The sequence below is a fragment of the Microcebus murinus genome, chromosome 18 (assembly GCF_040939455.1).
Source record: "Microcebus murinus isolate Inina chromosome 18, M.murinus_Inina_mat1.0, whole genome shotgun sequence".
Taxonomy (NCBI): Eukaryota; Metazoa; Chordata; class Mammalia; order Primates; family Cheirogaleidae; genus Microcebus; species Microcebus murinus.
Window position 1 is genome coordinate 34,162,827 of NC_134121.1, and position 144,179 is coordinate 34,307,005.

Below are 144,179 nucleotides of genomic sequence, written 5' to 3' on the forward strand. Positions count from 1 at the left end.
CAATTAGGAATATTGCAATAATCCAGGCAGGGGAAGACTGTGGCCTGAACTAGCATATGTCCAGAATTGTGATAGACGATACTTATGGAAGATATAGCAAGAAGCGTTATCTTTCTTAGATTTTTCTTCCGTGTCCTCTCTCTCTCTCTCTCTCTCTTTTTTTTTTGTTCTCTCTTCCTGTATCCTTCCCTCTTCTCTTCCATATTTTTTTCACTGTGATCATTCTTTTCCTTTCTTCAAACATTCTATTGGACACAACATCCCTTGTCAAAATCAGCCTGGCAGAAACTTCAGAAATGCACTCACGTGAACTTCTCTGGTTGTGCCATTGCTTTTATGGTTTACTTGTCTCTTCTCAAATCTTCCCAACTGACTCATGGCCGGCTGTAAGGGCCCTCACAATCGTCCCTCTCCATCTCCTCATTTTAGTAGACTGACTTCTGGAATCTCTCAACATTCCACAGCTCACACCAAGCACCATGTCACTTCTGCCCCTGCCTATACCATCAGCTTAGAATCCAAGCTTTTGATGTTGGAAGGACCATCTTTATTATCCTGACTTTTACCTATGATGAAACAGTTTGAGAAAGGTTACATGACTTGGCAATTAGAAGAAAAGCCAAGTTTCCTAATTCCTTATCATGTGCCTTTTCTATTTCTTTACATCCAATAGTTCTAATCTCCTGTCCCAAACTAGGGAGACAAAATAGCAACACCATTTCTTCCTTGTGGCCCCATCCAAACTGATCACGTGAAGGAGGTTTGTATTAATAAACAGCCATGTAGCTGTCCCAGCTGCTTGACCATAAATAGGTAGTTTTCTTAAGAAAGTCCACACAATTGCCTTCCGACACACTAACTGGTAGTGTCAGATCAATTGCTTTCTGACACACTAACTGGTAGTGTCAGAAACCATCCAGAACTCAATTACGAAATAAAAGCAAGGTTATCATCCAGGCTAGAAATAGGAAAATTACAGGTGATATTCTAACTTTCAAATTTAAAAGTGTTATGGGATTTTATGACTTTCATTTGGTTTTCATTTCATTTCACTGTGCCTTTTAAACATCCAAGCTCCCCAGATAAATCGTTCACCGTAAGAAATGATGGTCGCATAACCTTTTGTAGCCCAGAAAAATGTCACACACTTATTACCATCATTTCACAGCAACTTTGATATTTTACCTCTGCAGCAAGAGTTGTACATGAAACACTGAAGCCAGAAGCTGTCATTTTTACAGCACTGAGTTTGAAGAAAGGGAAGGGTGTTGCTGAAAGACTTTATCCCTTCTAGTCAGCTCCACAAGCAAGAGCTGGCGAGGAAAACCACGAGCCCTGGGAAATGTCAGGGCTGTCAAGGGTAGAGGAAGTATATAAGGCCTGGCCTGGCTGGAGCATCTTCTCGTTGTGGTCTTCTAAAGAGACACTGTTCAATATGGCAGCCACTTGCCGTATGTGGCTATTCAATTTAAATTATTTAAAATTAAATAAAATTTTAAATTCTGGCTGAGTGTGGTGGCTTACACTTATAATCCCAGCACTTTAGAAGGTCAAAGCGGGAGGATTGCTTGAGGCCAGGCATTTGAGACCAGCCTGGACAACATAGTGAGACCACATCTCTACAAAAAATTTTAAAAGTAGCCAGGTGTAGTGGTATGAACATGTAGTTCAGGCTACTTGGGAGACTAAAGCAGGAGGATTGCTTGAGCCCAGGAGTTCAAGGCTACAGTGAGCTGTGATGATGCCACTGCACTCCAGCCTGGGTGACAGAGTGAGACCTTATCTCCTAAAAAAAATTTAAAAATTAAAATTTCAATCTTTAGTTGCATTAGCCATATTTTAAGACCTAAATGATCACATGGGGCTAGTAGCAACTATCTTGCAGGGGGTAAATACAGAGCATTTCTGTCATGGCAGAAAGTATTTGATAGCACTGTTACAGAGAAATGCAGAATAGAGGAACGAAATGAACAACTCTGCAGGGAGGGAAGCCTATAGCAGGATTGGTCACAGCACAATGAATAAACCAAAGCAGCATGGCGCAGTAGCTAGGAATGGACATGAATGCTAGTCTGGTTTCAACCTATTAAAAGCTGGTTGGTTTGAACAAGTTACTTAAACTCTCTTCCTGATTTTTCTTTTCTCTAAAATGTGGGTACTCATTGATATTATTTTCTTATGGGCTTGTTGCCAGGACTAAATAAGACCTTGCATGCAAAGGGATTAGAAGGATGTCTGGCACATCATATGGGCTCAAAAAATAATAGTGATTATTCTGAAGCTGAAACCATTTTATCAAATAACTGTTGCACACTGAGATCTACTAATAAATCTAGTAGTTTGGACCGACTCCAATAATGACAGAGGAAGCCCTATCTCAAGCCCTCATTCATCTTGGAATTTTTTTAAAACATGGGATGATTCTAGAGAGAGGAGGTGAAGAGAAGGCAACAATTGGTGAGTATGGTTTCAAGAAAGGATTTCAATCAGCTACAAGCAACAGAAACCCAAACTAACCTGTGACTTAAACCAGTGTCCATTTTATTTGTTGAGGAAATTATTCTTCTAGCTTTCTGCTCCCTATCTCCAGTATATGCTTTTCATTCTCACAGTTGCAGTGTGTCTGCTATTCTTCCAGGCATCATGTCTACATTCCTGGAAGGAAAAAAATGGGCTTCACCTTTTTATTTAGAAAGGGCGACTCCACTCCTGGCCCCTCCAATACTTCACTGACGGGAAAAAGCCCCGTGCTACCCCCTAGAGGTAAGAGAGGTGAGGAAGAGAGGTTGGTATGTTTTAGAATGGCCCATATGTAATTGCCAACATCTGGGCATTTTTAATCAAAGAGGCAATTTCATATGGGCACATTGGGGTCCTGAACAAAAAATTGGGGTTCTGTTGCAAAGGAAGTAGAGAGCATAGACATTGGGCAGGCAACAGTGTCAGACACTAGCTCCCCACCTCCCCACCAGGCAGATCTGAGTCTCAAAGCCCCCTGAAAGCAATGGGTACGTCGTTTCTGAAAGAAGGGGCTGAAAATTATTCAGAGCAAAGCTGAAGAGCTGGGAGAGAAATCTAAACCTTTTGTCTCCAGGTTCACGTGCACCCTACCATTTTTCTCAAGCAAAAGCAAAAATGACGAAGCTCCTATTTGAAACAACACAAAATTCAGAGAAAACAAAAGGTTTGATCATGACGGGATGATGGAGTGTGTGTTGCATAACACCGTTTAAATCAGTCACAGATGCGTGACTCTTTTATCAGAGGCATCAGTCACAACTGGGATGAAACAGGATTGCGCATAAATGCAGGGGAAATACATTGGCTTGTGTTAGAATTTAATTCAATTTCCATGCCTGCCTCCTTCCCTTAAGGGAAATGATTATCTGACTTGATGCTGAAAGGACTAGGCAAGATAAGCTTGTTTAAAGACAATGTTAAAAGAGAAGGTGGTACTGGGTTTTTGTTTTTGTTTGCTTTGCTTTCTTTTTCCTGATTGGATTTTTCCCCCTAAGGGAAGAAACTTGAATGTTAAGGATGATGAAGCCACAGAATTAAAAATGCCTTGTCTAAATAGTACAAAACTACTCAATATATATGAGTTATTGAATTCCATGATACCGTTCTCAAAAGTTTCCAACTTTCACAGCCTGATTGTTATTTGTTGACAATTTCCCAGCTTTTTCTCTAGATCTTTTTTGAGATTCAACCCTGTATCTTGCACTACCTACTAAATATCCTGCTTGAATGTCTGTAGGCAACTCTATCTCACCATACTGACTTCATGATATTTTTTCTAAACAAGACAAAGTAAAACAAAACAAAACGCCCTGCTCCTATTCCCGTATATGTCATCTTAGTAAATAACACACAAATCACCCAGTGGCTCGTACCCAAAGCCTGGAATTCATCTTTGACTCTTCCATTTTTTTTTTTTTCATCTCTTTTGTATCCATACAACCCCAAAGCCTGTCAATACCACCTCCTAAACATTTCCCAAACTCATGTAATAAATGTATAGTGTACCAAAAAGATTTTCTCCGTTATAAGCAAATATTTATAAAGCTCAATTAGTTAAGGAAAGCCACACTCATAAGCTGAACTAAAGATGGCCTGGCTGCAAATGGTGCCATCTGGTTCCATCACTTTATGCTCTGTGTCAAGTAGTGTCTCCTGGGAGACTTCTGGAGGTTCCTCTTATCCACCAACACCTGGCTGACTCCGGACCACATTGAAGAACTCAGTTGCCCTCAGGGAACTAGAAGTGGACAGTGTAGGTGGTGAGAAATTAAATTTCTTCAAAAGGAACCCACCAGAGGACATTGTGCCTGTCTTGTCACTACTATAGCTCCAGAATCTAGCAAGTACCTGGCACACAGTAGGCATTCAATAAAGATTATAGAAGTTAAGAAAATGAATAAGATGGGGGGGAAATGCTCATTTTAATTCTTTTTTTTTTTTTTTTTTTTTTTTTTTGAGACAGAATCTCACTTTGTTGCCCAGGCTAGAGTGAGTGCCGTGGCATCAGCCTGGCTCACAGCAACCTCAATCTCCGGGGCTCAGCGATCCTACTGCCTCAGCCTCCCGAGTAGCTGGGACTACAGGCATGCGCCACCATGCCTGGCTAATTTTTTTTATATATATATTTTAGTTGGTCAATTAATTTATTTCTATTTTTGGTAGAGACGGGGTCTCACTCAGGCTGGTTTCGAACTCCTGACCTTGAGCAATCCGCCCGCCTAGGCCTTCCAAAGTGCTAGGATTACAGGCATGAGCCACCACGCCCGGCCTCATTTTAATTCTTAATAACTGAAACATATTTTATGACCATTCCAGTTTTTCACAAAATATTCTTCATCTTGCAAATATCTGGGACACCTTGGATTCAACCCAAGACAAGAGTAACTTGGATAGGTCTAGGCTTACTGGCACCTGGGATCCAATTGTTAGCTTACCTTTCTGTTATTATGATTTGGAGAATATGTCTTAGTTCTCAAAGCTGCAGTATGCAATGGAGAGAAAATTGTCTTAGAAATCTCTGTTTTGTCATTTACTAGTTTTGTGATGTTTTACAATTTCCTTAACTCCTTGTGCCTCAGTTACTTGGTCTGTAAATTGGGGGGAATAATGATACCTTGTGATTATTGGAGTGTTTCAATGAGATAACCCAACAGAAGCACTGAGCAGCATTCCCAGCGTAGAGTAGACATTCAGTTAGCAAGCGTTATGCCTCTGTACTGCCAAGTAGATGGATAGTACTGACATCTTACAAAACTACCAGTCCTATCCAGGGAGCTTGCAAGTGTCTGGGAGTCACCCACACATCTACTAATCAACCACAAAACTCTTAACAATCAACTCACTCTTCTTTTTGGGTTGTATGGCCAGACAGGCAGTTTGGAAATACCTGTATGGCTTTGAATGGGTGGGTTTTTTGACACTATGGTAACTATCAAAAGGACCCTGCTGTGAAAGTAATTAAAATAATCACAAGCCTTTGCATTTATCCACCACTACATATCTACTGATGAGCACATTACCCCATTTAATCATTCAGGTACCTACTGAGCACATTACTATGTGCTAGCAGTGCTGAAGCTCCAGGAATGGTAGTGAAGAAGACAGATGGGGTGTCTGCTCTCAAGAGGAGGGGAAAAGACAAATAAAATGAACGAGAAGATTTAACATCACGCTATGTGCAATGGAAAAATTAAAACCAAGATATAAAAATAGCGAGCAGGTAAAGGAGGAAGAAAGACGGTACTTTACCAAAAGCAGTTAGGTCTAACTGAACAGGTAGCAAGGAGTAGATTTGGAGTAGTTTGGGTTTATTTTGAATGCACTGTCAAGTCACTGAGTAGTTTAAAGCAGGGCAGCGACAGGATATGGTCCACGTCCAATAGCATCACTCTGGCTGCCATGCGGAGGATGAGTTTAGTGGGGGATGGGAGGGGGGCAAGAGGGGCCCCACGGAGACCACCGTGGAAGCTATGCAAGGAGGCGTATGGATGGTGACCTAAACTAGAGTGGTGTGTCTGGAGACAGAAACGTGAATGGGTTGACAATACATGTTTGAAATACAGTTGGCGGGACATGTTGGCAGATGGGATGTGAAGGGTCGAGGAAAACAAAATATCAAGGGCAGTGCCTGTCTCTTCAGCTTGGGCACCTGGATAGCGCCCTTTACTGGGACGGGCACTGGAGAAAGTACAGATTGGAGCAGGGAGTGGTAAGGAGCTCTGTTTTAACTACTTAAAACTTGAGACAGCTGTTAGACTTCCAAGTCGAGATACAAACTCAGCAAGCAAAGATGCAATTTCACTCCTCAAAGTAGTGGTAAGGGCTGGAAATACCAATGTGGGAGTCATTGGTGATATGGTGGGTACAAGTCATGCATCTAGATGAGCTCTTCTAAAACTCAAACATAGAGAGGGGGAAACGGAAGGTGTTGACGGTGCCCAGAGGCATGCCAACATTCAGAGAGCACAGAGAGAAGCAGATGGCAGAAGAGATAGGAGAAGGACTACCAGTGAATTAAGAGCGTGCAGCATCCCAGAAGCTAAAGAGAGAGGCTTCCAAGAAGGAGAGAGAGAGAAAAAAACTGAATTGAATGCCGATGAGAGGTTGAACACGATAAAGACAGAGAGGTGCCCACTGGCTCTGAGTCAGTGGAGTCATGGGGACAACAGTGGATTATGGAAATAATGGGGGTGAAGTAGAGAAGACCATTAACAGAGATAAATAACTCTTGGAGTAGTCTTGCTGTGAAGTGGAAGAGTGAAATTGAATAAAAATTGAAAGGGACTGCGAAGGGAAGATACATTCCCCCCCTGTTGCATCTGGGAATTCTGTATTATCTTTCCTTTTTTTTTTCAGTAAATCTAAAATCATTCTAAAATAAAAGGTTTATTAAAAAAAAAGAAATATGAAGCAGAAGAAAGCGAACTATTAGGAGCGAAATCCTTGAAAGGGGCTAGTCTCCAGAGCCCAAGTGCAGGAGGGTAGGCTTGACTATCAGTGAATATTGTTCATTTATTGTGAATAAATGAATGAATTTTATTACATTTGAGAGCTCATATGACTTACATGCATTCACTCACTTTTATCATGGTAACCTTGGCATGAAGTTATAACAATGCTCATTTTACAAAATGAGGAAAAGGAGGTTCAGGAAAGTAAGGTCCCGATTGAGAACAGTACTCTCCATCAGCCAGAGGAATGTGGAGGAGAAAGACCAGATTTTCTAAAACCCTTAAAGTGGTTGGTATGGCTTTGAGCATGTTGGCTCTGTCAGATTTTATCCTAGTAAGACATTTGCAAATGTAAACATTTAAAATGTTGGGCCTCAGTTTCCCCTGTTGTGGGTTGAAAAGATACAACAATATATATTTATGGGTTCTTTGGATCCAGAATTGTCTGATTTAAAAAACTTTTGTTGCATAGATGCTTGTGATTAAAAGTGAGAATGGTTGGGAGTGTTTGCCAGGAAAAGAAACGTTAGACAACGGAGAGAGAACTCATCATGCGTTGTCCACTGCACGTTGTTTGGAGGGTCTGTTTACAGCAACCTGCACTGTGTTGGAATCTTCCACGTTGCTCCATGAGAAGGCGTTGACAGCATCATCTTTGTTCCTCTGGTGTGGCCAGTGATTGGTGTGATGCATTAATGCTGAGTCAGCTTCCTTTGCTTCTTCCCAGAAAACTTCACAAGGAATAAATCAAAACTGTCTGCAAATGACAGATCATTCTTGAGAACTACTCACAAGTTCTCTTGGTTATCCAATTACATTTTTTTTTCAGTTCTTTATTCACTTTCTTGTTCTACTGTGAGCCTGGAAGTTGAGAGATTTGAGAGCATCACCTGCCAGATGGCAATCATATTTCTAAAACATTTTAGGTTGTTAGCTATTCTATCCAGCAGGATAATTCGTTTATTAATCCAAGTCAATTCAATAAGCATGTATTTACAGCCTGCCAACATACTAGGCTTCAGGCTCAAATTAATTGAGACTCAAAAGACTCAGCCTACCAGGCTAGTTTGAAGATTCACAGCTGTACATAGAATAGCAGCAAAATCAAGCCCAGTGTCGTTATGACACTTTCCATCTTCCTCTTCATTGTATTTGCCAGCTTCCCTGAAGATCTACCCTGCCCCCAGACTTCCAGCCAAGTTGGGCCAATGGAGAGCACAGCAAGAGATCAAAGGTAGAATAGAATGTGGGGTCAGGATATTTGTTCCTGATGTTCTCCACCCACAGGGTCACTGTTGGCTGGCAGTGTCCTTCAACTGTCTGGTGGTCCTCTCCACACAGCTCTCTGCTTTGGGTCTTGGTGGCACCCATTCAGGCCTCAGGGTGAGGTGACACCCACCTGTTAGTAGCACCCGGGCTGCTCAGTCATTCAATCTTTATGAATGGTGTGATGCTGTTGCCTACAACTTTGTAAATGATTCCCTCATTCAACTGTCAATTACCTAACTGTATGTCCCCTCCATTTCCCCTGGGGACCATGTCTGGTTTGCACCTACTTAATTTTTGTTTGCTATAAACCGAGTTCTTTTTTATTATATGCTGAGGTTTTTTAAGGATGAGCTCCTTGAGATGTGCGTGACAGAGCTGGGGCAATGAAATTCGGAGGTTCCAGATTGGGCTTTGCTACCTACTGTGACATGAAGTCTGCCAAGTTAGTTAACTTACTTAAACCTTAGTTTCCTCATCTATAAAATGGAGATTTAAAAAACAATCTCATGGATTTCTTAAAGAGACTGAATGAATAATGTATCTATAGCATCTAGTAGCTCCTAGAATAGTATTTTCTAAGCATATACTAATCTTCTTTGCCTTGGAGGTTTTAAAAGAGGGGTTTGGGCATCCTTAAGGGTAATCTGCAACTACAAGGCTTCCCCTGCAGAGCCTTTCTTGACGTTGCTAAGTCAGACTGACCTCTCCTTATCTCCAAACGCCTGGGCTCTTTGCTTGAATTCCTCCCATGGCATGGTTTATATTTTGCCTTATATATTTCTAATATTCCCATCCCATTTTATTCCTTTTGTAACTTTGTTTTCCTTGAGAATAGAAAAACATGCCTTTTTAAAGCACATTCCTTTTTACAATATTGTTTATTATACATAGATATACAGACAGATATAGATTTAAATAGATAATATGTATCTGTTTTATATATACCATATATACAGAGAGAGAGGCATGACTCTTTCCTATTCAAGATTAAAACACTTTTATTGACTTTGATTATAAAATTAAAGCATGTTACCATAAAAATTAAAGCAATATAAAGAAACAAATATAAATACTACCAGAATATATAAATATTACACAAAGATGATCAATGTTAATACTTTGAAGAACAACCTCCCTGGCCCCCACCATATCTCTCTACGCATCTGCCTACACTCAAAAAACTCACTGACTCACTCATGTGATTTTATACAAAGGTATCTTGACTATTATGGCATTCCTGCTAGTCCTGTACCTTCAACTGCTTTAAATTAATCTATAAATATATGCTAATTTCTTCATCAAAGTCAAACGTTTCCCCTTCTGTGACAATTCGTTTGCAAGAAAGAAGAGAATCTTTCACCTTGGCTTGTTGACGGGGTCACCATAAATTACTCACAACGTTCTAGGCCATTTTTCACCAAAGCAAATCCAGTTTCCTCATATCTTACCTATGGGCTGTGTTATAGTGTCATTGGACATCGGTGTCCCCGATACACAGTTTTTCACTCAGTATCTGCCCTCATCCCAATGTAACCTTTCATCCTCAGGTCCCCAGAAACTGAGGCTGCAGACCCGGCAGCAAGGCCTGCAAAGCTCTCCCCACACCTTCATTTTTTATTTCCTCAGTCTCTCTCTCTGCCACCTCTCCAGGGTCCCTGAAGCTTCTGCAGGCCCATGCCACTTCAATCTGAAATGCCATCCTCTCCCTTTTCCACAAGAAATCCAGCCACAAGAATGGTGCGACAGTCAACAACTTTATGCAAACTATGGGAACGTCATGGGAGAGTGGGTCACATGGCAGACCCTCATTCTCTGCCAACTCTCTGGCTCTCTTTCTCACTCTGCTGGTTCCCATCATGTAGCCCGTTGGAAGGTGTGTTCTAAGCTCTTCCTCCTGCCCTCTCTCCATTGCTTCTCCACGAGAAGCAGACTCACCAGGTCAGCTCACTTTCCCCAGACCAAAATGCAGGTTAATCACATGTTTCCCACCTTGTTACAAGGTCACCATCATTTAAAGCAGTTCTTTTGAGTTATCTCCTTACAGAAGCCCCCCCCCCTTCTCTTTTCCTGTCTACTAGATGCTCCTCTTAAAGCCGAAATGCTAATAGGATCATTTCCCTTATTTTCATCCTGTGCTCCTTTTTCCTTTCTGGATAGTTGTACCTGCTCTGTTTTCCACTGTCCTGCCTAAACTTTTCAACCTTGTCTTCATAGATGGCACTAGCTGCCCTTGGCCATTCCAGCCAGGGTGTGCAGGTGGGTCAGGTCTAGGACCGTGTCACTCGCCCTGGGACACTGTAGCTGCTGCTGCTGCTGCTGCTGCTTCTCTATGATGACTGCAGCTGCCCTCTCCCTTTCTCTCCTGATCTGCCTCTGCACAGACTGCTGCATCAGATGCTCTGGTCCCTTTTCTCCTCCATTCCTCATGCTTTCTATGCTCTATCACAGCGTGAAGCTCATTTATTCTTCACCTAACCTCAGCCCCAGGAGCAGAGAACGGATGATCATTCCTGTCTTAAAGATGAAGGGGGTGAAATGTATGACTTATATTAGCAAATCCATAACAGATGAAGGGCTCAGAAAAACCAAATCCTCTTCCTATCTTGTCTCCTTTGCCTTTTGTCCTCTTCCCTACTTCCTTTCTGGAAACAAATATTCACTGGACTTAACTCTGAGCTAGGCACCGGAGATCAAATGGCAAGCAAAACAGGCATGGTCCCTACCCTCAAACAATACATTATTACAAAGAGAACTAAGTCCTTTGAAGGAAGGCAATAGTGTGCTTTGAAAAAAGGATGGCAGGACACCCTGATTTTGTCAAAGAAATCTCCTCCCTGAGCCGAGACTGAAATTGGAATTTCTTCATGTTAGCCCTGTTGACATTGGGGACCAGATAATTCTTTGTTGTTGGGGGCTGTCCGGTGGATTGTAGAATGTTTAGCAGCATCCCTGGCTTCTACCCACTAGATGACACTAGCACCAACACCCCAGTGTGAAAACCAAAAATGTCCCCAGATATTTTCAAGTGTCCTCTGGGGCACAATCCCTTTCTCACAGGGAATTGAGAATGACTGACCTGAAGTATGAACAAGTTAACAGAAGTTCGGGGGACAGGGGTTCAGGCAGAGGAGTCAGTGGTATGTGCAAAGGCCCTGAGGCCAGAGGGAACATGAGAAGGACCAAAGACAGAACGAGTCTGGATTGCTAAGGGCACAGAGAAGGGGGGAGGGGTCAGGATGAGACTAAGAGTAAGGGAGGGCCAAGCCACTTCCTGGGTTCTTTCTCACATACCAGTCTCATTAGTCACAGAGCAAATGTATTTGCTGTATTAAAATATATAGCATTATATAGGAGCTGAGTAGAAAAGTATATTTGAAAACTTTTATTTTATGTGCCTAACAGGTATCTATTTTAAGTTCACATATCGGATGTTTTCTGAAGGTAACTATTTTAAGTTCATATTTCACATATTTTCTATTATTTCCAAGAATTTTTATAGAAAATATTGCAAGTACTCTGCATACCATATTGAGATTTCATTGTGTGGGTCTATTACTTTTTTAGTTATAAAAGGAATAAGGGGTCATTGTAGAGAATTTGGAAAGTAGAGAATGGCAATCCCTCTACATTTTGTGCATTTTGCATTCTCTTGTGTTACTGTTTCTGTATACATAGAGTATTGTAATGATTTGTTTAAATGACCTTCTACCCCCAATAGATCATGAGTTTTCTAAGGCTGAAAGTTGATGCTACACATGTCTATGACCCCAGTGCCTAGTACAGTGGATGGAATCTAATAGAAGCTCAACAAACAATTTTTGAGATGACTACAAGGCTGGATGAATGAAATGAATGGGCTAAGTAGAATAATAGGATTAAAATCTCTAGCATTCTCTTAGTTCCATGGGGATATTGAGTATTGTGCAGCAAAACTGAGAACAAATAAGAATTGCCTAAAAAGAAGTCCAGTTCTGTGAAATAGGGTCAGTTTCAGGGTAAGCAGAGGAAGATAGAGAGTGTTGTGACTTATTGAGTCTCTTACATGCACCGGGCCTCACTGCGGGGTGCTGGACCCCACTGACAGGGAAGAGTATGGAGAGATCTAGAGGTCCAACTGTCCCAGCTGGGCCGCCTTGTCAGGGTAGCAATGCAAACAACCCTGAGCTCTAAAATGCTAACTCTAATGATAATTTGGGTTGGAAAGGGAGATTTGGGAGGCAAGAAGACCATTCAGAAGACTGAAAATTACAGTAGAGAGAAGAAGCAAGATCAAAATAAAGAAAGGCTAGAGGATATGGAAAAGAGAAAGAAAAAAAAAACAGATTTGAAAGACACTTAGGGGGCAACTATTTGAATGTAAAGGGTGAGAAAGAAAAAAATGGATGACAAGGGTTGTGGAACTTCATACCTAGACATGTATTGCTTTCTCACTATTGACCAATATAGGTAATATGGCAAAAGATGTGGGTTTAGGATATTGGGCAAGTGTGGGATGGAGGACTAGATTATTCTCATTCAGCATGTTGAGTTTGTGGTGACTGAGAAATATTCAATTAAAAATGCTAGAAATATGCATGTAAGTTCAAAAGGGAGATAGAAGCTGGAGGGAGGTGTTTTCTATGTTTAAATAGTTCTTTAAGACTGGTCTGAAGCTAGTGAGTTATTGACTGTGCACAATCAGTTATAGATTAAACTTCTTGTTCTACTACTTTCCCCCCTTCTCACTCCTGCACTGAACTAATCTTTACAAAATAAATAAATAAGTAAAATAGTTCTTTAAGCATAATTCCATTTATCTTTCTATATTTAGAAGGATATTATTAGAATATCCTTCTATATTTAATATCCTTCTATACTTATATTTATAATAATATCCTATATTTAATATCCTTCTATATTTCTATATATAATATCCTTCTATATTTAATATCCTCCTATATTTATCATTCCATTTATCCTTCTATATTTATTCTTCTGTGTCTATCTGCTTCCATACTAAACTTTAAGGTCCTTAAAGTCAGATACCTCGTCTTATTCTTCATTGTATCTCCAGTGCCTAGCACATAAAAGTTGCTCAATGAGCAACTGTTGAACTTATGAATGTTGAACTTTTGGAATAGTAGGATGGGAATTATTATTTGCTGAAGCCATGGGGGAGTCAGATGGTTCACAGAGATCGAGAAGGAGACTAGGAAGGAATCTACTGGAATGCTGACCTCTAAAGAAGAGGAAGGGAAGCCCACACATAGAAGATTAGAAGCCAGAGGTGGGAGGACAGCCAGAAGGGAACTTTTCCAAGATGCAAAAAAGGAGAGGATTTCAAAAGAAGAGGTTGAGCTAGAATTAGGTGCATTAGAGATCAAAGAGGATGAGGATGTAAGGACACCCACTGATTTTGGCATTTGAAAGTTAGGAAGTCATTGGTGACTTGACCAAGAACAATTATTATGAACATAGCCATTAGTGAATTCAAAGAGAGACAGACAAGGAAATGCATATAATGAAAGCAGACTAATTTCTCAGGCATTTCAGGATAGTAAGAAAGAGTAAATATAATAGCTATACAGATAAATTATGTTAAAGAAAAGCTTAAAAACATAATTAAACATTTTCATAGATTGAGAGGAAAGAGCCACGCTGAAAAAAGTTGAAGATACAGGCAGAGAAGTCTGTAGAACAGTTGTAAATTTCCATACTATTAGGATTTATAGTAAGTATATCACATTCTTATTCATATCCACTATCCATTCAATATTTTTTCTATAAATGCTATTTTGGCCATTTGTTGGTTCATACCCACCAAAACAGTTTTTGAGTTTCTATATCACAATAGCCAGCATCACTGAGATTCTTTCAGCATCATCTTTTTAGAGAAAGCCAATCACTGCAATCCCCATCAAAATACCACCAGCCTTCTTTACAGATCTAGAAAAAATAATTCTTCACTTTGTATGGAACCAGAAAATACCTCGGATAGCCAAAGCAATCTTAAGTAAAGAGAACAAACTGGGAAGCATCAGTCTTCCTGACTTCAAGCTCTATTATAAAACAATAATAGTTAAATCAGCCTGGAACTGGCACAAGAACAGAAGCATTGATGTTTGGAATAGATCTGAGATACCAGAGATGAAACAATCAGTATACGGTAACCTAATCTTTGATAAAGCAGACAAAAATATACAATGGGGAAAAGAATCTCTCTTCAATAAATGGTGCTGGCAAAACTGGCTAGCTACATGCAGAAGAGTGAATGAGGTTCCCTACCTCTCACCTCTCACAAAAATTCACTCAAGATGGACAACAGACTTAAACCTAAGGCATGAAACCTTAAGAATCCTAGAAGAAGATGTTGGGAAACCCTATCAGATATTGGTCTAGGCAAACAATTTTTGAGGAAGATTCCCAAGGCAATCACCGCAGCATCAAAAATAAATAAATGGGATCTGATCAAATTTAAAAGTTTCTGCACAGCCAAGGAAACAATCATTAGAGCACATAGACAATCCACAGAGTGGGAGAAAATATTTGCTCTCTATACTTCTGATAAAGGTTTAATAACAAGAATCTATTTAGGACTTAAAAGAATTAACAAGAAAAAATCAAACAACCCCATCAAGAAATGGACAGAAATTTCTCCAAAGAAGACAGAATAATGGCCTGCAGGCATATAAAAAAAATGCTCAACATCTCTAATCGTCAGAGAAATGCAAATCAAAACCACAATGAGATACTACCTAACCCCAGTGAGAATGGCCTGTATCAAGAAAACCCAAAACAACAAATGCTGGTGAGGATATAGAGAGATAGGCACACTCTTACACTGCTGGTGGGACTGCAAATTAGTGCAACCTTTGTGGAAAAGAATTTGGAGATACCTCAAACAGCTATACATAGCAATACCATTCGACCCAGCAATAGCATTATTGGACATCTACTCAGAAGAACATAAGACATTCTATTACAAAGACATCTGCACCCGAATGTTTATGGCAGCACAATTCACTATTGCATGGTCATGGAAACAACCCAAGTGCCCATCAACTCATGAGTGGATAATTAAAATTTGGTATATGCTCACAATGGAATATTACTCAATTCTAAGAAACGACAGTGAGCTAGTACCGTTTATGCTATCCTGGATTAAGCTTAAACCCCTTATCCAAAGTAAGGGGTCACAAGAACTGGAAAATGGGCTCCACATCTACTCGCCATCAAATTGGTACTCACTGACTAAAACTATGGTGCTCAAACGGTGGTAGTGTACACCAGGGATTCGGGGGAGTTGAGAACCCCATCTTAGGGAGGTGGCAAGCATTGTGGTGGGGGGGGGATACCTCTAACCCTTCTTAGGGAGAGGCAAAGATATACAATGTAACCAAACTGTCAAAAAAAAGTTTTATCGGGTGGTGGGCAGGTGGGAAGGGGGAGAAGGGAAAGGGTGTATACTTACATAATGGGTGTGGTGTGCACCACCTGGGGGTTGGACGCAATATATGTAACCTCAATATATGTCACCCTAACAATATCTGTACCCCCATAAGATGATGAAATAAAAGGAGAAAAATGAAAAAAAAAAAAGAGAAATCCAATCACTTTCTAGATTTTAATGAGACTCACTACTCATGCAAACATTTCTCAGTCTTGCCTTTCCCCATTTCTTGTTTCTTGCACCAATAAGAGACTCCCAAGGATAAGCTACCAAAATAACCATCAGTTTGTGGAGCCCTCTTTCACTGTAATCACAAATAGTGGCTCACAGTATTACTGACATCATCAGCAGAAGAGCATGTCCATTGGGCTTTAAAATTATTATTAATTTTGATGATTTGTTAATATTTTTATGGATAATATTTACGACACGAGGATCACGACTGACTTCAAATCAGTCTCTGTTCCATCTTAAATCTTATGTTTCACCATCTATTAGCTTATTTCACAATATTTTGAAAGAAATTCTAATTATAGCCCCTTTTTGTACATTGCTAAACTTTTCCGGAATGGATCTTAAATCTTGTAGATGATCAGCCAGCTTGAAACAAAATGATATCTGAGCGTTTCTTTTATAACGAACCCAATAACGTCAAAAGCTTCCCTAATTAATGCTACCATGGCAACTGTTTTTATTAACAGCTTTTAGCTCTTCTTTTGTAGTCCCACACAAGTTAGTAAGGTAAAGTCAAAACATTCTTTGGGGGTTGACCTAATTGGAAATCCTCCCTGTTGCTCTCTCTTCTGGGTAATAGAGTTGTTTTCCAACAATGTTTTATTTTCTTGGCTCAAAAGTAAACAACATTAAGCTCCTTACCATTTTAATCTGTTTAAGATCTGAGGCCCCACTTAAAACTAAGAGACTATTTTCTTCAACGGAATAAGGTTTAGTTCATTCAGTTTTGAGTTTGGAAGAAAAAATAATGTGTGTACTCTCTTATTTCCAATATTTAGTGAATGTACTCATTGCTTAAGTTTTAAATTCTGAACTAGAGCACAAATTCTTTGGGGAAAAGCGTACAATTGGTTTCAGGAGAACTTTTAGCCTATTTAGGAAGACAGAACTGGGATTTCCATGACCAGCCTATGCTATATTCTCTCTCTTTAATTTTAAATATTTAACACAATCTAGAACCTTCCCCTCAGCTACAAATACCACCTGGGCTAGCGCAGCACAAAGGTATTAGAAGTGAAAATTTTTGCACCCATGGTTAATAGCTAGCTGTCAGTGAACCAGAAATTGAAACATCCACTAAACCGTAATCTAATCAACCCGCACGCTTGGTCAAACTTCAGAATAATCAGACCTGTCATTGTTGCACAAAAGGCTGTTGTTAAATGTCAATCTTTCTATCACCAACAGGAAAGTCTACTTCCATGGTGTTTACAAGTCCAGCTTTGCAAAATCTGGTCCTAATCCCAGACTAACTTCCTCTGCGATAATTGCTAACATAACAGTACAACACAGCGACCTTGTTAATGGAACCGTTATTTTAGAAATCCACCAAATACTCAGCTGCCTCCCTAAAAGGGCTTTCAATTTATGCAGATGCCAAAGGCTGTGCTTCTTGCGATCCAAATCAGCCCAAATGTCTTTCCTCCTCAGATGAGGTGACTGATCTGAACCACAAGCTCAATTATACTCTGTGCCCGATATCCTCACACCTGAGTCTGCATTGCACCTGGAAACCATTGAAATAATTTTGTTCTGATATAGCCACTGCAGAGAAACTGGATTCTGAAGTTAGAGAACTAATGATGGTGTGAGCTGGGGCGAGATTAAGCAAATTGGCCAGAGGGATTCTTGCCTCTCAATCTTGGAACCAGGGGTTCACAGTAAATATGAAGAGCAAATCAATTGGGATGCAGGAATCATGCTTGTGATTGTGCATCCTTGAGCACATCATGCAAATCTCTTTCAGAGTATTAACTGGAGAGAAGGCTGGAGAAAATTTTTCAATCCCTTGTCTACTTTCCCCATTAGACCATAAATTTCTTGACAAAAGAACTGTTACATTTCCTCAATGACAAATACAATTCCTGGCTAATAGCAGGTGCTCTATATTTATTTATATAAAGAAGTAATACCTTTTAGGGAGCAGAAATTTTGGACACTAAAACTCTGGACCCTTTCTAGAATCTGGGGAAGCCTTTAAATTTAATATCATCTGTACATAAAATTGCTTGTTCCAGGATAACCTTGTGACAATGTAAATACAGTTCATTAGTTAGTTAATTGCTAATATCAGGAATTACACATTTCTGGTTTCATTATCAAAGGATAATAAAAAATGCATCTTCTCATTTCAGGAAATGCTCTTCTAGGTTCAAACACATTCCTGTGGGTTGTGACCCAAGTCTGAAGAAGCTAAACGATCCAGACCAAACTGACCATAGTGGTTAATTTTATGTATCAACTTGGCTGGGCCACGGTGCCCAGATAGTTGGTCAAACATTATTCTAGATGTTTCCATGAGGGTGTTTTTTGGATGAGATTAACACTTAAATCTGTGCACTTTGGGTAAATCATACTGCCCTCCAAAATGTGGATGGGCCTCTCCCAATCAGTTGAAGGCCTTAATAGGTCGGTCACAAATACCGATCTCCCCTGAGCGTGCAGGCAGCCTGCTAGCAGACAGACCGCCTTTGGATTTGAACTACAATATCAGCTCTTCCCTGCGTCTCCAGCCTGCTGGCCACCTGCAGATTTGGGACTTTCTAGCCTTCATAAGCACATGATCCAATAATTCTCCCTAATTATACACACCCTACTGGTTCTGGCTCTCTGGAGATCCCTGACTAATACACTGACCAATAAGCATGTTACACAACCTATCATCTCACAACCCTATGGCCCCTTTCCCTCAGAATAGTATGCAGGAAGGGTTACACACTGCTTGCACCATTATCTCTTCTATTTTTTTTTTTTCATAGCCAGATATTCTAACTTGGTGGGGGTGGGGGGAGTTGTATAAATTTAGAGAGTACAAGTGCAATTTTGATACATGGATATATTGCATAGTAATGAAGTCTGGGCTTACAGTGTAACCATCACCTGAATAATGTGCATTGTACCTGTTAAATAATATTTCATTTCTCACCCCCAACCACCCTCCTACCCCTCTGAGTCTCCAATGTCTATTATTACACATTCTACATCCATGTGTACACATAATTTAGCTCCCACTTATAAGTGAGAACATGCAGTATTTGTTTTTCTGAGTTATTTCACTTAAGATAATGACCTCCAGTTCTACCTATGTTGCTGCAAAAGATATAATTTCATTCTTTTTTATGGCTGAATAATATTCTATGGGTGTGTGTGTGTGTGTGTACATGTATACACACTTCATATTTTCTTTTTCCAATCATTCATTGATGGACACTTAGGTTGATTTCATATCTTTGCTATTATGAATAGTGATGTGATGAACATATAGGTATAGGTATCTTTTTAATATAATGATTTCTTTTCTTTTGGGTATATACCCAGTAGTGAGATTGCTAGATTGAATGGTAGTTCTGTTTGAGTTCTATGTTTAGTTTGATGTTTGTGGCATACTATATTTCATAGAGGTTGCACTAATTTATATTCCCACCAACAGTATATAAGCATTCCTTTTTCTCTGAATCTTTGCCAACATCTGTTGTTTGTTGACTTTTTAATAAGAGCCATGCTAGCTAGTGTAAGATGATATCTCATTGTGTTTAATTTGCAGTTCTATGATAATTAGTGATGCTGAGTATTTTTTCATACATTTGTTGACCATTTGTATGTCTTCTTTTGAAAAATGTTTGCTCACGTCCTTTGCCCATTTTTTAATGGGGTTTTTTCTTGTTGTTGAGTTGCTCAAGTTCATTGCAGACTCTGGATATTAGTCCCTTGTCAGATGCAGAGTTTACAAATATTTTCTCCCATTCTGCAGGTTGTCTGTTCACTATGTTTATCATTTCTTTTGTTGTGCAGAAGCTTTTTAGTTTAATTAAGTCCCATTTGTCTATTTTTGTTTCTTGTGATTTTGAGGTCTTGGTCACGAATTCTTTGCCTTTAGCCAATGTCCAGAAGAATTTTTCCTAGGTTTTCTTCTAGTATCTCTATAGTTTCAGGTCTTACATTTAAGTCTTTAATCCATCTTGAGTTAATTTTTGTATATGGTGAGAGATAGGGATCCAGTTTCATTCTTCTGCATATGGCAATCCAATTTTCCCAGCACCATTTATTGAATAGGGAGTCCTTTTCCCAGTGTATGTTTTTGTTGGCTTTGTCAAAGATCCTTGGCTATAGGTATATGCCTTTTTTTTCTGGGTAGTCTATTCTGTTCTACTCATCTATGTGTCTAATTTTAAACCAGTAACGTTCTGTTTTAGTTACTATAGCTTTGTAGCATAATTTGAAGTCAGGCATTGTGGTGCCTCCAGCTTTGTTCTTTTTTTGATCTCTTCTTTATTATGTGTACAGTAAGATTAAACAAAGGGTATCCTCATAGCTATGTCATCTAAACCAAAAATTGGAATGGATGTCAGGAGACCTTAGTTCCATCACAGCTCTGCCTCATGCTGGCTGTGATATTTACCTACCTGCACTTCAATTTCCTTTCTGTACAATGAGGCGTGAGAGGAAGAAGGAGATTGGACCAGATCAGGTGTTTTTAACCTAGAGCCCATGGCTAAACTTCAGGAAATCTGTGAGCCTACTACAAATATATGCAAATACATATATGCTTATTCCTCTGACAAGATGGTTCATAGCTGTCAATAGTTTCAACTGCATCAGTGAATTGCAAAGAGTCCTCTGGACTTGTAATGGCAAAGGCTCTTTGCAGTCCTGAGCTATCATAATACTCTTTTATCAACGGCATGTAATTTGTGGCTTTCCCTGAGAAATATCCCATTGTTATTTGGTGCTTCATGAAGTCGTGAAGACTCTACACGTTTACAAAAGAGAAGGGTTTTCTTCATTTATAAGTATAAAGGAAGGATAGAGGTGAGCTAGACATTTATCTGAGAAAGAGTCATTGTTCCAAAGTTCAGGAATGAGTAATAAGAAAGTGCTAAAAGTTGTGGCTTCTGAGAAAGGGGAATTAGAGGTCTGAGGAAAGAGAAGAAACTCTCTGTTATATGACCATTTCTATTGTTTACATTTTTTGACTATGAACATTTATTGCCTTTACTCTTTCGTATTCTTTTTTACATAGTTTATTTACTCTTAAAACTAGTACATTTAAAGCAATAGAAAAATTAATAAAGAATAGTCATGATACATCATTGAGTGAAAAGATGGAGTTAAAGACTAATAATATGTAGAGTATAACACACTTTGAATAAAAACATTACATATATCCATCTATTTGTGTGCCCCATGCCATTATATACCTCCCATTGGGGGACTAGAGGTGGAGAACTTAAGACTATTAATTTGACTTTAGACTCTTTTATATATTTTGAGTTGTTACAACATGTACATCTTACTTTCATAATTCAAATAACTAAAATTTTATAAAATCAAATGCCCCCAGATATCTATAGATATAGACATATATACACAAATCTGTGTGTGTCTATTTTAATAGACACAGAAGGAAAACTATATGTACATGTCTATTTTAATTTAAATGGAATTAGGTTTTATATGTGTGTACTTACATTGAAGATGATATGGAAATATGAACTCCTGTCATTCAAATACTTTTGTGACTTGTACAGCTGATTAAAAATATATGAATATTTGGAGAAATGGAAGGCAAAACTTTACAGCATCCTCTAAACAGAGAATTGTAAAGGGCAGGATGATAGCTGAAAGAATGGCTTGGAGGTGTATACTGCGTTAATATTTTTTCCCTTGGAGTCTATACCTGGAAAGGAAAAGCTCTAGGTCTGGGAATTTCTGGGGTCATAACTCAGAAAAAAATGCCAGGTCAAGTATTATATCATTTTGGAGAGATCCAGCTTGCACGAACACGACACTCTGTAGTTTAGATTTATCTAGAAAGACTCTTGTTTGTCTTTGATAGCTGGAACTGGAGGGAGGGGATGAGAGAGATTTCTAGCTTGAGGGGAGAGGAAGGTTACTGGAAGAGGTGGCAGACAGTGAGAAATAGGAAGTTGAAATGGAGAGGATGGTGAAACTCTCCCCGTGGCAACCAGAACCAGGCCAAGTAATGAGCCCAGCCGCGTCATTACTCACCAGGATAGAGTTTAGCCTGTTATTTCCACACACTGTAGTAAAGTGGACTCTGACCATCTGGCCCAGGGCACGGTGGGGAGGAGTCACACAGGGGCAGGGCAATGTTCCCAGAAGCCTCGTCTCTGAAGAATAAACCCTTAATAAGCTGGGTGACAGCAATGGCAGGAAGTTACTCAAATAACAGCAAAAGCAATCAAATAAACGTGGCTTTAGGGGCTTCCTTGCATCTTAAGTGTTCCTGGCATTGGTTTTCCTAACCGTTAACACTCTTGCACATACCAGTGCTCAAGGATATTATCTACACTCACCTCTGTTCCCATTTTTCACTAGAAATCATGGACCTTTGGGCATGAATAGGACTTTACAAACAAAAGATCTGAATGAGAACATTCATGCCTAACATTATTCCACATTCCTGAGGTTCAAATTAGGGCAGGTATCAGATATTTCATGCCATCTCATTTCTAACACCGGCCCAAAGTATCTAGCCTTAAGTCCCTTGGATCTATCTATTGGCTACTAATTTATTACTTTTTTAAAATTAAGAATGGGTGTTGAATTTTTTCAAATGCATTTTCCTATATATGGAGGTGACCACATGAGTTATGAGATAACTTTGTTTAAGATGTCCTTATATTTCAAAAATTTTACTTCATATATATTTAATCTTGTCATAGTCTAAAATTAGAAGAATTTAGGATTCAAATACTTTTTTAAAAAAAAAAGCCACTTGGCCTTGCTTTTCTACCTGTGAAAGAAAAATGGGGTTTACTGACACAACTCCAAGAGGTTGTGTCCAAGGTTCTGGGAACAGTCACTGCAAGGCACTTGGAAGAGAAATGGGAGCTCAATTCTGTTCCATCCCCAAAATTCCTAGGCATACTGGCAAGGTGAAAGGCTATCTCCATTAATCTCCTTGGGTAATCATTTACGAAGAGCATAATTTGTAAAGCACTACAGAGGCATAAACATCAGAAGTGACTGTTGCCAATGCCCTCTGGGTTCCACCCACCAAAGAATTTGGTATTAGAACACTCTAGAAAGAAGAAATTAGACTGGTTCACTTTACAAGCGAGTGAAGCAGCAGCGGTATCTGTTTTCAATCCTTATTCACTTCTTTAGAGAGCTCCTTCCTCACTGGAAACAACAGTGCACTTTCTAGCACAAGTCATTTGCCTTAACTTTTTGACTTTATTTTCCACAAGTGGACGTCAACTCTGAGCCCCACCCCTTCCCCCCAGCTCTTGGCAGCACCTCCCTCCCCACAGAAGTGGGGCAAAGACCAAGGCTGTAACTGACTCCCCTCACGTACGTCTGGCTCGCGCCAGGGACAAAAACCAAGTCTGAAGACAAAGAAACAAGTCAACCAACCAGCAATTCTTTCCCCCAATGAATCCCTAACTTTGATTTTCCATCCCAAGAGACTTAACTGGTGGTGAAACAGAGAGGCCCGTGTTGCAGAGCTGGGGTCTAGGGGGGCCAGGGTCTGTCCTGAAAGGGGCCTCCCAGTAGAAGGAGGGTTGTCTTTGGTTGGTCCTGACCGTTGCCCCTCCTTTGGTAGATGGCTTCATTTTTAGTACACACTGGCCATATTCCCACCACAAAGCCAGTGTGGGGGACTGTCAGAAGTCTTGCGGTAACACTGGAATTTAGTTTCCATAAAAAGTGGATCAAGGAGTCTCCTGAGAGAGTCTGAAGATCTCCCTTCAGATCTGGAAACTCAGCCTCAAAACAACCTAAATCCAGAGTTTAACTTATCTGCACTTGGCTCTCAAATATAATACATTCAGAAGCCTATATTCAGAAATACTTTCTTTTATTTATTTTCATGTGGTGTTGCCTTCAGTAAACATTCATTTTCTAATTTCCAAACCTGCTTCTGGGTTTCTAAAAGGAATATTTTTTTTCCCCACACACTGGAGAAAGAAGGAAGTCAGAGTGTACTGGGGCCAGTGGCTAGTGTCTGTAAGACACGAGCCACTGATGTGGGAGCCAGTGACCACGTATGGCTGGGACAAAGACAGGGTAGGGCCAGCGACCCAGAGTTCCAGGGAAAAATTGGATTCCCTCTCTCCGCTTGGAAATTCTATCAATGGCCACTTGTATTACAAGGCTGTCCATTCATCAAAAAGTGTAACATTGGTTATGGGGGGGATAAAGCCTGTGGTTTATGGCAATGCCAAAACAAAAGGGACCACAAATAAAGGAACTGGTAAAGCTCTTTGAGTCCAGCATGATGATTGTTGCAGATCAGACTCTGAGGAACTGAGAGGAAAGGTGTTCTGCCCAAGAGCTTGCAAAAGGGAAAGTAAGAACGAGATCACAGGTTGTCAGAGCCTTTCCCAGTTCCACACCCTTGCTCCCTGCCTTAGTGAGGCTCCCAGGTGGTGTCTGCCCCACATCTCACTCCTGAAGCCTGCCCAGCTTCCCAGGGGAGAGATGAGTTGTTAGCAGGATCGCTGGAGGAAACATCTCAGGGCTCAGACTCAGAACCAGGGGGAGAGTGCACGCTTCCCTTCCATCACCAGACCCTGATGAAGAAGGAGGCAGGATTCTAGATTAAAGGGTCTTGTGTCAACCCCCGCCAACCGCAGGAGAGATGGGAGCAAGAGGGGGGAAGAAAGGAAAGGAGGGGAAAAAGGAAGGGGAAGGTAGGGGAGTAACGGTAGAAGAGAGAGGGAAGAAAGTAGCAGGAGGCAAGAAGATGGAACATAAAGGAGAAAAAAACAAAGCAGAGGAAGGAGAGGGAAGGGGGATTATGAAACAAGAAACAGATTGGAGCATATCTTTTTGTTAGTAGTTCAGAAATTTCAAATCTGAGCATCACATGGAATCTGCTGTGTGCGCCAAGGAGCAAAAACACAGTGGGTTCCTTGCACCCAGGGATCCCGTTCTCATCCTGAGCAGTTGGAAGGGTCAAGTCCTTTCCATCTGCATACTGAGAAGAAGGTGGACAAGGGACTCTCATTTCCTGACCTTTGACAGATGTGTCTCTGGACATTCCATAAGTCCTATGCTAAGGGTGCTTCCCCACCCTGGCTCAGAGAAAATGTTGTAGGCATGCATGTTCTTTGGTGACTTTTCAGACAGAAACTACTGAGAAGCCCCTAAGCCCCTTAAACAGATGTATGTGTTAATGTCCTTTGTCCAGCCAGGAGCCACCTCCAGCTTTGCTTTGCTGAAGTCTGTGGGTGCCTTTGAACTTCAAATCGATTCCAGATTCTGTGTGAGTGCCGTGAGTGGCAGCATTCAGCCAGAAATGCTTGGGGCTGCATGAACAACAGCAGCTACAGAGGCTAAGTGGCTGTCCCTCTCCCTGATTCTTGCCACAGTTTGCCCTCTGGCTCTTGAATTCACAGTGCTAAAAGGGGCAGAGATGCCAGATTGAGACGCTGACCACTTGTGGAGTCTGTTAACATCTGTGAACACTGAGCAGACCCCTGGGCAGGGCCCACCATGGACCTAAGTGTCTGCGGGCCTCAGAGGACCCCTGGGAAAAGACTGAGCAAGGTAGACAGATGAGCTGACCAGAAACAAAGTCCTAGTGTTCCGACGGGTCTGGAGTTTGTGAGTGCAGCTTCGTGTCTGTAATTTGGATGTTTTCCCTGTGAAGAGGGATTCTCAGAGTAGTAAAAGAAAACAAAAATGAAAGAACTGTTTATGCTCAAGTTCTGCTTTGGTGAGCCTTTGACAAACTGTAAAGCATGAGGGGAGGGGAGCGTGCTCCCCCCGCGAGAGCGCAGGTGGGCTTGGGAAGGAAGGCGATGGGGAAGGCTTAAAACTGAGGTCCAAAATTACATGCTGCTTTGACATTATGTGAAACCAGGAGGGCCTCACATGGCCTAACTGCAGGTCCCTCTCCTCACTCTGCTCCCACCAATAAGGTCCCCTTGCCAAGCAATATTATGGGATGGACCCGGTGCCATCCTGCTTATCCTTGATTCGTGGGTTTCAGTTCCCTGCCAGCCTGTGGAATTATTCAAATAAGCCAATCATATCCTCCCATGGGAAGCAAGGGCCCTTCGCCCTTTTGCAAGGACAAAGCCTATTTCCCATACTCAGGTAGTTCGTTTTGTTCCCAAGTGCAGACCTGTGTGGTCTTGCTCAGCGTGCAGTGTCCTCCTTTGCCAGACTGTGAGTATATGTGGCTCATAAATTGTCAGTCTTGTCTGTCCAGTGTCAGACACTCCCATAACTCTAGGGTAGGAATTCCTCTCTCACCAACAGGGTGACTAGGAGGTGACCAAACCAGGACTTGGGACTCCCACATGCTAGCAGTAATGCTGGGGGTGCCCAGTGCTGATGGTGCCACCTGGATGCAACAGAAGGAAGTGCCAGTGGCAGGAGATGGCAAAAGCAGCTTTGGGAACAGCCATGCATAACGTGCTTTTCAGGGACATTGACATTCTAATAGTGAAAACCTGCAGAAGAGTGAGCAGCTAATCTTCTCCATTTCCTGTGGAGTAGGAGACTGCACTGGAAAACATGCCTGGATTCTAGTCTTTATTAACTAGCTACGTAACCTGGGGAAAGTCACTTCCATCTCTCTGAGCATCAATTTCCTCTTCTATGAAATGCACGCTGCAAACCGGACTGCAGGTGCATGGGTGGAAAGGCTGATGTCAAAATTTTGGTTGAGGAGATGGAAACTGAAACAAAAAAACCCCACATCTATCAATGCATGCATTCCTGTCCCAGCCCCACTCCCAGTGCACTCATCTCTGCTGCTCTAACATCTCCTTTCTTGCTTACCCAGAACCCAGGTGAAGTTAGAGTTTAGGGAAAATATTTTGCACAAACTGAGCTCTGTCCTAAATTATAAAGGCATGGGGATGACAGAAGAGAAATGAAAATGTACTCTAGACAAGGTGCCTGGGGAAATTGGTCTGGCTTGAATAAAAAGTTCCATGTTGGAGAGAAAGAAGAGATGCGTTTGGAGTGAGAAGAGATGGGCAGGGAAGGTGAGGCTGGAAATGAAAACCTGGCAAGGATAAGTGTGTGTCGCCTGTTTGCTGGGTGGTCTCAGGCAAGTCACTTAATTAGGCTAGATCTGTAAACAGAGACCAGGATGTGTGCACGGTGTTGACCACCTGTCTACATTGTACCTAGGTTGTATGGCAGTGTGGCTCAGAAGCAGTGTCACTTCCCCTGGAGAAATACTATTGCTCCCTGAGGAGTTTTATGACCCCAGGGATATGTCACAAAGTTGTACTTTCCCCCTGGATGGTAACCAGACTGTGTATAAGGGATTTTGATGGGTTATCTGTGGGGTGCTTGGTGGTGTCTGTTACGGTCTCAGGCAGGCAAGACGCAAGCCCCTATGGTCTCCACGTCGCTACTCCATTTCCCACCTTTCTCTAGATGCCAGCAACTGACCCAAAGATGACCAGTTTCGAGTGCGTACAGTTTGTTTCTACAAATTCTTCTATTTCCATTGTTTGGTGTCTCTGGGCAGCTGTGATATCTGTGTTTCAATGATGGGGCATGCATGTGCATTCTTTGGCACAACCTGGAAGTAGCTGGGTCAGTAGATCTGATCTCATGCTCATTGCGAGAGTTTGGTAGAATCCTGATGCTTAGGTTAGCCACAGAGCAGAACTCTGGGCCACTCTTGAAGGCTAAGCATGCGACTCCAAAGTGCCACCAGGTTCCCTTACCAGCCTTTATGTACACACATGGAACATTGGGATTAGAAGCCACCAGAAGGCAGGAAAAATGGCATCACTGATAATGTAGCACCCACCTACAGGTAGGCACTTAACAAAGATCCTGGACAAAAGTAGCATTTCTTACGTTATACCACATTATGTATTATTATGGTATTAGTATGATGATGATGGATACCTGGATTTATGTCATGTTCAACTATCAATGAGTCAGTTGCAAGACAATCAGCATGCATTGGACTTGGAAATACTCTAGTATTCCTGAGATGAACTAAGAGTGAAGAAAAAACAACCTTTGAAGATCAGAAAGAAGCACCAAAGGCAGGTGAGTCTGGAATTTCCTTAGGAAGGGGCCTCCTTAATTCTTCTCCCTTGATAATAATATCACATTGACAGCAGGGCCTGAGAGGAAACTGAGGCCACAGCTGGAAGAGGTAACAGAGGAAAGAACTGCTATTTATTGAATGTCATCTTCATCAACAGCACTTATACATACATTCATTCGAATTTGATTTTCATAAGCACCTGAGGTAGATATTAGCTCTCTTTTTACAGATGAAGAAGTAAACAAAGAAAGGTAAAGACTTTGATCCGAGATTGCACAGTTGGTCAGTGCCATTGCCAGAACCCCAACACCTCAATCTCATCCTCCTTTCCATGTCCAAATTCTCCCCGCCTTGGGGGAAACTGGGCAATTCACCCAGGCTGTGAGAGGTTTTTAGAGAGGAAGCCACCTTGTGGGGTTCTTTACTTTAAGCTATAAACATAAGACTGGCATCAAGGGGGCAGAAGGAGCAGAGAGTGAGGGAAACATGGACAGGTAGGGATGCTAGGGCAGGTCTTCAGACCTGAGTAGGGTCAGAAGCAGAGACAGAAGCAAGCGTGAACACGGGGATCAGAGAATCAAACTGAGGAGTATGGGGGTCATGGGCCAAGGGAGTGTAGGAGCGTGTTCTTGGATAGATATCTGGGAAGATCCTCTGGTCACAGTGGCCAAGCATGATGTGAGGAAGGTCAGCCATATTTAAAATTCTGGAAGTTAGTTCTTTTTTATTATTTTTTATAATTTATTCATTTCATTGAATTCCTCCCCTTTCCAGGGTCATGCAAAGATGTAAGTTCTCAGGGATGGGGTTCCAAGGGACTTTATCACTCAGCTAGCAGCTTGGCTAATAGTATGCAAGATCAGATATCGAGCAGTAACTATTCAGCGATACTGGCTTCCTGTGTTTGGAAAAGGTAAGGAAATTGTTCATTCATTCTACAAATATTTGTGGAGGATGCAAAAATGGAAAAGGGCCATCGTGGTAGTTCAGATAAAATGCTGGGGGAGTTTAGAAGAGGAAGCTGGCATCTGAGCAAGGACTAAAATCCACCCTAGTTCTTGCGTGTGCACAATTGCAATGTTTTCAATTCCTTCTTATAGGATTGACATTTGCACTGATCACACTGAATTATAGTTATTTAGTTACTTGTCTGCCTCCCCCCAGTTAAACTGAAAACTTCTAAATGGCAAAGATGGAAGCTTATTCATCATGGTCATCCATGGCTAGTAGTGGTATACATTTCAAAAATATTTGTTGAATTTTAATTTATTTTAAATTGATCAGACTCAGAATTTGAGAGTCCTGACTTCAATTAGAAAACCCAGTCCTAGAATTTGCAATGCATAATTTAATACTCTCTCTATTAAAAAAAGATAGGGCTCGTGATGTTGTTACCCTTCTGGGTGGAGTCTACACCATGGTTTTCCTGAATTTTCTACAGAATTGAAAGCAGTGCCACAGACATGGAGAAAAAACAAATATTTGCTGAGAACAATCAAATGACTCAATTTACAGCAAAACACAAATTAGTGTGACTTCAGAAAAAATTTTCATCATATCCTAGTCATTTTTTTCATTATATTCTCTAATCTCTAACAACGAAACAGAGGACATTAGCTTTGTTTGCCAAAGATGCAAATAATGCACAAACCATCTGTACAAGAGAACCAGATGTCTCATTTGCATTTGGAGTTTTCCAGGAGAAATGGATGTTGACAGCCTGAGAAATGCATTGTATTTACTTTAATTGACATGCACTTAGAATTTTGAGACAAATCGTTTTCCAGGCATCAAATGCAAAGGTCAGTGTGTGCACTTGAAGAGTATAAATAACAATGAGGAAAGGTTAGGCAGCTAAGACAAGCACTAGAAGTTGGCTTTATCTGGAGGATAGGGAAGCTATTAGAGGCACAGATATGCGTTCAACTTCCATTAATATTGCTTGAGACCCTGTCATGTACCAGTTGTTGAAAAAGCAACTTCTGCATTCATCATCTCATTCAATTATCACAACACTCGTATGGGAAAACCAATGAAACCTCATTCTGCAGATAAGGAAACGGAGGCTCAGAGAGGCTAAGCTGACTTGCCCATGTGCCCACAGCTAGAAAATCTCTACATCAGGTTGCAAACCTATATTTTTGTGGCTCCTTGACACCAGTCTCTAAACCAGACAAGACAGGGAGGAACAGGTAAGCTCCCTGGTGTCAAAAGTGGGACTTGAGAGTCAGAGAGTCTGCAAGAGCAGCCTGCCTGGCAAGAGGCACCACGGTGGAGCTTCTTAAAAGGTCTGCTGGAGGCAGTAGTGCAGGGCTCACAAGTGCTGGGTCCTTGAGGCCTTTGCATAAGCCCTGAACCCTATACCCTGGCGGGGCAGAGATGCTACTGGCTCCATAAAGTGTTGATGCAGATTTATCTTCTTAAATCCTGATCCTTTTGGTTCAGTACAAATGGTGAGACCAGACACAGAGATTTTGAGAAAGCAAAGAAGGACCAAGCTGTGAGGACAATGCAAATGGTCTGTTTTATCCTGTTACATTTCTAGTTTTAGAATGAACACACTTTTGCCATCTCAGAGAGAGTCTGAGCCCCCTTGAGCAGAAAGAGTTAATCCTTTGGGAATCACATGGGAAGTTGGGTTGGTTAGGCTATGAAGGAAAAAAAACAGCATTTAGCTCATTGAAACTGAGAAGGGGGCCTGTGGGTTGCTGTTGTTCAGCACCAAGACGAGGAAATGGTTTATTGTACAACATTCAATAAGCATTTTTTTTGAAGGAAGTAGGCTGTAAATGTGTCAAATGACAATTATTGATTGATCTCTGGGGAGGGAGATATGTTCTACTTGAATCATATTACTTGATAAACTGACTTAGGAATTAAATGCAAACTTCTACTCTGAATCACAGGGGCCTACAACAGTTCTTTACTCTATTCCCATAAAGATATATTGAGAATGGCGGTCCTTTATATTTGTGTAGTCGTTTATATATTTTCAGGGTACATTCATACTCATCATCATTCTTGGTCATTCTTGTTACCTGGGTTAAATTAAACTAAATATGGGCTAAAAAGGCCTCTGTACTTTGATTCCTTACATAACAACTGCAACGTAAGGTAGTACATCAAGGAACTGAAAGCCTGACTTAGGAATTTACTTCTATAACAAATAGCTGAGTCTCAGCAGCCTGATGTCAGTCAATCACAGGTGGCCAGCTCACCAGACCTTAATCAAATAAGGCAAACACCAAGCCATAACCAAGCAAGCTATTTCTGTACCTCACTTTGGTTTTCTATCAGTGTTGCCTGCTCATATTGCAAACGGGACCCCTCTGAACCTCTTCTGGTTCTGTGGGCTGCCCAGTGTGTCAATCATTCCTCACTCAATTAAATTAGGCTGAATTTAATTCGTCTAAAGTTTTTATCTTAACACTTGGGAAAGGCAAAGTATTATTATTCTCTCTCCTTTTTATTTTAGATAAAAGAGCAGCAGTACAGAGAGAAGAATGAGATACCAACAGAACCAGCATGAGGCTGCTGCTAATAATAATAATATTAATAATAATAATAAACAACTCTCATTGAGCACTTCACACTCAGGGCCAAGCATTGTGCTAAGCACTTGATAAATATTATCTTATTTAACTGTTATCTCAGTTGATGATGTAGGTACTATGATGATTTCCATTTGAATAAATGAGGTGAAGTATCCTACTCAAGGCCCCATAAACAGGAAATGAGACAGGGCTGGGATTTGAAACCCACAGTCTAGTTTCAGATTCATACTCCCAATCCTGTGCTCTAATTCACCTCTCCCCTGTCTCTATTTAGTCCTCTCTCCACTGCGAACCACCTGGTAGTTTAGCAAGTGTCCCCTGATCCTAAGGAAGTTGTATAACACAGAGCTATTGAGAGAGTAAGGGTGTTAAAATAATGGGTGTAAAGCCCAAGACACAAAGTAGGTGCTCAAAATGACTAACCATTATGAAACATTATGTAAACATTTGGAAAATAATGAGACTTTTATTAGCATCAGGATTCCTTTTAGAGAGGAGATTCTTGGTCTTTGGAAGCAACCTTTGAAATGTTGGCTTGGGGCTGGAAGAACACACCCAACTGGCAATTAAAAGACTCTGCTAAAGTGGTTCCCTTTACTTTTTGGGGCTTTTTTTGCTGAGAGATGTATGCAAGTTTTTAGGGAACTGAATTACTTCAGATCATAGGAAGGATGTTGAAGGAAAGGAGAACCTTAGTAGCTGCTGGGAAGAAAGGATCTGGGGAAGAATGAGCAGAAATAGATCTAAAGGGGAATTTATTAAATATTCTGCTGTGTGGCATGGAATATAGACTCTCTTCTTTGTCTCCCACAACATCTACACCGTAGTCACCGTAGTCCGCAACGCTCATTGATGATTTGCGGAGGGTATATTCTTTCAGAAGAAATGAAGTCCTGCAGAGTTGAGTCCTGGTTTGAGGAAGGTGGGAGGCAAGGGGGTGAAGTGGGTTACAATTGCAATGGAGCCAGGTTGGAGACAGTCTGCACATCTTACTTGCTACTGCATTTTGGAGGCTTCTGGTGTATTAAAGGAGATATGGGCCCTACGTCATCAGACTGCTACAGTAATTCAATGAGATAATAGTAATGCATGAAAAGTGCAGAGGGCAGGATCTAACATGGAGTAGGTATTGCAAAAAAATCAAAATTACTATATCTATGATCATTATTAGCGATGGTACCTTTATTTCTAACAGAATAGGAGACATAGCAAAGAGCAAGGATACTGGATCTACTGTTCGTTAATCCATTAATTAATCGATCATAAGACTTTGTGGCCAAAGCTGCTGCCTCTAAGGATGAGAAAGACGAAGAAGAACATGTTGACAGCATTTGAAGTTGGAAGCATTTTATAATTCCTGATAAAACCTGAAGAACAAATACGATCCCATCTCACCATTTACCATCTCACCATTTACTGAGCTTCCCTAGTTAAGCTTCAATACTTTATAGCAGAGTTTCTCTAGGATTATATTTTAATTTTAAATACATATATGTATATATTATTGCATATACATATGTAAGATATGTATATGACAGCACTGAGCAGTGACATAAACATATACATGTGTGTATATCCCCACCTATACATATGTGTGTATGTAATCTCACGGCAGGTTGAACAGCATAGAGGAATGAGCATCATTGTCAGCCAATGAGGATTTTTGCTGTTGTTTCTTTTTAACCTAATCCTTATATATTATATGGCAAGCATATCATATATATTAACATATTTAATCCTCCCTATTTTACTCACGAGAAAACTGAAGCACAGAAAGAGTAGTGTCAAGGTTACACAGTGAGTAAATGGTGAAGCCAGTTGATAGACAGTCCCTGTTCTGGAAAAATGTCCTGGAAGTGCTGCTAAAATGCCAAGACGTATGAAGCAAGATGGTAAAATTCATATGCTTTTCTCAGCCTGGAGGCACCTCCTAGGCAATGACTGAGGAAGCAGAGGATGCAGCAGAGGAAGCAGAGGCAATTGAGGGTAAGTGGAAGTCCCTTTATAAATGCCATTCGAAACCTTCCTGCGGCCTGCAAGGATGGACCAACAACCCAACCTACAGTAGCCGAAAGGTGCAATTGTCCGAGGCACGTCGTGACTTCAGGGAATTTGAAGAAAAAAGATGAGAACATGTGGAGGCAGGATGTCTGGGACACCAATTCCAAGGCACTATGCTTGAACCAAAGGAACAAGTGCTAATTCAGTTATTACTGTCATCTCCAGGAATCCATCCCCCGTCTCCCAATTGCTGCGTGTGATGTGCCCTTTTAAACTTGAGTGGCACAAGAAAGCAGCCGACAGGCTTTCTGGGGACACGTCCTGTTCCTTCCAGCTTCAAAGTCCACAGCAGCAGAGATCCGGAGCCCTGTGTGGAGGGCCCCAGGCCAGGCCCCAAGGGTAGGCCGTGGCAGAGTATGAAAACATATTACTTGTTGACAGTGTGCTGAGCTCACACACGCTTATGGTCATGCTTAATCCTCGCTGTCCTCCTCCAAGGCTATATTTCTCCTAAGGGAACATGACATCTTGACTCTGACAAAATGTCATGAATGGGAGATGAAGACAGACTACAGCCCTCTAGCTGCTATTTATTTGAAACTGTTTATTTGAACAAGAAGTCCAGTTCTATTTCCCCTTGAACCAATGATGCAAGGTTTTTCCATAATTGGAGTATTATGTTATTATTTAATAGACAGAAATACTAATTTCTTTCCTGATTCATATCTAAAGGCCCTCTTGCGATCCTTTAATGATATGTAGAAAAGATATACTTTTATGTATGACCTGAATTTTGAACCTAGAAGTGTACCAAACAATGAAATGTAGACAAATGGCAGTAACACCACCATGGTCTTGCTAACACAAGTCTATGTTAAGTGACTAAACTGAATTTGGAATAGACACAGAGGTCAATGAAAAAGCAGATCTGGGCATCCCATCTGCTCTACTTATTAGCTGTGCGACCTCACTCTTTTCTGAGTAAGTTTCCTCATCTATAAAATTGAAGAAAGTAATATTAAATTAGCAGCACTATTCTAATTATTACTACGGCAGTGTGATCCACACACATGGCATCTTATCCAAACTTCTCTCATGCCACAATCACCTTACTCTTGTAATTACCAGTGGTTTTGTACGTCTCATCTCCTATTTAGGCCAAAATAATTTCATAGCTTAATATTTACAGAGGGGTTCATGCACATTAAATCAATTGATCCTAACCATAACCCTGGTAGATAGGACAAGTAAGCATTATTTCACTTTAGAAACAAGGAAATAAGGTGCAAGGAGATTTCAATAATTTCCCCAAGCTCATACAGCTAAGAATGTCATAGAAGGGAACACAAGCCTTGCACTTCTAATATACAGAGACCATGTTTCCAGGTCAAGCAATGGCTAACTAGAAGGGCATAGACGTTCACTAACGTGGGACTGCTACCTCATCCTTGAGCCCACTTTCCTTTCCACCCCCACTCCCAGGGCCTAACACCATCCTTTATGCACAATAGATATTTGCTGAATTCATTCACTCATTCACTCATTCGTTCAGTATTTATTATACATCCGTATGCTAGGCACTCTGCTAGGTGCTAAGATACTATGACAAAAAAGACGGACCTGATTGTGCCTTCAAGGAGCTTATAATGTAGTAGGAAAAAGAAAAAAGGAAGGGAGGGAGGAAGAAAGGAAGGGGGGACAAGAGAGGAAGGGAGGGGAAGTGAAAAGGAGGAGGAAGGGGAGCAAACTGGCCATAGATAAATATTCTTTATTTTTTAATCTGAATAAAATACAAAAGGTTAGGTCCAGCCTGGGTCATTCTCCTTAGTGGTGCCCAGAAAGTACTTGGCTGTAGGCTCAGAGTAACGTTTTTATCAATACTGTAAAGATTTCCTAAAGGTGGCTTGTTGCCGCGTTTCTGGATTGCTGGGGGGGAATGTGAAGGTGTGCCCGGCACGGCTGCAGAAGGTCACATAATGCACGATTGCAGTGAAGTCATGGGAAGCTTGCTAGCTTCGTTTCTGTTACTCCTCTTCATCTAGATGAGAGAAGTGTTTATTTAGGAATGTTCTCCCTGCCCTTGATTTAGAAACGAGTCATACATTTTATAATTCCCATAGCAGACTTTAATTTTTTTGTGTCTTTTCTCTTTGGTACAAACTCATGGACACTTTCTCTGAAAAATCAGCACCGAATTACACACCACTGTTTCCGATGCAGCTCAGTTACACAAAGTTTAACAACACCGAATAATACCTTTTTGGCATGGTGATTTCATTCAATAGTAAGGGAAGGGAAATAGCCTTTTTGAGCTCCTACCTTATAGCAGGTTCTCCACCCTCCTCTGTCTTGTTCACTGTTTTATCTTTGGTGCAGGACCCAGCAGCCCTCAGTAAATACATGTTTCATGAGTGTGTAAATAAATGATGTTAGGGCAATATTGTGACTCTACTTATTTTACTTAAATTACTCAAAGTACCAATAAGAAAACTGATTTCCTACATTTTATGAAAATATTTGTAAAAGAATAAAATTGAGTTCTCCATTCAGAATGTGTTTTAAAAATTATTGAGTTTTAGTCCTTTTTTTTTTTTTTAATTTTCTACTTTCCAAATAATAGGCACTGACAATAATTCCTTTCTTCCCAGGCATGTTTGTCATGGCATATTTGCAAACATTGTGTGCATAAACCATTAGATACAATAATAGCAAAGTATACATCTTCTAAAAATTCAGTGTGTGAGTAGCATGAATAATTTATTAACTAAGACCCTATTATAAATAAGTAACTCATGCTATTAATACTACTCCACTAATGATGTATAAACTGACAGCAATGACCATAAGCAAGAAAAATTGCCTGCCAGTCTTGCAATCCTTTATAATGTCATATTTCTATTTCTACTGCATCCTCTTCCCAAAAAATTATATTCATTTCTACTGGAAATTAATTACTCTTGCCTGCCAGTCTTGCAATCCTTTATAATGTCATATTTCTATTTCTACTAGAAATTAATTACTCTTGCCTGCCAGTCTTGCAATCCTTTATAATGTCATATTTGTATTTCTACTGCATCCTCTCCAAAAAAAATTATATTCATTACTACTGGAAATTAATTACTCTTGTTCATATAAATTACATGATGAAATCCTTAAATAATTTTGATGAATAAAGAACATAATGGCAAACCAACACCAAAAGATGTATGGGCTATCATTAATTTTGTTTCTTGACCAGGTTTTAAAAAAAAAAAAAGCAACAAAAATTCTAAAGATAGGATTTTTTTAAAGATTACTGAGTTCTGGGATCCTTATGTCTTGACTCATTCTCTGACTCAGAGTTTCTTAAATATTTACAGAGAAATCAGAAACTTCTTTTAGAATTACAAACCCTCTTCTCAGAAGAATGCACATCTGGACAGAAATTTGCATGTAATCTCACAGGGTTAAATTTCATGTGAATCTTAGACATCCAGGTCCAAGCCTTCCTCTCTGTGGGACAGCAACGACAAAGCCAAAGGAAAGAGAGGAAGTGAACTCTGGTGAAAACCCACCCAGTTTCAGCTTCGTGTTTCTACAACCTGCTACTATCAGACACGACCTTTCAGTTTGGAGACTCCAAAAATACATCGAATTTCCAACTGAAAAACATGGAAAAATTATTTCCAAGAATTCCTACAAAACGTGGCTTAGGAACTGTCCCCAAGGTACTCTGCCCCATTTGGCAAGCAGACCTCACAGTGCCTGCCTGTGCCGTGGGTGAATAGCAATAATGCCAGCCCTTGCTAAAGCGCTTTACCGTATGAGGCAGGTTCTATTTGCATTATTTTCCAGAGGAAGAAACTAAGACTTAAAATGTCAAAAGACTTGCCCCAGGTCATGCAACCTAGACATTCAGACCCAAGTAACATGACTCTGGTGGCCACCATGAGTGCAGGTTTCCTGGAGAGATGGGGATGGGGGTGCTACCTGTAGAGATTTTGGATTAAAGATGAAAACACACTTTTGCTGAATACCATTTGGGGCTAAGGCATGTGATCTTTTTTTTTTTCCAACGGCTTTATTGGGATATAATTCACATACCAAATCATTTATACCACACCTCTGGGCAGCTGGTTCTCTTCTGCTTCTTTTCTTTGATTTCTCTCCAATTAAAAATGTCTTTTTGTACCCACACTCTTAAAATTTTGTTTTTATTGTCCTTTTGTTCCATAACTTTTATGTTTCCATTTTTAAAATCACTTCAGTCTGTTCAATAAATGTTTATTCTCTAGACCTTGAGCACCCAGGGGAGAACAAAATGATGCTGACCTTGTCCTCATGGAGTTTATGTTCTAAGTTCTCTGGTATTAATAGAATCCATGCACTTTAAATGCTGTTATTGCCAGAAAGGTTTATCTATACACGTGGCAGCTGAGACAAACCTACGTATCTCCCATCCCTGTTCTTATTTAAAGAACACTTCTTTGTGGTCTAACATATCTAAAGACCACCCAAAGATGAAGACCACATAGCTAGTTTTCCTCTCCTGACCTTTGTGGCTTCAATTTCTTTTCCTGTCCATTGAGGATAGAGGTGCCAGTAGTACAATATCAATTTACATTCATATTTTCTCTCCAAATTACATTTTGGCTTGTTTATTCAAACCTTTTTTAGTTTTGAAAAGGATATGATACTTAAAGACATCATAAAATACGTTCAAATCAAATAAAATACAGCAGTCAGATGCTAACCAAGAAAGAAAACCTAAGGCTTAGGAAATTTGCAGATATTAATCACAGAACTTTTCTCCAAGTTTCCATAGGTCTAGGATAATATCAAAAGAATATTTTTCAGTAGCCCATGAGGCACCAAATCCTTTGCATTGTCCTAAACTTTGTCTATGAAAAGATTTTTTTTTTCCTTTCTTTCTTATTATTTTTTTTCTCCCTCTTTCCTTTGGCATGCTCCATAGTTTTTCAGAAGTTCCTTAATAAAACAGCCTTTGCCTTGACCTTTTGGGAACATTCCTGAATTCATCTTCTTTAAGACCTCTCTTGTTTTAACCACTCTTTTATAGCCTGTAATAAAATGCTACATAGTTTTAGGCACATCCAGTATTGAATATTCTCAGTAGAAAGAGCCATACTTTGGGAGTCATTGAAAACTGAGTTCAATTCTAGGTCTGCTTCTGAGAATATCTGTGTCCTCAGATAAGGCACTCTCCTCTCTGCCTTGGCTTCCTTACCTATAACATGGAGGCAATGGCATCCTGTAGGCTTAATTTTGAGTCCAAATAGGATAATATTTGTGGCGGCAGAATGAGGACCCCTGCCCAAACACGTGCATGCTCTAATTTCTGGAATCTATGATTATGTTAGGCTCCAAGGCAAAGGAGACTTAAAGTTGAGATGGAACTAAGGTCACTAATCAGTTGACCTTGAGACGGAAGATTATCCTGTTATCGGGGTGGACCCAATGCAATGACAAGGGTCCTTATACTTGGAAGAGGGGTACAGAAGACTCAGTGTCAGAGTGATGCAATGTGAGAAAGACTAGACTTACCTTTATGGGCTCTGAAAATGGAAGCAGTAGCCTCTAGAAACTAGAAAAGTATTCTCCCCTAGAGTTTCCAGAAAGGAATGCATCCCTAACAACGCCTTGATTTTAGCCCAGTAAAGCCCATTTTGGATTTCTGACCTCTAGAACTGTAAGGTAATACATTTGTGTTGTTTCAAGGAAGTTTGTGAGTTCATAACTTTGCCAGTTTGTAAGTTTTTGATTATTTTTGATAATATGTTACAGCAGCAATAGGAAACAAGTACAATATATACTTTCCTTCCCATTTAAATATCACCGTTAAGCTCCCTTGTGACATTGAGTTTGTCCATCTCCTGTTTCTTGGATCACTGAATTCTGCAGTCAAAAACCTACTCCATAAATATGTGCATATATTATGTCTTAATAAGAAAAAATTTAAATGATAAGAAATAAAAACAAACACACCAGAGCTTTAAAAACAAAACTGCTCCAACAGCCCTCTGAGACGCGCTGCTCCATGGGAGGTCGGCAAACCCAGGGGCCAGTCTGTCACTGACAATCCCAATCCGTGGTTTTCACATCTGGACCCGTGGGCTGTGCCTTTAATCCTAGTTATCCTTTGAGGACTCCAGCCCCGTCGCCTCTTTGCTCCGTGTGTTGCCTTGGACAAGTTCAAGAAAGAAGAAAGACTCTTAGTTAGCAGCAGATTGTTTCTTGGCACAATCTTGATCCATTCTTTTTAAAAGAATCATCATCCTTTTCCCTCACCACCTCCTCGGGCAGCCTGGAATGTGTGTGCTGGGCAGAGCCTTTTGTCCTGCTTGATCTGTTCCTTGAACTTGTCAACAGATATGTTTCATTGAATTTCAGATTCTCAATATTTAGCCTCATAGTGCTTCACCTTCTCGCCCTTTCTTTTCGTCTGCTATCATGCCTGTCTGTGTTTGTTCTTCAAAGACTTCAGCATTTTTTTTTTTTACTTACTTGAAAGCTTTCTTTATATGACCAAAAAATTCCTAGCTTATGATATCAAGGAAAGAGACTGCAGATTTCATGCTTTGGAGGTTCCCTGCTTTAGCTTTTTGCTTCCTATTCCCAAAAGAATTTTGAGAGACTCTATAGGCAAAATTACTCAGCTTTTGAGAAATTGAAATGAATCATTGAGTGATCAGAGATTATAATGAATTTCGAGTTATAAATCGCAACATTAACTGGCCATAAACAATGAAAATTCCACTAGCTGACTTGTCAGTAAGCAAATACAATTAACATTATTTAATCCCTAATTATTATGAGCATTTTAAAAAGGTTTCAGTGCATAAGTCTTTATTTATGTATTTATTTATTTCATGTTTTTATGTTGTTGGTTTTTCTTTCCCAGGCTAATTTTTTCTCTTTATAGTAGAGACGGTATCTCACTCTTGCTCAGGCTGGTCTCGAACTCCGAAACTCAAGCAATCCTCCTGCTTTGGCCTCCCATAGTGCTAGGATTACAGGCGTGATTACAGGCGCCCTGCCAGTGCACAAGGTTTTTAAAATATTTTGTATCTAACCTTCCTTTCCTATTTTGACATGTGTGTAAAATTTACCCCACATACCCATCTTCTCTTTGCTTGGAGTACCCTGTACCATAAATCAATTTTTCATTGGGATACATATTTATGCATGTCTTATACATTTCAATTTTATATATATTTAACCTTATTTTTTTTCCTTTCCTCATGTCATTCTTTAACAAAGCTTCTAAATAGCTTGTATTCCAACCTGAGCACTGTGCACACACAATCCCCCATCGTGGCCATGAGCTTCTTTTCTGCTACTGGCCAGCATCAGTCCAGGCATTTCATAGGCAAAAATTTCCCCCTTTCGCATAAATTCTTATTTCTTTCATAACCATTACTTTCATCTCTTGAAGGAATAAAGGGTCTACAGATGCTTTGTAATCAAATACACTGTATTCGTCAATACTTACTTACTAACCACCATCTCTGGGCCAGCCAAAGTGCTGGATGCTAGGATAAAATAGTAAACTAAAGACAGAGTCCCTGTCTTCACGGAGCTTCTAATCTAAACATGCACAAACAGCCTGTTTTCTCACATATAAAGCAGGAATTGGGGAAAATGAAAATAAAATGCTTAGAACATAAAATTTGGCACAAATTAGATGTTCAATTATTAATATAATATCTACCATAATGACAATGATAATTACCATTATGACTATTATGGTGAAGAAAAAGTATTAATCTCTTCATAGGCTATGGCTTTAGCCTCAGGGCATTTAGATTACCAGCTCCATGATGCTTTTTGAAATAGTAAAAAGAGCATACTTGCATACTTCTACTATGACTGCTTACCTGAGAGTTTAAGCCCCAGAATCAGATGAGTGTAGACAGATTTAAATCTTAGCTCCACCAGTGACTAGCAGTGTAATTTGAAGCAAGTGATTAGGTTTTATTTTCCTCATCTATAAAATATGCATAAGAGGTTCCATCCCATGGAGTTTTTGTGAAGAGTAAATATGAAAATAACTATTAATGCATTCAGCACAATGCTTGGGATCTGGTAAGTGCTTGCATAAGTATTATTGCATAAGTATTATAAATATTATGCATAGATAATATTATTATCTCTTAATTCTGGTCTGCCAGGAGTCTGGGGCCTTGAAGAGATAGGAAATATTAACATGAAAATCCATTAGAGAGGTGAGTCTTTTATTTGTCTGTTCTTCAAGGGTGTGAATTGAAAGCAATTTCACAACCCATAAGTATTTTGGAAAGGTTAATTTGCAGGCATTGCACAGAATAAACTCAGAGTTTAAGATGCAAGAGAACAGTGAGAAAGCTATTGACATCATTAAAGAACTAAAGTTGTAAGAATCTAGATTGATGGACTCAATACCCCGTTAGTCAAATTTGCTTGACTAAAGTATTTCAGGACATTCTTTGAATTTCTTCTTCTCTTGTGGTTTTCTTGATTCCATACCATACCCATACAGCCTAGTCAAAACTCAATAAAAGTGAATTTTGACCTCTCTTTCTTCTTATCAATTTTCACGGTCCTTCTTACTCATTCTTTCAATTACTTTGTTCTTATATTACTTGTGTGGTTCCTATTTCCACTGTTATCTAATCCATTAGACACAGAACTTGGAGCCAAGGCAGTTTCAAGGCTAAAAAGTGAAACCAAAACCAAGCATAAGATGCAACTAAATCACTGATGTCAAGAGGCCAAGCTGAGCAAGAGATTCCAGGTACCAGGAAATGGGATAAGAATCTGAGAAACCAGAACATTTATTCATTGCTCCAGTATCCATCGAACTGATGCAACAAAGAACCTACATAGTTGCATAGACTTAACTAGGATCTGAGAGTGCAATGACTTGCAAAGACCTGGCCTTGTGGGGCTTACCTGCTATGGTGAAGGCAAGCACCAATCAAATCATTGCAAAATTGCGCCTAGGAGAAGTGCTACAGAAGTGATGTCCCAAGAGCTATAAGAGGAGATACCTGGAGTAGTTTCCTAAGTCTCAGGTGCTTCTTACAGGACATGGTAGAAGATCTGGTTGAAAGTCTGATTTGTAAGTGTCCAGAACATTAACTGCCATGTGAGTTGTATTTAACTCATGCTAATTTTCAGCTCAGGGCCTCATGAAGCATATGTAACTCACATGTCTCTGCCTTGGGAGCCACGTGAACTATTTTTCAAGTTGCATATAACTCACGCCCAGAAAGCAATAAAAAAATAACAAATTTTTCATTAAATTAGAAAGGACCATTTTGCTTTCAAAGTTTTTATTCTATTTTCATAATAAAATAGTGTGGTCCCAAGGGAAAAAAATTTTTTCTAGTGTGGCAATGTGCTAGAGCCCCACAGTGCTCTATATCTTTTTATTTGAATGCTCTTAGCTTGGTCTACTATTCTTCCCTTGGACTTCTACTTTCCTGGAATAGCAAGTCAAAACTTGTCCTGACTGTGGCTCTTCCAAATCTTAGTGGCTTTGGGAGGATATCAAACAAAGAACCCAGCTCCATGTATCTAGATCCCACCCCAGCAATGACCTGTCCCTTCACATACTCTCTGTACCTGGCTTAGCCCTTGCTTGGAAGGGATTGTACATATTTTACATTTGAACCCTCTCTTGTATCTCCTTCACTTTCTTCACACTCCTTTCTTATATTTTTACTGTGAGACTTGGGTAAGGTCTGCACTTCATTAATATCTTTTTTTTTTTTTTTTTTTTTGAGTCACTGTCTCACTCTGTTGCCTGGGCTAGAGTGCCGTAGCATCAGCCTAGCTCACAGCAACCTCAAACTCCTGGGCTCAAGCAATCCTGCTGCCTCAGCCTCCTGGGTAGCTGGGACTACAGGCATGCGCCACCATGCCTGGCTAATTTTTTGTATGTATTTTTAGTTGGCCAATTAATTTCTTTCTATTTTTAGTAGAGACAAGGGTCTCACTTTTGCTCAGGGTGGTTTCGAACTCTTGACCGTGAGTGATCCTCCCGCCTCGGCCTCCCAGAGTGCTAGGATTACAGGCGTGAGCCACGACCTTGCCCGCCGCATTAATATCCCTTAGGTATTGTCTCTTCTAATATTCTCTCTCTTTCTTTTTCTTTTTTTCTTTTTCTTTTTTTTTTTTTTTTTTTTTTTTGTTTAAGAGACAGCATCTTACTCTGTCACCCAGGCTGGAGTGCAGTGGTGTGATCATAGCCCACTGTAACATCAAACTCCTGGGCTTCAGCAATCCTCCCACCTTAGTCTCCCAAGTAGCTGGGACTAGAAGCATGCACCACCATGCCCAGCTAATTAATTTTTGTTTTTATAGAGACGAGGTCTGTCTATATTGCCCAAGCTCTAACATTCTCTTTAGCTGTGAGAAGACTCCATACTCTGGACTGTACATGCTGAAGAGTGAGCAGCAAACAGCGTCTATTTGAAACACATGGTCATTGAGATGCATAATCACTGACGTGCTCTCTGGCAACGAGGCAAGAACAGCAAGCGACCACTAAATGAAAATAGTTAGTGTTCCTTTTACTCAGGAATAAACAGAGCCTCCCTGTCTTCTCTGGTCAGTGCTCACATCTGCAGCTGTCAGTGAACACCCCCCAATGCCTTGCTGAACACGGAGAAGGGGAGCTTCGCAGGGCTTTGATTATCTTCAGAATTTTGCTCATCCTGCCGTTATTCCTTCTCCACCCAGTTCTGAGGGATCTGAGTGACCCCACTGCTATTCTTCTGCCTCCTAAGTGAAATCTGTGGCTGCCCTCTCTCCTCTCATTACCAGGGCTCAAGACATCTTCTCATGTTTATCACTTACCTGTACTGACAAACTCACTTCATTCACACACTGCCCTGAAGAAGGGAGAAGGGAAAGCACTAGATAATTAAGTACAAAATGTCCCATTTCCTTAAGTACAAAGTTTTGACAATTGCTATCTCTGACATTTCACTTTGACACTTCTTGCTTTCTGTTTATTGTGAAAGTACCTCCTTCAGTCTTTCAAACACACATTTTTTTGACTTGTGATTATCTTTCAAATTTTTTTAGAGCAGTTTTTGTGAAACCATGAATAGAAAGCTGGATAGATAGCTAGATAGGAACCTGGATAGATGGGTACCGCATGCATTAAACAAGCATCAGAAGAGAAATCGTCTCTAACACGCTCACTGTGGTGGATCTCCCGAGAGGTGAGCGGCACCCACAGAATCCCATCTCCCCTGCCACCAAGATGTCCCATAGGACATCCTGAGGGATTTCCACCAAGTCCAAGAAGGAAATAACCCTGCAACACACACTATGGGAGGTGTGGGACTGGCATTCACGGACAGGACCCTCGCACTTCGGGTTAAGAGAAAATTGGTGGCGGAGTGAAGGAAGTCCCTCCCAGACCTGTCTTTGGGATGGCTAATGTTGGTCCCATATCAAAAATTCTACACAGGCCCTTTAGTTTTAATGATTAAATCCTCACATATAGAAAAATGGTGCTTGGTGCCAAACTGGGGGAAAAGTGCTTGTCTTCTGTGGTCAGCAGGAGTGCACAGAAAAGCAGGGCGTGTTTCAGGGAGGTCTCCACGACACCGAATGCCCAGGGCCCACCCCACTATGCAGTAAACACCCTTGGAAGCCCCTAAGGGATGTTCCCAGTGACCACCCAGCGTTCCTTGGAAATCTAGGGCGGCTCCGAGGCATAGTGGCTTCAGCGTCTTCACACTACCGTCATCAGCACCCCATCTCCCCCTCCCCACACTGTCTAAACCACTCGGAAACTGTAAGTGGATGTGTCTCCAGGCAACGTGGGGCCCACCAAAGCGTTAGGCCTGGACAGTGTCAGCTTGTCATGACTGTGACCTACTCTTTGAAAGGCCTACCACAAGACGATTACCTGGGTTAGCCATTCTGGCCCAGATAACTCCTATGTTATTGTTATTCTCTGCAAACAGTTTTAATTTCCCAAAGCTTTTCCAAACCCTCTATTTCCTTAGATCCACCTTGCAAATCTATACTCTTGGCAGGACAACGACTGTTATCCTGTTTTCACAGAGAGATGAGGAAACTGAGATCATGATTTAAGTTCTTGGAGCTAGCTGCTGGCAGGACCGGGATTAGAAATTAGTTCTCCCTATGTTCCCTGCCTTCCCATTCCCTCCTTTCCGCTACATTCAGTTCCATCCCATGATGTTTGTATGCACAGTTTGTCGATTTTGTTATTGAAAGCCCTTCTAACAATATTTTAATGGAGTTCTTATTCTTGTTACTATTACAGGAAATTCCAGATATTAATACATTGCGTCTTCCAAAGGTTTGTATTCTTTAACTTAAAAAATTATTTACAATGCATGTTACCATTGAAAGTGTGAAAATATTGGGGTTAGAGTTTCAAAGTGGCCTACGAGACCCTAACATAGTAGAGAAAGAAGTATTAGCAGAAGAACTGGGCTCTAAATTCTACTACAATCTACCTCCCTAGCCTAAAGCATGAATCTATGCAAGCCCATAACCCCGTTGAGCTTGGAGCTTTCCAGAAGGAACAGCAGGTTCACAGAGGATTAAGTGCCCCCATGTTGTGATGCCAGGATAGGGGCCCTTCCAAGGACTGGTTTCCTCTAAGTCAAGTATCATAAGTGGATAACTAGCCTCCCTAAGTCAGATCTAAGCTTCTCGCTTTGAAACCCTCCTACTCACAAAGCTGTGTGTATCATGTGTCCTGGCACTAAATGACCAAGCAGTGAAGAAGCCCCGTTGCCATTGACTGATTTCCCCTTCTGTGATGGGGCCAGTGAGAATTAATTGTTGAGAGAGCTGGCACCTCCTCTAGAGATGCTCGTGAGTGTAAAAGATAAAACACACACAAGCTGTGGGAGGCAAAGAAAGATGGTTTTCCCACTTAGAAGCCTTTGAGTTGTTTTTTTGTTTGGTTGGGTTTTTTTTTCATTTCAGGGATTTTCATTATTAGAGAGGGGAAGTTTAAACATAAGCTCCACACACTCTCCAATCCACGTGGAATCCTAAGAGGTGGGAAAAGTCCCAAGTAATCCTGTCTCTACATCAGCACCAAAATGGGAGAATAGCTCTTCAGTATTTTCTGGTCAACAATGTATCCAGCACTGTCCTAAGCTCTGAAATATAGATAAGTGAAGTTCAATCTCTGTCCTTGAAGAATGTATGTTTGCGATAGAGCATCAGATAGAAAAATATCATAATGAGAAAAGAATTGCTATTAATTTTTTTTTGAGACAGAGTCACACTCTGCTGCCCTGAGTAGGATGCCATGGCATCGGCCTCGCTCACAGCAACCTCAAACTCCTGGGCTCAAGCGATCCTCCTGCTTCAGGCTCTCGAGTAGCTGGGACTACAGGCGCATACCATGATGCCCAGCTAATTTTTCTATTTTTAGTAGAGGTGGGGTCTCGCTCTTGCTCTGGTTGGTCTCGAACTCCTGGGTTCAAGCAGTCCTCCCACCTCGGACTCCCAGAATGCTAGGATTACAGGCGTGAGCCACCTCATCCGGCTATTTTTGAGTTCATAATGAGAGAGTGATCTTTGTCATCTTTGTCTATGCTTTTTTGAAAAAAAAAAAAAAACAAAAGTAAAATGTTTAAAGTATTTTAATGTAGGCTAGGAAACAATACTACAGGATTGAACTGTAAAACTAAAGCAACAAGAGAAGGGAAGCAGGTTTGGAAGGGCTTCACAAAAAAAGGAAAAATTAAGCAAGGTCTTGGAAGATGAATAGCATTTCACCAAATTGGGAAAAGAGGGAGGGAGAAAGGACAAGGAAGGGTGTTCTAGGCAGACTTAGTAGCTTATGTCAGCATGTCTCTACCTGAGCACCACAGACAATTTGGGCTGAAAAATTTGGGCCAAAAAATTCATTATTTAGGAAGCTATCCTGTGCACTGTAGGATGTTTAGCAGCATTCCTTGTCTCTATCCAGTACATATCAGTAGCACACTCTTGTCCAGTTGTGACAAACAAAAATTTCTCCAGACGTTAGCAAACGTCCCCTCAGAGACAAGGTGAATGGCACATTTGGGGCATGAAGGTCCGTGAAGCTGAAGCCCAGTGTTCACTGCCATCGGTGGCCAAAGATAATTTGGCACGTGAGCTGTGGCCAGGTAGTGGGAGGAGGCTAAAAACGTTTGCCATGAAATTGACATAGTTCTCTATGCCCTCGTAATCCAGATGGGAGTTTCAAATAGAAATGGCACAATTTGAGTTTCAAAATGATAATTGGAAGCGGTATTGATAAAGTGGCTTGGAGGGACAGAGGCTTGGGGCAGAGAATTCAATTAGAGAGTGACACGTCCTGTAAGAAAACTAATACATCTACCCTGCTTCCTTGTCAGTCAGGTCTGCAGATTAGTCCCTGACTCTTATCCTAAGGACTTCCTCTCAGGCCCAGCCAAACACGCCTGGCCTTGACTCTGCACCGGTAGCTCGTTCTTCTGAAGGCTGAGAACACCTGCAGCTCTGCCCCCCTTATTTTAGCAACAATTCTTGAAGCAGCCAGAAGCTTCCACCCAGAAGCCCTTGCAACTGTTTGTTGTGGTGTTGCTAATGGAGCCTGAGGTCTAACAGGGGTTTCCAGGGCGTGTTGATTAGTTCTCTGCTACCCAGGGAGCCAGGGACACCGTGTGCGTGTGCGTAGGGGCTGCTCAGCTTAGGACCCGGCAGTCGGAACTGGTGGTTATTTAAAGCCTCCAACGGTAGTGTCAATGCCACTTCGGCATTTTTTTTTTAAAGATGCTTTTAGGGACCAGGAGTAATGGCTGGCTGATACCTCCACTTAGCCTTGCTAATTTGGGATTTGGGCTGCAGTTATAAACAGCTGTTGTAACATCTCCAGATTCCTAGGCAAAAAAAAGTGGTGACAAAAAAATCTGCCTTGGGCCTGTTCAAGATTTTGGTAGTTGAATTTTCTCCCTTGAGAATGAGACCCCATGGGTAGTAAGATCAGAACTTCTATCACATTTGAAACTAATGTGAAGAATACTTGAAAATTCCCATGCTGAGAGCATTTACAAAGACAGTCGCTTCCAAATATGGCCCCCAAAGGAATCCATTCCTTCGTTGACTCATCAAGGTATTTAATCAGCTACATGTTGGGCACATCCTCTGGCAGGCACAATAGTCCTGGGTATACAATGAAGAAAGAATGCATTCCCTGCCCTGGAGAAGCTTATGTGTGGATTATTAAACCAAAAGGCAAAAAAAAAAAAAAAAACAGAGAGCTATTATACAATGAGATAATTATAATAATTCTGTCTCAAATGTATTGTGAATGGATAGGTCATGGAGTAGAAGTTCTTAAACTCTCCCTTGGAGTAAAGAACAGCTTTCCAGAACAGGATTGACTCACTGAGAACCAAGACCAGGTCTGTTTTTGTACACCACTGTATTCCTGGTACTTACTGCAGTGCCTCTCACATAGTGACGTTCAAATATCTGCTAAACAACTGAGTTAATTGATGAGCTAGTGATAATGCTGACATTTGAAGGATCCAGATAGTCTTGGCACCAAGAAACAGTATGCCCCATCCTAGAGTCCTTCCAAATCTTCTAACAGCCATAGGCACCAGCAGAGGGGTACCTTCAAAAATACCAAGACCCCTAATTTTTCTAATACACTCAGAGTGCAGTTGAACTGGTGAGATATTCATGAGGGTTACTGTCTTTGGAATAATACTGTCGGGCAATACGTTTGTCATTTTGATGTTACTGCAAAGCAAAGGAACATTTTCCTTGATTATCTTGTCCTTCAGAAATGGAGTAGGAAAAACAAGCATGTAACTCCTTAAAGCTCTGGAAAACATAAAATGAGACTCAAACGTCTAGATATTGTTTTCCTTGGCTCGGAGCCACTGGAAACATCAAGGTCTTTTGCAAAAAAACTCTGTTCAAAATATGATACCTAGCCTTGTTGTGGGGAAAGCTCTGATGTAGTGAAAGTACACTGGACTGGGAATTATGAAGCTCAGGAGATTTTTCCTTTTAACCCCAGGAAAATCTCTTTTCTTCCTTGCACTTCAGCTCCCTGCCTCCATAGCACGGTCATGGTGAAGATTACACAGGAACAGCACTATGAATGTTTTGCAGAAGGCCAACTGCTTTACAAATACAACTCAACCCAACAAATATTTATTGAGCCCTTTACTGGGCTACTTAAGGAATAACAGTAAGAAGAACAGTGAGCTTACAAAGTATTGGGGAAGACACGCATATCCGTAATACCGTAAAACACATATCCGTAATACCTGGCAGGGTTGAATGAACTCCATAATTCTGAAAGGCCCCTTAACATCTTGGATGAGACTGACAAAAGAAAAGACCCAAATGCAGCAGACTAAAATACTTTCTATAGTTTTCTATTGCTACCTAACCCATTACCACAAATTCAGTGACTTAAAGCAACAGCCATTACTAATTTCACAATTTCTGGAGGTTAGAAGTCCAAACACGGCATAGCCAGGTTCTGTCCTGAGGGTCTTGCAGGCTGAAATCAATGTGTCGCTGGGGCTGTGTTCTCATCTGGACCTCCTGGTCCTCTAGCTCACGTGCTTGTAGGCAGAATTCAGCTCTTTGCTCCTTGCTCACTGTCAACGGGGGTTTCTCTCAGCTCTCCCAGGCTGCTGTTAGGGCCTAAAAGTCTCTCTCAGATCTTTGCCACTTGGGCCTCTTCATCTTTAAAGCCAGAAAGAACAACAACAACAAAAACCCTCCCACCCCATGTTGGATTTCCTACTCCAAAGAAGAGCTGAGTCTTTCTTAAGGGTTCACCTGATTAGGTCAGCTCTACCCTGAATAATCTCCCTTTCTTAAAATTAATTGTGCCATATGACATAACCTAATCCCTGGAGTGACTATCCTATAATATTCACAAATTGCACCTACACTCAAGGGAAGGGTATTATACAGAATATCTACACCAAGGGGAATCTTGCAGGCTATTTTAGGATTTTGCCTATCACATACCACTAGCTACTCATCAAAGTTTCCCAAAGCCTTAGCTCCCTTTTTGTCCCTAACCCTACAGTAGTGCATGCTTGGCAGGCTACACGAGGATGAACTCTGTTACCCAGCTGAGCCTCTGTCTCTCTTGTCTGGCGATCTGGTTCTTATGGGTTGTGGGAGTGAAAAGAAGGAATAATGTATGCAGAGGGTCTAATCATGTCAGGTATATTAGTGCTTTATAAACACTGTCTCATTATTCCTCACAGCAATCTGTACAGTGCATATTGTCCAGGTGGTGTTTTTACAATTGGAAGCTGAGGCTCAGTCCTCAAAACCACACAGCTATGGAAACTTGGAACCAGCATTTAAACCCAGCTCTGTCTTCATGCCTGTTCTCTCTCCACTGTACCACACTGGAAAGTACTCTGAGCCTCTTAGGTGTCACCAGTGGTTTTCCTAGTCTTCATCTCCCTGGTCTGACCCTTTACTCTACAGCACCTCGTTCTAATTCATTTCCAACCTTCCTGCCATGGCTGAACCACCAGGACATCCCATGACACCTGCCTCCCCACTTATTCTTCCTCCAAGACTGCCCACACCCTCTTCCCATGGTGCTACGCACATTCTGAAAGTACACCATTCTTAGATTGCTGCCAGGGCACATGTGTTTCCATTACAAGAATGGAAGTCATGGGTTCTGGATTTTCAAAGGTTGTCTTAATTTCATATAGATTGTCTCAATGTCAGCTCATGTCTTTGATGCTAGTTCTGAAAATTTCTTTACCACATTAAGAATTCAGAGAACATGATCACAAAATAAAAGAAAAGTCTCCAATTTCTCTTTGGAGACTTATTGTACTCATCCCCCAGGAAAAGTATTTATAACCACTGCATATGAAAGAGTCATAATATTGTCTAATGGGTATGTATTGCGTCCCTTGGCCACCCCTTCTGAGAGATGAGAGACTCCTTTGCAAGGTGCAGGACTTCCTCGAGGCCCCCATGATTCTTGCTGTTGGGTTCACATACACACACATACACAATAGGATTTGACTGTGGTGGTTCTTTCTTTGCGCGATTAACATATTTTTTCTGCTTGCGATTGTCTGAGATCTTAAGGAATTGAAAGACTTCATAGAGAAATACAGAGCCTTCCTCAGGGACAGTGTCTACTTAAAAAGAAAAGAGAAAAAGAAAAAGAAATACAGAACTGTTATGTAGATGAGCTAATATCAGTGTGAGTTAGTTAATGTTATGCAGAGAAGGTCATCCAACCTAGTCTAACCATTTCCCGATCCTTTTCATGTCATGCTGAACACAGAAAATGATGGCATGCTTAGGGGCATATAGTGTAATCAGATAGGTAATGACAGCAGGAACCACTGCTGTGGGGCTCTGTCCACTCTTGGACCAGGTTTAGGCCCTGAAAACTGAAGAAGACAGTATGTCCGCATATCCCTTGCCCATTTTACATACAGACACACAAGTTGGGAAGCTCTTCTTGATTCAACAGAAAATGCTTAATCCACAACTATTACCAGGTGTTCAATGTAATAACTATTTCCTGAATGTTTATTATGTGTTAGTCTTGAGTCTAGGTGCTAGGAACACAGAGATGAATAAAACACTTTCATCACCCTCAAAAAACTCAGTCTACTATATGAATATATATGCTCCATCATTAGAAGAGAAAATCTTTTTTTTTTTTCTTTTTTTGGCAGGGGGAGAAATGTAATTGGTTGATAATGGCTACCTGAAGCACTGGCTGAGAAGGATTCTGAGACCTCCAGGAACAGAAAATATATTGTGAACACTTTTTGCCATGCAGGGAAATAAAATAGGGGAAGCAGCATAAGCATGCAAACCACACACCTGCTAACCTTGTTCCTTTAACTGCAGTAAATGAGATTAAAAGTCCATTATAGATTTTACTTTCAATTGTCACATATTACTCATATGACCATTTTGTGTTTTCATTATCCTCCCTAGTAATCACTATTGTGTTTAGTAATCAACACCACTGATTTACGCAAGTTACTTTCAAGTTGATCACTCCAGCACTTAAAAACAATAGCTCTGAATGGAGTTATTTCCTGGGAGAATGTTAAATGTTTCCGAGTTCAGCTATCCAAGGAAAGGTGGCTCCCTGCATGTAAGGGAAGAGAATGAAAAGTTTTCTGGCAGCTGGACCAAGATAAAGTGTTCAAATAAGTGCTGTAGTGGGTTGGGAGTGAATGGGAGTAAACTCGCTGTTTCCTGCCCGAAATTGTACTGTTGGATGCATTCAGCTGCCTTACGCAGCATTCTTTTAATTACTGATATAAATCCTGATAGGGTCCCTCAAGGGATCAGAAATAACCTTTAGCCATTATGTCTACAAACAATAGCAGGGCTGTAAAGGAAAGGTAGCTGGTGCAAATGGTTCCAAGGGAACTCCTCCGTGTCCAATTTATTGTCTAAGCTTCACACCACAGAGCTGGCTGCTTGTGGATCTAGGTTCCAATCCCAGATCTTTAACTCACAGGGGCAGACTGTAAGGTCTCACGTCTCAGCAGACTAAAGGCTAAAGCTATAGCCTGGCAAGGGTTGGAAAGAAGGGTTAGGCACGATGGCAGGCAGAGCTATGTTCTTATATTGTCATTGAAGAAGCGAATGTGGGAAGAAATCTGCCCTTTACTAGATGCATACTTTGTACCAAACACTTTAGATTTTACTATAAATGTCAAGGAGGCAACTTTTAAGTTGAGAATACTCCCAAATATGGGCTGGGAAAGGGACATGACACTTCTTGCCCGTGGTTGTGGAATAAGGACCCTAAAAGGTCGTTCTTAGATGCATCATCCAAGAAGAGACCCAAGTCAAAGAGACCATCTGAAATCTAGACACCAATCTAGATATGGTTGGGTGCAAGAAGGAAGCTCAGGTTTTCAGATAAAAATGGCAAGGAGCCATGAGAGCTCTTGCCAGATCTTTCCACCTCTCATCATCCTGGACCTGACTCCTAGAATCCCAGCCAAGACCAGAAGTGGCCACCCCCATCCCCATGTGCACATAAGGGAAATTCAATAGGTATTTGGCCCTGTCAATTTAAAAGCTTTTCAATGAGGCTGTAACTTTCTCAAGGGGGGACCATGAAATGAATGAATAAATATGCTTGTTTCATGAGCAAGGCCAAGCTTACTTTTCCTTGCCTTTGACCTGTGTTGGTTAAAATTTCTTGTATTAAATATCTTGGTAAAGACTGAATTTATTTTCTTCCTGAGAGATTAATCTTTCAAAATAAAAACAGCAACAACAAAATGCAAACCAATTTTAGAAGAAAGAGGAGTGTGTGGGAAGAAGACCCTGAGAGCTATATTTCTTTGGAGTTGTTTGATTCTTCTCTGCTTTAGCCAAGACGCATAAAGCCACCTTTCATTTTAATTAGGGACAGTCGCCTTTCATTTTAATTAGGGACAGCATAGGAAGTTCACCCCCATCTATCTTCAGTTCCAGAGAGGCATATGATTATGAAAAGAGTTTATTAACTTGATATAACTGAATTTCTTGAACAAATACGGTAATCTCAATTTAGGAAATCTCTATTCATTTCTTCTCTGACTAGATGCAATCTGTGATATGAATTTTGGTAAACAGAGGTACTCTAACTCTACATTGGACAGAGATTCAAACTATTACCCTACTTTTGAAAATAAAATAAAAGTGTTAACTTCCTTACGTATAGAAATTTGCAGGGTATGGGTGCCTTTAAAGTTTCTGTCATAATTAATCTTTAGCATAATTCCCGTGATATAAATTAAGTAAACTGGGGTTCATTCAAGCTAAATGACAATTCAAGGCAGCTTAAAGCTAAGACTTTAATGCAATTCTTTAAGGTGAGGATATTAAGAGGTGGGATCTTTGGAAAGTTATTAGGTCACAAAGGCTCCACCCTCATGAAGGGAATAGTGCTGTCATAAGAGAGGTAAGGGAGCTCATTCACCCCTTTTGCCATTTGGGGACACAGCTAAAAGGAATCATCTGTGAGGAAGAAGACCTTCCCCAGACAGTAAATCTGCTGCCTTGATCTTGGACCTCCCAGCCTTTAGAACTGTGACCAATAGATTTCTATTATTTGTAAATTACCCAGTGTTTTGTTATAGCAGCCTGAGTAGATTAAGACAGACTCTAAATCTGTAGCTCTTTCCACCACACCAGAGAGACCTACGGAAATGTCTTTTACCCCATCCTTCCTCACTCTGGTAACACAAACAATTAATAAAATTGGTATCCTTGCCTTTAGTAATTTACACTAAAACAAAATGGAACTGAATCCCTTCATTTGAAAATTAAATATGAATTGAAGAGCTGATCTCCATTTAATTGAAAGCAGAAAGAAAAAAACATAGATTTGACATAAAGCTACAGGGATTTGCAACCCATAAAGCAGAGGAGGCTGAGCACAAACTCTGAGGGTGCTGAGGGCACCCTAGTGCTTTGAAAGCTACATGGTGGGTGAATCCACAGAATGGGGCACCTGGCAAAATGGAAGACTTCTGCTCTTCAGGTCCTAGGGACTTATGCAGTAACCCACAGAGATGTTGTCAGAGGCCATTTAGGTACTTTCAATTATTATAGTACATTGTGGTTCAGAGCAGGCAGCCAATTTGGGTGGACGGAAGCCCAGTTGGGCATCCTCTCTTACACTTGAGCTTTGAAGGGATAAGTCCCAAATCCTTTAGAAACCACAGGCCCTCATTCTCAGTTTCCTTGGAGGATATAGGCCAAGGACTCAAGCATTAGACACAAAGCAGAGAAAGGGAGGCAGAGCTGACAGCCTGCTGGGAGGGGATGTCCCTTGGAAGCCTTCATTTGCACTCCCGCCCTAGGCTTGTTAAGTACAGGCCTAAAACCTTGAAGAACTGCAGGAGCTTTCCCCATGAGAACCCAAGTCTTCCTGTTGGTAGTAGGACTATCAGCCTACTGGGAAGGGGTAGAGGTAGTTATGAGTCCCCTTATCGCTGGGGTAGGTAGAGACAGATCCAAATGACCACTTACATCTCTGATACTTTGCCTTAGAAAGCCAAGAACTTATTTCCTTCCCAGTGGCAAAAGACCTAGAAACAAGGCCCTAGGTTTCCTATCAGAAGGAACCATCCCTTCTGATAGGTTCCAATATTACCTAGATGCTGAGAACTCCACAGTTTTTATCTTCAGTCCAGACCCTATCCAGTGCTCTAGACCAGGAGTCAGAAAACTTTTTCTGTAAAGGATCACAATGCCTTAAAATTATAAAAAGTAAATAAACAACCCCATTAAAAAGTGGGCAAAAGACATGAACAGAAGTCTCTCAAAAGAACAAAGACAAATGGCCAAAAAAGCATATGAAAAAATGCTCAATGTCACTACTCATCAGCGAAATGCAAATTAAAACCACAGGTATCACCTTACCCCAGTTAGAATGCTTTTATTAAAAAGTCCAAAAACAATAGATACTGGATGCAGAGAGAAAGGAACGCTTATACACTGTTGGTGGGACTGTAAATTAATACCACCTCTATGGAAAACAGTTTGGAAATTCTTCAAAGAACTAAAAGTAGACCTACCATTGATCCAACATCCCACTTTGGGGTATTTACCCAAAGGAAAAGAAGACTTTTCATCAAAAAGACACCTACACTCAAATATTTCTTGCAGCACAATTCACAATTGCAAAAATGTGGAGTCAACCCAAGTGCCCATCAATTCATGAGTAGATTAACAAAATGTGGCATATGCATACCATGGAGCACTACTCAGCCATAAAAAAGATGAATTAGTACCTGTTGCAACAATCCTGATGGAACTGGAGACCATTATCCTAAATGAAGTATCTCAAGAATGGAAAAACAAATACCACATGTACTCACTATTAAGTTGGAAATAATGGATGAGAACACATGTGCACAGAGGGAAGTAGAACTCAGTGGAAATCAACTGGGGAGCAGAAGAAGCAAAAACCTATCTCATGGGTACAATGAACACTATCTGGGTGACAGGTATACTTATAGCCAGGACTCAAGCATTACAAAAGCGATCCATGTAACCTAAACATTTGTATCCCCCTTAATATTTTGCCATTTAAAAAACATGAAAATATAAAAAATATTCTTAAACTAGCTCTGGGCCAGAGTTGGTCCTCAGGCTATAGTTTGCTCGCCACTGCTCCAGATCTCCTCCACTTCATCCCTCCTCTCTTTAGCCCTTTTGCTTCTATCATCCACCACGTTTTTTTTCTTTTCCTCAGTAACAGTGACCCTTCAAATCTGAGAGCAACGTGATATTTAGAGGCACTGAATGTCATGCAAGGACATGCTAAATAAAGTTGAGTGGTTGTAGTAGTCCTCTATTGCTGGGAAACAAATTACCCAAAAGTTCGTAGCTTAAAATAAGAACAAACATTTATCATTATCATCCCTGACAGTTTCTGTGGGTCAAGGATCCAGAACTGGCTTAGCTGAGCTGTTCTGGTCCAGGGTATCCCAGGAGAATGCTGTCAAAATATTGGGCAGGCTGACAAGCAGATCCTAAAATATATGTGGAAATGCAAAATACCTAGAATAGAAAAAAACAATTTGAAAATAACAAAGTTGGAGGAATTTCCCATCCTGGCTTTAAAACTTACTTTAACAAAGCTGTGATTATCAAGAACAGTGCGGTACTATACCAGAAATAAATCCTTAGATTTATAGTCGATTGATTTTTGACAAAGAAACAAGGCAATTCACTGGGGGAAAGGATAGTTTGTTCAAAAGTGATGCTGAGAAAATTGAACTTAGACCCTCACCTTATATGATATGCAAAAGCTAATGCAAGATTAATAATAGATTTAAATTTAAGAGCTAAATCAATAAAATGTTTAGAAGAGAATAAAGAAGAAAATCCTTGAGACCTTAGGTTAAGCAGAGAATTCATAGATACAACACTAAAAACATGGTACATAAAAGAAAAGAAAGTATAAATTGGTCTTCATCAAAATTTAAAATCTTGGCACTTCAAAAGATACCATTAAGAAGAAAAGACAAGGCACAAACTGAGAGAAAATATTTGCAAAACACTTATCTGATAAAGGACTTGGATCAAAAATTTACAAAGAACACTTAGAACTAAATAATAAAAAGACAAACAACCTAATCATAAAATGATCAAAAGATATGAACTGACATTTCACCAAAGAAGATATATGAATGGCTAATAAGCACACGAAAATATGCTCAACATCATTAATCATTAGGGAAATGCAAATTAAAACCACAGTGAGATACTATTTCACACTCACCAAAATAGCTACAATAAATAAGACAAATTATAACTAATGTTGGCAAGAATGTGGAGAAATGGAAACACATACATTTTTGGTGGGAATGCAAAATCGTGCAGCCGCTGTAGAAAAACAGTTTTGCAGTTCTTCAAGTAGTTAAACATAGACTTAGCACATTCAATTCCACTTTTAAGTGTACATTCAAGAGATCTGAAAACATGGACACACAGAATTACACATGCATATTCATAACAGCTTTATTCATAACAGCAAAAATGTAGGAACACCCCAAATATCATCAACTAATAAAATAAAATGTAGTCTATTCCTGTAAAGGAAAGCTATTCAGCAAAGAAAGAAAGGAATAGCTACTATTACACACTACAACACAGATGAACCTCAAAAACATCATGCTAAATGAAAAAACCAGACACAAGTGATCGCATTATTATTCTATTGCTACGAAATGTTCAGAAAAGACAAATTTATAGATGAGAACATGAATGAGTGGTTGCTTAAGGGTAGAGGTGGGTAGGAGGGCTAATTGCAAATAGACATGAGGAATATTATTGAGGGGGTGAAAGTATCCCTAAATTGATTCATTGTGATGGTTGCATCACTCAGTAAAGTTACCAAAAATCTTCGAATTTACTTCTTAAATGGTACAATTTTACAATATGTAAAATATACTCCAATGAAGCTGTAACTGGGCAGGGCTTCAGTCATTAAAAGGCTCAGCTGAGACTGGAAGATTCACTTTCAGGCAAATTGGTGCTGGTTGTTGGTTTTCCTCCACACAAAAGCCTCTACAAAAGGCTTTTTGAGTGTCTCCATGACACAGGATAGCAAGCTACCCAAAAGAGAGAGAACCAGACATCATCTCTCTTTTAATGACCTTTCCTTCAGAAATCAGAGCATCACATCAGCCACGTTCTCTTCATTAGAAGTGAATCACCGAGCCCAGCCTAAACTCAAGCGGAGGAGAATTAGGATCCACCTTTTGAAGACAGGCATGTCAAAGAATGTGTGGAGACATTTTAAAACATTAGAGTTTTCAGTCAACCCCTTGGATCTCCTCAGGATGAACTGGATGGAAATTATTCTTATCTCAAAAAACAAATAAACAAACAAACAAACAAAATACTTGACTGTTCCCCAGTGAGGGAAACAAATTCAGGCAGATTTCTGGTTACATATGGCAGACTCAACACACACATACTTCCACTTCCTCTCAAAACCCCAATAAAATGATAGTAACGGGGGAAAGTGAAAACTCATAAAGACAAAGACAACAGAAAAAAAAACAATAAATTTTTTTTAATGTTAAGAACATTTTGAAAATGAAAAAGGATAATTGCATGTTTATAGACTCACTAGAAGGGAAAACAAAACCAAAGACTACTAAGGGTAAATAAACATACACCAAGCTGATTTGAGGTCACGATGTTTCAGAAAGCTTGGGAGTCTGAGATACCAGCTATCTCTGAAAGCAGAGTTAAGGGATAAGACTGAAAATGGGATCGGTTGGAGTCTACACACACACACACACACACACACACACACATATATATATATAGAGAGAGAGAGAGAGAGAGAAGTTAGTTGGTTCCTCCTTTTCCCTCCTGACTCCCGAGCAATCCAGGAGTCCTCCCCAACCCAGACAGAAATCGGAGGCTGGATCTCTGGGGAAGTGAACCACAGTGACTCTAAAGTGAGGATACCAGGCATCTAGGCATAGACAGGAGTAGGTTGAAGTGCCATACCCAAAACAGGGCTATTACAATGAATGTCTGCATTCTGAATAGTAATACCCTTACCTCCCTTCAATAGTATGACTCTCAGACCTCTATCAGACAGTCTTATGATACACCTTGGGCAAGATTTGGATATTTCTTCTTCATCAAATCAAGCTTGGCTCAGAAAAACACCTGCAGATACTGACATTTCATCTAATGAAAAAGCTATCTCAGGCCCGATCATCCTATAATGACACCTAACAGTCAACACACTCTTCCTATACATCCAGAGTTCCTTGTCAGTGTCTAAGTGCTTTACTTAGCCCAAGAAAGCCAAATGTTTGAGGGACATCCCAAACATGAAAGAAAGAACAAATCAAATAAATGGAAGAATAGAAGAAAGGGAAAACTTGCATGGAACAGAAAAAAACTGAGACTAACAAACTGTAATTTCCATCCTTAAATGATATGAAAAAATATTGTGTCTATAGGGCAAGAACTGATTAATTCAGAGAAGAGTTCATGGAAATACACAAACATGATTTAAAAAAAAAAACTTTTTTGGTTAAAAGTCAACTGAAAGACTGGAAAATAAAGTTGAGGAAATCTTCTAAAATCTATGGGAAAAGTCGAACCTGGAAAAATAAGAGAGAAAAACATGAAAATTAGAGGAGTGAGGGCTACGGTTAGATTAAGATGGCTACACATTCTTTACTATTCCTCTCATTAGAAGGTAGAGTCTAAAGCCCTCCCCTTGAAAGAGAGCTGGCCTAGTGACTTGCTTGACCTATAGAATGTGGTAGACATGACATTCTGTGGCTTCTATCCTGGCCTCTTATATACTACTCTAGGACCCAACCACCATATTCTGAGGACGTTCAAGCAGCCCCGTGGAGCATCTGAAGTGTAAAATTCCAAAGACCTAATCAAGAGCCAGCACTACCTTGCCAGTCCTGTGACTGAGCCATCTCCAAAGTGCACCCCCAGTCCCAATGGAGATGTCCTATTGATGCCACATACAGCAGAGAAGAAGCTGTCCCCACTGAGCCCTCCCTGAACTGCAGACATGTGGGCAGAATACATGATTGCTATTGTTTGAAGCCACTTAGCTTTGAGATGGTTTATATCAATAGACAACTGGAACTAGGGCCAACATTTGGCTGATAAGAATGTTAGAAAAAGAGATGAAGGGGAAAAAAAGAAAACAATAGAAGGAAGGAAACTTTCAAAATAGAAATACAAGAAAAATTCCCAGAATTAAATGTCCAAATTTAAACCAAAAGAAAAACAAAATACCCAGTGCCCAACAAAATGTGTTGAAAAAATACCTGCCCCAAAGTATGGCATCATAAAATTTCAGAGTACTAGGCATAAAGAGATGATCTGAAAAGCTTCCAAAGAGAAAGAAAAGCCACATACAAATATCAGGAATCAAACTTCTTAACGGCAGTTCTGGAAGCTAGAAAGAAAGACAATGAAGCAATCCTTCGAAGCTATTGGAAAAAGTCTTTTGAATCCAGAATTCTATTCCCATACTGTTAACCAAGTGTGAGGAGAGAATAAATACATATATATATTTTTTTACATGTGAGGTCTCCAAGATTTGTTCTGCCAAAAGATAGAGTAAGCCAAGAAAAAAGAAATCCTGAGATCCAGGACACAAAGATTGGGCACCAGAAATGGAAAGAAATTCCCAGGGGGAAGTTGAAGGGAAAACCCACTGTGTCTTCTAAGCAGCAAGCTTAGCAAGCCAGCCATTCACTGTGGAAAATGGAGTAGCCAGGGGGTGGGGAGCAGGAGGGGAGACGGTGTTTCCACCATATTGGAAGGAGTTTTGCAATCCTGGAAATGATGTGTATGCTTCAGTTAGTGACAGGTAATCGAAAAATTAAGCACCAACAAAATGTTAAATAAACCCTTAATTCTAAGAAAAGCAAAAGTTATAGAGGAAGGAAATGTAAATACTGTATCCTACAGATTCAGCTATGAAAATGTTTAAATGGTCATGATAATGTAAACAAAGACTATTCAACCCAAAATTGTGAAATTGTGCTGTGAACATGTTGTAAGAATGTGAGAAGGAAAGCAATGTGTGTCAGCAAGAGGAGGCAGTTTAAGAGAGCTGAATTGGCCAGGTGTGGTGGCTCATGCCTGTAATCCTAGCACTGTGGGAGGCTGAGGCAGGAGGATTACTAAAGGTCATGAGTTCAAGACCAGCCTGAACAAGAGCAAGACCCTGTCTCTACGAAAAATAGAAAACATTAGCTGGGCATGGTGGTACACACCTGTAGTGCCAGCTACTCAGGAGGCTGAGGCAGGAGGATTGCTTGAGCCCAGAAATTTGAGGTTGCTGTGAGCTAGGCTGACGCCATGGCACTCTAGCCTGGGCAACAGAGCAAGACTTAGTCTCACCAAAAAAAAAAAAAAAAAAAAAAAGGAGAGGGAGCTGAATCATCTTTTGCCAGGGTAAGAAATCATTGGCTAACATCACAAAAAGAAAATTGGAGAGAAAGCAGCCTACCCAGAGGATTTGCATATAAGGCAGTACATTTACACGATTTGTGACAGTCTTTCCTGAGAGGATTTGCTCAGGGAGAGCAGGTCAGGATGACGGTGAGGCAAGCAAGGTGCCTAGGGCTCAAACTCAAAGTGTATAAGCCTGAAAGTTGAAAGGCTCCTTATACTTTGTATGCCAAGCACCTCACTTCCCACTCCCTAGCCAGGGGAGAGCACTGGATATCATAAAAGCAGTGGTAGAAAAAGCAAATTGTAAAAAAGAGGAAAAAGTACAGGGAGGAGGCTCAAGACATATCCTAAGGGATGGATTTAAGAATTGTCCTTTTTAAATCAAGCCTGAGGAGATAGGTAGGCTTTTGCAAAGCAGAGAGGAGAAAAGTATTCTAGGTTCATCAAACGAAACCAACCAAAGAAATGAAGGAAGGAATGCCTGTGTGAAAAAGAATTAGCTTCTAAAGCAGAAAAACTCATTTAAGCATCCCCTACAGTTGATTGCCTTTCCCTCCAGGTCCTGAAAACAAAATTTAGAGCTTTCAATCTGTCTTCAGTTGGTTGATAATATTGGCCCACGGGGGGTCTTGAGGCACTTGGCATAAAAGGCATTATACAGGCATAGGAGAAGCTTCCACTCTTCCATGCTCTGACATGAATTTTACGAGTTTGCACAGTGGGGCTGAGTGGGCAGGAGCCTGCTGGGGAAAGCTTTGTCCCCTACCATGAGAAGACCACGCTGTTAGGCGCCATGGAGCTCTCCCTGCTCCAAACGTAGGTTCCCAAGAGTCCCTGGGAAACAGATCAGGATGTTTAGGCAGGAGAGTCCGAGAATTTGTGATGACTGATGATATCATTGTGAAAACAAACAAACATATAGCCCAGATGCTCTAAAGAAATGCCAGGCAATGTTTTGTTTGCCTATTGACTGGCTTAGCATAATATTTTCTCAATCTTGGTCCCGTATCAATTTCTGACAGTACAATCGAGGGCTGATGCAGAAGTGCATTGTGTCCAGGGCTAGGCAAGGAAATTGGAAGCTTGGGCAGTGGCTGTAAATATCCTCTTGGTATTTCAGTTTGTTTATGCTGAAGTGCTCTCTCAGGGGCTGAGAGGGTTCTGGGACACACTGGCACCAGGTTTTCAGTGGGAAAGATCAGTTGCAGAGATAAGGGTTGGGGTCCGCCTTGAGACGTGCCATGAAAAAAAGATCTGATTTAGCCATTAAATCCCCTGAAAGGGTGGTGAGTGTGACTATAACAATGGGGTATTCAGAAGAGCACTTGGTAGGCAGGAAAGGGATTTTCAAACATAAATGCAACAGAGACTTAGGGGACTGAAGTGTCACTCCCTCTTCTTCCAGGGACAATGATTGAACCTCAGTAAGAAGATTCTAGAAGTAGGTTCCCACTTTCTGTGGCCAAGAGATGGAGGAGACCAAACACCAAAGGCAGAAGACAACAAAATCTGCTGAAGATTTGTCCCCAGTGAAATTTCCATCCTGATCAACATGAGTCACTCTGGGTGGTCCTGGCTGAACTTAGGGGTGATGAGCTCACTGATCCTTCTTGTTTTTAAGTGTCCTAACAGACTTGACTACTCAAGAAGCAAGGTCTTTGGGAAAAAAAAAAAAACAGAGCAGCATCAGCACATAAAGAAATAAACAGATAAATAAAAAAGCATTTATGCACAAACAAGCATATGTAGGAGGGAGAACCCTGGAGATAATATTCACCACGACTTATGCAGGGTGGCAGAAGGGTTCACACACATCCCTACTGGGTGGTCCACCAAAAGTTAAAGAGATACTATGAAACTACACATACACATACACACACACACATGCACACACACGCACACATACACACACCCTACGAGAACTAAATTAAAGGGATTCTTCAGGGTCTGCAATTCCTCAGTTTGAAATCTCTTGTTTGTATTTAGTGTGGAGTGTTTTCCCTAAAGGATATCCTGTTTGAGATTAGTATTAGCTAGTTCCTCTTAATGTCCTTAAAGAAACATCCAGGGAAACTAAATAAACCCCCACCCCTCCAAGAGCATGCCAAGGGATTTGTCTGGAGGAGGTCAGGGAGAGAGTTGACGTGCACCAAGACATATTCCCATCTCCTCCTGCAGGTTCCTGCTAGAACCCAGAGTGCCTGACAGCTTCCCAGAAGGAGAAGAACTCTTGATCTCACTACGGGCACATTCCAGGCAGGCAGCATGGCATTGAAATTGAACCAATGACTAAGCCAGTCCAATTCCTGGCTTAGCTATTGGATGTCCTCAAGCAAACCTGTGCTTCGGTACCCTTGCCTATAAAATGAGGGCAAATGGCCTCATAAGGCCATTGGGAGAACCAAATGAACAAATGTACATAAAAGCACCCCATAGTTTATAATATACTTTTTTTTTTGAGACAGGGTCTCACTCTGTCACCTGGGGTAGAGTGCAGTGGTGTCATCATAGCTCATGGCAACTTCAAACACCTGGGCTCAAGTAATCCTCTTGCCTCAGCCTCTTGAGTAGCTGGGACTACGGGTGTGCACCAACATGCCCGGCTAATTTTTTCTATTTTTTGTAGATATGGGGTCTCACTCTTGCTCAGGCTATATGATGTACTTTAACACACATTATTATTATACATATTTCTCCCATCAACCTGAAGATATCATATTGACTTCATTAAACAAATGAATGAACAATTGAAAAATAAAATGATTGGAATATATCAATTTCTTATCATTTAACTCAACAAAAGACAATTTATTCTTTACATGCCCAAGTATTATTGTTGTTATTTTTGTCTTTGTCAAATTTAAAATATATCACATTTGCCACCAGTGTTCCTATTGCCTCCTCTTTTAGCCACCACTCTAAAAGGATGTAATATTATCTGCCCTAACACTGTATGGCAAGTAGAAATTAAGAACTAGGAAGACAGATTCTTTGTAGCTCAGTAATATGTACACTGTTATTTTGAAGGTTTTACCTCCTTCAAGATTCTAAAACCTGGCTTTTCGCAGTTAGCCTTGCCATTACCTTGGACTTTCCACATAGTTTACCTTGATTACTATAGTAACCCGTTTTCTTTGCCCTCAAATATATTTTCTTCATTTTCACATGGGTAAATCTGGACAGTATGTTATTGTCCACTGCCTCATTCCCTTCACCATTTCTCATGATATATCTGCTAAATCTATTTTTTTTATTTCAGCATATTACAGGTTATGTGTAGGTTATGTATATTGCCTTTGCCCCGCCTGAGTCAGAGCTTCAAGCATGTCCGTCCCCCACGTGGTGCACACCACATCCATTAGGTGTGAATATACCCATTTCCCCCTCTCCTCCCACCTTCCCTACACGTGATGAATGTTACTACTATGTGTACACTTAAGTGTTGATCAGTTAATACCAATTTGATGGTGAGTACATGTGGTGATTGTTTTTCCATTCTTGGGATACTGTTCCAGCAAGTGTACAGCAAGTGTTAACAGCGACTGACTGGGGAAAGAACCAAGACAGAGGGTCAGAGAATCCGCCTTTATTCTGCCAGCGGGCTCAGAAGGGCATGACACCAATTTCTGAGCACTGCCCCCCTGTTCTCCTCCAGTTTTATACACTTCTTGGGGTTATACACAACCAATCAACTATGAGCATGAGGAGTTATCCAATCAGCAGTGGGATTCAAAAAGCATTCAATCAGCAACAAGCTTTATATCCAATCACCAACAAGCTTTACATATCCAATCAGCAACAAGCTTTACATATCCAATCAGCAGTGGGATTCAAAAAGCATCCAATCAGCAGTGAGTTCAGCCATGGGGCCCCGAAGTGAGGGTTTTTCCCTATCAATGCTTCACTTAGTAGAATGGACTCCAGCTCTATCCAGGATAATGTAAGAAGTGCTAGATCACCATTGTTTTTTGTGGCTGAGTAGAATCCATGGTATACATATACCACATTTTATTAATCCACTCTTGTATGGGTGGGCACTTGGGTTGTTTCCACATCTTTGCAATTGTGAATTATGCTGCTATAAACAGTCGGGTGTAGATGTCTTTTTTATAGAATGTCTTTTGTTCTTTTGGGTAGATGCCCAGTAGTGGGATTGCTGGATTAAATGGTAGTTCTACTTATATCTCTTTGAGGAATCTCCATATTGCTTTCCACAGAGGTTGTACTAGTTTGTAGTCCCACCAGCACTGTTTGAGTGTTCCTACCTCTCTGCATCCACACCAACATTTATTGTTTGGGGACTTATTGATAAAAGCCATTCTCACTGGAGTTAAGTGATATCTCGCTGTGGTTTTGATTTGCATTTCCCAGATGATGAGAGATGTTGAGCATTTTTTCATATGTTTGTTGGACATTAGTCTGTCTTCTTTTGAAGAGTTTCTATTCATATCCTTTGCCCACTTTCTAATGGGATTGTTTGATTGTTTTTCTTGCTGATTTTCCTGAGTTGTATACAGATTCTAGTTATCACCTCTTTATCAGATGTGTAGCATGCTAATATTTTCTCCCGTTCCGTAGGTTGTCTGTTTGCTCTCATGATAGTTTCCTTGGCTGTGCAGAAGCTTTTTAATGTGATCAGGTCCCATTTATTTACTTTTATTGTTGCTGTGATTGCTTGAGATCTTCTTCATAAATTCTTTGCCTAGGGCAATGTTTAGAAGAGTATTTCCAACATTTTCTTCTAGAATTATTATAGTTTCATACCTTAGGTTTAAGTCTGTTATCCACCGTGTGTTGATTTTTGTGAGAGGTGAAAGGTGCAGATCCTGTTTCAGTCTTCTACATTAGAAGAAGTTGAAACTTGTCTTCATATGAAATCTTCAAATGAAACATTATATACAAAAGAAACAAAAGCAATTATACTGGTTGAGGCAGGAATGGAGCTCCCTCCACCTATAGGGATCCACTAAGAAACTTCTAGTGTTGCCTGGGGCAACTCCATTGCATATGGCAAATTAAATATCAATAAATGAATGAAGGTAGAGATATAAGGTACAATATAAATTATTAAACTTGATCATATTGTCTATTTCCACATCTGCCTCCAACTACATGCCAGAAATAGGGAGTTCCTGGGTCAATAACAAAGCCTTATGTAACTATTTGACCCTATAAATCTGTAGTCCCCAACCCTGGAGCCATGGACCAGTACTGATCTTTGCCCTATTAGGAACCAGGCCACACAACAGGAGGTGAGCGGCAGGCAAGCCTATGAAGTTTCACCTGTATTTACAGCTACTCCCCATAATACACCATCCCTCCCCACCAGTCGTAGAAAAATTATCTTCCATGAGACTGGTCCCTGGTGCCAAAAGGTTGGGAACCACTGTAAAATAATATGAATGTATAATTTAGATAATTTTTTGAAATACAAATATGAAAAAACAGAAAAAATCTACATGATATAGATGAAGCTATAGTTGGAACAAAAGTAATAACTATATGCATAAGTACATTAATTAATTAAGCATTTGACACAAAGAAGAAGAATAATTGAAAAAAAGCCTAAGCAAAGTGAAAATAGTAATCAATAAAAGTAAAAGCAGAAATTAATTTATGATAAAACCAAAAAGAATAGATGTGATATATGTATAATCTGGTTCTTTGAAAAAGAACAGTAAGTAAAATAAACAATAAGTAAAAAATCACTACCTAAACTAATCAAAAGAAAAAATAAAAACAAATAATAATAGAAAAACAGCCATAGAGAAAGAGAAATGAAAATAATTATATGAAATATCAGCAAAGTTCTATGCAACACACACTTTAAAACCAGGAAGAAATGTCCTCTTTTCATGGAAAATAGAAACTGCCTAAATTGACTCAAGAAAGAAAAAAAATAAACAGACCAATTGTGAAAGTTGTGAAAGAGCATCTGTGCTTTCAAACAATTCTGGAATACATAGCGAGAAGTAAAGTTTCCAAAGTATTATTATACAATCATCATCATAATAAAAGAAATATTTGACAAAGATAGCATTGAAAGCCCAATCTAATGTGTATCAATGCAAAAGTTATAAAATAAATATTACAAAGATAATTTGGCAGTACATTGTGCAATAATATATCAATCTGAGGCTTGTTTAGAAATCCAAGGACACTTCAACATTAAGAAATTGTTCCTACAAGTCACTACATTAATAGGTGAAAGTGCCAAAAAGCATATGTTCATTTCAATAGATGCTGAAAAGTCATAATGGATTTTTCTTTAACATGAAAAAAACATCTTGAACTACGCTACCTGTTTAATAGGAAACTGTTATAAATATTTCCATGAAAGGAAAAAACAGGGCTGAGAAGGCCATTATCACTTTCTGGAATTACTTTCCAGTGCAGTCTGACATGAAAAAATAACCTAGAAGTTAAAAAAAATTGAGAAGGAAAAAGATTATTATTTATAGATGATGTGATTTATACTTGGAAGGCCTTATAGAAGCAACTGAAAAACATTTCTGAAAAATAAGAGAATTGATTTTAAGTTCTGGTGTTATACTTCAAAACAGCTAGAAGAGAGGACTTCGAATGTTCTTACCACAAAGAAATGACAAGTGTTTGGGGTGACGGACATGCTAATCACTCTGATTTGAACATTACACAATGTATATATGTATTGAAACATCACACTGTGCCCTAAAATATATACAATTATTATGTGTCAATTAAAAACTAAAATATAAAAAATTAAATTAAAACCAAAAATAATTCAGGAACATACTTAAGGAGTGCACAGGACCTGGTTTTTAAAATGTTGAAGTTCATCTATGAGAGGTGAAAGCCTTATATATTCCTCAACTGGAAGACTTCACCCAGATCCAGTCCCTGCTGGGCCTCAGAGGGACCCGAGACACCAGACTCCCTCATGGCTGGTGCTGCCCACTCCCTCAGGGCCCCAGATCTCAGAGCCAGCACCATCTTGGGGTTCCCCAGCCTGTTCCTTCCTTACCCTGGGGCAACCTCCTTTCCAGCTCCAAGGCTGATCTTGAGGGAGAAAGCCCTGTGGCCTGTCTCTTCTCCTGAACTCAGCCTCATCTCCTTCCCATCTAGCTCGGGAGGAGGAAGAGTTGGGAATCCAAGAGATGAGAGCTGCAGGCAGGCAGCTGTCTCCCCAGAACCCTTGCTGCTCTCTGTTCTGATAAATTGTCTTGTTCCTGGTCTTAAGTGAGGAGAAGGAAAAAACAATCAAGACAGGAACAGGAGAATGAAAGTATATCATTTAAATGATCATGATTATGATACCAGAGGGAAAAGCCCTGGATTAGAAACCAATCAACCTGGTGCTCAGTGTCCTAGGGACGCTGGTAGGGGATTTCATAGCCCTGCATCTCAGATTTCTCTTCTGTTAAATGAAGATGTTAGACCTAGTCATCTCCAAGGCCCAATTCAACACTGAAACCCTCTGCGTCTGGTAATTCCCTAAAATGACTTATGGTCATTGAAAGTATTACTAGGAGGCTTGGGGGTAGAAAGAGAGAAAGAAGAAAGAGAGAAAAAGAGGAAGGAAGGAAGGAAGGAAGGAAGGGAGGAAGGAAGGAAGGAAGGAAGGAAGGGAGGGAGGGAGGGAGGGAGGGAGGGAGGGAGGGAGGGAGGGAGGGAGGGAGGGAGGGAGGGAGGGAGGGAGGGAGGGAGGGAGGGAGGGAGGGGAAGGTTTTAGTAATAAATTATAACGTGGGTTTGAGAAGTAGTTATATCTTGGGAGCCTTATAAATCACTCTGAAGCACCTTAAGTCCCTCATTGCTCCCTTATACTGCAGCTTATGCCAAAGGATCACCACATGTCAGCTACCCAGCAAGAGTCATGCATCAGGCAGATCAGCCGAATCGAGGAGGAAGAGACAATGCAGCCTCATCCAACTATTTGCTGGATTCGGAGTCATAAAGTGTCCGAGCTGGAAGTCCTTAGAGACCATCATGTCAAGCTCCCTCAGGTAGTGGAGTTCAGTCTGTTGATTCATGCTCAGCCTGGGTCCAAACTGATTCAGAAACTCGAAGAGCAATAGAGCAACCGTCAAGACTGACAATCTCAAAAACAGTGAGGGCTCAGTTCTTCCATCTGCACAGCTGTTTAGGAAACTGCAACAGCAAACAGCTACAGACACAAGTTATGACCTGAAGTTGTCTGTGCCTTGGGTTCCCACAGAATAAACACAGAAGAGAAGGGAGAGTCACAAGGATTAGGTCACAGGGCTCTGTGGTGCATGTGTCCCTCCCTGCTGACTACAGAGAACTCTGGAAACTGACCATAGAGTGTACTTTCCACTCTTTCTCAGTGTTGCGAAGCCAGCCCAGCCCAGACCACTTGGGCAGCCCCCAATATATGAATGGATTCATCACACTCATTCAGTTCAAAGTCTAGAATCTCAACTATTTCACCAGCTCATCTTCCCCTTCCAAATCTGTCCCTGATCTCCTCGGCTCCCAAAGCTCTGATCTGTGTTTGTAGAACCAAACTCACTCCTCAGGCCTGATGTTTGACCCAGGTACTCTAGAACTGGCCTCCAACTTCCCTCCTCACTCCCACATCAGAGTTGATGTCTGTTTCAAGGCTCTCTCAGTAAACCTAACACTTAACTGGGCCTGGCCTCCAAGACCCTACCCTGGAACAAGCCTCTCAGGGCTATACAATAGTTGGACCTAACTGGACCTGGTAAGTGTGGGCTGGAACAGCTGAGGGCAATTTCTGCAGAGCACAATGGGGTATTAAATCTGAGAGATATTTCCAAGAACACATTGTTAAATGGAGCAAGCTTTGAAACAAACACAGACACTTGAGTTTAATAAAATAGTCACTTCCAAGTGACTATCTTGTGTTCACTAGAGGATTCACAGACTGCCTTCGTCGTTCTTCCTCATGCGGAGCACACAGCCTTCCCATCAAGGGTGGGCAGGTGGGCAGGGAGGCAGTGTTTGAGAAGTCAACAGGGGACAGTGTTCTCCCCCAGCACGAGGCCCAGGAACTGGATTCCAGGAAAAAGACTGCCACTAAACAAGAGGAACTGTTCACATCTACAAACAATCCCCTTTGCCAAATTTCTGTTCGGCTTCTTGCTGCACACACACACACACACACACACACACACATAGTTAAAATAAAGCAAATAAATTATAAGAGTACCTTAGAGTAAGAAAAAGCAGGCTGTGGATAGGAAAATGAAAGAAAGGGAAACTGAAGTCCTCTTATTATCAACACATGACACGCATGCCCACAAAAATTCACATAGGCCCATTCAATGCACATGTAAGAACCCCATGCATGTGCACATGGCTGAGCGCACATGGGCACGCACGCACACCTGTCTCTTTCTTTCCTCCGTGACTTGTGGTGTCTTTTTTTTCCCCTAATGGATTTTACTTCTTTGAAGGGGGAAACCCTTTTTATCTCAGAGCCAAACTACTGGGATAGCTGTACTGGGAGGGTGGGAAGGGAGGGGCTCTAGCTGAGCCCCTGAAAGCCTGGCAAGTTCGTGTCCTCACTCAAGTTCAAAACTCTGAGTCTGGTTGGGGAAATCCTGCCCAAAAAATTCTCAGCACAACTCTCTCTGGGTTGGTAAGTGTATTTTCTAGCACGGATAGAGCGAAACACATGTTATTTTGGAGAAGCAGGAGGAGGAAGGAAGTTACTTCTTTCCACTAAGGGCTGACCAACAGCTGTAATTTTAGTGGCAGTAACGGACAGGAACAGCTTGGTGGCATCATGTTTAATGGGTAGAGATCAGCTCACCTCATGGCCTGGTTGCTATGTACAGATCTGAGGAGTCCATAACAAAGGCTGTGAGAGTCACTACTTAGGGTAGAAGGAAACAGGGCCCGTCCCAAAGAAGGGAGGCTTGCTTTTGTCCGGCCCTGACGGAATGTATGAGGTCTGCAGGGTGGAGTTTATGGAGGTGACCCAGGAAGCCATCAAAAGCCCCATGAATTGCTCAGATATCCTTCACTTCAAGAAACTTCTCTAAGTAATTATGGAACCAAACTCAGGAGAAAATAATTAAAGAACACATGTCTCCTGTGGCCATATTTGGGCATAATGGAAGGCTTTCTGGCATTTTTAAAATAGCATCAGCTTCTATTTTATACCCTCTGGGAATCTCCTGACCCCACCCACAATTGGCCATTTCTTGGAGGAGGATGAGAAATGAGCCACATCATTTTAGATGCGAAAACCAAAGGGGACGCAGGTTTCATTAGCCCCAAGGGAGAAAAGAAGCGTACGTTTCAAGAATAAATATGTATGAGTTTAAGAAATCAGCAGACCTATTTTCTTTGCTTCCCACCTCATATCTGCTCTGAGAAGAGAAAATTAAGGACACATGTTCTGAGGCTGCAGAGTGGGTGTAGCTGACCATGATGTTGCCAGGTCCACTTCAGAAATCTATGTTGCTGACTGACATGGTAGCCAAGTACCCAAAGCTAACAAATCAAGTGACTCAAAGTGGAACACTCTGCCTCCAGCTGCCCTGCAAGCAAGAGAGGAGACAGCAGACATTTGTTCTGTTGCAAGCAGGGATAGAGTGCTGGAATGTGGTAATATTGTCATTTGGAACTAACGATGCACTGCAAAGGTCCTGGTTCTCCATCCTACAGTGAATCACACTTCCCCCTTCAATGCCAAATCAGAATTTTCTATCTCCTATCCTGCTACTATAGGAAGCCCAGTCTTCTATCCGGTTCCTCGCCCCACGTATTTCTGAGAATCCCTGAGGCATGTTGGGCTGTCCCACAGGTTCATCCTGTCTGTCCCTTGTCATCCAAGTGACACTGTCTGAGACTAGACCTGCTTTTTGTAAAGACTCTTCTTAGCATCTCGGGATCAGCTTCTTTCTATCCCTTAATTACCCAAGCACAAGCAAGACCACTCTGTAATATGTGATGTCACTTTATTGAAGGCATTGGGCTCTAACAGAATAGAACTCCAACATGCAAGAAGGAAAGTAAATGCTAGATAATGGATACGGCCACTCCACAGTGGTCACCCTTACCCTTTCTTCTGTTTTTTTTTTTTTTTATCACATTGCAGGAGTCAGTTACTTCCCCTCAGAAGAATTCTATCAACTACATCTCCATTATTTGGAGTCAGACCCCCAAATCCTCTGATTGGTTGCTCATATATATGAATATCCCCCAAATGAAAAGGAAACATAGTCTCAGTGATGTGATTCTAAACACAGTAAAGACAACTTTTTATAGTATGAGCACAGCAACATTGCACCCCATTATTCAGAACATCCCACTGCAGAATAGAAAGGCAGGTTCTGCTACAATAGTGACAGCATCAACAATTACTATAGCATCTATGATTTACTGAGTTTCTACTTTATTCCAATAACAGCACTAACCACTATATATTATTTCTAATATTTATATTGCTATCAACATTATGTATTAGTCCCATTTTTATGGATAAGAACACTAAGGAAAAATAAAGTAACTTGTCCACGATCATACTTTTGGAAAAATTAGAAATAAGATTAGAGTCAAGATATTCTGAGGCACTGAAACAATATGATGGCTAACTCCTTCCTTCAAGGAACTACAGGGTAAAATACTACAAAACTTGTCAGGAGAGATGGAGTTAAGCTGTTTTGGACTGGTGTGTGGGTTAAGGTGTTGACTTTGAATAGGAGCAATGACTACATGCATTGGGAAGGTATAATCAGATAGGAACTCTGTGTTTTGCTCTTGCTGTCCTCTGTTATTGCCTTTGACAAACAATTTCTGCCTTTATATGTGTGGCTCTCAGTTCTGGTCCAGGTGTGCTAGGTAATACAAACAAGGCAGTGCAGAAAATCTGCACCTGTGTGGCACTAAAAACAACAGGTCCTGGAGGCTAACTAACCTTGAGCAGAGACTCCCCATTCCTCCCATTCCAAACTCTCAGGGTTGATTAATTTATAAAATGTAAGGATGTTTCTTTCACGTAGACAAAGAGAGAGGCCCTAAGCTAAGTGCCAGAGTGACTAATTAGTTTTTCTGCACCTAGCCTTCTCCTTCACTGGGCTTAGCTCCCTAACTTGGGCTATTAAAGGCTGTTGCAGCTTAACCCCTGCTGCTCTACCCTTGTCTGACAAAGTAACCAATGTCTCCAGGGGAAAATGAACTCACAAGGCAAAATAAAAAGACATTTGAGGAGCACAACCATTTAAAGTGAAAATAACTTTACATATTATTCCAAAGCAGAAATATAGAACCAAAAGAGATAATAGAAGTTATTAGCAATTTGAAACAAGAAAGTACTAATATAAAAAGGACCAGGCACTATTAGATATTTAAAAATTAGTTAAAATGAAGAATATAAATTAAATCAATAGTATAAATTAGCTAATGAATGGATTAGAAATTTGAAAAATTAGATTGAGAAAATTTTCCAAAGAGAAAAATAAAAAGGCAAGAAAATATAAAACACAAAAGAAAATCTAAGAGGCAAGGGGAGAGAGTAATATAACTAGAAATAATAACATGAGAATAATAGAAATCACAGAAAGAGAGAGCAATAATGGAGAAAAGGAAATACTTGAAGAAATAATAGCGATAAATTTTCCTGAATGAAGATAAGGAGGAACAGAAGGCTACACAGTGAAAGGGCTAGAAAGCCCCAAAGAGGAGACAGAAAAAACCTCACACTAGATAGCTAATAAGAAAATGTAATAATATCAAAGATGAAGGGAAAATTATAAAAGCTCCTAGAAAAAAAAAATCAGACTCTGTGCTAATGATCAAAATCAGATTAAGGTTAGATGTTTCAATAGCAACACTAGAAATAATCAACAAAAAAAGAGGGATTTTTTAAAAATAGGGTAAGATTTTCAAAGTATTGGAGAAAAATATTTAGAGCAAATAAGTTTATATTCAGCCCAACTGTCAGTTAAGTATGAGTGGATGATAAAAATATTCTCAGTCATACAAACTTTTAGGCTGCCCTAAAATGATTCAATATGGCATATAAGTATTTTCATTAGAGGAGAGAAAATTCCAGGAGATGGTACAAGATTTATATAAAGTAATGACAATTGAGGGAGGATCAAGATGGCGGACGAGAAACACCGCCAGAAAGAGTGTCTCTGCAGAAAAGACAGATTCTAGCAGAAATTAGAAAAAAGAAGCAAGAAGGTGAGCATACAGCAGACGAGGGCCGGAAGGAGAGTTACCTGAGACCCCGGGAGACTCCATGGGAGGAGGCTATGGAGGAGAACTGAAAGCTGAGACCGCCGGAGCAGCCCGGAGACCAGCGGGAAGGGTAGGTGGATAAATCACCTTTCCCCTCCCATGCATTTGGGACTGCTGGTGGGCTCCCCAGCGGGTGGAGAGACCTGCGGACACCAGCCCAGAGACGGCTGCCGCCAGCTAGCGGTGAGCCTGTAGCGGACACAGCACCAGACTCCCAAATCCCTCGGGGCACCTCCGTGTGCACAGACCCGAGCCGTGTGGCAGGCACCATATTGCCTCCTCCTCCCCTCCGCCAACCCTACCCACGGCTGCCCAGAGAGACAATACAGTGACCAGCCAGAGGCACCTCCAGGGAACGGGACCTTCCCTTTTGGGACCCTACAGCTGACTAAGGGGAACTCAGACAGTGAGCTCCCTACCCGCCAGCCCTCCCAGGTGCTGCTGGCACCGTGTTCCCAGGAGAACGGTGCCGACTCAGAGGCTGAGAGACACAGACACAGCTTGGGCTCCCTGTGGGTGAATTGGGACCAGAACTCCTCTCCCTGGTGGGGATACAGTTTGAACTCTGGGACCCAGAGGTCGGACCTGCAGACCAGATCCCGTGCACCGAGGTCTAGCATTGCCCAGGTCACAGAAGGGATATTTGTGAACAGCCTGCTGAGGTGTGTGTGCCTCCAGGGGCAGATCAGTGTCGTAGAGGGCAGCCCTCCCCCCAAAGGGAGGCCGTGCGACCAGCCCAGGTGGCATTCCGGTGCTGGGAACCTCCCCGCCATCATCACAGTCCGGGGAGGCCTGGTGGCGTGTAGTCTGGCCTGCTGGCAGAGGCCCAGGAGTAGCTGCGGAGTTGGGGAGGGTGGAAAGAAGCGAGGCCCGCTCCAGACTGCGGGTCTTAGACAGCCCCACCCCCACAAGCAGACTTTCTGGCTGAGCGGGACCATTCCAGCCCCGCCCTGACAGCTTTTCCCGGAAGCAGAGAACAGAACTTTGACCCCTGCTAATGGCATTGGTGGTGCCTGAGGGCAGGCTTACCCAACCCAGCTCCGCCCAGAACAAGAGCTGAAACAGGACACAAAATCAACAGCATAGCCTGTTCCTCCAAGCAAGCGCCACCTACTGACAGGGACGGCATCCTGCACAGCCTTTTCACCACACCCACTGACTCATTATACAGGGAGTGGTCGAATCTCACCCACAGACACCACCTAACGTCTCAGAAACTAAACAAGGTATGTGAATACCCAAACAAAAACCTAAAGGAAAGAAACAACAACTGATCGACATGGGAAGAAATCACCGAAGGAACTCAGGAAATATGAAGAACCAAATGGAAAACACACCCCCAAAGAGGAGCACCAGCCCCCTAGAAACGGACACCAACCCAAATCAGGCAACCAAAATGACAGAAGAGGAATTTCGTATGTGGATCATAAGAACACTCACCGAGCTGCAACAACAACTCAATAACCAACACAAAAAAAACCACAAAAAACCTCCAGGATCTGGAAAAAGAAATAGACACAATGAAGAAAAGTTTAACTGAACTCCTGGAAATGAAGAATCAATTCAGGGAACTACAAAATACAGTGGAAAGTCTCAAGAACAGGGTAGATCAAACAGAAGAAAGAATCTCAGAGATTGAAGATAACAGCCTCCAACTAAATAAAACCATCATAGAGATAGAGCAGAGAAACAAGAGAAAAGAACAAAGCCTACAAGAGATGTGGGATTATGTGAAGAAACCTAATGTGAGGGTCATAGGGTTACCAGAAGGGGAAGAGGACAACACCCAAGGGTTGGACAAGCTATTTGAAGATATAATAGAGGAAAATTTCCCAGGCCTAGCTCAAAATCTCGATATACAAGTTCAAGAAGCTCAGAGGACCCCTGGGAGATTCAATGCAAACAGGAAGACGTCACGACATGCAGTCATCAGACTGACCAAAGTATCAACTAAAGAGGCCCTTCTAAGAGCTGTAAGACAAAAGAAGCAAGTGACATACAAGGGAAAGCCAATTCGAATAACACCAGACTTCTCTAATGAGACTTTACAAGCAAGGAGAGACTGGGGCCCCATTTTCACTCTTCTGAAACAAAACAATGCCCACCCTAGAATCTTATTCCCTGCAAAACTAAGCTTCATATATGAAGGAGAAATAAAGACATTCTCAGACAAGCAAAGTCTCAGAGAATTCACCAAGACAAGACTAGCCCTACAAGAAGTACTCAAAACAGTGTTATGCACAGAACACCATAATAAAAACTTACGAATATAAAAACAACCAAAACCAAAAGATTAAAGGCCAGATAATACAATGGCTCAAGAGAGAAATCAAAGCAACAACATCCAACCCAACAGAATGATCAGTAATCTACCTTACCTATCAGTTCTCTCAATAAATGTGAATGGCTTAAACTCTCCACTCAAGAGACATAGGCTGGCTGAATGGATAAGAAAATACAGGCCAAGTATATGCTGTCTTCAGGAAACACATCTAACCTGCAAGGATGCATATAGACTAAAAGTATAAGGGTGGAGATCAGTATTCCAGGCAAGTGGAAGCCAAAAGAAGCCTGGCGTGGCAGTTCTAATTTCAGACGATTTAGTTTTTAAACCAACAAAAGTAGTGAAAGACAAAGAGGGTCATTATATAATGGTGAAGGGCACACTTCAACAAGAAGAGATAACAATTTTAAATATATATGCACCCAACTTAGGTGCACCCAGTTTCATAAAGCAAACCTTACTGGATCTAAGCAAATGGATTAATAGCAACTCCATAATCACCGGAGATTTCAACACCCCACTGACGGCACAAGATAGATCCTCCAAACAGATAATTAATAAAGAAATAATGGACTTAAACAAAACCTTGGAACAACTGGGTCTGACTGACATCTACAGGACATTCTACCCACAATCCACTGAATATACATTCTTCTCATCAGCTCACGGGACATTCTCTAAGATTGACCATATCCTAGGACACAAAGTAAATCTCAAGAAATTTGAAAAAATAGAAATCATACCATGTACCTTCTCAGATCACAGTGGAATAAAAGTAGAAATCAACCCTAACAGAAACACACATTTCTACACAAAAACGTGGAAATTAAACAACCTCCTACTAAATGATTACTTCATAAATGAAGAAATCAAGATGGAAATAAAAAAATTCTATACTCCTACACTGCTTGTGGGACTGCAAATTAGTTCAACCTCTGTGGAAAGCAACATGGAGATACCTTAAAGCAATACAAGTGAATCTACCATTTGATCCAGTAATCCCATTGCTGGGCATCTACCCAAAAGATCCAATGACACTCTACAAAAAAGACACCTGCACTCCAATGTTTATAGCAGCACAATTCATAATTGCAAGGCTGTGGAAACAGCCCAAGTGCCCATCAATCCAAGAATGGATTAATAAAATGTGGTATATGTATACCATGGAGTACTATTCAGCTCTAAGAAACAATGGTGATATAGCACATCTTATATTTTCCTGGTTAGAGCTGGAACCCGTACTATTAAGTGAAGTTTCCCAAGAATGGAAAAGCAAGCACCACATATACTCACCAGCAAATTGGTATTAACTGAACAGCACCTAAGTGGACACATAGGTACTGCAGTAATAGGGTATTGGGCAGGGGGAGGGGGGCGGGTATATACATATATAATGAGTGAGATGTGCACCATCTGGGGGATGGTCATGCTGGAGACTCAGACTTGTGGGGGGAGGGAGGAAATGGGCATTTATTGAAACCTTAAAATCTGTACCCCTATAATATGCTGAAATAAAAAAAATAAAAAAATAAAAATAAATTTAAAAAATTAAAAATAAATAAATAAATAAAAACTCAAAAAAAAAATAAAGTAATGACAATCAAATACCTTGGTAGATTTTGATATTGTCTTAAAAAGTAGCTACAGAGTGACATCAGTAGGATGATAGAATAGGAAGGCCTAGATCGCACTACCAACCAAGAATACTATAGCTGGCAAAACTGTCCTTCAAAATGAAGAGAAATAAAGACCTTCCCAGATAAACAAAAGCTCAGGGGGGGCATCACCACTAGACCTGCCTTATAAGAATTGCTAAACAGAATCCTTCAAGTTGACATGAAAGGACACTAACACTAGATAATAACACAAGAACACATGAAAATATAAAGCCCTCTGGTGAAAGTACACACTTAAACAAATATAGACTCCTATAATATTGTAATGATGGTATATAAATCACTTTTAACTCAGTATAGAATCTAAAAGATAACACATAAAAATAACTAAAAGACTATATTAATGGATACAAAATATTTAGGGGTGGGGAATGTAAAGGAATAGCATTTTGTATTTGATTGCAGTTAAGTTGTTATCAATTTAAAATATATTGTTATAACAAGATGTTTTATCTAATCCCTATAATAATCATAAGAAAATACCTACACAAGATGCACAAAAGAAAATGAGAAAGAAATTAAAGCATGTCACTACAAAAAAATCAATGAAACATGAAGGCAGTGAGAGAGGAAAATGGATGTCAACTGATGTCATAGAAATAAAAAAATCACAAAAAAACTACTATGAACAAATGTACACCAACAATTGCATAACCTAGAAGAAATGGATAAAGTTCTAGAAATGTATATACACCAAGAGTAAATCATGAAGAAATAAAAAATCTGAACAGACCTATAACTAGTAAGTAGATTAAACCAGTAATCAAATCCTCCCAACAAAGAAAAGTCCAGGATCATAAGGTTTCACTAGAGAATTCTGCCAAACATTTAAAGAACTAACACCAATTCTTCTCTTTCAAAAAAAAAAATTGAAGAGGAGGAATGCTTCTATAAGGCAATCTGTGAAGCCAGTGTTACCTTGATACTAAAATCAGACAAGAATACTACAAGAAAAGAAAACTACTACAGACCAGTACCGTGATGAATATTCAGGCAAAATTGTCAATAAAATACTTACCAATCAAATTCAATAGCACATTAAAAGGACTATACATCACTAAGTGTATTTATTCTTAAAGTGCAAGGATGATTTGACATACAAAAATCAATCAAAGATTGATTCAACATACGAAAATCAATCAATGTAAGAACCACATTAACGGAATGAAAGACAAAAAACACATAATCAAATCAAATTGATGCAGAAAAAATATTTGACAAAATTCAATATCCTTTCATAGTAAAAAACAACTTAGTACTATTCCAATTAAAAGACAAAGACTAGGCCGGGCGCGGTGGCTCACGCCTGTAATCCTAGCTCTTGGGAGGCCGAGGCGGGCAGATTGCTCAAGCTCAGGAGTTCGAAACCAGCCTGAGCAAGACCGAGACCCCGTCTCTACTATAAATAGGAAGAAATTAATTTGCCAAGTAATACCTATAGAAAAAATTAGCCGGGCATGGTGGCGCATGCCTGTAGTCCCAGCTACTCGGGAGGCTGAGGCAGGAGGATCGCTTGAGCCCAGGAGTTTGAGGTTGCTGTGAGCTGGGCTGACGCCACGGCACTCACTCTAGCCTGGGCAACAGAGTGAGACTCTGTCTCAAAAAAAAAACAAAAACAAAAACAAACAAACAAACAAACAAAAAAAAAAGACAAAGACTGTCAGACTAGATAAATAAAAGGTACAAAATATGCTACTTATAAGAAAGACAGGTAATAGCATGCTGATGTTTAAAGTACAAGAATGGGAAAATGCCATGCAAGCACTACTAACTAAAAGAAAGTTAGGGTAGCTGTATTAACATCACCCTGGCTGACTCATGCCTATAATCCTAGAGCTCTGGGAGGCCAAGGCGGGAGGATTGCTTGAGCTCAGGAGTTCGAGGCCAGCTTGAGCAAGAGCGAGACCCCATCTCTACTAAAAATAGAAAAATTAGGTGAGTGCGGTGGTGTGCAGCTGTAGTCCCAGCTACTCAGGAGGCTGAGGCAGGAGGATCACTTGAACTCAGGAGTTTGAGATTGCTTTGAGCTATGACACCATGGCAGTCTCGCCTGGTGGGTGACAGAGACCCTCAAACACACACACACATATCACCCTCACAGACTTAAAGGTAAGAAAAGCTAGTAGAGATAAAGAAAGATATTTCTTAATGATAAAAGGTTCAATTCAACAAAGATATACCAATTCTTAATATATAGCTAATAATTTAGCCTCAATATATATAAAGCCAAAATTGACAAGACTTGTACGCAATATCTACAAATTGAAAATTAATACAGGGAGATTATAATGCACATTTTACATTAACTGATTGAGAAGCAGTCAAACATAAACTGGTAAGGATATAAATGATTTGAAAACACAACTATCAAATCTGCCCTAATTTACGTATTTTGAACTACTCCAAATTTTTTCAAGAACCATTTAATCTTTCCAGTTTTCCTAGATATTTGACAAAAATTGCCATATACTATTAGTTTATAGAGCAAGTTTCAAAAATTTCAAAGGATTGTAATAATCTACAGTATATTCTCTGGCCATAGCGGATTTAAATTAGAAATATGTAACAAAATCTCCATACGTGTGGAAATTAAGCAATTAATTTCTAAATGGTCAATGGATCACAGTAGAAATCACAATAAAAATTAGAAAATATTTTGAAATGATACTAATGAAAACATAACATATCAAAATTTGCATGATGGGCTGGGCACGGTGGCTCACACCTGTAATCCTAGCACTCTGGGAGGCAGAGGTGGGCAGATTGCTTGAGGTCAGGAGTTCGACACCAGCCTGAGCAAGAGCGAGACCCCGTCTCTACTATAAATAGAAATAAATTAATTGGCCAACTAATATATATAGGAAAAATTAGCCGGGCATGGTGGCGCATGCCTGTAGTCCCAGCTACTAGGGAGGCTGAGGCAGAGGGATTGCTTGAGCCCAGGAGTTTGAGGTTGCTGTGAGCTAAGCTGACGCCATGGCACTCACTCTAGCCTGGGCAACAAAGCGAGACTCTGTCTCAAAAAAAAAAAAAAAAAATTTGCATGATGAAGATAAGACCATATGAGATGAAAATACATAGCCTTAAATGCATATATCAGAAAAGAAGAAAGGCTGAAAATCAATTAGTTAAGCATGTATATCAAGAAGTTAGCTTTTAAGAAAAGCAAATTGAAGCCCCTCAACATTTTAAAGGACATAATTTTTAAAAGGATAGAAATTAATGAAATAGAAAACAAATGAGCAATAAAAGTTACAACAAAGCCCTAAGTTGATTCATTGAAAATCCCTAATAAGACTGATAAATCCCTTGTAGACCAATTTTTTAAAAGGATTAAAGAAAAACAATATCAGAAATGTGAAAATGGAAATCACCACAGATCACACAAATATAAAACTACTATGAACAACTTTATGACAATGCAATTGAAAATTTAGATAAAATTGACAAATCCTTAAATAAATGTTTATACTCTGCAACTGGTATAAGAAGATATAGTTTTCAAAATAAATTCAAGAAGACATAGAAACTATAAATGTCCCACACTCATTAAGGGAGTTAAATCCTAATCAATAAATGAAAAAAAAAAAAACCTTTAGGCCCAGGTAATTGCACTAGTGACTTTTTCCAAACAGTTAAGGAAGAAATTAAAGTCAGAAAAACTCAGAGAATAAAAGAAAACAATTCTAAACACATTTCTTGAAGATAGTAGAATCTTGATAGTAAGCTAAAGCACCAGGCTTTAAAACAAAAAAGGAAATTTACAGGCCAGTTTCTTACTCATCAATATAGACACAAATATCCTAAAGAGAATATTAGTAAACCAAATGCTGCAATTACACAAAAAGAATAACCAAGTTGTGTTTATTCCGGTTGTACATGATGGGTTCATACAACAGTTAATGTGATTCCCCAAATTAAGGGAATAAAGAAAAATAAAATCATAATCTTCATAGATGAAAAAAATATCATACTATTTAAAAATATTGTATTAACAATTTTAAAACCCTCAGCAAACTAGAATAGAAGGGAACTTCCTTAATCTGATAAAGGCTATCTAGAAAGAATGATTAAGAGTGATAATCTACCACACTGGAGGACAGGACAGAAAAATGGTTCATAATGCCAGTTATGCAGTTTGGAACCTTCAGCTGAGTGGGACGCATTCTCAGCCAACACTCACTTTTTCTGGGTTCTCTTTTCATCTTATTGATGTATACCTCTTCAGACAAATCAGGACCACTTTGATGGAAGGTCAACTGACCAGTGCATCTTTATACCTATACAAGCCTGGCCTATGCTGTGCGTATAGTAGTCACATCATGTTTGTTAGGTACAGTAATTCAGAGGACCATAATCCCTAAGGCAGCACTAATAAGCTATATAATTCTTCCCTACCCCCTATCATTGCAGTGGAATGTTTTTTTGCAAGTGAGAGTGAAATCTCTCATCTGAACCACAATGTGTTGACTTCACTCTTCCCTGTACCTGTTAAATTAACTTAGCAATAATTTCCTGACTGGGGAAGTCATTGGATAGTTTCACTTTCCCAGGTTTCCTCCCTCCTTTTTGGTGTGTTAGTTTTGTATTTTGTTCCGTCCCTTCTCCTCCTCCTCCTGTCCCTCTATCTGATTTGGCTGGGGATTACTTTTACTTTTTCCCATCATTCTTTTGACTTTATCTCCTTGGAATTGCCAGTTAACAAAAGTTTAAATGAATTCAAGTCTTATCCCCATGATTTAAAAATGCTCACGGGCTAAAGTTCTGTGTCCAACATTAATATTATATTTTAAAAAAAAACAAAGAATTTCAAATTAAAAGAGAGTGTGCAATCCTCTATAACATCCCTCTCCACCAAAACTCTGGAAAAACACACATCTTTTGCTTCTGAATCAAAATATTAATTTCCTACAGTACTCCCAGCTTCATAAATTCACAGCTTCCTTGGGAAAATCCCCATAACACTAGAAGTTCGCTTTTTCCAATTTCAGTGAACACAGTTCTTAAGGAGGCTGCATAGAAAAAATAGAAACAACAAAATATTTAAGGACTGGCTTTAACATGAATTACATAACTTGAAGATTTACATAATTATGAATCCTGAGCAACTCTCAAATCTACTTAGCCCTTAACTCTGCTAAAATGGTGATCTACTTACCCATAGAGAGAGGCAACAATTTGAAAACTCTCTGTGGATGTCTCCTTTCAGTGGGAAACCAGAAAGTTTTCTCCATCGGAGGACATCACGATTTCTGGTGATGTCAGATCACCACATCCCAGAGGATGGTCAGGTAAGTGGACGTTTCTCTCTTCCCTCCCTTCCATCCTCCCCTTTTCTCACCATCCTAACTCCACTAATGGAAATGATAACAAGCAGATAGATACCCTGTAGCCTCCAGCCCTCTGGCAGCATTAAGTCCTGAAATCATCCACATATCCCACCAAGAAAGAGAGATTTGCCTCCTGGGTGTTTAAAGCAACAGCATCATAACCACATCTCTCCTCTGTTTTCTTTGAGCTCCGTACAACTGAGGTCAGATTCTTTGAGGACAAGGAGAAGGGGGATATGCAGTGGGTAGACAGACCCAAGTCAGATTGTAGGAAGGTAAATTGTTACCAATGCTTTCTCAAGCCTATTTTCATTTCTCCCCTATTTGAGGATTTTTGCTACAACTCCACTTTTCTTTCTCTCAAATGGAACCCTAGTGTGGAGCGGAGGGTTTTCAAGATACAGACAGCTCTTCCTTAAGTATATATTCTTATCTTTCAGGGAAAGGCATACTCATTAAGCCCAGCTGGTGGCCCCTCCTACCTACCCTTCCATGGAGCTGGCCTCACATCAAAGGTCTCAGGTTTTGGAAAAGGGGAGTTAGTGACTTTGGGTGCAGAGAGGAGGGAAAATTTGATTTTCATGTACTGAGCACAAAGGGAATTTTGAAGCCATGATCCTTTGTTTAGCAGCCTTGTAACAGATAGTACACATAGAGCTTTCCAAAGAGTTGAGAGGTCTTGGAACATGTCTCCACTGCAGGCTGCAGAATCATGTTGTCTAGAAACTTGAAATAATATAAACAATGATGATAGAATCCCTATGCCACTTAGAAAAGGGATGTGGTAAGAAGAAACTGAGACAATATCAGTGAAGCACTTAGGAAGTAACAGGGTATGTTAAGGACCTGCAATAACAGCAGTAATTGTCCCTATTGTATAAATTTAATGTTTATTTTCCTACGCTGTCCTCCAGCAGTAGTATCATGCCCCACTGTTTTGTTAATACTAATTCTTACAAAGTCATCAAGATACTGTACATAACTTCTGTTACATCATCGTCCCCATTTCCTTGGCCATATTGATTAATTCACTCCACAAACAATTTATTCAATGCCTATTACACGCCAACTTAAGTACTAAATGCTGCACGTTCAAAGATGAGCATGATACAGTCCCTGCTGTTAAAGGGCTTAGGATCTAGTGAGAGAAAAAGACACTAGAACGACTAAATGTAACGTAAAGCAGAGAGAGAAGTAGAGAAGTAAACAGACCAGTGTGCGATGGGGAGGGTAAGGTTAAGAGTCCTGGCAAAGCAGGGCTGGCAGTTCTGGAGGGGACGGGCAATGTGAACCGGGAGGGGACAGGGAAGGGCGTTAGAAAAGGCTTCTGGGAGTAGAGGAAGCTCGCGTTGCCTTTAGAAATGAATGAGCCCTTGGTGTCCGTCAGATCAAAAGGGGAAAGGGGACAAGGACAGCAGCCTGAACAGAGTAGGCAAAGCCACAGGGCCGTGAGTCACCGACAAGTCTTTGCACCACTACAAATAACGTGTGTGCCTGGAGCCGGAGAAGGTGGGGAGTCCGGCCAGGAGTGGAGGAGAAGGCTGGAGCCGGATCCTGACTGCGTCTGCCTTGTCAAACTCCCACGTCTCTGTGGCCAAAGAGAGACGGCCAGCCAGATGCTAAGCAGCAGTTCGAGGCGTGAGACAACAAGCACATAAAGGCAGGACGCCCGTTAAACAAGCCTCCCGAGAGGACACCCAGCAGCCCAGAGATACTCCGGCACACGAGTCCAGTTCTGAAGCTCGGGAACTTGGACTTTTGTTTTTGCTGCAGGACTGGATTCAGAGAGCACACAATGGCCAGTGTTGAAAGTCCCTTTTTGGAAGGAAGAACAGTTGCACATCTGGGAAAGGTTAGGGTCAAACATATAAATGAGGGGAGCGGAGCGCGTTGCTCCGAGACACTCCGTCTGTGACGTCAATGGCTGCGAGTTTGGACAGAGGCTCCCTCTTGTGCAGCAGGCAGGGCCCCATTAACTCTGCCCAGCGCCCGAGTGTTTATGTGGAAAATGTGAGGCCAGGAAGTTTCTCCTAATTATGATTTGGAGGTTGTCAAGTAACTATTCTTTCGGAGTTGGTTTCTGTCTTTCCCACCTTCCCAGCTCCACTCAGTTTCCATTTTCTCCTTTGTCCTAGCCCAATTTCTCTCTCTCTCTCTCCTCTCTCTCATCTGCTTTTAAGAGAAAAACAAAAAAATCCATTATAGATCTCGCTGGCTGCCCCCACACCTCTCCTCTCCATGGCTACAGGCCCAGCTGGGAAGTGAATACTCAGAGCACAGTGACACATAACAAAGTGAGTGTTTTCACTATTGATTACCTTCTTGTTCAAACTTCAGAGAGCAAGCTGTACGCGGCACAAGCATAACGATGGCTGGTCCCTGCTGCTGAGTCAGAAAGACAGGGAACTAGGCCAGCACCATCCCTCACCCCGCAGGTGCCAACCAAACATAAAAGGGCAGTGGCTGCCAAAAGCTGTATGTAGGACCGTGTTCCCTCTCCACCCCCATTCTTACCCCTGTCCCATCCCCAACACATCTAAGCCATTATCATCCATTTGGGTAATAACTTGAGGGATTGGAGACCTGCATCTTATAACTGCAATTATCCTATTTAATTTGGGCCCAATGGGAGGCACCCCAGGACTCCACTGCCGACACTGGGGGGGGGACCATAAGAGCCCCTTAATAGTGGTCAATTATGCACATTCTGATGATCCACTTTAAGAAGTGGATTGTTGACAGTACAGTTTAAGTCCAAGACTACTTTTGTGTTTGCTCAGCTCCTCTCCCCACCGCCTGTTGATCAGCCTCCTCCTCCGTAAGCACAACCATGAAGCTTGAGTAAGGAAGGGAGGAACCAAAACCACTTGCAAAATACAAACTCAATTTAATACCAGCCTCAACCATGTGTGAACTGAAAGGCAAGTGGACAAGACAGAGGGGGAAAAAATAGACACACACACACACACACACACACACACACAGGTGTATATATGGGTACTTATTACCCAATTTTTTAATTTACATTTTATTGATGTAAATGTTACATTCAATAATGTACACACATCTTCAATATACACCTTGATAAAATGTTACGCATATGTGTGTATATATATTAATATATACACACATATATGTACAGCTGTTTATCTATCTATCTATCACACTTCCTTCATGACCCTCTCAAGTCAATATCTACCCCTGGAGGCAACCTATTCTGACTTCTATCACCACAGATTAGTTTTGTCTGCCTTGGTCATCGTATAAATCCAATCATACAGTATGTGCTCTTTTGTGTCTGGCTTCGTTTGCTCAAATGATGTTCGTGAGATTTCCACTTTGTCATGCGTGACGAGATTCTTTTTCATTGCTGTGTAGCATTCCATTGTATGAATACCCCACCATGTATCCATTCTACTGTTCAATTGCTTAATATTAAAAATAGTATTTGCTCTTTAGGACTTATCTGGGCTACTCTTGTCCTCCAATCAGGTACTGACTACACTACAGGAGACACTACACTGGTGATTTACAACCTCCGTCGTATGTCAGAAGCACTTGAACACCTTTTTACCTGACTTACGACTTTTTACTGCAGCTGGGCTCCAATGGGGATGATGGATACCTGTGTGGGAAAACATATCCCCCAAGAATTCCTAAGTCAAGGATTTATTTCTTTTGATTGAGACAGGGGATTTAAACTGCAATTGAATTATCCTGTGCTTAGGTATCAAAACGCAGATATGATGGTGACAGACACGACGTGCTGAGCCATGCTGTGCACTAGGTGCTGCGCTAGGCACCACGCGATTGCACCGTGGGGCCGGCTCATGATTGAAATCCCAGCGCTTAGCAGGTGCTCAAAATATACTGAGTAAGGTAAATGTAAGCTGATCCCCATAACTCCCTTTTGAAGTAAGTGTCATTATCTCTATTCTAAGAAGAAGAAAATAGAATGTCAGAAAATTCAAAACTTGCCTAAAAGTTACCTATCACAAACGTGGGAAAAAGTAGGAATCAAATACAGATTTTAACCTCTCTACTAGTATACCCTTGGATGAGATTTAAAGATATGGCTTTTCTGGTGAGGGGGAAATGGGAGAAGGGCAGTGTTGATCCCAAGTGGGAGTTTTGGATGACCTAGGAATTTGGATGACTCGGATACAAGGAAAGAGTAGGGTGCTTATTTTCACTGATGATTTACTGTGGGGAAAGCACCCTGATAATTGTTAAGGGAAAGGTGAGGACACCCATTAATCTGCACCAAACTCTTTAATTATCTCTACTTTATAGGTGAGAAAACTGGCTTAAGGACATTGAGCACCACAAGTAGCCAAGAGTCCACAGTGAGTTGTGTACCCACAGTTCTAACCCGGGACTATCTCTCTTCAAAGTCCACACTCTGCCTACTGCATCCTGCTGAAAAGAAGAGAGGGTGTGGGACCTCATGGAGATCCGGTAGTAGGGTTATTAGCCCTACGAAAACAACGTGGAAGGTAGAAGGAAAATATAAATTGAGTTAATATAAAAAGTAACAACTTATGTTTATTCATGAGGGTGTACTATGGATTTTTCATGCATTATCTATTTTATTGTCACAACAACCTCTGAGGAAGGAAGTATTTTTAGTCCCATATTATAAATGAGTCACTGAGAGCTGGAGAGGTCAAGTCGCTTCCACAAGGTCACATTGTCATTAAGTGGCCATGCCAAAGTAGAAGTCAACTATCTGCCTCCCAGTGGCACGCCCTTAACCCCCATGCTGCACCAACTCTTCAGGAGAAAAGAAACCACATGGGCAGAAGCAAAGCCCCAGGAGGAGCCCTAGGGTGTGTGTAATGTACCAGAGCTGAGAGAACTCTAGTGGTCCAAGCCTAACCTATGGCATGGAGGTCACATCTGTACACCTATGCTCATGACCTGAAGCTGAGATGTGGAGCTAGGGACCAAACAGAAAAAGCCTATATTTTCAGGGATCAGATTGGTTAAAAATGAAACTGAAATAGTATGAATACATTTTCAAGAAAAGATAATGACCTTAAAAGTTGCAATTAGATGAGGCACCAGCTACCTGGTTCTTCCAAACAAGAGAAGGCCAGGATTAAACTAACGAATGTTTTAAGCCTAAACCAGCGTATTGATTGCTATGAGATCCTGAACTGAGGACACTTTGGGCCACCTCACAGGAGTCGTGGGACGGCCACCTGTTGGCCACCTGTACTTCTCAGTCTTATCAAATTCCATTTTCAAAAGCTCAGCCTTACCCCAGCTGGACTATAAAGATGTGGATTTGTGATAGGCTTCCTTAAATAGCTGCATTCCAGACACTTCCTGGGGTTTGTGATCCTGGAGTAGTCTTGAAAAACACTCTGTTGCCAAATATCTATCAAAAGCCTGTCTGAGTGGAACAAAATTTGAGAATAATTTTTAGAAATAAAAATAGATTCCTTAATTCCTGGTTATTAAAACTAACACACATTTAGTGCAGAAAATTTGAATACAGTAAAGTATAAAGAAGAAGATAAAGGCCATTGGAGAGTGCATCACCCAGAAAGGACAATTGTTAACATTTTTAGTAAACTTCCAGAGACCTGTCTATGAAGCACATACATACACACAATCCAGGCTGGGTGTGGTGGCTCATGCCTGTAATCCTAGCACTCAGAGAGGCCAAGGTGGGAGGATTGCTTGAGCTCAGGAGTTCAAGACATACGCACAATCCAGATACCAAGCTGGGCCTCCTTCGTTTTAAGATTACAAAAAGATTGTCATGAACTCCTTCTCTTTGCCATGAGGGAGAATCCATTTTCTTCCCTGTGATCTCCATGAGGCTTAAATGCACGTGATTGCCAATGGTTCTGAATTCCCGCTTTCCCTGAATCTTGGTTCTTTACTCTAACTCCAGTCTAGTGTTGATCTAATGAAGAAATCAGTCACGTTCTTCTCATACAAGTTCTTTGTGTGTGAAACAGACCATAATAAATGGGGGTTACATGGCAACAGGACAAATAACTAAAATTCACCATGTTATTTAGTTATATTCATTTCTCATTTCTCCTGTCCACATTCTTTTCTCTACTCTATTGGCATAGAGTAAGTACTTTTAAATTGACATGAATTAAACTGAAATTATTTTTGGAGTATCCAGTTAAGTGAAAGTATAAAAATTACTTTTATAATAAGTAAAATTAAAAAAAACTTTTAGTTACTTAGAAATCTCTACATCTTTTCAATTTCCCCTAAACTTCCTGTAAGCTTTTTTTTAAGGAATTAAAAAATTCAGCAACTAACTTTTTTAACTTACAAATGACAGGATAAACAAAAAAATTCCAAATAGAAACAGAAGGAAGAATTTGACCTTTCAAACATGTAACTGTAAGCTGAAGGAAGCAATAGATAAATAAATAAATAAATAAATAAATAAATAAATAAATAAATAAATAAATAAATAAGAATATGGGCCAGGTGTGGTGGCTCACGCCTGTGATCCTAGCACTCTGGGAGGCTGAGGCGGGCGGATTGCTCGAGGTCAGGAGTTCGAAACCAGCCTGAGTGAGACTCCATCTCTACTAAAAATAGAAAGAAATTAATTGACCAACTAAAATTATATATACAAAAAATTAGCCAGGCATGGTGGCACATGCCTATAGTCCCAGCTACTCGGGAGGCTGAGGCAGAAGGATCGCTTGAGCCCAGGAGATTAAGGTTGCTGTGAGCTAGGCTGACGCCACGGCACTCACTCTAGCCTGGGCAACAAACCGAGACTCTGTCTCAAAAAAAAAAAAAAAAAGAAAAAGAAGAATATGAGGAAGAAGAGGGAAATACTAACTGTACAACTTTTAATAATTTCAAGGATTCATTTGGTTAAATGCATACAAATATCATAAGGCATAAATTCAGTCAATTAATAGGACATTTTGAGGAAAAGAATATTCATAATTAGCATAAAACAAACATAATCAAGAGCAATTTTTATTTTTTAGAGAAGATAAAATTTTTTTGCTGACTTCTAGAAAAAGTTACACAAACTAAAATATTTAAAAGTAAAATAAAAAATTATGAGACAATGGAAGTAATTAAGAGACAGAGGGAGGGAGGAAATATCTTTTTGTCCCCAGGTGGCTGCAGAAGATGGCCGAGGGGCAGGTCCTGGTGCTTGGTGGAAGAGGCCATCTCCTGGGCCGTGGCCAAGCAGGTACTACTGAGCAGGAAGGTGGTGTTGATGTTCTGTGAGGATATCAACATTTCTGGAAATTTCTACACAAAAAAGTTGAAGTGCCTCGCCTTCCTCCACAAACAGATGAACACCAACTCCTCCTGAGGCCCCCTGCCATGGCTAGGCCCCAACCACATCTGCTGGCTGTCTGTGCAGGACACACTGTCCTGCCAGACCGGATGAGGCCAGGCTGCCCCTGAATAACTCAAGGTGTTTGATGGGACCCCACTGCCCTATGACAAGAAAAAGCAGGTCATGGTTCCTGCTGCCCTCAAGGTTGTACTTCTGAAAGCCTACGAGAAAGTTTGCCTACCTGGGACACCTGGTTCAGGAGGTTGGCTGCAAATTCCAGCCAGTGACAGCCACCCTGGAGGAGAAGAGGAAAGAGAAGGCCAGGATCCATTACCTTAGGGAAAAACATTTCATGAGGCTATAGAAACAGGCCAAAAGGAATGTAGAAAAGAAAACTGACACGACACGAAGGTCCTCAAGACCTCCTGGTGTGGGCCCAGTTTATTCCTCATGCCTGGCCTGACCTGCCTTTTCTCCATTGCAGTCCCAGGATGTGGGGGACTCAGGGGCAGACATCCAGGTGCCACAGGCAGCCTGAGACTTAGAAAGTTGGGGACAAGGAAAGGGCCTTGGTCACTGCCTTCCTATGAGGTTACTTTCAACAACTCTAAGAGTTGTGCAGAAATAATTTGTCTATGACCTACTTGTTCATGAGAGAGTTTTAGAAAATTGATGGTAAGAACAACCAGTTACTTAAGTTTCAGTATTAGGAAAGTGAGCTGGAACGCTGATTGGAAGGAAGCCCTGCCTTGTGAATGAAGCATCTGTTTTAACTTCCCACCTACTCATATACTATACTCTGCAGCTATTAGAATGTGAGAAGACACTTATGGGGACAGTGTGAGTCTGTTGTTGTACAAAGGGTATTTACAGATGCACAGACTGGGAAGATGTGCAACCAAGGAGTTGCAGGCATTGCCCTTGCTCCTTCCCTGTATTTTGTGATCAGAAACAAATAAACTACTTTCAAAGGAAAAAAAAGAAAGAAAATAGATGCAGGCCCAACTCTCATGGATCTTATTGTCCTGTGGAGGTATTTCTGTAGTCCATGGAAGAGATTAATTAAATCAGGTAAGACACCCAACTATCAGAGAATATTTGACCTATGTCAGTGATTACTTTGTGCAGTCCTCTCATATTTACAGAAAATAAAGATGAGGCTAAGAAAGGATCAGCATTCTAACTTGAGTTTGTCACCCACATATTCTGATAGGGACTATAATCTCAGATTTGGGAATCTGTCTTTCAGAAATGTAAGCATTAACTTTGGAGAAAGTATTCATTATGAATTACAGTTGCTCAGTTGTATTCATCTCATCAGAATTTCTCCTTAGTGAAGAATGATATGTATGCTAGGGCAAAGTACAGTTTTGAAAAGGCACCCAGTGGTATTGTTTTCTTACCTCAAACATAGGTATAGATGTAGATATAATTAGACATTTGATTTGGATTGTAACATGATGATGCGGAAGGCTATGCACAGATGTCAGCCAGGAAGCTTAGGAAGAGAAGAAAAATAGTAAGAGCATAGGAACATCAATAACATACAGCACTGTAACAAACTGGCAACAACAGACACATGAGTGTCAGCGAAAGTGTACCCTGAGGTCTGAAATTTCCATGCGAATTTTTAAATCACGTCTTCATTTCAATGATAGCACATCATTTAAAAGTAATCCAAGTATATTCTGCGTGTTCTAGATGTGTTCACATGATGACTGAGTTCTCCCATACAATTTCAGGGCCACTTGCATTTGTGATCATAATTGCAGTAATACTAAATGAAGGCCAAATAACCCCATAGAGCACTTTTTAAATGAAGATTTACAGTTGTGCAAACACAGAAAAGTGATGAAATAATTGAGACATTACATAGAAGAAGGTGACATAGATATCCTGAATGCAGAACTCCTTCTGCTATGCTGTGTCTATCAGTGCTCTAGCCACGTTGTAGTGAGTGGATGCCGTGGCAGCCACCTCAACTCAGTAGGACTAAGAGTAGTAGATATACGTGAAGAAATATCATTCATTCTTTTGGACTCCCATGCCTATAATTGTTATTTTTAAATGTTATATTCTTGAAACACAAAAGCAGTGAACTGTGTGAAGATGATTAATGTTATAGCCCATCATGCTCAAATACAAAAGAACCGAGTCAACAATTAAAATATAAAACGCAAAATTCATTTCTCCACTCTTAACTTCAATATTAGTAATTTGATATCAGCAAAACAATATTATCCACCACATCGAATTAATGCCTCTGATTTGAACTTTATTAGATGATTTATAGTTTGACATTTATTTCACATATTGGTATGCACTATATTGTTGCATGTTACAAGCATACGGAGCTTATATTTAGTTTATGTTTGTAGTTGTTTAAGTTACCTTATAATAAAAATACTTTAATTAACACTGGCGAGACTATTCTCTTCCTCTTTTCCAGGAGACTACTCGTTCCTTAATTTTGAGAAATAGCGACTACATCATTATTAATTGATGACATCATTATTGGTACTATGTCCTATTTGAACTAATATTACCTTGCAGCTCCCACCTCCAAATGCACAGTAAATATGTATAAAATCTGTGTTTCTATCTATGTAGTGCTTTTAGCTTTTAAGTGCATATTTACTAAAACTTCACTTACCATAACTTTATCTAAAATATACTACATTCTTACTATGTTTCACAAATATACACAGATTACATCATTGAATTATAACAGTAGCTCCATGAAGTATGTACTACTATTAGACTCACTGCTAAGGAAGGTGGGGTTCACAGATGATAAGTTGTTCAAGGTTATGGGTCTAGTGACACACAGAAGGGATTCAACTGAAACAATGCAACCCCCTAAATATTTTCTTAACCATCAAGTTTTGATACTTTTGTCCTTTTGTTAATACCTGTAATTGAAAGGGTTTGGGGGAAGTTGTCTTTTTGTTTTTTGTTTTTATTTTTTGAGACAAGGTCTTGCTCTGTCACCCAGGCTAGAGTCGTGTGATGTGATCATAGCTCACTGCAGCCTCAAACTCCTGGGTTCAGGCAATCCTCTTGCCTCAGCACACTACAACACCTAGCTAATTTTTTAAAATTATGTTTTGTAGAGATAGGGTCTCCCTATGTTGTCCAGGCTGATCTTGAACCCCTGGTCTCAAGTGATCCTCCTGTCTTGGCCTCCCAAAGTGCTGGGATTACAGGCATGAGCCACTATACCCAACTAATACCAGTGTTTTGTTTATAGAGTTATTTTCTCCATTAGACAACGAACTCTTATACAGTAAGAAAAGTGCCTTAATTTTTCAATAACTTTATTGAGATATAATTCACATACCCCACAATCCACTTATTTTTGCAATTCAATGGTTTGGGGTATATTACATTATTAATTTCTTAAAATTGTGGCTATATATATAAATACAATTTGTCATTTTGTCCATTGAATAACAATTCAATGACATTAGTTACATTCACGATGTTATGCAACCACCGTCACTATCTATTTCCAAAACATTTTCATCACCCCAAACAAAAACTCTGTAATCATTAAGCAATAACTCCCTATTCCCCTCTCCCCTCCACCCCTGGTAACCTCTAATCTGCTTTCTGTCTCTACAAATTTGCCTAGAATGGTGCCTTATTGATTTTTGTTCCCATTCCCATTACTTTGAACAGATGTCAAGCATGTAGGAAATGGTCAATACCTATTTGTTGAATAAATGAAGAATGAAGATATACCATCCTGTGACTTTGCCTAGGCTATAATTTTTTAAGTACCTCTTCCTCCTTCTTCATCAGCATTCTTCCTTATACCATCTTCATTTAAAACCTAATTTGTAGGCCAGGCACGGTGGCTCACGCCTGTAATCCTAGCACTCTGGGAGGCCGAGGCGGGCGGATTGCTTGAGGTCAGGAGATCGAAACCAGCCTGAGCAAGAGCGAGACCCCGTCTCTACTATAAATAGAAAGAAATTAATTGGCCAACTAATATATATAGAAAAAAACTAGCCGGGCATGGTGGTGCATGCCTGTAGTCCCAGCTACTTGGGAGGCTGAGGCAGCAGGATTGCTTGAGCTCAGGAGTGTGAGGTTGCTGTGAGCTAGGCTGATGCCACGGCACTCACTCTAGCCTGGGCAACAAAGCGAGACTCTGTCCCAAAAAAAAAAACAAAAAAAACTAATTTGTAAACTCATCTTCTCTAGGCAACCATCCTCTTATCCATGCCCTCATGTTATTTCATTCAGAAACATATCATGTACTATTTCGGCTGCACAGAGATCAAAGAGCCTGCAAAAGAGCCAAGGATACTAAGGTAAATGCAAAAGGCTCCCAACACAATCAATTATGAATTCATCAGTTATGATTAAAGGCATTTCACGTGGGCATAGATGATTAAGCAGCAAGTCCCTAACGGCTGTCACTAGCGAGAATGCAAAATGAATTTTCTTTAAGAGTCCACATCTCTAAGCAATGAGAGATACATTTTCAAGCTGGACTCATTCTGCATGTCACTCTCTCCCAATCCCAACAGCCATGGAAGTAACCAACAACTTCTGCCTTCTATAGTGCAGAACAGAGAAGACAAGATGGGGACCAGGTTTAGGAGAGTGGCAACACAAAAAGAGATGTGTTGTTTCTGAAGTGATTTATGGACCATAGGTAGAGGTAATGAACACAAAAATAAAATGGGAGGCAGCTCTTCCGGTTGTTAAAAAAGCAGGGGACAAGAAACAGCTACCGCTAGCATTTTGCTGAGTACTTTGAAGGTGAACTCTTCCTCTAGAATTTCAGAATTTTAGCATCAGTTTAGTAGCTCAAGCTATAGAAATGTTATTGATACACTTAAACTCTGTACTTTTAGCAATTGCACACAGATAAAGAATTTTGTATTTTGTATAAAGAATGAAATAGAATGAAATAATAGTAACATATGGATCAATAATTAAGACAAACGACAGGATTGATGGACTGTTCAAAAATTGAACAAAGTGAGAGAGAAAAGGGAGAAGGGAAGGGGAGAGAAGAGAGAGAATATGGAAGACTAGACCAAGGCAGAGGATTTTCTCTGGACTACAACTAGATAAGAGTCTCACCAATTCCTTAATAAGGAAGGACTGGAAATTAAGGCTAGAACACTAAATATTTTTAATATTATACTTATAGATTTATCCTTAGGTTAACAGCTTAGTAAAGTGAATGTTGTTTCTTCTATATCAAGGGTTAAGTCATTCTTAACTAATAATTTTGTGGTTTTTAAGATGGAGTCCCAGATTAAATACACACCTGGGTCACTTGTTTGCAATAGGTACCTTAACAAAAAGATGCATTGAAGAACCTAGTACCAAGCTGAGCAGCCCCCATGAAGATTGTTGCTTTGTCAAAGATGATCGCTCTTGGGATGTGCTAGACATGGCAGATGTGCTTTTCTAGTGACCTCTGTGGGTCCTCACTCAGAGCCTAGTTGCCACATATTTTCTCAAATACCTAGTAGAGATGGTAGGTAGTCTCAGAAACCTTAGTTGTGTTCACTGGGTCTTAGGCCAATTTATTTTTTAATTTAGCAAATAACTATTGAGCACAAACTCCATGTCAGGGACTGTGTGAAGTGCTAAGAGATCGTGTGAATGGTCATCAGTGTACAATTTTCAAAATGCTGAAAAATAATTATTATGAAAATACATAGTAAGCACATGTCAAAGTTCTATTTGAGTCATTAGTGAGGGATCAATCAAGATAACAACACTGATTCAAAGAAAGATACAAGATATTAATAAAAATATATATGCTATGTCTATACATTTATTATTTGAATATATAAAAATATATTCAAATATATATAAGTGTGTGCGTATAGAGAAGTAGAAGGAGAGAGTTTAACAAAAAGAATGGTGGAATGAGATTGCTAAATTGGATACAAAACCAGTCAATTCTCTCTACTGGACAAAAATCATTTACATATTATCAGTTTTCTACAAGTTCAGACCTCATTTGACAGACTCTGGGCCCTAATCAAGGTAAATAGTATGTCCCAGTTGACCCATGAACAGGCTTATTACCCAATGCTCTAGAACGTGACAAGAACACAGTCACCCTTTTTGCCTTATTTCCAAGTTTTGAGTGATCTTTCTTATGGTGATGAACAAAAACAGACAGTCTCTACCCTCAGGGATCTATTCCCCAGTCACACAATCATTGCATTATCAATGGCACAAATAAACGCAAATTTCAGTTGTGTCCAGAGCTATGAAGGAGATGTCTGTGAGGGTTTTGAGAGCTTACGACAGGGATTTACCCAGTCGGGGTGTGGGGCAGGCGCCAGTGAGGAAGGAGGCGTGGGGGAAACAGGAATGATGAGCAGCAGACAGATGGATGCCCTTCCCCTCCCTCTTCGCACATCTCCCCACAGCTTTGAGCACCACACATGTGCCTTTTTCTGCCAAATGTACATACCCAGCCCTTCCTCCCCTCAAAAGCTCAGACCTGACAGTCCGCCTGGAGGGCATACAGGAAACTCACACTGACATGTCCAAAGCAGACTTCTCAGTCCTCCCCCCATCCGACATCCTCAGCCTTTCCATTTTAGTAAGCAGTATCTGCATCCACCCAACTGACCAAACCAGAAGTTTAGGAATCATCCCTGATTCTCCTCTTTCCCTCATTCCCTTCTCCCTAAAGCAGCTGATCCAGTTAACACTGCGCGTTCTGCCCTCACAGCATGCCAAATCCAACACTTTTCACCCTTTTCCCACCACTACCCAGCGCCAAGACATCACTATTCTCTCTCTATCACGAACTCTTTCATTCTTGCTCCCCTACAGTTCATTCCCCACTCAAGGGCCATAGTGATCCATCCAAAAGGGTCACTTCATTTCACATCATGTCCATCTTCTTCTAAAATCCCAGCCAGGCGCGGTGGCTCACGCCTGTAATCCTAGCACTCTGGGAGGCAGAGGCGGGAGGATCGCTCTCAAGGTCAGGAGTTGGAAACCAGCCTGAACAAGAGCGAGACCCCTTCTCTACTATAAATACAAAGAAATTAATTGGCCAACTAATATATATAGAAAAAATCAGCTGGGCATGGTGGCACATGCCTGTAGTCCCAGCTACTCGGGAGGCTGAAGCAGCAGGATTGCTTGAGCCCAGGAGGTTGAGGTTGCTGTGAGCGAGGCTGACACCATGGCACTCACTCTAGCCTGGGCAACAAAGTGATACTCTGTCTCAAAAAAATAAATAAATAAAATAAAATCCCTCTAACAGCAATCAGGATAAAATCCAAACTCCTCCCACTCAACTCGCACAGCCCTAGGAGACCAGCCATGAGCAATTTCTGACTTCATCTGCTACTATTTCCACTCCCACCCAAAGCCCCAACCCTAACTCTATTCAAGTTGCCCAATCCTGCTTTCAGTTCTTCCAACAGCCCATGTTTATTCTCCATGTATAGCCTTTGAGCTTGTAGCTCCCTCTGCCTGGAATACTCCTCCCTGTTACTTCTGCCTCTCTGGCTCCTTTCATGCTCCAGGTCTCAGCATAAATATCATGCCTTTGGAAAGTCTTCCCTAACCACCCTGTCTCACCTGCACCCAGTTTCTCTCCATTACATCCCTTGACTTTAATTCTCTGCGTGGCAGTTACCACTTAAGCTGCTATTTCTTCCTGTTTACTTCCTCTTTTCTTTGGTCTGCTCTCCCCAACACCAGCACCTACACACATGTCTTGCATTTCAGTTGTGACTCCAGTGCTTAGAACTGTGCCCAACACATAGCAGGCGCTAGAAAATAATTGTGAATACACAATCAAACAGAGAGGGAAAAGGCAATTGTTTAGGCAGAAGGAGACGGAAGGAGCATGAAGGACTGAAAAATAAACGTCAATGTGGTGGGAAGTAGGGAGCACAGACAGCAGGAGGGAACAGGGTGAAAGGGCAGCCAGAGGGCAAGAAGCTGCCAACCCATTCGGGGCTTGGAGAGATTTCAAGAATTTTCATCTTCATCCAAAGAGTAATAAGAATACAGACAGATTTCCAAGCAGGGGGGGGATGAGGAAAAGATGATATGCTAGTGATCTTGAGCTCAAACTGAGAGAAGCTTAATAGAAAAAATAATGCCACTGCTATAGTGATGGGTCCCCCAGTACAGCCAGAGCAGAAATCCACTGACCCACATCAGTTCATTTCTCTCCCCGAGACACACACAGGCATCATCACTTCCAGCCTCACAACCGTGAAATGTACAACAGCCCATAATATGAACTTTCACTTTTTCAAGTGCTAAATGCTACTTTCCAACTTTGACCCATGCTGCACACGGTTGCTTCTGCATAGAAAGCTCTTTCAAGGCCCAACCCATTGGCTCATTAACTCGTTTTTCTCCTTCATTTCTCAGCTGAAACGTCATTTCCGCAGAGAAACGCTCTTTGACCCCCTCCACATTCCATACTGTGTTAGGGCCCACTGTTTTACGAAATTGTAGTTCCCAAACTATAACTCCAAGAAATTACTATCAATTCTTGCATAGAAATAATCACAGTATTGCATACGGTTGAAAATGAAGGCTGTTAGTCAGACTGTCTATTTGGCATCCCAGATTTTCCACTTAGTAGCTGTGCGAACATAGGCAAATTATATAATCTCCTTGAAAACCTCAGTTTTGTCATCTGTAAAATAGGAATAATGATAGTCCCTACTTCAATGCATTTTAAGAATATTAAATAATACAAGAAAAATGCCTAGCACAATCCCTAGCATGCAGTTATGTGTTCAGTACATGTTAGCTACCATCATCATCATCATCATCATTGTATCATGATTTGCATTTATACATTTATCTATTTGACTAACACCTCTCACTTCCACCAGACTGAAACCTCCATTAGGGAAAGAACAATGAGGGCTTACTCCAGTAGGGAAGAATGCCTAGTCCAAGGAAGAGCTCAATTAATATTAGCTCAATGAATGGATTTACGTACATTACATTTACATTAATTTTGCATTGAGTGCAAAATTAATTGCTCTATAATATTCCTTTGCAGTGATATACCTGGCAAAACACTGGAATCTGGCCATGCATGTTGGATATTGTTTTGAGTGAAACTTAGAGCAATGGTTGTCTTGCTCTGTTCAGACTGTTATAACAGAATGTCATAGGCCGCATGGTTTATAAACAAAAGAATTTATTTCCCATCATTCTGGAGGCTGGGAAGTCCAAGATCAAGGCACCAGTAGACACGATATTTGGTGAGGACCTTCTTCTGCATAGATAGCTGCCTTCTCATTCTAACCTCACTCACATGGGGGCAGGGGGAAGGGGTCTCACTGCAGCCTCATTTATAAGGGCACGAATCCCATTTGTGAGGGCTCTATCCCCATGGCCTAATCACCTCCCAAAGGCCCGAGCTTCTAATACCATCACCTTGGGGGGAAAGATTTCAATATATAAATTTTGGGGAAACACAAACATTCAAGCCATAGCAATGGTCCCCTGGCTAATCTAATTGGTTACCTTATGTGCAGTTTCCACTGTCATCATTTGTCCCTCTTTGGAATTCTTCATTTCAGTTACAGTATCTTTGTACCGGAACTGACCATTCTAGTCTCATTCGCAGCACTTCCCTTCCACTCCAGGTGTTGTCGTAGTTTGGGTTTTGTAACTCGGATAAGAAAAAGAATTTTGACTCCAGGCAGGAGGGGCCAGGAGAGAGCAGATGTGTACGGAGGAGACAGAATGGCATCTGTTCCCACACAGCCCCCCTGGCTGGGAGTAGGTTATAGGATTGGGGGGAGGAAAGGCTAGAAACTGATCGAGCTGTTCTTTCATAAAGGATGGTGAGAATAGATTCCTAGAGGCAAGGAATGAACGATGCACAGAAGTGACTGAATTATTCCGGGAAGACTTCCTGAGACTCTGACCACAGGTAGATGCAGCACCAAGCAGTGCTCCAGGATCGTCTAGTGGCTGCCCCGTGGTGTACATGCTGGAGCTCACCTACATTCATACACCGTGTGTGCCGCATTCAGATAGCAGCATGCACGGCAAGCAGGGGAGAGAACAGAGGAAAACACAGCACACCTTGGACATCCTTTGGGAATTCCAAGACATAACTAAAGAGAATTAGCGAACGCATGCTGAGTTCTGGGGTAGAGTATGAGGAAAATATGGTCATTCAAATTATATTTTGTTTTCATAGGCTTGTGAACTCTTTAGCATCTGACTTACACGTGAGTTGTTTTGTCTCATTCTCACAATAACCAGTGAGGCATTTTTATTCCTATTTTAAAGATGAGGACCTGAGTTTCCGAGGCTCTAATTGGCTTGTCCAGTTGCACGTATGTAAAATTAGTAGGTGAAATCAAACCCAGATCTCCAAGGCCTGGGCATTTATCCCACTATGCTGGGCCATGCCAGGTCGCAGATTCAAAGCAGCAAATTAGAACTCAGGAGATCATAGGTAGATGCCCAAACAATAACAAGAGGGTAAAACCACAATCTTCCCCTTAAGGAGGATTCAGGAAGACAACACAAATACAACAGAATAACTTGAACAGTCTGAAGCCATTTAGCCAACGGGCAGACGGGAGCAAAATGGCCCATATCTCAATAATATCTGATGACAGCTACCCTTGTCATATGACAGTGTAATTAGATTAGAATCAGACTTTGAGTTCACCAGGCAAAATGTAACTTAAGTTTAGTCTCTTATCTTTAGAGTATCAATAAAAATTATAAGAAATTTAGGAACTATTTCTAACAGATATTTAATATAAATAAAAAAATACTTGGTGCTGAAATAGATGCATCCATCGAAATTAATTTCACTGAAGTACCCAATATGCTCAGAATAGCCCAACAGAATTCTCGGTATTCTGGATGCTGCAGGAAATAAAACAAATCAAACCCCCTGATCTAACAGACCAATTCTAGTGGATAAGAATCTTGCACAAAATTTCTCCTAAGTGTCAGATACATAGATTTCTTTGAACCCCATGCTTTTACTATTAATGAGCAGACATCTGAACATCTTTGTAAGTTTTAGCTAAGCCATTTGTAAATCCGTCCATGTGTCTGTCCTTCTGCTCCTGGTAGACCATGAGTCAAGTCTTCAATCCTTTCAACAGAGACCACAGCACTGAGCTCATCTTAGGACGCTCACACCGAATCTGAACTCAATGTGCCGGGCGGGCCCCATGACAATTAAAAGAAAAGGAGAGATCGTGTTCCACCAAGTTGGATGTAGGACCAGGAAACCTAGAGGACCAGTGCCCAGACTCAGTCTCCCGCTAACGTGGGAAAGTTACGCAACTGCCCGCTTCTTACTCTTTTGATTCCCCCAACCAGACTTTAGCTGAAGCGTCAGATGTTTACCTTTGCCTTTGCAAAGCTATCTCTGCTTTGGAATCGCCCCTGCTGTTGCTCTCAGGAGCTAATGAGGACTCTGGGTGGACACGGGGCCTGTTTATTCTTCAAGGTCCATGGATCTCCCAGCTTGAAGTCAAGGTCTCACTTCCTTCTTAGAGACCTGCCCCTGCTCCTTTCCAGCTGGCTAAGCAGCAGACTGTTCCTGCCAAGTTTCAGAAACTGCACTCATTTGGTGGCGCAAGAAGTCAGACTGTGTTTTGGTACAAGCTGCAGAAAGCTCCGGGGATGCTGTTTAGCAGGCGGTCGGCCAAAACACAGGGTTAGGAGGGAGTGGGAGGGGTAATCCGTTTGATCCAATATCAAATCCCACTACCGAGTCCTTTGAACAAGGGCTGTCCCATGAAGCCCTCTCATGGCGAGCTGGATGAAACTAGAGATTCCACTTACCTTCTGCCTCTTTAAATTAGACAAGCCCTCTGCACGGCAAGAGAATGAGTGGCAAGCTCGTGGACAGTTCTTTCTGAGCTGGATGATTTAGTGAAGCTGCTGTTAGGGGTACAGACAGTGGCAGGGTTGGTGGGGAGGTTGGGAAGAAAGACCCAGTGGACTGAGGGAGGATTATTCACCCTGTTTTTGTAATGCTGGTGAGAGCAATACTGGTTGGGAGGTGGAGGAAGGAGGGCTTGCTGTTTCCAAGGCTTTGAGCTCTTTGCCATAGAGACAGTGGGGAGCCCTTGCAGAAAGATCCCTTCCCCCGCTCCCCACCCAGGGCCTGGGGAAGGACTCGGGCTAATGCAGTGATCTGGGAACAGCCGAACTCCAGTTGCCGTTTGGCTCCCCACTTCCAGGGAAAATGTGAGCTGTCTGTTTCTGATTATTTTGCTCTTATCACATCAGGCTGTTCTTTTGGGGAGGCAATTTCATTTCCAAGAAACCTGTTTTGCTTCTCCTCCCTTGAAGTCTTCCAGGCACTTGCCTCCTCCCTTTTCCCAACAGATCCCTCGTCATCTGAGCCCAATCTCCATCTACCACTGCCTCAGTTTCTCCCCCATCTAGAAACCAAGCTGCTACAATGATACCAGGCCTGGAGAATAAAAAGACTGAAGTGTGGTCAGTGACTGCAGCAGATAGCCAAATATCACTCCCCTTCTTTTGCCTGTTCTAGGATATTCCCTTCTCTCCTGTGTTGTTAAAGGGACCACAAACTCCAGTCCATTTTGTAGTCATGGGTCAGGGACTTGGTGACAGTGCCCAGTGTATTTGCAAGCAGGACTCCTTGTGGGATTCCTGGCAGCCCACAGTCCAGAGGGCAGGACGAAGTAAGGCCTGTGGACGAGTCCAGCAGCCACCCTCCAGCGCCATGGCCCCCAAAACTCACAGCTGAGTATGGGAGGTTGAGTCCTCTATTGCCCACAGGTTCTGCAAGGACCCCGGGGGTGTCCTTTGCCAACAAGGACCAGCTCAATGGCTGCTCCTCACTCAAGTGTCACCCAGGGAGGCCTCAGGGAGCTCCGAGTGCATCTCTGCAAGTTCCTGCCACACGCGCTTTCTTTTACTTTTACTCCCTTCTTTGTGTCTCCCTCACATCTTCTCTCCCCTCACCTTTCTCCCACCTTCCCCGATCTTTCCCTAGAGTCATGGCTGTCATGGGAGGGCTTGCTAAGTCCCACGTCACCAACGTGAGAAATATTTCCACCTGGAAGCCACCGAGCTCACCTTGCTCCTGAGCTGTAGAGAAGATCACCTCAATCCCACCCACTCTCATGCCCTGCTCTGAGCAAATCCAACGTCCTCCCCAAATCTCTTGTGCATTCCTCAAGAGGTAGATCATTTTAGTGAACTCTGGCTCTCAACTCCTGCTTCCGCCCAGCCAGCTAACCACACAGGTTGTCAGTTCTGTGCCTGCCACGCTATTTCTTTCCCTGCCAGATTCGCCCAGAGAAGAACCTGGCACCATCCTCAGTTTAAAAAACAACTCTCACCAGGGTTGCATGTGTGAGCACATGGAGAGGTTTATATTAGAGCAATGCACACAACTTCCACTTACACACAGATAGCCTTTTTTTGAAACAGCCCATGTCACCTCCATGACCCCACAAGGCCCGAGCCTCAGCCCCTCTCTCTGTCCCCTCTTCCTCCTTCCATCTCTCCTCTTCATCACCTCCTGGTCGGGTTAGCCTTTGCAATGACAAAAGGACTATCCATTTTAAGAGGCCTATCTTTCTTAGAAGGCTGTTATAATTTTTTTCAATTTTTTAAATTGTAAGGTGACAGAATATAGTTGTATATATTTATGGGGTACAATTTTAATGTTTAATTATAAAATATTCTAAACATTTAGAAAAGTAAAGAAAATAACACTACTGGTATATTTTAAGATTTAACAAATTTAAATAAGATATAATGGATGTTAAAATGTTGCCATTTTTGCTTCAGGTCTCTGTCTCTTTCTCTGAAATAAAATGCTTTCCATACAGGTAAAGCCCAAACCCATTCCTTTCCTTCACTCCCACCCTCCCTAGGGTTAACCAGTATCCAAAAGTTGTTGCATCATTCAGATGCATGTTTTTGCACTTGTATTATATATGAATGTTTCCATAAACAAGATATAGTATTTGGGGGATATGAAATATTTGTTTAAATGGTGCACTGTAGTGGGTGCTGAGAATGAGCTTTATGAGTAAGAACAACATTGTCTAATGCTGGTATCTATTTGTTACAATATCAACCATGAGCCTAGTGGCCCAGCATCTTGTAGGTACTCAATAAATAAATACATTCCGCATAAGAAAAGAGTGTCTCCCAAATCATCAATAATCTAAGATACCAAATTAAGAAGCAACCCAAGATAAGTGGTATTTAATACACTTTAGTTTTTGAGAAACATCAATGACTACAAATAACTCCTCCAACACAGGTATGTTCTCTCTTCGAATAAGGACAGCTTTATAAATGCCTCATTGAGAAGCCTTCTATTGGCAGAGCACAATGTGTCACTACCCTTCACATGACCCTGACTGCAATGGGATCTCCTGAGACTGAAGTTCTGAGTCCATATCCTCCCATTCCCCAAACTGCTGACTTCATGAGTGAGCACAGCCTCTCCTCTTCCACCACTCTGACTTCACTCCCACAAATGCCAAGAAGAGTACCTGACATCATTATCTCTGGAGCAGCCAAGGACACCAGTGGTCATTCAGTTCAATGGGCAGGGCCTAGGTCCCCAAGGCATTGTTTATGCTTCCAGACTGTGAAGGAGCAGAATCCTTTGGACTCCTGGCTGGGACTCCAACTCCATGTAAGGCAGAAACCTCACCCAAAGTAATGGTGCTGAGAGCTGCTCTAACTTCCTTTGCCATTCCGACTTTCAGTAGATGGACCATATAATTTATCATCCAAACTCTTACAATTTGAGAGTGAAGATGGTGCTATGAATAATAACACCAGGTTAAGAGGCATAAATAAAGACCACTTTTGGCAAACTAGGATGTATGGTCACCCTAAATCAATAGCCCTGTAAAAAAGCCAAGCATGGTATCCTCTCTTATAAGGTGCCTCAAGTGGGATACTATGAGAACCTCAAGGAATGGTCTCCTAATCCCTTCCCCGTATAAATCTAATGACAGATGAGTTCATTCTCTTACAGCAACATGTGAAGACCTAACCTTCTTATCACTAAGTTTAGGGAGAAGAGACAACTCTTTATCAGACAGTAATTTGATTCACTTTCATTTCCTTTTTTCTTTTTCCACAAAGATGAAATTAGGGCCAATTCTTCCCCTATAGTCCCCTGAAACTTTCAGAGGACATATGTCAGACCAGTATAAATCAGAGGACAAAAAAATATCCCCAGCAGATCAAAACTGCAGCTCTAAAGTAGAGTTCATTTGGCACCAAGAATAACGTTCACTGGGTGACCAAAGGGTGCCATGGATAAGAAGAACATGAACTTTAGTATTAGACAAATTTGGGTTTGAGTCTCAGCTTCACCAACACTCCCCATATGATTTTAGACAAGTTACTTCTTTAAACCTCAGTTTATCTAGCTGTAAAACGGGGGTGACAATAATATCAATCTATAATATCTATAATCTATAATATCTATAATAATATCAATCTATAATATCAATCTCAGAGGTTAGTTAGAAACTTTCAGTAAGATAATAAATTTAAAGCCCCAAGGATACTGCTTGACACATTTTAAGTGCCTAGCAAATATTAGCTATAATTATTACTCACACTGTTTCAATCTTCATTGTAGTTTTTCAGCATTATCTCTACTTCCACACAAATACTCTCTATCTAATCAGACCAGCTACTTAACTTTTCCAAAAACCGTCTTGCCTTCGTCATCTCTGTATTTTTGCTCCTGCTCTGCCTGCCACCTGGAACGCTTGCCTCTTTCTTCTCTATTTTTATCCTCTTGGTTCAATATGGACACATCTCACCCATTTCCCAAGGCCCACCTCAACTGCTACACCCTCCAGGGAATCTTCTGGAAGGTGAGTTCTCCATCCCCTGAGTCCATTATTTTCTTATCATTTTCCACCATGCATTACAGGAGATTAGTGTGATTAATCATCGTTGATTGCTCTTTCTCTCTCTCAACCCCAAATCCATTCCCTCATTTCTGCTTCCAAAATAAACATGACATATGCCCACTTTTTTTGATGCATCTTTCTACCACCTTGGTTCAAGCCACTACCATCTCTCTCATGGACCATTATGATCGTCTCTGTGCTGGGCTTCCCACATCCAGCCTCTGCCATCCACATTCCACAGAGAAGCCAGAAGAAATCTTTCTAAAATAAAATCAGATGTCTTTCACAAAATTTTTCAATGTCTTCCTAAGATACTTAAAATAGATCTCACACTTCTTACCCACAGCCCACAAAGACCAGCATGACCTAATCCCTAGTCCCCATTTACCTGTATAACTTCATCTTGGGCCACCCTTGCTCTTTCCACCTGATGGCCAAGCCACACTTGCCTCCTTTCAGTTCCTCACGCAAAGAAAGCTCTTTCCTTCACTCACTCTGTTTCTTCTATCTCGAGGGCATGTACCCCTGCTCCGGGCACAGCTGGCCCATCTCATTCTGCAATTTCCTATCTTCAGAGATGCCTCCGAGGTCATGCTAAATAAGATTCTTCTCTCTCCCTTTGTTATTCTCTGTGAATGGGCCCTGTTTATTTCGTTCACGAAACTTAACTCTGTTTATTACTACACACGTGCTTGTGTGTGTCTTTTTTGATGTGTCTCCCATGGGTACAGGGACTCTGATCGTTTTGTTCACCAGTGTGTGCTTAGTATCAATATTGCACACAGTAGGTCCTCAAGAGTACATGCATATGTGTGTGTGTGTCCATGTAAGTTGCTTATTTATATTTAATTGAATGAAATAATGTCTCAGCAAGCCAAGGTTTACCCTGGATGTCGGTCCATAAATTCTAGCCAGCTGAAAGTAGGTTATGATGAACATTAAGGGCAGCCTCAGGAGGGAAAAGAGATACACACAGACACCATGAGACTTAATGAGAGATGATTGGACACAGCAGAGGGCATGTGTGGGTGGGAAGAGAACATGATGCTGATTTGGGAACATGGACCTCTGTTCAAACCATCATTCAGTTCCAGTTAATAGGAAAATGTAAAACAGGACCAGCTCTTAGAAGCTAATTGTTTAAGATGTTTGGAGGAGAGGAAAGAGAGAAAGAAGGAAAGATAGAGAAGGGAAGGCACAGAATGTTCTTGATGTTTTTATTCTATACAATCAAGAGTGATGTACCACTGGGGAAGAGAGGGGAAGGAAATGTAATGAACTACTTGGAAAACGTTATTGCTGGAACTAAAGTGATTCGTGCTGGTCTTTGAGAAAGATCTTATTGAATAGTTGGCTGCCAGTCCTAGTTCCTGATGACAAAGACTGTCTGTGTATAAATTATTCATGTGTTTTTTTCCAGCAAGTACTGGTCACACCATTTTCATCTCCTTTTCCTGACAGTGCCTTTAGGAGTCCCTGCCTTCCCACAGTCTCACCTCCCCCTCCACAGACCACCCCCCAAATCGTGCAGGATTTCTCAAACCTATGGCCGGTTTCACATTTGCCAACACTGATCTGGTATGCCAGTGTTTGGTGTGTGTTTCTGGTTTTCTTCCAGAGAGCAGAAGCGCCTCGAGCAGAAACTGACATTATTCCCAGGTATGTTGTGTACCAGATATTTTACATGAATTAAATCAGTCAATCCTTCAGAAAATCTAATAAGAAACGTATTCCTGTCCCCATTTTACATGTGAGGAAAGTAAGTCTCAGAGAGGTTATATACTTTTTCTCAGTCGCACAGCTCGTAAGAGTCTGTGTCTGGCCTTTTTGATTCCAAAGCACATGATCTGTTCTCTGCATATGGTACCTCTCAGCTACAAGGCAGGAGTTTTTGGACAAATGAAACTACCTCGCTAGAGCCAGTGAGATCTTTTTAAATATATAGACCTAGCCATGTCATGCTCCAGCTAAAAACACTTCCTGAAGTAGTTCCTTGCTACCTAGAGGTTATGTTGCTCCCTGTCCTGGAGATGTTAACCTCCCAGCTCCAAATCCATGTCCAAATTCACACGCACACATGTGTGCACTCACACACACAAATATATACATAAACACACATCGTTCACAGTTTCATTTGAATAACTACGAGCACACATTGCTTAATGATGGGGACATGTTCTGAGAAATGCACTGCTAGGTGATTTCATCGTCGTGCAAACATTATAGAGTGTGTTCACACAAACGTAGATGGCACAGCCTTCTACACACCTAGGCTATGTGGGATAGCCTATTGCTCCTAGGCTACAAACCCATACATCATGTAGTTGCACTGAATACTGTAGGCAATTGCAACATGGTGGTATTTGTGTATCTAAACATATCTAAGCCTAGAAAAGATACAGTAAAAATACAGTTATTATAATCTCACCGGCCACCATCGCATATGCAGTCCACTATTAACCAAAACATCATTATGTGGCACATGATTTACTTCTTTTCAATCTCTTTTATACCCCAAACCAGGGTATATACACATTACCAACTGCAGGGTGTATACACATTATCTGAGAGGATTGTTAAAATTTCTAATTCCCAGGCATCACCCTCAGAAATTCATTATCAGTGAATTTCAGAAGAGAATCAAAAATCTGTGTGTTCAACAATCACCTGAAATGATTCTGATGCAGTTGGTTCCCAGGACCAACCATCTTCTGCAAGGTATTCCAGGTTGGGAGATTTCATTACACATTTGCCTTCCTCTTCACAGCACTCTCATTCAACATTCATTCATCCAACCAACGTTTGTTAAGTATTCACTACATTCCAGGTATTTTCCTAGACATTGGGGATACAGCAGCAAAGAAAACAAAGTCTCTGTTCTCATGGAGCTTATAATCTCATTGGAGATTAAAACCAAAAATTAAACCAATGGGCGTATGACACAGACATATAATGGCAAAGAGTAATAAATAGAGCAAGGGGACAGTAATAGGGCACTATCATATTATTAATATTATTTAATATTTTCTTCTTATAGAAAAGAGCTTTATCTGTCTTTTTCATCTCTTCATCCCAAGTATTGGGGACCTAGCACTCAATAAACACTTGCTGAGGTAGGAATAGGACTACTTTATAGATGCTAGGAATAAGGGCCCATATAATAATGGCTTTCGTAAAGCTAGAAATGATGACATAATGTCTAAAGCTACCACCTACAGCAACCTATATAAGCATCCCAAAGTAGAAATGAGTGGTTCAGATTCAAGAAACTTAAGGTGTATCACAAAAACAGAATGACAGGAGTTCTACTTTTAACCAAGATGGAGGAACAGGTGTTTGGATTTGGTTTTCCACTAAACAACTAAAAAAAAAAAGACTCTCTCACTTTCTCTATACACACATGCACACACATATGTGAAACCATGGTTTTCAGACACTAGATATCAGACAATGCAGGACAGAGATCCCTGAAAGGCAGGAAGCAAACAAGGCAATCGCAGTTGACGCAGTGTACTGCCTGAGATATTCCACACAGCAACACAGGGAGGTGGAACCCAGGCAGAGCCCAACCATCACCCTGAATTGAAGAGAGAGAGCTTGGTGTCTGAGGAGGTAAAGGTGGCTGGAGTTTGCAAGATAGGTCCCTGGAGAGAAGATATCCACACAGAGAAAATGAGCCCCAGGAAATTCACAAGGTCCCCCTTAAATTTTCAGTTGAGTATTGACCAGCACATACATGCATGTGAGGAAACTGTTTGAGACTGTGGAAAGAACATCCCAAAAGAAGCAGAAGTGACAATTGCTAGAGATCATTCATCCAAGAATAGTTTGTGTTCTCACCAGCCAGAGTAGAACACCTTGTATTCACGGTCTATCAGGCAGAACATTCAGAAAGGTATTGCCTCAGCAAAGGGAAAATTTAGCCTGGATCAAAGGCTGTTCCAGTCCTACCTAACAAAGCTTAAAAGGAAGCTTCCAAAAGATCAAACTACTTGCTAATAATATAATTTCATTCCAGAACAAGGTAAAAAAATATTTATTAGAATATAAAAGCAATTAGCACCCAACAATTATACAATGTCTGGTATCCAATCAAAAATTATCAGGCATGCAAAGAAGCAAGAAAATATAAGCCATACTGAGGGAAAAAATGAATCAATAGAAATAGATCCAGAAAAAACAAAGATGATAAAATTAGTAGACAAAGACATTAAAACAGTTATTATTAATTATATTCCATATATTCAAGATGGTAGAAGTATGACTAACCGTGTTTTGTAGAGATATAAAAAATATTTTTCAAAAGACCCAAATTAATCTTTTAGAGATGAAAACTATAATTTCTGAGATTAAAAATATACTGTATGGGATTGCCAACAGATTGCACACTGCAAAAGAAAATATTGGTGAACTTGAAAATACAACAATAGAAACTGTCTAAAATACAGTGAGTACACACACATACAGACACACACACAGAAGACAAAAAAATAAATAGAGCAACTATATGTGCATCCATATGTCAAAATTTGTCAAATTGTACACTTTATATTCATGGTTTAATGTATATCAATAATAGCTTAATAAATATTTAAAAACAAATAAATAAAGTAGAATAACATAAGGGAAACACAGGGAGGAGAAAAAAAAGGGCTGAGCCTCAAAACTGTGACAGAGTAGGTCTCTATGGCAGGACTCACTATAGAGAGCTACAAACCCAAAGTCATCCACATCATTTGTGAATTCAGGGTGCTTCAAGGAATCTGTTGGAGACAAAGTAACCATGTGTTCCAAGTTGAGCCAAGTTACAGGAAGCCAAACACGATTTCAAAGGCATGTTTCCAACAATCTATTCATTAAAAGGATGCTGACAGACAATTCAAGTGTCTAGTTCAAAATCCCACCTCAAAGAGAAATCTTTCCAAGAGTATTCTAAGAAACTGTCTCCTATCTCTTTGCACTGTTATATACTAATCATTAGACTTATTTTCATTTTGACTTTTATGATGAGACTAAATTAATCTGTTCCCTCTTTTATTTGATAGCACTTCAAATATTTTAGAACTATTAATATCAGGTTATCCCTTCTCCAGGATGTCCATGGTAACATTAACCATTCTTCACGGGACATGCTTCCAGAAATTCTCACCATCGTAAACAATTTTGTTTAGACATACTTCTGCTTAAAATCAGCATTTAAAAATAAAATACTATACTCAGAGTGAGCACAAAATTATAGGCGTGGTCTGATCTTTTTTTTAATTTAAATTATATATTTATAGACTGCAACCTATAAACACTTTTGCTTCCTTAATGTCACTGACAAAATGTGTGTCATATATAGTTTTTAAACTTTCCGTTTACTTTCACACAAATAGCTATCAAGATAGGAGTCTTCATCCTATCTTCTATAATCAGTCATTTGAACCTCAATGTAATATTTTGTATTTGCTGAGATTAAATGCTTTAAAATGTGCAGGTCTACTTTACATGTTTTTATTTTTATTCTTGATTCTATCTTCCAATGTATTATCTATTTCTCCTAATTTTGCATCTTTTGTGACTATGATCTGCAAGAAACAAAAGCAAGTAGAAAGAATTCTAATCAGAAAAGCAAGTTAAGTAGCCAGGTATAATATTTCTATCAACAGCTGTTTGATATTACATTGTGGAGGTAATATTAGAGATTAGCCTGCCAAAATAAATTATTGCAATCAAAGATAAAAGAACTGAGTTCAACAGTCAGCATGTGAGAATCAAGTCCTGGTTCCTCCAAAAAATAAATATGGTAGAGAAACATATATATTTATCTCTCCTTCCTCCCAACAACCTTCTGAAAAGGAAGGAAATAAGGGAATTAAATTGAAATAAATTTAAATGATATAAATATACAAGAACATAGAGAATGGTAGAGGTGAACATAGAGAATGGTAGAGGTGATTATAGTATATAAATGATGCCACCAAAATATCGGAACTTGAAACAAATGACTAAGTTGTGATTGACTTAATAGAGCTGATATAATTCTAGGTTACAGAAGAGAGGGCCAACAAGATGCAAATAACCCATTTCACAGGACCCCAGAGAGGGTCAGAATATTGTGATAGACACCAGGTTTCACAAAAGGTCAAGGTGAAGGGCCAACTTGCAGGATGATATAAAAGAGGAGTTATACTTCCCAAACCCTTCTACCATATCACTGACTTGTTAACTAACCCTCTTTCAGTCTAGCAAAAAACAGGAAGTTCACTGTCTGGAAGAATTTAGCCAGTTCTCAGCTCTCTTTTTCCACTTGGTTTCCCAACATTGGTAGTCATGCTTACAACACCCAGTCAGGAGACTGGAAGATTCCTCTATAGGGACACTGAGAAGCTCAGGACTTTTGGGGGAATTCCCCAACAAATCAGCCAGGCCCATGCCCAGTCTCCCTGAATTGAGGTCAACAAGCTCTGCCCCCACCCATTGACATTCCAGTCCTTGTAGGAAAGAAGTTCATCTGAGAAATAATTCAGGAAAAAAAATTCCCTGGCACTAAAGAATAAAAATCTCCAAATGAAAATATTTCACTGAGTGTCCAATGAAATAAATATTTTTTAAAGACCCATACTAACATGCATTACTATAATATCCAAATTCGGGGGTGGGGGGCGAGTGTATATAAAATATTATAAATCATATTATTAATATTAGTTTTCTTTACAGGCACACTTAAAGCTAAAAGACAAGCAATATTTTCAAGATTCAGAGACATAATGAGTTTCCACATAAAATCTATACACACAAGCACCCATGCATGCACACACATGCTATTAATCGTGTAAGAGGGTAGAATAAAATTGTTTTCAGACACGTGAAATACTGGAAATACTATCTCAAGAAATTTAACTGTCAAGAACCCTTTCTCAATAAGGGACTAGAAAATATACCCTACAAAATGAGAAAGTAGCCCAAGAAAGAGAATCCAGGAACCAGAAAATTCCACACAGGAAAGGAAAAAAAAAAAAAAGAATTCCAAAATGAAGTTAGAGAAGTCCCCGGATGTTAGCTGGACATCAAGCCCAGAGAGCTGTCAGCTTGGCACAAGAGGATAGAAAGTTCCAATGAGCGTGAGCCCAAAAAATAAGTAAATAAATATGGCCAATAGACTATCCGACATGTTTGCCTGTACTGAGAGGAGATATTCAACTCCAGCAGGGTATTAGAATGAATTAGTAATAGATATACAGAAAAATGGGCAAATAAAAATTTAAGGCAATGATTAATACTGGGTAAAACAAAAGGTTGTTCAAAAGAAAATCATGTTAACTGTATATTTCTTTGATAGAAAATATACAATTTAATTTAAAACAAATATATTTATCGAGGAGAAGACTCTGCCCAGCAGCCCCATTCCTTTTCTTTCTTTTAGATACTTGATTTTTCTTTTCCTATCTTATATATTCTTTCATCCATTGGTGATGGATGAATTAAGAAGAAAAGGATTTAAGTCTATGTATACCAAAGTCCCGTGCTTACATTCATACATATACTTCTCCTAACCCTACCTTTCCCAATATTATAATTTCATATAAACTAAAATTCAGCATTAATGTTATTGTGGCCATGCAAATGTTGGCACAGCTGTAGCTGGGGAGTTGGGAAACCTGTGTACAGAAAGTCAATCGATAACATAATATCTATAATTGAAAAAACTCAATCTTTTTTCAGCATATTTAGAAATATGAAGATAAAATTCAGAGGAGTCTTCTAAGAGTTGAAAGTTTACGCTCCTGCAGAGCATGACTCAATGTTAGGCAACAGAACCCTTGTAGTTCTGTTTGATTTTTAACAATATGACTGTTTTTCTTTGATAGTAATTTTAATTAAAATTTTAAAATTTATAATCACCAAGAAGCTTAGTCTTCCCAGCAAGATTCTTAATTTTACTTTTTAAAAACTCATTCTTGAAATTATTATAAAAATAAAACTTCATTTGAGAATCAAATAATTTTTTTCTGTCAAATTGAAAAGGCAAATTAATATAATATGTATCTAAAACTCAAACAAATTACAATCCAGGAATTCAGAACTTTAACCCCAGGCCATTTGGCCAAGGGAGGTTGGCACATTGCACTTACTTTTTATTTTTTTCCTATTTTCCTGTTTACCATCATGCTTCATTTCTCAAATTATTTGGAATTGAAAATGCATATTGGAATTTAGCGTGGCCATCTTTGGATCAGTAAATCTCTTTAGTCATATTTCCTCTTTGTTCGTTGTGAACAATGAAAGGAGAAAGACTGAAATTTAAGCTACACATATACATCTATGAGCCAGTTTTTAGTTTCTAATGTAAAACCCAGTTCTTCTTGGAGTCTAACTATATGAAGTGGAGAAAACAAAGATAAAAGGTATTTCAGGTCATGTGCTTGCATAGTTTCAACACATAATATTATAGTTACAGAAATTTGTCCTTACAGATATCTTAACAATTTGTAGTGAAGGACAAATTTGCTTCAAATTATAGTTATTTGTTTGCTGTTTTTTTCTTCAGCAATTACAAAAACTTAAACCCAGTTCTCTGCCAAAACAATAGATAGCAAAAAAAAAAAAATTATAATATTTAATTATCTGAGCTCCTGAGTTATTGTTACAGGTGAATTGGCCAGAAAATTATCCAAAGAATTTATGCACAGGACCTGAAAAATATTAGACTGAATAAAGGTGAAGTCCAGATGTAGGAAAAAAGTGACTTAAAAACTAGTGAAAATTCCATCAGTCTTCCTCATATTTAAAAAAAAAAAAAAAAGAAAAGAAAAAACTAGTGAAAATATAAGTACCTAGCAATGCTATCATGTGATTTGTGAATCCTACTCTTAATAGTAGGACATAATAAAAAGAGAACTGGAATCTAGAATTTTAATCCTGGAGCTGCCAATCATATGTCATTTGACAGTAGACTAGACATTCCCAGCTCTGTGCTTCATTTTTCATATGTAAAATGAAAGGGATCAGATTAGATAATCTCTCGTTTCTTTCAGGCATAGGTGAGTACAAAAGATACATTAGGAACATAAGAACTTCTTTCTGTACTCACTCATGCATCCCCCAGATTGATTCATATAATTATATGCGGGCATTTGAAAACCCTACAGTCTCCAAAGATCTGACCATCAATTACAGCAGGAAATGTGGCAGTCTAATTTAAGCTAACTTTTAAACATCATCAGCAAGACTAAAAGCTTGGACGCATCTCAATTATCCCCACCAATTAAGGGTGTGGTGTCAGGAATAATCCAAAACACTTCCACTTAGCTTTGGGATTCCTTATTTTTTTGGTTTATGTAGACTCAAATGAACATTTTGTTTTATTCAGGCTGGTTTTCAAATTTTTTGTTGCCCTAATTACATATTCAAATGATCTGCTCTAAAAATATGCCTAGCTAAATAGAAGAGACACTGTCCTTTGAATTCAACATAGTCCTTGAATTTCTAAGGGCTGATTTACACAGAGAGCTAGTTGCATGGTAACAACAGAGACCTTTGTGGTGTCTGCCCAGCTCACAGTTCCCTCTCCTCTGAAAACAGCCCTCCACTCTGGGCCCTGGGCACAGGGACGGGATCCCGGAAGCCATGCTTTAGTTACGTAATGCCGTTACCTAGGACTCAGCCAATTGGACAGTGGCTGAGCGCCAGAACCAAACCAAGCCAATCAGACAGAGCTTCTTCTTGGGAATTTACAATTATGACTGACAGTGAAATCTCAGTGTGGGTTCACTTACATGGAAACTATATAAACTTGGGAACTGGGGCCCAGCCATTGCCTGAGGAGTAGACAAGTATCAGAGACAACTGATTTGTAAAGACAGCAAAATGAAAAACATTTGCAGAGAGAAGTGGAGAGAAAAAATTGACAAAGCCTGTTTTCTGGGCACCTCATGGCTTTCCATTTCTAGTTCCTTTTGAGTCAAAACTCCATCTCTGCCATGGGCTTGCAAGACATCATGTTCATGTCTTCTATCAGTATATTAAATTCTCCTTTCTTGCTTTGACTAATTCGAACTGATTTCTATTCTTATCAACAAAAAAATGTTTGGCTGTTAAATGGAATATAAATTGAATTGAAATAAATGAATTGAATATAGCTGACTCGAAAACTATAGTGGGGAAATATTTCCAATTGCTTTTTGTCTTTTTTCTGAATTAACTTGGAGCTCGACCAGAAAGAGAAGTAGCTTGGCCTCATAGATCTTCAGATAACTAAAAGATGAATCACATTGAGAAATTTTATCTTATTTTCCATGCCAGTCCCTATTCTACAAAGTTTAAGTTTTATTGTATAATTAGAATGATGTGCTGCACTTATGAGGTTAAACAGAAGGCCACAGCAGTAGGGAATTTTCTATTGTAATATCCAGCTACATTCCTGAATCAGGTGCAGATTAATATGTAATAATTAATTATTTGGGGGAAACAATGGCAAAATGTTCCTAGTACCAGACAAATCAAACAGCCACTGGAGTATTATGGCTGCCATTTGTTAATTGCCTCCAGGTAGCTGTAAAACATACATCCTCTTCTGCAAAAACTGAAACTCCAACCCTCCTGGGGGAAAGGGGAGCAGGTACTACAATGCAAAGAGCACCGAAATGGGTGTCAACTGATGTGAGTCTTTGCAACTGTCTTCACTGCTGTGAATTTTAGCCTCTTCGTCTCACAGAAATAGAGAAAATCCAACATGAGACCCAAAGGCCAAATATAGCTCAATAGACCATGTTCTCTGGACATGGCATTAAACTTGTGCCTCTGTCTCCTCAGCTGTCTAATAGAGATGCTAATTGTACCTACCTCATAGAGGTGTTGGGGGGTAGTTATTATACAGTAAGTGCTTAGAAGATTATCTGGCACATGGGAATACTCAATTAATGACAGCTGTATTATTATTCTTTTTATTATTCCTGAGGATTTTTTTTTTTTTTTTTGAGACAGAGTCTCACTCTGTTGCCCTGGCTAGAGTGCCATGGCGTCAGCCTAGCTCACAGCAACCTCAAACTCCTGGGCTCAAGCAATCCTCCTGCCTCAGCCTCCCGAGTAGCTGGGACTACAGGCACGCACCACCATGCCTGGCTAATTTTTCTATATGTTTTTAGTTGGCCAATTAATTTCTTTCTATTTTTAGTGGAGATGGTAAGCCACTGCACCCAGCCAATTCCTGAGGATTTTTTTTAACAGGCTAGCAAGTTATAAGTGTCCCATTTCTACTTACTTTGACCACTACCAACTATAAAGTTCATGTGTCTTGTTAGACGAATTTATAACTGTAAAAACAGCATGGTAATGGCAAAAAAAAAAAGGGGGGGACAAATTTATAACTGTAATCAAAGCTGAATATATGCAATGATAGTATTCTGAGACATTCAAGTTCAATTCCACTAAAAGTAAAGTACTAAACTGGGGTAACCTAAAGGATTATTGAGGCCAGACACAGTGGCTCACGCCTGTAATCCTAGCACTCTGGGAGGCCAAGGAAGGTGGATTGCTCAAGGTCAGGAGTTCAAAACCAGCCTGAGCAAGAGGGAGACCCCGTCTCTACTATAAATAGAAACAAAATTAATTGGCCAACAAATATATATAGAAAAAATTAGCCAGGCATGGTGGCACATGCCTGTAGTCCCACCTACTTGGGAGGCTGAGGCAGCAGGATTGCCTGAGCCCAGGAGTTTGAGGTTGCTGTGAGCTAGGCTGATGCCACAGCACTCACTCTAGCCTGGGCAACAAAGTGAGACTCTGTCTCAAAAAAAAAAAAAAAAAAAAGAAAAAAAAAAAAAAAGCATTATTGAATAAGGAAGAATGGGGCTAAATAATGCCCACTGGTAGCACCTTGCTCACTTTTGGATCATGGCCAATATTCATACTACGACAATGTTGCCTTTATACTTCTGGATTTCGTATTATGAGGGTAAACTTGTGTTGAAAATATATGGACAAAAGATAAAGAAAAGAAAAATCATATACCGGTACGTATTCTATTTTGTTGAGTTCTATCGCTTCCATTTCAGACATTCTGGGTTTCCATGTTTTTGGCTTTAGAAAATTCTGCACCTAGAAAACAACTGTTTATATGGGTATCCAAAAGAACAAAACTGCTATTTTGAAGAAGAGCAGACTGTGGTCTCTTCTACACATTTGCAGAGAGAGTAGCATCAGATCAGAGGAGATGCTGTTCATTAAAAAAATGACATTCATTGTGTTGAACCTCACTTGTGTGCCCCATCCCAGGATATAGTCTGCAAGGATATGAAAAATTAAAAGGGAAGTGAAACACTCTGCACAATTACATGAGAACTTTGAATCTCAGCAAGCAACCCAGGCAAGAAATGGAGATGATCTGAGCTACCAGAAGGAAGGCCAGCCCTCCACAAAACAAGCGAGTGGTAGGGAATAGCTGATGAATTTTAAGACAAAGATATCTAACATTCAATATTAAGCACGGTCTATATGGTGCTATACTATAATCCCTGAGTTACCGAAAAGCTTCAGTGAAAGAAAAAAGAAAGTAACAGCAGACACCAAAAGCAGTATTTAGGAAGCACACCGGGGCATGGATAAAGAGGTATAATTGCCACAAAAATTCACAGATACCAATACCTTATCTGGATTTTTAAATAAAGGTTGAGCCCAGAAGGGAGGGGACTTAGGGTCACCCACACAACTGACACTTGAGTTACATGTGATTGATCTATTTTTACACAATGGAGAAATACCTCTTCCAAGTTATGGCAAATACCCCTATGAATGTTATCTCCTCATCTTTATCTTACCATTGTCTAGTTTGTTTAGCTCCTACTTGGGTCCCCTTCCAGACTATTGTCCTCTTCACTTATGGTGACATTCCACTCCTTAAACAATTACGTCTACTACAGCTCCATGTTTATGTACAATAGGGACCATGTACTGATGTTTAATCATAATAAAAGTAATCTATACAAAGTAAAGAAGAGGTGGATTTCAAAAGAAAAAATAATTTAAGGCTCTTTTTCCTTTCATGTTTATTTCTTTCAATATGTCATCCGACACATAATAACATTCTCACTTTATCAAGGCCAAAAGTTACACGCCAAGAGATCCATGGATTCCACAAATATTTATTGTTCATCAGTCGTATGACTGCCTCTGCTAGGAGGTAGGGCCACAGAGAGGAATAACAAATGTTTACGATTTAGTTAGGGAAAAAGAAATGAAAACAAAGATGGAAGCTGGTGTATACACCAGGCTAACACAATATGAGGAAGTATGGAAGACTCTGGCATGGAGAGATGGAACAACTTCAAAAGAAGGTGACCACTGGAGCAAGTTTTGAAGAATTCATGGGAACACACCAAGCCCAAAGGAGGCAAAGGGCATACCAGGAAGGCAAGGGCATGAACCTGTGAGCATCGGCCACATAAGCAAGAGAAGCTTGGACATGTGGGGAAATTAGCGGGAGAAAAGGGAAAGGCAGGCAGTGTCGAGATTGTGGAGGTCCTTGCACCACTGAGATGTTCAGCCTTTAATCTATGATCTATGGAGATCCACCAAAAGCTGATAAAGCTACGAGTGATTAAGAAGATACATTACTTTGGAAAGATGGGTTGGAAGGAAATAGAAACGGAATCTGGAAGTCCAGAAGATCTAAACTACAGTAATGACCACAGGAGGAGAAGGAAAATTAAGTCATTATTATTAGCTGAATTGGAATAGCATAGCTCTGCTTTATTCCCTGTGCCTGGCTGCCTGAATCTAACATTGAACTTGCTTAAGGAAAGAGATTCCAAAAAACTTTCACTTAATTTTCCCCCCTGGACAATTCCCAAATAAGAAGTTTTATATCCAAGCAATTCTTTCTGCTTTCCTGAATTTTTAAGGGCCTCTGGAGTAATCTGTATTAATTAGCTCTACAACCTCTCAGTTTCCTATATGAATTGCTGAAAGGAAAACCTTCTGCCTCCAGTAAGGTTTCTATTGCCAAAAGAGGACCCCAGGGCTTCAGTGTGTAAATGGCAGAGGCAGGGGTAAAGTCCCCAGGCTCTGAGCTCCTAGAGCAGCACTGTTTCCATATCCCGGAACTGGATTGATTTGCAATCTTTATCTTCCTCACCCCCTGACCTTTACTGCTTCAAGCAATCAGCTGGAAAGCCAAATTGTGTTCCTATCCTTTTTATGTACAATCCATTCAAAATGACCTTTTGCCAAATCCCCAGGGGTTTAGAGATCCTTGGAGGGATTTGTAAAGCTTTGTTGTTTTTAGATCAAACTTTCTCTTTTGTTTCTCTTTTCTCACTTGGGCCTTGGAGGAAGCTCAGCTCTCAATCTGATGGTGAGCTATGCTATAGGCTAAATACATATCCCCAAAGGGGTCTCTTAGAGAGTCTCTTAGGGGTCTCTTAGAGTCTTTTATGATCAACATTGGCAACCGGCTCAGTTCACTCAACACAACGATGGCTCACGATGTACTTGCGCAAAGATGAGCAATGAAGATGCATCTGCTGGAACTCAGCTGTATCTACTATAGCTAACTTATTTAGAAGGAAAAATTGGGTTTAAATATTGTATAAAATATCTTAACAGCAAATTAGTTATGAGTTTGGGGGCATAATTGAGCAGATTATTTGCAAAAACAAATAGCGCTTTCCTCCCTCCTCCCTGACATTCTGCTTGGTATCATTTCTGTATGGATATTTCTTGTGAACCAGTCAGAAGAAATCCGAAAAGGATACTTCTGTCCAACACCTCTATTTTTCTTTCAGAATAAATATCAACATCTGTGAGTTCTTCTTTATACAATTTTAAATAGTGTCAGACAGACCCAGAACAAACTTCTGAAAGAATCCCCTGAAGGTACAAATGAGGTCACTAAAACCAGGAGAAGTTAAGTGGCTTACCCAAGTCACACGGGAAGTTTGTGGCACAGCTTGAATTCTACCCAGATGCCCTGGTCCTTCATCAAAACTCTTTAGCTACATTTCTTTTCTCTTTTTTTGAGACAGAGTCTCACTCTATTGCCCGGGTTAGAGTGCCATGGCGTCAGCCTAGCTCAGAGCAACCTCAAACTCTCAGGCTCACGTGATCCTCCTGCCTCAGCCTCCTTAGTAGCTGAGACTACAGGCATGAGTCACCACACTCAGCTAATTTTTTGTTTCTGTTTTTAGTTGTCCAGCTAATTTTTTTCTATTTTTAGTAGAGACGGGGTCTTGCTCTTGCTCAGGCTGGCCTCGAACTCTTTAGCTACATTTCTTTACATGCAAAGTTCATTTCCCTAGTATCATATCTGAACAGAAAAAACAAAATCAATTATGCTATACATGTAAGACGGAACCTTGAACAATCCCACCCACCTATGAAGATATCCCAGTTAGTAAACAATCCTGAGTCGTGAGTCTTTGGTATTGATTTGTGCGTTCACACGTGCAACAAACACTTGTCAGGCATTTATTATGCACCTCACCTGGGGCTAGGTAGTCAATAACAGTGAGATAACACAAACCAGACTTGTATGAGCTTCACAGTCCAGATAGCCAAACACACTAAAAATAACAGATAATATGTGGTCTAATCCTGGAATGTGAAAAGTTCTGGAATATAGAGGAGAGAAGGCTGAAAAGTGAAGGGGACAATTTAGGACTCTGGACCAGTAGCTAGAAGTTTTCCAGAGGAGGAGAAAAGGGAAAGACGTTTCAGGCAAAGGCCAGCACCGACACACACACGCTGTTGAGACGCAGAGGCAGAAGGTGGTTGGTGCTAGTGTTCTGCGAAAAGGAGGCAGAGCCCCTACTAAGCGTAATGCTTCCTGAGGGCAGATGCAAGGTTTTCAAACAAGGGAGTTCCCATCTCCTGAGATCTGTTGCAGGCTGGCCTGTATTTGTCTGACTGTGAAATGGTCTACAAGAGAAAATTCCTGCTCTGGGGCGCCCTCTCTTGGCAAGTGGTCACAGGCAGCGTTTCTCTCCAAGAAGGAAAAATGGATATATTTCTGATTAGAATTGCCCACAGCCGTGTCCCCATGCAAACCTAGAAAGAAAACACAATTTCCCTGACAGGTTACTCTAGTTGACAGTAAGAGTAGATGAGGGAGAAAGAGCCATAGACTGAGAGAAAACAGACCATGCCTGCCTAGTCACCTGTAAGCCTTTGGGCCTCTTATTTATAAAATTAGTGGATTGCACCAAATGAACTTCGTCCCTCCTTTCTCTGGCGTTCCCTGACTTCTAGAAACTATGGCTCTTTGTATCTTGGCTGAATATAAAATGCTTGGTGCTCAGACCATATTCGCAGAACGAATGGGCTCTGAAGAAACCAGAGAGTCCCCACCAGGAGAGAAATATTTGTTTCTGGCTGTGGCAGCTTTAGTCTCTGAATTTTCCATAGCAGCCAGAGGTAATTGGCTCAAACAACTTTCCCCTTCTTCCCACGTCTTTAGCAGTAAAAAGCCTGTTTGAACATGCTCAGTCTTGCAGGTACCTACAGCAGAAGCACAACACGCTGCTACAACACAACCCACCGCCACTCTAAACGACAAGCCTGCCACACGAGAGATCATGCCGAAGCGCTTCCTTGAGTGCATTGTGGAACTCGGAGGATCTCTCCTCCCGAAGTGATTTTAGGTGTTTCCATCTTGCAATAAAAGGAGCTTAAGCATGCCGAGGGCCCACACCTGAGAAGAGTAGCCAGGTGCGCCCTGAGCGCGGTGGTGTCTTGGGATCTAGACACTCCCCACAGATGGTTCCGGCAAGTGCATTATTACAGGGAAAACAGTTCCTGGAAACGGGGAAGGACGCTGAGCGTGGGGCGGAGAGAGGAGTGAGCCAGTGGCAAACTGTGAGAGGTCGCGTAGGGAAATTTTACTTTATTTTTTCAGTTGTTGAATGAAATGTCACCGGTGACATAAAGAATGTCACCGGTGACATAAAGAAGTGGAAAATGAGAAAACGCCATTATCATCCAAAAGCCATTACTGTCCATTTCCTGCTCCTGGTGAGAAGGAAAATTGGACCATAAACCTTAGACTTACACAGGGTTGCGGTCTCGTGGTGCCCTCTACTGGTGGGGAGGAAGAGTGCAGCTGCCGGCTCTGTGTCACTACGGACAAGCTGCCTGCATAGTCCCCACTGTGCCTCATTTCCCTCTTCTGTGAAATGGGGATAATAATGTACTTCTCTTACAGTAACCTTGGAAGGATTAAATGAGCTGACATATATGATGCATTCAACATGGTGCTAGCTATCATGACCATATTTATTGTTTCCTTCTTCTACCTTCACTGTTCTTTTTTACCAAATCCAAAGCATATCAATAAATCTGTTGTATTTTCATTATATTCAAAGTATGACATGTAGTAGATATATTATCCCTACCCCTGTGCTCAGTGAATTAAATCTGTGTTTTGAAGACGAAACACAAAACTGGTGAAAAGTTAAGTTAGGAAAATACGCAGAGAATATTGAGTCAGTAAAAGAAGGGTTTTAGAAGTCCATTATTAATTCCTTTTCTTTTCTTTTCCTTTTTATTTATTTATTTATTTATTTTTTGAGACAGAGCCTCACTCTGTCACCCAGCTAGAGTGCAGTGGCATCATGATAGCTCACTACAACCTCAAGCTCCTGGGGTCAAGCAATCCTCCTGCCTCCCAAGTAGCTGGGACTACAGGTGCGCACCACACCTGGCTAATTTTTCTATTCTTTGTAGAGATGGGGGTCTTGCTCTTGCTCAGGCTGGTCTCAAACTCCTGACCTCAAGTGATCCTCCTGCCTCAGCCTCCCAGAGTGCTAGGATTACAGGTGTGAGCCATCACAGCTGGCCATAATTCTTAAATTAGTTTTGAATACAATGAAATTTTCAGAGGAGAAAAGTAATGTAAAACTATGGTGGAGGTAGGATTTGGACTTAGTCTTGAAGAGAGCATTCTAAGTATGGAGAATAGGTAAGGATGAGCACAGAAGGCATAGGGAACTAGAATGACAGTCAACCAATTAGTCAATTAATGAGTTAATGATGTTGTGAGGACAGTTAAGGAAAAGTTGGGAGACAAGGGGATGATAGTTTTTCTAGATATACATCAATAATGAAAAGTGAAGCTGGAAGGTAGGTTAGTGCTAATAGAAGACTAAGCTAAGAACTAGCAAATATAAATGGGCAGAAAAAGAATTCTGTAAGCAGGGGGAAGATATATAAAAGGAGGTAGAATGTAGGAGTTAAAAGCATAGGTTCTAGCACCACTGCCATGTTCAAACATTAGCTCTGCCATGAAAAAACTTAAGACCCTGGGCAACTTTCTCAACCTCTTTGTGCCTCAGTTTTCTCATCTGTAAAATGGGTTGATAAAGTTACAGAGAGTTCTTGTGAAGGTTAGATGGCTCAATTCCTTGTATAGCAGTTAAAAGAAAAACTAGCACATAGTAAGCTCTCAGTTGGTTGTTAGGATGATGACAATGTAATGGTCGTCTGCCTCTTAGGTGATTCTTCATTACTTCAGGATTGAAGTCAATCATAGCTTTGTACAATTGCTACTAGTAATAGGACACCTTTCTCTATTACTACTAATGAAATTCCAGAAATGACTAGACCCTTAGGAATGTTAAAAGAAAAACTTTAGACATACTAAGTTTAACACTGAATGTCAAAAAAATTAAATTTAACAGAATTTAATTGAGCAAAGAAAGAATCGTGAATCAAGCAATCCCCCAAACCAGAACAGGTTCAGAGAGACTCTATGCTGTTGTGTGATCAGAGAGGATGTATGGAAAGAAAAAGGAAAGTGATGTATAGAAAACAGAAGTGAGGCACAGAAATAGCTGGATTGGTTGCAGCTGGGCGTTTGTCTTATTTGAATAATTAGCCACCTGTGATTGGAGAAAATTCAGTGATTGGTACAAGAGTAGGTTACCGTCTATTTATACATCTAGTTAGATTACAGTTCGTCAGGTGTGGAAAAACCTTTAGCCTCAATTTAAAATTATCTAAAGAGGCAGCTTTAGGCTAAACCTAATTTAACAGATATCTTTAGTGAGCTTATGTTTCTCACTGACTTCAGAGGAGACTCAGGCACTTTGAAGGCTCAACTCAAAATACTACTTTTCCCTGAACCTAGTTATAGTAGTCTGCTAGGGCTGCCACAAGAAAACACCAGAGATTGGGTGGATTAAACAACTGAAATTTATTTTCTCACAGTTGTGGAGGCTCTCCAAAGTCCAAGATCAAGGTGCCCACAGGTTTGGTTTGCAGATGAATGCCCACCTTCTCACTGTCTCCCTACATAGTCTTTTTGCTGTGCACGCACTTCTCTGCTGTCTCCTTGTATATCCTGATTTTCTCCTCTTATAAAGACACTAGTCAGATTGGATTTGAGCCCACCCAAATGGCTTCATTTTAACTTACCAATCTCTTTAAAGGCCCTATCTCCAAATACAGTCACATACTGAAGTACTGAGGCTTAGGGCTTCAACACATAAATTTGGGACATAATTCAGCCCATAACGTTAGGCTGGGCCTTTTTTCCTCGTTATATTTTCTCTTATTCCCCTGTCAAGAAGAACTCTTTTTAGCACCATTATCTCGTAATAAACAATTGGAGACTTTATCAAGAAAAGCAAGAGGCATATTTGTGAATGGCTCATGTATCTATCCATTCCCCAAATATGTCTTCAACGCTTACAATGTGCCAGGCTCCGGGCAGTGTGCAGGGACACGGTGGTGAAGAAAGCAAGTTCCCTGCCCTCCTGGAACTTACTGTCTAGTGGGGAGGTCACAGCACACACAGCATGCACGGCAACTCTTAGAGCAGGTCAGGTGGGGACAAGTGCCGTGGAGAATAATCAAGCAGAAAAATGGAGAAAAGGAGCACCCCGGGCGAGGAGGGTTAGCATTTTACGAGAGATGGTCGTGGAAAGCCTCTCTCGTTAGCAATGGCCTGAAGGAAGCCAGAGAACAAGCTATACGGACAATTGGAGAAAGAACATTCCAGGCAGACAGAACAGCAAGCACTAAGATCCTTAAGTGGACCTGGCATAGATCAGGGTTCCCCAACCTACGGTGAGTCGTACAATTATTTCATTATATATTATAATGTAGTAACAACAGAAATAAAATGCACAATAAATGTAATGTACTTGAATCATTCAGAAACCATTCCCCCCACCACCCCAGTTCATGGAAAAATTGTCTTCCATGAAAATGGTCCCTGGTGCCAAAAAGGTTGAGGACTTCTGGCTTAGAGGGTCAAAGGAGCATCAAAGCGATCAGAGTAGAACAGGTGAGGCCAAAAGTGCTTGGAAATGAGAGAGAGGTAGGTTAGCCAGTTTTCACAGTGCCTTGCTGCCCTTGTAGGAATGTTGGTTTTTACTGGAGTGAAATGGGGAATCATCACAAGGTTTTAAGTAAAGGACTTACAAGGTCTGACTTGTACTTTAAAAGGTTTTCTCATTCATGAAGATTACTCATCTGGCAAATAAACAAATAAAGATTCACTCAGGTTATCTTGTTGAGCAGAGTCTGGTGGAGGGATGGTGAGGAAATCTGAGCAGGTGTACCACTTGTCATGGTCAAGCCAGGAAGTAAGTGACTTGGCACAAACTTGAGTGGCAGAGACAGTAAGAAAGGTTTGCATTCTCGATATATTTTGAATATGGAGCCACCAGGATTTTCTGTTACTCCATATGGTGCCCATTCCTCCCTCTGGGTCGCTTTCAGCATCTTGATAATCAGCACTGTCAAAGTGCTGTTGCATCTGAGCATTCTCCATATCATAGAGCCAAGTCTACATCTGAAACCCTTATGTGCCCTCCCAAGTCCAATCTATACATCAGAATAAATGAACAGTAACATGAAGTAAATCCTATGTTGGAAATCAGAGAAAGATAAAGTAGGCATCTTTATTCATCTACACCCTAATCACAGGTTATAAAAAGTCCAAAGACAAAAAGAATGCAGAATGCCTCCAGATGGTATGATACTCAGTTAAGGAAATACAGAATGTCATCATGGGTGTGAAACATTTCTAGCCAGAAAAGGGAACAAGAGCAGCAGAAAGGAAAGCAGACCAGGGAAGCGATCAAGTTGCTATCCCCAAAACGGGGTAACTAGCATGATGCAATTATTTCTTGTAAGGGTTCTGATTGATACTTTCAAAAGCAAGCTACAAAATTGCCTTCTCTCTAATTGCTGAAGCTAAGAAGAATTGGTGTTGCTTCCGTTTTTCTTATTTAAGAAAATAGTTCTACTTGTCTTTTCCTTCCCTGATTTTCGTCCATACCTTCTGAGATTTTAGGTCAAGATCATTTTTACTAAGTAAAGGGTATTATTATAATGATTATTACAGTAATCTCCCCTTATCTGCAGTTTCACTTTCCAAAGTTCCAGTTACCCGCAGTCAATAACAGCCTGAAAATATTGCATGGAAAATTCCAGAAATAAACAAATGATAAGTTTTAAATTGTGTGCGTTATGGGCATTGCAATGAAATCTGACATCCAGCTCTGTTCCACGCAGGACATGAATCATTCCCTTGTCCAGCAGATCCATGCTGTATACGCTACCTGCCCGCTAATCACCAGGTAGCTGGCTAGGTTATCAGATTGACTGTCTCGGTATCACAGTGCTTGTGTTCAAGGAACCCTCATTTTACTTACTAATGGCCCCAAATCGCAAGAGTGGTGATGCCGGCAATTCAGATATGCCAACGAGAAGCCATAAAGCGTTTCCTTTAAGTGAAAATGTGAAAGTTCTCAACTTAATAAGGAAAGAGAAAAAATCATATGCTGAGATCTATAGCAAGAATAGATTTCCTGTCTGTGACATTGTGAAGAAGGAAAAAAAGAAGTTGGTGCACAGCACATACAAAGCTCAGTATTACCCACATTTTCAGGCATCCACTGGGGGGTCTTGGAACGCATCCTCCTTGGATAAGGAAGGTGCTACTGTGTTAGTATTATCTTTATTGAAAATCGACCAGCCCTGAGGACATTGGCTCCAGACCAGCCGTATGAAATAGAGGCTGATTTTTCTTCCATGTCCCTGTGGTGGGCTGGAAAATGGCTTTCCCAGGAGATAGCTACATCCTAATTCCTGGAACCCATGAATGTGTCACCTTTATAGCAAATTTTTGCAGATGTGATTAGAGTAAGACTCTTGAGATGGGGGATTATACCAGATTATCTGGGTGGGTTTAAAGTGTAATCCCGTGTGTCCTTATGAGAAGGAAGCAACGGGAGATTTTAGACACAGAGGAGAAGGCAATGTGAAGACAGAACAGACAGAGATTTGAAGATGCTGGCTTTGAAGATCGGAGGGACGTGACCACAGGCTGCCAGTAGCCGTCAGAAGGTGGAAACAGCAAGGAACTGATTCTGTCCTAGGACTTCTAGAAGGAGCAGCCTTGCCAACACCTTGGTTTTGGCCCCATAGTACTAATTTTGGACTTGTGGCCTCTAGAACTGTGAAAGAATAAATTTCCGTCGCTTTACGTCACAAAGTTTGTTACGGCAGCCACAGGAAACTAATACGCCCACACGCTTCAGGGCCTGCAGTGTAAGGAGGTGATTCATTACCCCCAAATGCTGCTTCTACACATTTTTTCCCCTCTTTCTCCATCAAAATCCTGAGCTGATATGCTTATGCTAGTGAAGAACATGTCATCGGATTTAACCACCAAATGTCTCTTTTTTTTTTTTTTTTACTAGAAACTTCCTGAGCATTGCTCTCTTACCAAGGGCTTGAGCACTCAGCTCACTGCATTCACTTTTACTCTTTTATCCTTCTTGACCATTTCAACACACTCTGACCTTCCAGATGGTTTTAGTATCTCAACTTCAAAGATGTGTCCTTCCCTCAGCCATGCACTGGAATGGTCCTTCCTAAAGCTTGTCACTGCCAATAACTTCAAAATCTCAGGTCCAATCATACCCCTTGGAAGCACCACAGCCAACCCTCCCAGTGTGTAAACTCTAATTCTCCGTTCCTACTCTCTTCGGACCACACAGGGACCACCCTTGTACCGAATCCACCATTTGTCACAATCTCCAACCTCACTCCCAACACACACACCATAAGCCCTCATACCCCAATTTAAAGGTTTTGATCTGGTATCAGAATCATTGTTTTTTCTATTGGTAAATCACTAGGAAACAAGAAAGGAAAAAAGAAATAAAAATTTATTCAAAAATATAGTAAAAAAAGTTAAAAAAAAAAAAAGAAGAACCATTGTTTTGACCCTAGATTTCATTGTCCTAACATCCTTTTGCCTCCACCCTCTGTTCTGTTCACCTGATTAAACCTTCCATCTGCTCAACCAGACTGCCTGCCTACCTTGAGCTAAACATCTCACTTTAAATTCACAACGACCCATCTCAAAAAGGAATTCCACACTGCCTAGCAATCCTACCCTGCTTTTCCAGAATAGCTGTCTTCTCGTTCCCAAAACACCTGTTTGTGAACTTCTCCTCTTTTTATTAATAAATATACCACACATTTCCCCCACTCAATCTCTACTAATGACCTTAACTCACTTTGGGGTGGAAAAAAAAAACCCCCTCAGGAATCAGATGAAACAAACCTCATCTTCCCACCACCAAAGCTATTTTAAACTCACTTATTTTTCCTCTCTCTCGATACAATGGAAGAATTGTTCCTGCCTCTCATTGAAAACCATCTTTCCATGTTTACTCTGGATCTCATCTCTGCTCAAGGAACTTGCTCCTACAATTTCCCCTTTTCTCTCTTGTGTTGTCAATTGCCCTTTCACAACTGGATTGTTCCCAGAGGCTCACATAATACTTTGATATCACTCATCTAAAAACAAAAACAAAACACAACAAAACGTCTTTCACCCTCACACTGCCCTCTGGCTACGTCCCATTTCTTTGTAATCTTTCACAGCCAAACTCTTCAAAATAATCTTTACTCACTGTCTCTACTTTCTTACCTTCTATTCTTTTCCCAACCTATATATATTTTTTGAATATTTTGAACATAAATATTTTTTGAATGTCTATATATATATATATATATTCCCAACCTAAATATATATATATTATTATTATTATTATTATTTGAGACAGAGTCTCACTCTGTTGCCAGGCTAGAGTGCCGTGGCATCAGCCTAGCTCACAGCAACCTCAAACTCCTGGGCTCAAGCGATCCTCCTGCCTCAGCCTCCTGAGTAGCTGGGACTACAGGCATGCGCCACCATGCCCAGCTAATTTTTTCTATATATTTTTAGTTGTCCAGCTAATTTCTTTTCTATTTTTAGTAGAGACGGGTCTCACTCTTGTTCAGGCTGGTCATGAACTCCTGAGCTCAAACAATCCTCTTGCCTCGGCCTCCCACCCAACCTATATTTTTAGGGATTCCTTCCTCACTCCACCCTCTCTACGAAAAACTCCTTTTGTTTTTTAGCAAGGTCTCAAAACTAACAGTCAATTCTCTATTCTTACATGACTTGATCACGTAGCAGCTTTTAAACTAGCTGGACACTTCCTTTGGTAAACCCACTGCTGTGGTTTGAGTGTGTCGCCCAAGGTTCACATGATGAAAACTTAATCCCCATTGCAACAGTGTTGAGAGGTAGGTCTTCTAAGAGGTGATGAGGTCATGAGGGCTCAGCCCTTGTGAATGGATTAATGCTGTGTAGTGGCAGAGGGTTAGTTATCCCAGAAGTGGGTTCCTGATAAAAAGATGAGTTCAGCCTCCTTCCCTTCTCTCCCATAGGTGCATGGGAGATGCACTCTCTCTTGCCCCACCTTCTGCCACGAAATTGACACAGCATGAAGGCCCTCACCAGATGCTGCTCCCTCAATCTTGCACTTCTCAGCAAGCCAAATAAATTTCTGTTTGTTATAATTTACCCAGTCTCAGCCATTCTGTTACAGCAGCACAAAATGGAAGGAGATATCCACTTCTCCCTAGATTTCCACGATACCATGTTCCCCTCCTTTTCCTCTTATGTCCCTGGCCACTTTTCTTCCTTAGTTGTTGGATCTTTCTTCTCTGTTCAATGTCTAAATGTTGGAATACTCCAAGCTCTGTCCTTATCCTTCTTCTCTCCCTATCTGCACTTTCTTCCGATGTCATCTCATCCAGTCGCATCCATTACTGTAAATACTACCTATATATTGATAACTCTAAAATATATTTGCAACACTGACTTTTGTACTAAGATCCAGACTCAAATATCCACCCGTTGGGATTTCCTTGTCAATTCTTACTGCCTTAAGTGTAGGAAAGCTGCTCACACACTTCACTTTTTCATATATTTTAGCCTGTGACATAAAATTTATGCTTTTTGCCTCTCGATACACAAAGCCAATATTTTAGGATTCTAAAAATGGCCTTTGCTCTTTCCAAAACCACTGGCTCGAAGTCTGTGGCCTTTGGTGTAAACGTATGGAAGTTTACAAAGGAGCTCAAGAATAATGAATTTGACTTTTCTGGGCTGTATCTCTCCTGAGAGTTACCACCCTTAGAAATTCTAGATGACGAAGGAGAACATAAATGGGCTTAAATAATTCTCAAGAAGGAGAGGGAGAAGCAATGCCTTAAAATCTTATTATCCCCTGCGACATCGTTTTTCATTGTTTTATAGGTTTTCATATTTTTTCTGTGCCTTCTGAGGAATTTTACTGGGAAGATATAAAAGGCTACATCAGGGACTTCTAGCCAAGTGCTATTTTAAACTGAAGGTGTTTATTTTTTATGGAAGTAACTTTTTCATGCAGCAATTTTCTTTCACCTTGTGCTTTTTCTTTGTGGAGTAATGCATGAGAAGAAGGAGATAGGAACTAAGCTCAGGTCTAGAAAGGGCAGGTGCCAAAAGAAAATAGAAGAAGACCTAAAAGAGCTTTGTACACCTTGTAGTTTGCTCCAAGCTATGTCTGCTTTTATCTTCACATTAAATAGGTGATATATTTGTTTCCTGGGACTGCTGTAACAAAATACCATGAAAACAGGCAGCTATAAAACAATGAAAAGGCAGTAGCCGCGTCTGCCACCGTGCCCCCCCCCAGCCTGCCCAGCTGCCCGGAGCCACGCCCGGAGCTCCAAGGGCGCCCCAGGCCTCGCCATGGTGAAGGTGACGTTCAACTCGGCTCTGGCCCAGAAGGAGGCCAAGAAGGACGAGCCCAAGAGCGGTGAAGAGGCGCTCATCACCCCCCGCCATGCCGTCGCGGTGGACTGCAAGGACCCAGATGATGTGGTACCAGTTGGCCAAAGAAGAGCCTGGTGTTGGTGCATGTGCTTTGGACTAGGATTTATGCTTGCTGGTGTCATTTTAGGAGGAGCATACCGTTACAAATATTTTGCACTCCAACCGGATGACTTGTACTACTGTGGAATAAAGTACATCAAAGATGATGTCATCTTAAATGAGCCTTCTGCAGATGCCCCAGCTGCGCGCTACCAGACAATTGAAGAAAATATTAAGATCTTTGAAGACGATGAGGTTGAATTCATCAGTGTGCCTGTCCCAGAGTTTGCGGATAGTAATCCTGCCAACATTGTTCATGACTTTAACAAGAAACTCACAGCCTATTTAGATCTTAATCTGGATAAGTGCTATGTGATCCCTCTGAACACTTCCATTGTTATGCCACCCAGAAACCTGTTGGAGTTACTTATTATCATCAAAGCTGGAACCTATTTGCCTCAGTCATATCTGATTCAGGAGCACATGGTTATTACTGATCGCAGTGAAAATGTCGATCACCTGGGTTTCTTTATTTATCGACTGTGCCATGACAAGGAAACTTACAAACTCCAACGCGAAGAAACTGTTAAAGGTATTCAGAAACGTGAAGCCAGGGATTGCATCGCAATTCGGCATTTTGAAAACAAATTTGCCGTGGAAACTTTAATTTGTTCTTGAATAGTCAAGGAAAATATCGTGGAGAAAAATTTAATGCCACAGCATAACCCCACCCTTTGTATTTTGTGCAGTGATTATTTTTTAAAATCTTTCATGTAAGTAGCAAACAGGGCTTCACTATCTTTTCATCTCATTAATTCAATTAAAACCATTACCTTTAAAAAAAAATCTTTTCCTTTTTTCCAAGTGTGGTGTCTTTTATATTTGAATTAGTAAGTGTATGAAGTCATTGATAATAAATAGTACACTTCACCATAGATCTTAGGTGTTAGGAAGAATTAAAACTTCTTTAAATCATTTATCTGGATTTTTATGTTTTAATTATGCATTTTCAAGAGGAGGGGTTATCTAAAGAATAATCATATATATGCATACGTAAAAATGGACCACAGTGACTTATTTGTAGTTGTTAGTTGCCCTGCTACCTAGTTTGTTAGAGCATTTGAGCACACATTTTAATTTTTCTCTAATTAAAATGTGCAGTATTTTCAGTGTCATATTTAACTACTTAGAGTATGATTTTCACCTTTATGTTTTAATAACCTAGGCATCTGCTGTAATAGTATTTTAGAAAATGTTTGGAATTTGAGAAATAACTTGTGTTACTAATTTGTATAACCCTTATCTGTGCAATGGAATATAAATATCACAAAGTTGTTTGACTAGACTGTGTGTTGTTTTTCCCCACATAATAAAACCAAAGAATAATTTGGTTCTTAAAAAAAAACAAAAAAAACAATGAAATGTGTTCTCTGACAGCTGGGGAGACTGGAGGTCTGAAATCAAGGTGTCACAGGGTTGGTTCCTTCTGGAGGACCCGAGGGAGAGCCTGTCCCAGGCCTGTCTTCCAGCCTATGCTGGTTGCCAGTAATCCTTGGCGCTCCTTGGCTTATAGATCTGACCTCTGTCTCTATCTCCCCATGGCATCTCCTCTCTGTGTGTCTCTGTGTCCTCACATGGCCTGCTGTAAGCAGGACACAAGTCCTTATCATGGACACCAGTTATTAGATTCAGGCCCCACCCTTATCCAGAATAACCTCATCTTAACCAATTACATCTGCAAAGACCCTACTTCCAAATAAGCCTATATTCTGAATTTCTAGGTGCACATAAATTTGGGGTGAGATGCTATTCCACCCGGTGGAAAGCAACTTTTAAAGTTGTTCTGTGACAAAATGTGGTACCATTTCTCCCGAGGCTCTGGAGGAGTCACCTACCTGATTACAACAGGGAAGCTGAGAAGGGCAGTGGGTTGGGAGTCAGGTTATGTCTTCTTCGTATAAATTTGAAGTTCAAGTGGACTTTCGAAAATATAGATATAATAGCTAGCATTTGGGTTTTGGCATTCTCGCTTTTCTAGCATCTATAGCATCCCTCTCCCATTTTCCTTTCTATCTAGTCAATAGTGGGGAAAGAAAAGCACTGGACTAGAATTCAAAAAAGCTTGCCTTAAAGTCTTGTTTCTGTGATTGCTATCTGTTTGGCCCCGAGAGAGTCACTTCCCTGAACCTATGTCCTTAACTATAAAATAATCAAACTCAAAATCATTTTTTGTAAGTTTATATCACTTTCACCTCTCAAGTTATTAACATTTAACACTGCAATAAGACATTTGGGATACTGCGTTTTATTAAGGAAGCAAGGAAGTCTGTAATACCAGAGAAAAATTCCTACTCAGGATAGTTAAAATATTTTGATGTTTTAAGTAATAAACTCTAGTTGCTTAGAAATGTATTTATATGTAACACATATTTATCTGGTATTATAAAGTAACGTTCCAGGTCAGCAGACAAAATGGACTATTCTGCAAATAAGTGTGCATGCAATTGAAGACCCATGGAAAACCTCTCCAATGAGTTTTGGATGTCCCACAGCATAGAGTATTTCATATAGATATTGGATTTATGTGAGGTTTGTCCACAAAGTTAACCATCCATTGTTAATATATTTTTCATATTACATGGATGGATACTTTCTGGACAGACTTTGTATTTCAGGCTATAGAAAAGAGATGGAAGGGTGAGAGGGAGAAAGAGAATGAGAATGAGCACACTAGAATTCCATTGCCTCTCTGAGCTTCAATGTTCTCATTTTTTAAATAAGGTTGATAATTCCTCTGAGCTCTCTAACATGGGGGATATAGTGCAGTTTCCGTATCTATCACATAATCGAACTCCAAAGTGCCCAGCACCCTAGCACCTGGTAAGTGCACAATTCCTGTTTGTAATAGAATAAGAAATGAGCATTCCCTGAATACCTCAAGGGGCTGTTCTGAAATGCAGCTTGTTACTGTTATTACTTATGTCACCTTGTCCTGCTGATTAGTAATAGCCATCCCAGTTTGCCTGTTGCCAAGTTTTTCCTTTTTCTAAGCAGTGCACGCTTTGGCCACTAGATGGCACAAGAGGAAAGATACCAAAAGAAGCAAAGGAAGGAAAGGTGGGTGAGGTTGGCTGCAATGTGAATAAAGCAGCCATTCAGGTTAATTAAGTAACACAAGCAGCCAGCATTTCACTGAAGACATTGCAGGAAAGCAAAGCCTTCAGAAGACTGCACTTAAAATGAACTTTGAGCACTGGTCAACACAGAGACAAAAAAAAAACTCTCCGCAAATAGTAATAAGATACTGGAACCAAAAACAGTAGCCTTGAACAAAACATTCTGGGACACCGTGGATATCAGCAGAACTGAGCCAATCCAAGAAGACAGCCCAGACCGGATCAACCACCATGATTAAGGGTTATCACCATTGCATGGAGAAACCTCAATCCGATGTGAAAATTCCACTCAATAGAGCAGAGTTGTTGCACAGTTTTTGGTTTGATTTAATGTGGATTCCTTTCAAAGTCAATTTTAACAAATCCTTGTGTTGTGTATTTAAAATCACCAAAGAACTCCCTTAAATATTGTTACACAAGAGCACGTGGCCTATATAGACTCAGTTTACTATAGGAGTCACAAATGTAGAGTCCAAAGTGGGCAGAAGAAAGTAATCATCTGGTGCATAATACTGCCTTTTAAAGCCTGGCTTCCGTCTGCTGCGTTGCATGTGACTTACAGATGCAACAGGCAACTCCATTTGCTGTGTGATTCCATGCTTACCAAGAAGCTTTCCAGTTATAAATGGACTTTTTCCATAGATCTGCCTCCAAGAAGAAAAAACTACGTCCTTTCAAGCACAAGCACTCCCAACTTTGTGACAATTGTATTTTTCACAGTAGTTTAATACATTGGTATTTTGTTTTTAACATCAGTCTCCTGTGAGCTTGGTAGATGTGGATTGTAACCAGGAAAAGGATTTCTTCTTGACGAAATTAATTTTCTGAATCTGTTGGACTCAAAAGCTTGGACCGTGTTGAATTCTGCATTGAATGCCTCCTGTGATGTCTCTTGGCAGACAACCAAGGCCCTGATGACTACATAGCGACCCCTCTCCTTCATATTATTCTTTCACGCTTTTGTGTCCGTGATTCTCTATCCTAGTTGCATATCAAAGTTGTCCATGAAGATGTTTACTAATGCAGATTCCCGGACTCTAGCCCCAAAGATTCTAACTCAATAGACCTAGTGTTAATCTAGGTATCTGTATTCACAAGAAGCCCGGTTGATTCCAATGAGGCTGGCCCTAAATCTATGGTGTTTGAGAGCCATTCACCTTCTTGAATATAATTCCACAGGTTAGTCTGGGACCACAGAATCACAGAATATATTATTTGGAAAAAGGTCTCCAGATGAATAAGAACCTCTTTCTATAGCGTTCCCGGAAAATTGCAGAACTTGAAACTGGGCTTCTTTCTGCTCAGGTCTTCATGTATGCTGTTTTCTATGGTCTCTATGGCTAGAAGAATCTTCCCTACCTCTCCTCACTTAGCTAAATTCCAATTATCATTTAGGTCATAGGTTAGATGTTGCTTCCTCATGGGAGTTTTTTTTTAGACCTACATTGGGACACACTCCCCTATCATCCTCTATCGGTCCTTTGTAAACTGATTTCCACTGGTTTTTAAATAGTGACTTGTGCAAAAATTTAACAGCTGTCTTTCCTAAATGCTTTTCTGTCTTATCATTGCCATATCCCCATGGCCTGAAACACGGGAGGTACCCAAAAGTATTTTTGAATTAATGAACGGAAAAAATAACAACAAATGAAGAAAGTGTGAAAATATCAGGTGCTGGTATCTTCATCTTATTAAAGAAACACATTTCACTTCCAAAGCCCACGGACCTGACCACTCAAATTATTTCATACTTGATATTAAACTTCTCTTATATAAAAAATAACCATACTTCACAATTTGTCCAGAACAATCCAGTTTTTTAACAATGTCGTCTTGGTGAGCTTGTTAATAGCATTGACTTTTGGCTCCCCAAATTGTCCATGTGGACAATGAACTATGTAAACACTCTACTTATGTACCATAATTCCGTAACACGTGAACCGTCTCTCTCTCTCTCTTTGTAGGTGAATTGAAGAGAAACAGCCTCCATGTTTCCGTGGCTGTGGTATTAACAGAAAGAGCTTAAGTTATTAAACCGAGCAGCTTTAATCCTAGAGGTCCCCAGGAGCAGTGGGGATTAATGTATTTTTACTCCAGAGCCAATGTAGCTATCCCAGTGAGCTAGGATTTGCTCTCCGCAACACCCACACTGGCCCCAGCTGCCTTTCTGTAGACCCACCTCCCTTCTGCCAGAGAGGTGATGGAGTTCTACCTGGAGATCGACCCTGTCACCTTGAACCTGATCATCCTAGTGGCGAGCTACGTCATCCTGCTCCTGGTTTTCCTCATCTCCTGTGTGCTGTACGACTGCCGCGGGAAGGACCCCAGCAAAGAGTATGCTCCTGAGGCCACTCTCGATGCCCAGCCCTCCATCCACTTGGTGGTGATGCAGCAAAGTGCTCCTGGGGCCCACTGGGCAAGAGGGTCTGGTCTTCATCTGGGGGATCCTGCTCTGCTAGGGAAGAAAAGCACCATGGTGTGAAGCTGGCCAAGGGACGGTGAGGAGAGACCACCAGACAGACTTTCAATACAGAACAAAGCATTCCCTGTCATGGCTCCAATACTCTCAGCACCTAGGTGCCGCCTGGCTAAGGGACTGGGACCTCTCTGTCTTACTTGCTGCTTTCTCATCACCCTCCTTGTGGATAAAGCAACTGTTTAAGGTAAGAAGCTCAGAGTGGTCTTCGGTCAAATTCTCCAAAAGCAAAATGCCAGTAATACTATTGTATAGTGAAGCTGGTGCTTGGTACATTCTTGATGATGTTGTCCTTGCAACTTGTAGAAGAGATCGACTTTGGGGCAAGAGTAAAAAGAAGAGAATGCAATAGATTGTGTGTGTGTGTGTGTGTGTGTGTGTGTGTGTGTATGTAATGAGGAATGAGACTAATTCAAATCTGTCCTGTACTTTGTAAATCCTTTTGTTTCAAGGCAGCCACATTGAACTTGTCCGGACTTGAGAATGTTATTATTTCTGTACATACCAGCTCTGTATATTCCATTCCCCGCTGTGAGTCAGTATGAGGAACACAGTCATTACAGAGCATACAATTAAAACAACAAAGCTGGGTTGCCCAGGTTCAAAGCCTGCCTCCTGCATTTATTAGCTGAGTGACCATGGTGAGGTTGAGCCACCTCTTTGTGCCTCGGGGCTAGGGATAGACTTGCAAGCTGTCTGTGTTATCTAAATGAGTTAATTCACTGAGAGCACTTGAGGCTGCTTGACACACAGCATTAGCTTTATGACGATCACTGACATTATTCCCTTCCATACGTCTCATCAGGAAGGTGTTTAATCTCCAGCCCTCAAATATGACCTGATCCAATACAAAGTTACTGAAGACTCGTTGAAGAATTCTCAGGTCCCACAGCTTGGAGTTTCAGCCCCCCAGAATACTGCTCGCTCTCCTCTCGTTCTCTTTGTCGCTGTTGAATTATCAATTTGTTCCCCTCTTCATTCATCTGTTTCTACCATTTTCACATATTATCTCCATTGTGTGTGTTTTTATTGACCCTCTTTCCCTGAGCTCAGAGCAGCTTAGATATTTGCTTAATGATTTACTGGGCCCCTTCTTTCATCAGGACCTGTGTGGAAATACAAAGAAATGAGTGTCATGACCCCTGCCCTCTGGTCTTTGCTTCCTAACAGAAGGAAGAGGAGGAGCTGGGCGTGACTCAGACAAAGCAGGACAAGAAAGCATGGCAGAAGCCCCGCTAGAAGTCTACCCAGGGTACAGGAGTCCACAGACACAGGAGAGCCTAGCACACAGAAGGGACTCAGGAAACATTTAAATAATGTCGAATGGCCAATTTTATCCCAGACTCAGGCATCAAAAATTAGATGATTTATCTTGAAAGATAAGTGGCTATTTTCTAGAAGGACAAAAGTATGTTGGGGGCTTGGAGGGTAGGACGGGAGGTGGCATTTTAGACAGAAGAAATAACAAAAACAAAGCTTGAGAGCAAGAAGTGTAGGAACCATTGATTATGAGAGTTCGATGGCAGTTTCTAGCCTGCAAAGGAAAAGTGAGAAATTAAATTTCAATTTCTCCTATGGAAAACTGAGGAGGAGCCTGCCCTGCCAGCTTCAACAATGAGCAATTGTTTTGCCTTCCTATTGCTAGGTAACTATAACAAATGTGAAGATAATTCCAGTTACTTTGTTTGCAGGTTTTAACATGTATTTTAATTTTGTTCTAATTTTATCATAAAATCACATTTTCTCCTAAATATAAAAATTATATTGAAATTTTTCAGAACACTTTTTTTTTCCTTTATGGTCAAGAAGCCATCTTCACTTTTGTAATAAAAATGTAAAATGGGCTGGATGTGGTGGCTCACGTTTAGCACTTTGGAAGGCCAAAGTGGGAGGATCGCTTGAGGCCAGGAGTTCAAGACCTGCCCAAGCAAGAGTGAGACTTCATCTCTACAAAAAAATTAAAAAATTAGCCGGGCGTGATGGCATGTGCCTGTGGTCCCAGCTACTCAGAGGCTGAGTCAGGAGGATTGCTTGAGCCCAGGAGTTTGAGGTTGTAGTGAGCTGTGATGATGCCTCTGCACTCTAGCCATGGCAACATAGCAAGACCCTGTCTCAAAAAAAACAAAGTAAAATGAATGAGGAAATGCAGTAACTGCACAGGCAGCTTCTAAGAACTGGCCTTTTCCATAGCATAAGCTTCACCTGAAATAACCTTCTTATTTCCTTCCCCTATTATGAGAATATACAGATGAGTGGAGACAAAATATATCAGTGTAGAAAAAGAAAAATTCAGCAGACTTCGAAAAAGTAATGATAACAATCATTGCTAATCTAGCTTTTTGAGTGGAATATAAAATGTTCAGCACTTCTAATATCAAAGTTAAAGATATGAAGTAAACATTCATCCAAAAATTTTTAAAATACAAATATTTTCAGTTATGTTTCAATTCCATATTGGGGCCAATCAAAGAGGAAATACTAACAGAGATGGAAGAGAGAAAAATAAATTCTAAGACAAAGAAGGAGAAGAACAAGAAAACCCAAATAATAATAGTAATAATAACATCAACATATAAGGGGAACAGAAACAAAGTCAGGGGAGAGAACGAAAAAAGAAAAGAAGGAAAGTAAAAATATTCTAAGGTGAATGTTGGAATAGATATTGAGCTATTCCAAGTCTCTGGTCATTTGATTTGTGGTTCATTCAACTTGTGTTCTTCAAGCAAGAACCAAATTCTCAGCATTTGAAACGATCTTTTCTATATAGCATGTGCTCTTAGAATCTTGTAAGAACTAGAAATGTCTTTAATAATCTTACTGGCAAGATAGTCTTACTGGTGAGGAAATAAGGCCAGAAGGTATCCTGACTTTCCCAAGAGTATTTGGCTGAGACCAAGGCCCCTCTTTGGAAAAAGAGGACCAATTATCCTCTTTTTCTTATTTTTTATCCCCACCCCCTGCCAAGTGCTCTTTCTACAGCATTATCTCTTTACTTGGTTGTATTTTAAACCCTCATGAAGGGTTTCTTATTTTTAAGTAAAGCTTTATTTCCTAATGGTAGTTGCACAGCTGTGACATTCTAATTAATGTTTTAAAGCTTTGTTATCAAAATACGGCGGTGGAATGGATTGCTTAGGCAGAACCCAGAGGTTCCTTTGACATTCAAATATTTCCTTATTTTTGTTTCCTTAGGTGATTAGGACTCCCTATCCCGCCTTATTTTAACTCATTATTCTTCCATCATGCATAATTTGTATTACAGCAAATACAATATTCTGACCTAATTTGGATGATAGCCTTGGGAAAGACACAAACAAAATTCTTCCAAGATGAGGGAAAGGAGGAAGGAGGGGATTTATCAAGAATCAGCTACATGGCAGACACTTTTTATTCATGACATCATTTTATCCTCATACTCCCCTACGAGAGAGACAGACACTTCTAAGACTAGTTTAAAGGTGAGGAAACAGGCTCCTAAAAGAGCTGGAGTTTGCACAGGGCCACACAGTTGGTCCACATGGGAGCCAGGATTCGAACTCAATTCTAGATGTGTCACGTCTGCTGTCAAATTTTGTCACAGCGACTAAAGAACAACAGCAAGCCCACGTTTGCTCTGCCTAGCCCATCTCCCCCACCCCACCCACTAGAACTGCACACCTAGGAAGCTCTGTTCCTAGAGCTGCCTGTTAAATGATCTAACTTTCAGATTTTCTCCTCTGAATAAGATGGCCAAAGTTTCCCTCAGAGGAAAAATGAATGATTGTGATTTGGTCAGAATCTTATCTTCTGATGTTCTGGAAGACTCTGAGGTGGAATGGACTAAGCCTGGACTTTGTACCAGAAAAAGCCAAGCCCCATTCCCCTTATCTGCTGTCTATACTTTTGTGCATCACTTAACTTCCTACGCCTTTTTCCTCAAATAAAAAAAAAATGGATATAATGTTCATATTGATGAGAGTGAGAATAATATACATAAAGTATCTGGCATATAGTACTATTTCAACTAAATGGGAGCCACTACTCTTATCCCAGCAGATGAGGTGAAGATGCTTAGAGGACCGCTCCACCTGGAGGCTGGAGATGGCTCAGGCCAGTTCAGGGGCATTTATGGGAGGGTTGAGGGGAAGGGTACGCGGTTGGAGAGCTGCCATGTGCAATAGAAATCTGGAGAGCAGAGCAATTATCTGTTGTGAGTTGAATTTTATCCCCCCGCCCCAAAATTCATATGTTGAAGTTCTTACCCATGTTATCTCAGAATGTGAACCTTATATTGAAACAGGGTCGTTACTGGTATAATAAATTAAGATGAGGTCATACTGGAGAAGGGTGAGCCCCTCATCCAATATAAACAGGGGAAATTTGGACACAGACAGGTACACAGGTACACCACCATGTGAAGACTGGAGTTATGCAACCATAAGCCGAGAAACTACCAGAATGTAGGAGAAAGGTCTGAAACAGATCCGTCCCTGTGCCTCCTATGCCTTCAGAGGGAGCTCCACCCTGCTGACACCTGCATCTCAGACTTTTAGCCTCCAGAAGTGTGAGACAATAAACTTCTGTGTTTAAGCTACTCTGTTGGTGGCACTTTGTCAGGACAGCCCTAATAAACTAATTCAGTGTCTAAAGGGATTGCTTGGGATGTGTGATGCATTGCTTAACATTTCAAAGCTTTTTAGGGTGAGTTATGTGATTCTACTGGATGTGACACTATGCTGAGTTGG

General features: G+C 40.6%; 2 protein-coding genes, 1 long non-coding RNA gene and 1 pseudogene across 3 annotated transcripts; 3 read left to right on the forward strand and 1 right to left on the reverse strand.

The window, feature by feature from the left end:
• Positions 1–35,226: 35,226 nt before the first annotated feature.
• On the reverse strand, positions 35,227–103,705 carry LOC142861867 (uncharacterized). The gene is made up of 4 exons (XR_012912972.1): positions 103,522–103,705; positions 93,117–93,211; positions 39,445–39,640; positions 35,227–35,497 (listed from the first exon to the last, which is right to left on the reverse strand). It is a non-coding gene; the product is annotated as an uncharacterized LOC142861867 (long non-coding RNA).
• On the forward strand, positions 91,502–92,176 carry LOC142861885 (large ribosomal subunit protein uL13 pseudogene; annotated as a pseudogene).
• Positions 103,706–133,661: 29,956 nt separating the features above from the next.
• Positions 133,662–135,189, forward strand: LOC105881512 (integral membrane protein 2B-like). The gene has a single exon (XM_075994447.1). The coding sequence runs from the start codon at positions 133,681–133,683 to the stop codon at positions 134,479–134,481; it is 801 nt and encodes a 266-aa protein (XP_075850562.1). The 5' UTR covers positions 133,662–133,680; the 3' UTR covers positions 134,482–135,189.
• Positions 135,190–139,179: 3,990 nt separating this feature from the next.
• On the forward strand, positions 139,180–139,461 carry SMIM36 (small integral membrane protein 36). The gene has a single exon (XM_075994336.1). It carries the CDS (start codon positions 139,180–139,182, stop codon positions 139,459–139,461), a length of 282 nt encoding a protein of 93 aa, XP_075850451.1.
• The last annotated feature ends 4,718 nt before the right edge of the window (positions 139,462–144,179 follow it).

Bases quoted from the DNA above. Each gene is read 5' to 3' on its own strand.
- LOC105881512 (XM_075994447.1), top strand. From the start codon at position 133,681: ATGGTGAAGGTGACGTTCAACTCGGCTCTGGCCCAGAAGGAGGCCAAG.
- SMIM36 (XM_075994336.1), top strand. From the start codon at position 139,180: ATGGAGTTCTACCTGGAGATCGACCCTGTCACCTTGAACCTGATCATC.